This window comes from Plecotus auritus (assembly GCF_963455305.1).
Source record: "Plecotus auritus genome assembly, chromosome: 4".
Lineage (NCBI taxonomy): Eukaryota > Metazoa > Chordata > Mammalia > Chiroptera > Vespertilionidae > Plecotus > Plecotus auritus.
Window position 1 is genome coordinate 86,958,666 of NC_137775.1, and position 144,179 is coordinate 87,102,844.

Below are 144,179 nucleotides of genomic sequence, written 5' to 3' on the forward strand. Positions count from 1 at the left end.
ATATCTGGTGGCTCAAAAAACCCATTATCTTTCCATTAAACTATTAAACGAGGTCTATTTTCTCATCAACTCTCCCATCAAGTGAGAAATGATTCAGGACTCTGAGTGGAAAAAGCTTATGGCAAAATGAAAACATTACAGGTGTGGACTTCTAATGCACGTGGATAACAGGCAATTCAAGATGAGTTCCTCTTTTCACAATACTGCAGGTTCTCTCCTGCAAAGGGAAAAACAATTTAATTACCCCACTGTTCTTGGGAATGAGACAAATATGTCATGCCTTCAAAGGATTGGCTATTTTATTTTTCAAATTATCCCTCTTTTATCATCCCAGAGAAAAGGAAGTTCCTGAAATCCTTCCAGCTTTGCAATTCTGTTCCCATTTCATCTTACCTGTGAGTGCCTTGTCACCATGGAGACTTGGTCAAACTCATGCTCATGCACTTAATCTTGCAATCTATTACTGACTGGCTGCTACTCCTTAGGCCAAAGAACAGCAAGTTCTTAAATGAATTCTCCTAAGGAAACAGAGCTGCAGGCCAGTTGTTTAACCCCAGCCTGGGAAATAGCACTTTGGTAACATACAAGATTAAACGTGTTATTGTTTTCATAACACAACTCGGGATGTTTGAAGTAAGACTTGGAAAATGAAAAGGTATACCAGGTGTGTTAACTATTCCACTGCTTATCAAACTTCCTAAGTTTGTTTCATTCAGCAAATATTTATTGAGCCAGGTAAACATCTTGAATCTCAAGTATGGAGATATAAAGATGATTAAAACATGGACTTCGGCCCCAAAGAACTCAAAGTCTGCTCAAGGACACAGAGCGGTAAACCAACTCTAGTATAATGTCATACATGCTGTAACAGAGACTGTGGTGGTGGTGGTGGGGGGGAAACTAGAGGAAGGAACAACGAAGCCTTTTCAAATGAGGATAGAGAAAGTGAAGAGAGGGCATTAGAAAAAGCTTCCCAGATGAGGTAGCATTTGAGTTTGGTCTTAAAGGGTGGTTTTGTGAGAAGTCAATAAGCAGAGGAGGGAAAATGAAAAGAAAATAACACCTAACACAAGCCTGGAAGTATGACAGGGACCAGGTAGTTAAGGGACCAGGTAGTTAAGGAACAATGATCTAATGGGATTAGTATGTGAACCCACAGTTCACAAGGATTGGCAGGTAGTGGGGATGGGAAACTAAGCTGGGATATAGGAAGTCAAGGCTCGAGGTGCTACATCTGTAAGTGTTGTTTGGCTTTGGGCGAGGGAAGGACACGATCAGATCTGGGTTCTAAAAAGTTTATTTTCCTTCGGGTCTGAAGAAGAGATTAAAGATTGAGAAGTCCAGGCAAAAGGAGAGGCAGGGATGCCAATCTTGAAGTCTGTGTAACCATCTACGTAAGCGGCCTAGACCAGAACAGAGGGGCTATAGAAGAGGAGCCAGGGGAAAAAAGATAAGGATAGGTTAGAATTGATTAAGATAGAACTAGCAGGTGTTGGTGACAGATTGAAGGAGAGGAATGATGAATAAGTTCTAGATCTAGACACTTGTCCTGAAATGTTCCTAGCTTCTTAGTATTCTGTACCACCCTCACCTCCAGCAATGTGGGAGATGCCAGCCATCCAGGACCATGCTCTGAAGCAGGATACTACCTTTCTTTCTACCCATCCATATGCACGAAGACATTTGGAACTCAACTGAAATATTTTAACACTTTTTTGGGGGTGGGGTGGTGTTTCTTATCTCTATGACAATCTGATTAAAAAACTCTGGGTGCTTTAATTAGGAAAATGCACCTGCCCACCATTTCAAGGATTTCCAAGGCGACCCTCCATGTTGCTTTCCTGGCTCAGAAACCCAACCAGTTAAACCCAATGAACTGGGACCCTCCATGGAGCCAACTGCAGGGCCTTGGGGTTTGGAATCCTTAATCTGGATTTCCTTAGCTGCATTGGTTAGCCCGGAAGTTTTCCAAGTTTAGCCCCCATTAAAATCACCTGGAGAACTTTTAAAATTCCAAATGCCCAGGCCACACCCAGCTCCGATCAAATCAGAATCCCTGGGTGGGACCGGGTCTCAGTATATGTTTTAAATTGTCCAGGTGATTCTAAAACGCAGCCAAGTTTGAGAACCAACTCACTAGTCTCTTTTGACACGCAGTTGATCTAAGTGCTTATGTTCGATAGCTGTTTTTAATCCTTGGGTCAGAAACAATAGAAAGGCGCCTGTCGCAGATATCATTTACTCAGAATCACCCTAGGAAAAAGGGCTTGTGATCCGGGTATGCATGCCCTCGCGTTTTTCCTTGGGTCCGAAAGCAGCTGCAGTTTTTTTCAGCGAACGCCAAGGGGCACCCTCTTCCTCCTTGCCTCACCGGGAAAGCCTTCCCATTTCGGATCCTACAAAGAGACCCTCCTCTTCCCGGGTGACGTCACAAAGGGCCGATCCTCCGCCCCTTCGGCGCCACCACGTGTGTCCCCACGCCCGGCGGCCACCGACTTAGTCCCTCGCTGGCGGGTGCAGGCAGTGGAGGAGGGTGGTTGGCAGTGCCTGGAAGCTTCGCTATGGGAAGTTGTTTCTTTGCTCTCTCGCGCCCAGCCCTCTCCCCTTGTTCTCCGCAGCCGCTCTCGGAGGAGAGCACGGGGAGGCGCCGGTTGCAGCCGAGGCTGTCTCTCCCCGCCCGGGCGGCCGCGCCGCTGGGCAGGTGCTGAACACCCCAAGAGCCTCCGTCGCCGCCTCCCTCCTCTGCCCAACGGCCCGGCCGCCCGGCTGCCGCAGTGCATATGGGGTGTTGGAGGTAGATGGGCTCCCGGCCGGGGAGGCGGCGGTGGATGCGGCGCTGGGCAGAGGCAGGCGCCGATTCCAGCTGCCGGAGAGCCACGCGCTCCCGGCGCCCCTGCGAGTCCCCGGCTCAGCCATGGGAATCTCTGCGAGCGGCAGCACCGTCCTCGACTCCTGCAGCCGCATCGCCGGAGCCACGATGATCGCGAGCTTCCTCCTCCTGGTAAGCGCTCGCTTGGAGGACCGCAGGCTGCAGCCGCGCGGGAGCAGCAGGCGCAGCTCTCCCGGAGCGGGGCGGGTCCCCGGGCGTGGACTGCAGGGGGCGCGGTGTCGGGCCGGCTGGGTTAGGGGGCTTGCAAGGGAAGGCAACACACCGGAGGGCTCCGACCGGTTATTTGGCGGAGTCGCAGGGCTCAGCTGGGACTAGGGAATGAAGGCGAATTGTTTTCCTTGAAATCGGGCGTCGTTGGAGGAGGCGCTAGAGGTGCGGGCTTCCTGCGCATTTCAGGGCTTTTCCCCTACTCGACCCCCTTATGCTCCACCTTCCCCTTCCCCTTCCCCAGCCTCTGGCCGCTGCTCTCTCCGGGTGGTGTGGGCCCGCGGCTGCGGTGTGGGGCGCTGAGGGCTGGCGGCGGCCGGCGCTTTGTTGCAGCTGCAGTGTCATGTCGGGATGCTACCGCAGTGGGAGATTGGTACCGGTGCGCGCCGGACACTGGAGACCGCCCGGTGCACCGCCCCTAGCATTCCCCGGCAGGGCGCAAGTCACCCCTCCCCCGCCTCTGCTCCTGGGCTCGGGTGGGTCCCAGTTTCTGCACGCCAAGAACACAGAACCCTTAGACCCACTCTCAGGCGCCTCCAGAGCGCCGGCTCTCAGCCAGCCAGAGAGCTGGCACTTGAGTGGGGTAAGGGGGAGAGAGAACTACATAAAGGAAGATGAATTTTATCCAGTCTTATCTATCCCTCCTTTACCTGCAGCCAGGCTGGTGACCCTGCAGGGTGGGCAGGTTCCTTCTTCGGGACATAAACTGCATTTAGCTCTAAGGCATGCCCTAAACCTAGTCCTTGATCACTTACATGGTCGAAGCCTGAAACTACCCTTGACCCAAAACTTATTTCAAACTCCCCCAGATCCCTTCCTTTTCTTTCCAGATGTTAGAGGGAGGGAGCGAGTTAGGTGAAGAAAATGCCTTTGAGATCAAACCCTGGAGCCACCATAAGCTTCCCATGCCTATCTTTTTGTCTCTGCAGAGAAGATGGAGATTCTTAGCTAACAAACAGACAAAAACAAAAACAAAACAAAACAAAAAAACACCAAAAAGCCTAAAGGCAGGCTTGCTGTCTCCTCCTGGAAAGGGTTTAATGCCTGGTCAGCCAAGATCTGCTTAGATCCCAAGGCAGTGCAGTTGCTATGGCCTGGAATTCATCCTACAGACACTCTGGTTCCCTGTGGGAGTGTGTGTTTTCAGGGGAAGAGAGAGATTAAAGAAAGTTTGGTGCTGTTAGCATTTATAATGAAGCAAGTACCAGTCTCCCTTCAGAGACTCTTTTCTGCCCATTTATAGTAATGACAAAGTGAAGATTTCTGTCCGTGAAACTAGTGTGGATAAGGAGCAGGAGGGGGCCCTTTCAAACAGTAAACCTGGATTGACAGTCTTGGTGTGGAGAGAAACCCATCTAAACCCATATTAGTAACCTTACCACTATTGGAGTTAGCTCTATCCTCCTTGTCCACCTTAGATATACCATACCTACCTGTCCCACCGACACACCTAATTATTATTCTCCTCATAGATTCTACTCCTAGATTAACTCTTAAGTCAATGTAATATTTCATTTATTTTACCTCTTAGTATGAGCTAGGTGCTTAAAGTAAAGTCTTGATGTAATCTAAGTATATATGTTGCTTTAACCAAATGAGAAAGACCCCAGCTCCTTTTCCTAAGTTACTAAACTTAGTATGTAAAGACTTGTAACTGAAGACCTGAGATTTAAAATTGGCTATCTCTTTAAAAAATGAAATTTATATTAGAGCTTAGAAGCAATATCAAGCTGTTAACTAAAAGAGGAGTCCTTGGTCTCTTGCTAACTATAATAGAAAGGCTCTTACTCAATTCATGGAATGGCCTGGGGTTGATCCCTTTGTCCCACAGTGTGACTGAGAGGGTGTATCCGAGTTACGAGGGGCTGGCTGTGCTGTAACCCACAAGCAGGGTGGGGAGCAATATCTTATTTTTAACATCCCCACTCTGCAAGATCCAGTCCTCAGGACAGGTGTTGTTAAAGTATAAAATGATCTTATGACATCGTTCTAAGGATTACTTATCCCTTTGGATTCTTGGCTACAGAAAATGACAGGCACCAGCACCCAGAGCCCAGGTAAATCTGTCAGGTGCTCAGGACGCTTCTGAAGGAAGTGGGAGGTTAGTGACATTACCCATACATTGCAGTTAGATTAAAAAGTAATGAACCCGGAGTCTTAAAAATGGTGGTGGAGTAAGTGGAAGCTACACTGACACTCTCCCAGGACCAAACTGGAAATACAACTAAAATACAGAAAAAAACACCCCTGAAAAATCAACTGAAGACTAGCTGGAGAGAACCCTGATAACCAAGGACGAAAAGTGGAGACTGCATGGAGACTGGCAGGAAGTGTGGAGATGCGAAAGGGCCGGCCAGGCTCCCACAGACAGCAGCTGAAGGTCCGGAGAGATATCTTAGTTGTGGGCGGTTCCTACTGAGAACTCTGGGGTCTAAAACCCAAGCTGGGCTCCCCAGCCCAGAGAGCTAGAACTGGGAAAGGTGCCCACAAAACATGTGGCTGTGAAAAGCAGCAGGGTTACTGTCTGCCAGCAAGAGATGGCTGGAAATGCAGGCACCCTCTTAAAGGGCCAAAGCACAAAATTGTGTATGCAACCACTCACCTTTGGCTCCACCAGAGGGAGGGCAGAGTGGACTGGAGCTGTGTGAGCAGAGTCCAGGGTTGGGGGCTTTGGAGGGTAGCCACCCTGGTTTTCTGTGCTGATTCATTCCTTTACGCTGTGGAGGACATTTTTCTCCGTGGACCTTTGCTATCCAGGTGGTTTTTGCCTGCTGGAAGACCTCTTGCCCCACCCTGACAATCAGACTGCAGGCAGAGGCAGATCTCTGGAGGCTTTGAGACTTTGCCTGATCTTCTTTGGGGCTCTGGGCTAAGAAAAGCAGACATTGGTGCACATCTTGGTCCTTTCCAAAGACACACAGCCCCAGCAGAAGGAACCACAGGCTATGGATTGCTGCTAGGTCCAAATAGGGTACTCGGGGTCAGTAACCAACAATGTCTGACATTGTCTTGCACTAGAGATTGAGAGTTGTAGCAGATCTACCTAATATATAGATACAAACCCAAACAGGCAGCCAAAATGGAAGACCTCTTGTCCCACCCTGTGGTCAATAGCCTGAGGCTAATCCAGCCTGAATAACAACTAAATGAAAGAATAAGAGAATTCTTCAGAAGAAAAGCTAAACAAAATGGGGATAAGAAATTTCAGATATAGAGCTCAGAATAATGATGGCAAAGATGCTCAACAGCATGAGAAGAGATATAGTAACTATGAAAAAAAAACAGTCAGAAATAAATAATGACATAGCACTAAAAGAACACATTGGAAGGAATACACAGCAGGTTAGAGGAAGTTGAAGATCAGATCAGTGAATTAGAAGACAGGGTAGGAAAAGAAAACCACTCAATCAGAGAACCAAAAATAAAAAACAATTAAATAGGAGGACAGCTCAAGGGAGCTGTGGGACAACAGGGAATGTAACAATAGTCGTATAATAGGAGGGAGAGAAGGAGAAGAAAGCAAGGGATAGAGAATGTGTTTGACAAAATAATGGCAGAAACTTCCCTAACCTTGTGAAGGAGAAAGTTACACAAGTTCAGGAGGCACAGAGAGTCCCAAGCAAGAAGAACCCAAACACGCCCACTCCCAGACACATCATAATTAAAATGCCAAATATTAAAGACAGAGAGAAAAGTAATTTTCTAGCTACAAAGGAGCTCCCATAAGGCTGACAGCTGATTTTTCATCAGAAACTCTACAGGCCAGAAGGGAATGGCATGAAGTATTCAATTTAATGAATAGCAAGGATCTGAAACCAAGATTACTATATCCAACAAGGCTATCATTCAAAATAAAGAGCTTCCCAGACACAAAAGGCTAAGGAGTTTATCACCACCTAATCAGCACTGCAAGAAATACTTATGGGACTGCTATAATGAGAAGAAGAAATAGAGAGAGAGAAAAAAACCCTAGGAATACAGAATTAAAATGGCAATAAATAAGTACCTATCAATAATAACCTTAAATTTAAATGGGTTAAATGCTCCAAGCAAAAAATATAGGGTAGCTGAATGAATAAAAAAAATATGACCCAATTATTTGCTGTCTACAAGAGAGCCACCTCTGAACAAAAGACTCACACTGGATGAGAGTGAAGGGATTAAAAAATATATCCATGCAAATGAAAAAAAAAAAAAAGCTTAAGTAGCAATACTCACATCTGACAAAAAGATTTAAAAATGAAGGCCATCGCAAGAGACAACAAAGGTCACTGCTTAATACTAAAGGGATAGATACAACAAGAGGATATAATCCATATATGTACCCAAAATAGCAGCACCTAAATATATAAGAAAACTTCTAGAGGATTTTAAAGGAGAGATTGACAACAATACAGTCATAGTATAGTACTTTAACACCCCCACTGACCTCACTGGATAGATCTTCCAGACAAAAATTTAACAAGGACACAGTGACTCTAAACAATACATGGGATCAGATGAATTTGATTCACATTTATGGAACATTTCACCCCAAAGCTACAGAATATACATTCTTCTCAAGTGCACATGGTTCATTCTCAAAGATAGACCACATGTTAGGACACAAAACAAATCTCTACAAGTTCAAATCTCTACAAATCTCTACATATCAAGTATCTTCTCAAATCATAGTGGAATTAAATTAGAAATCAACTATAGTAAAAGCAGTAAAAAACATTCGAACACATGGAGGCTAAATAGCATGTTAATAAGCAATGAATGGGTTATCAAGGAGATCAAGAATTAAATAAAAGAATTCCTAAAAACAAATGGAAATGAACACACAACAACCCAAAATCTCTGACATGCAGCAAAAACAGTCCTGAGAGGGAAGTTCATAGCACTACAGGTCTACCTCAAAAAACAAGAAAAATTAATAATAAACTATTTAACCCTACAATTTCAATAATTAGAAAGAGAACCACAAGAAAAACCCAGAGTACGTAGAAGGAATGAAATAATAAAGATTAGAGCAAAAATAAATGACATAGAAACTTTAAAAAACATAGCAAAAAATCAATGAAACCAAGAGCTGGTTCTTTGAAAAGATAAACAAGGTTGGTGGACTGTTAGCCAGACTCATCAAAAAACAAAGAGAGAGGACCTAAATAAAATCAGAAATGAAAGAGGTGAAGTAACAACTGACATCATAGAAATACAAAGGATTGTAAAAAAAAATACTATGAACACTATGTGCCAACAAATTAGACAGTCTGGGTGAAATGGACAAATTCCTAGAAGCATACAATCTTCCAAAACTGAATCAGGAAGAGTCAGAAAATCGGAATAGACTAACAACTAATGAAATAGAAGCAGTAATAAAAAATCTCCCAGCAAACCAAAATCCTGAACTGAATGGCTTCCCAGGTGAATTTTACCAAACAAAGAAGATCTAACACCCATCCTTCTCAAACTATTCGCAGAAATTAAAGAGGAGGGAAGACTTCTAAGCTCTCTTTACAAGGCCAGTATTATCCTAATTCCAAAACCAGATAAAAACACTACAAAGAAAGAGAATTACAGGCCGATATTCCTGATGAACAATCCTCAACAAAATATTGGCAAATAGGATCCACTAATATGTTAAAGTGATCATACATCATGACCAAGTGGGATTTATTCCAGGGATGCAAAGCTGGTACAATATTCACCAATCAGTAAATGTGATATACTCAAACAAATTGAAAGAGAAAAAACATGATCATATCAATAGACTCAGAAAATAGATTCAACACATTCCAACATCCATGTTTAATAAAAACTCAGCCAAGTGGGAATAGAGGGATCATATCTCAATATAATAAAGGCCGTATATGACAAACCTACAGCCAACATCATACTCAGTTGGCAAAAACTAAAACCATTTCCCACAAGAACAGAAACAAGACAGGGATGTCCACTTTCACCACCCTTATTCAACATGTACTGGAAGTCCTAGCCACAGTGATCAGACAAGAAGAAATAAAAGACATCCAAATTGGAAAGGAGGAGGTAAAACTCATTATTTGCAGATGACATGATATTGTATGTAGAAAACCCTGAAGGCTCCACCAAAAACTACTAGCTTTAATAAATGAATTTGGCAATGTAGTGGCATACAAATTAACACCCCAAAATTGATGGCTTTTTCATACACCAATAATGAATTCTTAGAAAGAGAAACTAAACCAACAATACCATTTACCATTGCAACAAAAAATTTAAGATACTTAGGAATAAACTTAACCAAGGAGGTAAAAGACTTGTACTAGGAAAACTACAGGACATTGAAAAAGACGTAGAGGAAGATATAAACAAGTGGAAGAATATACTGTGTTCATGGATTGGTAGAATTAACATCATTAAAATGTCCATACTACCCAAAGCAATCCCTTATTAAAATACCAATAGTATATTTCACAGATCTAGAACAAACACTCCAAAAATTTATATGGAACCAAAAAAGACCCCAGATAGTCACAACAATCTTGAGAAAGAAGAATAAAGTTGGAGGGATCACAGTACCAGATATCAAGTTATACTCCAAAGCCACCATAATCAAAACAGTCTGGTACTGGCACAAGAACAGGCATATAGATTAATGGAACAGAACACAGACCCCAGAAATTGACCCAAACCATTATGCTCAGTTAATATTTGACAAAGGAGGCTACAATGGAGTCAAGATACTCTCTTCAATAGATGCTGTTGGGAAAATTGGACAGATACATGCCAAATTTGAAACTAGACCACCAACTGACACCATACACAAGAATAAACTCAAAATGGATAAAGACAAATGTAAGTTGTGAAACCATAAAAATCTTAGAAGAAACCATAGGCAGCAAAATCTCAGACATCTCTTATAGCAATATGTTTATGGATACATCTCCTAAGGCAGTGGTCGGCAAACTCATTAGTCAACATAGCCAAATATCAACAGTACAATGATTGAAATTTCTTTTGAGAGCCAAATTTTTTAAGCTTAAACTTATTCTAATGCCACTTCTTCAAAATAGACTCACCCAGGCCTTGGTATTTTGTGGAAGAGCCACACTCAAGGGGCCAAAGAGCTGCATGTGGCTTGTGAGCCACAGTTTGCTGACCACGGTCCTAGGGCAAAGGAAACTAAGGAGAAAATAAACAAATGGGACTACATAACAATAAAAAGCTTCTGTACAGCAAAAGAAACCATCAACAAATTGAAAAGGGTGCCCACTATATGGGAGAACATATTTGGCAATGATACATCTGATAAATGGTTAATATCTAAAATATATAAGGAACTCATACAGCTTAATAAAAGGAAGACAATCCAATTAAAAAATGGGCTAAGGACCTAAATAGACACTTTTTCAAAGTGGATTTACAGATGGCCAAGAAACATGAAAAAAATGCTCAAACTAACTGATCATTAGATAGATGCAAATTAAAAGGACAATGAGGTATCACCTTACACCTGTCAGAATAGTTACCATCAACAAATGACAAGTGCTGGTGAGTATGTGGAGAAAAGAGATCTCTAGTACACAGCTGGTGGAAATGCAGACTGGTGCAGCTATTCTGGAAAACAGTATGGAATTTTCTCAAAAAAGTATATATGGAGCTGCCACTTGACCCAGTGATCCCACTTTTAGTAATATATCCTAAGAGACCCAAAACACCGATCAGAAACAATGTATACACCCCTATGTTCATAGCAGCACAATTTATAATAGCTAAGATCTGGAAACAGCCCAGATGCCCATTAGTCGACGAGTTGATGAAAAAAGCAGTGGTACATTTAAACCATGGAATATTATGCAGCAGTAAAAAAGATCTCTTACTCTTTGAGACAGCATGGAGGGATCTGAAGAGTATTATGCTCAGTGAAATAAGCCAGTCAGGGAAAGACAAGTATCACATGATCTCATTCATACCTGGAAACTAATGAACAAAATAAACTGAGGATTGTTAGTGGTGAGATAGTGAGACCTCTGGTGTAGAAAAGCAAGCAAGAATTTATTGTCCACAGGAAAAATACACTTAGGGCAATGAAACAAGGAAGGGCATAGAAAAAGCAACAGGAGAGCCTAGCCTGGGCAGCTTTGGCTCACAGGGAAGTCAGAGAAAAGGGGGCCTTGGAGACAGGTTCAGGGGTTTAGCCTGGTGAAGCTGTCGCTGCCCATTGCTCCCCTGGTTGCAAGACTAGTGGGGATCCTTGGAGTTAGGAGATGCATTCCTGTGGGAAATGAGAGGGAGAAGGGAATGGCACTGGTAGGCTCCCTGGAGGGAGAGCATCCTGGGATCTTCGTTTTCAGGGGTTTTAAAGGCTGGATATTTAGGGGAGGTCGTAGGGGAGGGTCAATAGAATATTCATCAGCTTTATACTGATGTACCAAAATGATATTTATTCTCTTCATTTGTCTGTCCTTGGTGTGGTTGGCAAGTAGACCTTAATTGGGTTTCTGTTACATCTCTCCCTGAGTAGGGTGATTTAAGCTATTTACCCTCTGGTTGGGGAGGAGGAGTGCAAACATTTTACTTTTAGGTATTTTTAGTTCAGGGGAGCATAGGATTTCCTAGGTGGCTGCAAACTGCTGTTTAACTATCTTAGTTTCTTGATTCCACTTGTCCTGCAATTTTCCTAGCTTTTTACTATGCTATATCATGATTATATATAAAAAGTATGCTGTGTTAGGTGCTTTATATACAGTATCTTATTTACTTTCAACATTTCTGTGGAGCCTGTGCTATTCTTTCTGTTTTACAGGTGAGAAAATGGAGGCAGCAAAAACTTCATTGGTTTGTGCTGGTCCACACAGTTCACACGTGATGGCACTGGGGCTGGACCCCAGGACTGCCTAACCCCCCAGTCCTGTGCCACTCTATTTCATAATTCCAAATTGCTAGATGGTGAAATGTCACAACAGAGAAGGCTCACTGGGGAGAAAGCTGAGACTGGTGGTATGATTTGTTGCAAAACATTAATGAAAATTACATGAGTGCCTTTGGAAGGAGGTGTTCTTGCTGCTTGTACTTCTGCTTCTGATGAATTGTGTCTGCATGATATTGGAAAGTCAACCATAAACTGAAAGATAAAATATTATGTGTTCCACGCCAAAAGTTTGTAGAGAAGATAAGTGAGACCTTTGGGTTTGTACTAGTGTTAAGGAATGCCCTAGAAGAGCTTGCCTAGTATGAAACAACACACTCAGATATCTTTTGCCCTCAGGGAACTGGCTTTGACTGGACGATAGAATGTTGGCAGTGGGGCAGTCTGAAGAGAAGGGAGCCATCATTGACAAAGAAATGAGGTCTGAAATGTTGGAAAGTACTATTCTGCATGCATCATGAATTCCAGATAGAGGGACATTTGCTGTAAGAGCCTGTTCAGTTGTGTGCTAGCCTAGAAAGCACCAAGTATTAGCGTTTGTCACTGTCGTTGTGACTAAATGTCTAGCTCCTGACCTTCGTTTATCAAGGTTAATTATCAGTATCTTGGCACTTGACTTGGGCTGTTTGACTAGGCAAGCATGGGGATGGGGGCTGAAGTCCTGCCCTGGACTTGGTGGCACGTTCAGATAGAACTTTGAATCAGAGCTGCTATTATATCCAAAAGATTTTCTCCTTTTTGTGTACCTTAACTCCAGAATCCTAGATTGTGAAAACTGGAAGGGAAACCAACCTGAAGGGGAAAAAAAAACAGCCTAGATTGGGAAAGCAACTTATTTTTCATGTCAATCAGCCTACATTGCACATGTTCTCCGCGAGAGGCAGTGGGAACCAGGGATGAACAAGGATTTGGATCTTGCCCGTATGTACAGTTTGTATGGTATATAGAGTGTGCATGGCTATCAGTCGTGCTGGGTGGATTTCACTCTCTTGAATGGAATCAGGGGATGAATGTACAAAAAGCAAAGCACACAATGTGATTGATGCTAAAATCTTTAAAAATCTGAAGTAAATTTGGCTGTTATTTTGAAAGTCAGAGGAAGAAAAACCTGCCAAGTTTCAGAAGGACATACATTAGCCTCCGCAGGGAAAGTGGCTTCTAGTCAGCAGAAGCGGTAAGGCAGGCCTGGACTGGAATGCAGGACCTCTGACTAAGCCCAGGAATCTCCATCCCTATTGTCAAATGTATAGAACGTGATCAAGCTTGCTTTTTTATCCGAACTGTTTCTAAAGGCATATGGATGAATCTGCCTCGGGTCCAGTCCAAAAGAAAAAAACAAACCTCCAGTGTAAATAAAATACATAAGCAAACTAAAATCATCAAGAAAAAAAAAATTCCTTGTTAATGGAATGTGTACTAACTTAAATTGAGAAAAACCCTGAGACTAAGTAGGCAGAGATCTACCAATTGGGTAAATTACATATGTTAGTGTGGTTTAATCTGGAGTTAAGGACAAAGTCTATGAAATAGCCGGATTTGGTACGCACGGTTATGCCGTGTTTTCCAGGACAGTTTGCAGAAGGCCCCTCTCTTGGGGTACGTCCTTTTTGGATAAGGGCAAGTAGGTGTGAGCTGCTGGGCCGACTCCAGCAGGTGGTGTGTGTACTTCCTGTATCATAGATCAGAAGGTGGAGACATCACACTTGAACTTTACACTTGATTCAGTCTGTGAAGGTGAGCGGTAAAGCCTCTTTGGAGACTCTGTAGGCAAGTTGCAAATTGGTGTTGTACTCAGCTGGCCCTTTATAAAGCATGTAAACTATACTTAATTGGCTTAAGTAAACTTTATTAAATTACTAGAGGCCCGGTGCATGGATTCATGCACATTGAAAGGAAATTAATTAGAAGAAATTTTTTAGAGGCCGGGGAGGGACTGCAGTAGGGCTCCAGGGAGTGTCCGGCCCATCTTGCCCAGTCCTGATCAGCTGGACCCCAGCAGCAGGCTGACCTACCAGTCGGAGTATCTGCCTTCTAGTGGTCAGTGCGCATCGTAGCGACTGGTCAGACAGTGGAACAAATGGTCGGACACAGCATATTAGGCTTTTATTATATAGAATTTTTTTTGTATGGGAAATGGTCAGATACATCATCAGACTTGAACTAAGTGACTTCTCTTTCTTTTTGTTTTTATTTTATTTTTTCCATCACCATTTATCCCTTCTATGCCCTCTTCCACCTCTAACCTCCCCCACCCCCCTAAGTGACTTTTCATTATGGATACTTCGAAGCTTATAGTCCAGTAAGCAATAATACTCTGCTGGCCCTCTAACCCCAAGCAGGTCAGGCAAATTCTGGTGGTGTCAGGTCACTGGCAACTTCCTGGCACATTCAGGTGCTTCTCTTCTATGGCAGGAAGAACCCTGGTCGCCTCACTGCCTCTGGGCATGTGTACATGACCATTGGGAGCAAACTCGGTCTGGACCATTCTTGACAGAATGAAAACTGGAGCCATCAGAGGAGTCAACTGGTTCCCCAAATTGAATCTCCATTTAGCGTTAGCTGGACGCTGGGCTTTGTGGCTGCTGGAGGAGCAGCTGCTGAGCTTTGATTCTTTAGGAATAGGGGTGAGGTCGTGAATAAACACTGGCCTGGCCCCAGTGTTTGTATTTGTCAAATACTGAAAATAAACAGGAATCCTAAACTGGTGTGAATGCTGCCACCTGGCTTTCCTGCCACCTCCCATTTGCAGCCTGAATCCAAGAGGAGCTGGGCAGAGGTCACAATCTGGGAGGACTCGGCAGATGTCCGTGTGTGCTGGGTTTGGGGCTGAGGGAGGGGGGGCTCACGGGTGTTAGGCTGTTGATTCAGAGTGGTGATCTCAGTTTTTCGAGGGGTGGTAAAGGCTGCTGGGAGTGGTTCATCCTCCCTAGATTCTGACTATCTAAATTTTTCGTTTTCACATGTCAACATCCTGGTGTTGGAGGTGACAGATGTTTGCAGTGGTGGTGGGAAAGTTGTGCTCAGAGGGACCTCAGAGAGGGCAGACCTGGGCAGGGTGTGGGTGGGTAGTGAGGGCACTGAGCGATAGCCCATCTTCTCTTTAGAATATTTGAAAATCATGTTTAAGGGTTTGTTTTCAAGAAAAAAGAAAAAAACAAAACAAAAAACAGGAGAGGGGGCTTAGGAAGCTAAGTCCTAACAAGGCTTATTATCTGATCTTTCTATAATTTTCAATTTGCTCTTCTGCCACCAGAATTGCCTGGTGGCTCAGTCACTTGGAGCCATTTGCAGAACTGTTTTGGGAGGAGGATGATGACTGGAATGGATTTAGGAGAGAGGAGTGAGGCCATGAGTCCTGGAATCAAAAGAGAGCAGCCGTGGATTCAGGAGGGCTTTAGCACTGAGAACTCAGAGGGGAGGAATATGGTGGCTATTCATGTTAATCATCATTGATGTTGATATTACTAGCTCCTATTCATTGAATACTTACTATTGAATAGCTTACCCTTGAATACCTTTTAAAAATGACCTCAGTTAATCTTACACATCCAGGGGATATATTATTAGCCCCCTTTTACACAGAAGGAATGAGATGTAAGAGAGGTTATAGTGAAGCAGTTGGCAACTGCTAAACAGAGGACTCAAATGTAGGCCACTGTGGCGGCATACACACTGCCGTTTCTGCCAAGTTGCGGGTAGGGGATGAGTAACCTTAATTTACTGGAATTTTGTTTTCTGTTAAGGGAATGGTTTTACTCGAGAGTTGAACATTCTCTTGCCATCCAAAGAGCACTTCTGCCCTAGGATGGCACATGGAATTTTAGCCCAAACAGCCGATTGGAAAGCATGAACAACCTGTGTGTGTGGGTTGAAAGGGGAGGGCGTGGAGTCATTGGCAAGCATTTTCCTATGGTGTGACTGTGACGGGCAGTGGTGCCATGGTAAGGTGGAAAGATACGCTTGCAGACTGCAATGTTATAAATAGGGAATGGATACTTTGCTTTCCTGCTACTTGGGTCATTTTGAAAAATATTTGCTTAGTGAGTAACAGTGTGACATGGGTTCTGCTTAGCAGTGTGGTTTCAACTCACTTATCCTGAGAAATTGAAGACCTTTTAGGTTTTCTTTGCTGCCAACCTGATTATTTGTATAGGATTAGTGCATGAGTTTGCATCATCGGTTGTTAGCATTTCCTTTGTTAACTATTCAGGTCTCTGAGAAACAGCTTTAACTCCATGATTGTGTGAGGTTTGTCAGACTTCCCTGGTAGCGCTCCCATAGCAAGCTTTCAAGCATATCTCTTCATAGATTGCAGATACTGGGTAGACTAAAGGCAAAGGGGAGAGGAAATTTAATCACCAATTCTGGGAAAGAGGTTGGAGTTCTGGTCTCCCAAAGAACCTTTGAGACAAGACCATTATCTGATTTCATTCTCAGTATGGCCAGGTAAGTTTGTTTAATCAGGGTTAGGAGAGGTAGGAGGGTTGAGAAAGGGGAAAAAGCTTCAAAGGCAAATGGTGACAAGCTTCCAGAATAATTTAACTGGTTGTTAGTCATTCCTTGCTCTTCCCTTAATTCTAGAAGTTCAGGGCTTCTCTCTCTCCTTTTGGGTTTAAATCTTGTGTTAAAACTGGGTCCAGGAAAAATACCAGATCAGACGGGTTTGGGTGTGCTCCTTGCCTCATTTGGAGTGCTCAGGGCCAAGGCTGCGATTCCATTTCAGCTTCTCAAAGACAACAATGTGCTATTCATCTTTCTGTTTCTGGTTCAGTGCCATGACACCTAGTAGTTAAGCAATAAATGATGAATGAATTCCAGAAGGATCTTGCTCTAAACTAACTTCATTCTAGCCCTAGCCCGTTTAGCTCAGTGGATAGAGTGTCTGCCCATGGACTGAAGAGTCCCAAGCTCGATTCTGGTCAAGGGCACGTAACTCGTACCTCAGTTGCAGGCTTGATTCCCAGCTCTGGACGGGCTCGTGTGGGAGGCAACCAGTCGATGTGTCTTTCTCACATCCGTGTTTCTCTCTGTCTGTACCCGTCTTTCCACTCTCTCTAAAAGTTAGTGGAAAAATACCCTCGGGTGAGGATTAATACAAAATAAAACAACAACAACAAAAATTAGCTTCATTCTAGACAAGTTAGAGGACAGTTGGAGCTTGAACTATATCTCACTACTGAGAGCTACAAAGCAGATTAGAAGAACGGGTATGGAATTCTCCTTATGCATCTTCCCAATTCATTTCTGTTCTCTAACTGTACAAACATTTACATATAGTTAAAACTAATGTGTATGTATTTGCTTGTGTTCTGCTTTTCTTCATTTACGTATAGCTAAAACTAATGTGTATGTATTTGCTTGTGTAGCTATTTTCTGTTATCTTACAGAGATATATTTCTAGTTTTCATATATTTAACAAATGTTCATATGGTGCTTCTGTTAAATGTCGCATTGCTAGACTCTAGGTATGTGATAGTAAACGGCTATTTATGGTCCCTCCCTCTTGGAGTTCATAGTTTATCAGGGAAGATAAAAGAAGGACAAGCCTTCAAGAACAGAAGGAAGAGTATGTCGGAAAGAGGGAACAGGATGTGGAATGGCCCAGAGGTCAGAAAGAGTCTGCATGTTCAAAGAATAGAAAGAAGGCTGATGTGGTTGGTGCTCAGAAAATAGGGGCAAAGGGCACGTGGATTGAGGTTGAAGTAGTTGGGCCAGATCATACAAGACCTTTTTAAAGTGTGAAAGTGTCAGGCTATCACCCAGAGTACAGTGGGAAGCAGAGTTACAATGTGGCTTGAATTACTGGTAGATTTTTTTTTAAGGATCACTCTGGCAGCTCCATGGAGAATGGCTTAGGGAAGCATAGAAGCAAGAGAGGGGTTGGAATCTTTCACTGTGCAAGGGAGAGATGACAGTTCTGGGGTGGTGTCAGTGAAGATGGGGAGTAACAGGTAGATTTCAAAGATTTTGGGGAGAGTTTACTGATGGTGATATATGGGGGCAGGAAAGGTTGAAGGAAAGCAGTCATTTAGTTGAGTCTGTGGTGGTCTGATTACTTTGAAGGGAAAGGCTGGGGGAGGAGTGGGTGGGATTGGGGAACCCAGAGTTTGGATGGGTGTTAGTAAGTTCAAGGTACCCATGCTCGTGTCAGTTCAAGCCTTCATGCCTACCGTTTCTAAGAGCCGCCTCTCCGGTTGGCAGTGCATTGAGCCATCCTCCTTTTGTTGGACGCTTGGATTGCTGTCATTGCTCCTGCTGCAAGCAAGCAGCACTAACGAGTTGTCTGTGTGCAAACCAATTACTCTTTTTCTTTTTGGGCTGTTCCCAAAGGTGAGGGGTATTTGAGGTGTATTCCCCAAAGTGGAATTACTGGATCACAGGAAACAAGTGAACAGCTTTATGGTTCTTGCTGCATATGTCCACATTGTCTTTGGAAAGACTGGATTAAAGTGCCACCAGCAAGCTATTAATGTGCCTTTACCCCACAAGCCTGCCAGCATTGGAGCTTATCACTTTAATTTAGTTATGCTGCACAAATTTGCATTCCAGTAGTTTCCAGGGATGTCGTAATTTATCCACGTGATAATTACCTTTACTCACATTGTCCTCTGTCCCCACTATATTTTTAAAACATACTTTTATTGATTTCAGAGTAAGGGAGAGGGGGAGAGAGAGATAGAAACATCAGTGATGAGAGAGAATTATTGATCGGCTGCCTACTGCACACCCCGCACTGGGGATTGAGCCGGCAACTCCAGCATGTGCCCTGACCAGGAATCAAACTGTGACCTCCCGGTTCATAGGTCCACGCTCAACCCCTGAGCCACGCCTGCCAGGCTGTCCCAACTATTGAGTGAAATTTATGTTAACCTCATTTGCATTAATTCTTTACATTTTCAGTTATAACTTTTTATTATCTGTGTATGCCATATATTTTTACATTCTAATTTGAATATTATATTTAATAACACCAAATTAGGTTAATATCCTTAAATCCATTCTATTTGTGTGGAAACTACTCAATTCTGCTCCTGCAGTACTTTGAAGCAGCCTAAGCCATCCCTAAAAGAATGGCATGGCTGTATTCCAATAAAACTAAATTTATGGACACTGAAATTTGAATTTCAAGTAATTTTCTTGTGTCACAAAAATATTGTTCTTCTTTTGATCCCTCTCCCAACCCCCAACTATTTAAAGCGTAAACAGCATTTTTAGTTTCTGGGCTATAAAAAAGTAGGCAGCTGGCTAGCGCTTGTTCACCCATGTTAGACCTAGAATCATTAACATCTTGAGGGACTAGATCAAAGAAACTCATTCTTTGGAAAATGCTTACTGAAATTCTGCCCCATTTGTCCAAAGTGTATTTATTAATAGTAAATCCTCTCTCCTCACTTGTGTTCTCTCATTTACTAGATATACTAAGTTTATATATTGTTTTATTATGTTAATATTCACCTGAGAATACTTTTTCCATTGATTTTTTTTTTTTTTAAGATGGAAGGGAGGAAGGAGAGAGAGAGAGACATTGATTGGTTGCCTCCCAAGCGCCCCCTATTGGGGATGGAGATCAAAGGAAGAGCAACCTTGCCCTGGTCGGTTTGGCTCAGTGGATAGAGCGTTGGCCTGAGGACTGAAGGGTCCTGGGTTTGATTTCAGTAAAGGGCACATTCCCCGGGTTGTGGGCTCGATCCCCAGTAGTGGGGCGTGCAGGAGGCAGCCGATCAACGATTCTCTCTCATTATTGATGTTTCTATCTCTCTTGCCCTCTTCCTTCCTCTCTGAAATCAATAAAAAAAATTCGTGTTGTTTTTTTTTTTAAAAGGAGAGCAACCTCAAACCAGACCCTCAAGTGTGAAGGCCTACGCTCTAACCACTGAGCTATGCTGGCCAGAGCCCAAGTTTATATTTTAAATATGTTTTGAAATGCCCCCAGGTTTGTCTTTTGCCTCATTGTTGTACAATCTGTATTTTTTGTTTTGTAGTATGCTCCAAGCCTAGTAAGGCATATGAGCTTTTTAAATCTGGAGTCTTTGATACATTTCTCAGGAAGTGAATATTTGCATTTTAATTGGGGCATTTAAAAAGATTGTCTAATCCCAAGAGAATGAAGTGAAAATATGGTAAAATGATAAATAGAAGGAGTGATAATTAAAATAATTAACGTTACATCGTACTTACTTGCGTTACGCTTTGTCCTCTCTGCTTTACCTGTAGTAACCATTAATTCTGAAAACCATCTTAAGAGAGTAGGTGTTACCAGTATCTTCATCATACTAATGAGGAAGCAGGCAGAGGCTGAGCCCCTTGCCCAGATCCCCCAGCTAGGATCTGGGAGAATGGGCCTGCTTAGCACACACCAGGCTGAAAAGGGTTTTGTTTATACGTTCATGCTGGAATTGTTGTACTGGCTGGAGTCCTTACTGTTGCCTTGGTTTGTGTAAGGATTCTATAAATTCTTAGCAAGCGCAGAAGAGAGTTTTGCCTAAACCTTTACCATTGTCTTGTTAACAAAATGGCTTTTGCACATAGATGAGGGTCTTATCCTGTAGGAATGTCAATTGCAGCGGGCAGAAGGAGATGAAGGTCTGTGGTCCATGAACGGAATGCTGAGTGCTCACTCCTCTGCATTGCAGGTTCCAGGCAAGACAGCATCTGGGTGAAGCCCTGCCCATTTTTTTTCCTTTCCCCGGTGTCCCCTAAGCTTGCCTCCTTCCAGTCCTAAAGTCAGCACCTTCTAGCTTTGGCTTTCTCTGTATTTGTAGCTTTAATAACAGTCCCTGCCTTTGCCCTAGCAACAGAAGACTTTTAAATCAAAAAGGACAGTAGGGAATAAATGCAAGAGCCAATCCAATTTATATAGCATTCCTGGGAGCAGACCTGTCTGTGCTTTGTGGAAGCTCTGCCCTTGGTGCTTTCCTCTTCATCCGTTCTTTTTCTCCCTTCAAATCTAGAGAAGTCCCAACAGTCAGTGCCTTGCTATTATGAATTTAATGTGATGCTCAAAATAAAACGGTCAGAAATTCTGGGAGTGCCTAGCTCTGCTGGGATTTTGTCTTTTGATCATCTGTTAGCATGTTTTATAGTCACCATCTCTGGAATAGGTCTTGGTTGCTTTATCTTTGTTATAAAATCCACAGTAACTGAGATTTTTCTTAAAATACTAGTTTTATGCAGCATTAAAATTTTTTCTATGTTAAACTCAAAGTCTTCCTGCTTGTCCATTATGAATAGACAAAAGTTTATCACTGCTTTCAGGTTTTTTTTCATTAAAAATGACTGCAATTTGATAGGGAACAAGAATGACATAAGTATGTTATTCTTGTAAACTGCAAGGAAAAATTTCCCCATTTGTTTGAAGGATGAAGTCATGGGATAAGAATTGGTAAAGATAAATTGGCACCCATGTTCTAACATGTATTAGTATGTGTGGGTGTGTCTTGTCTTCAGTCAGATCCATCTCTGTGCCCTCAAGTAGAAGCGACAGGTGTGTTGTGTGTCACCATAGTGAGTGTGGAGACCCTGGAAGTATGTATGCCTGGTCATTTCAGAGCTACCTCTTCCCTCCTTTGAAATTTGCTTTGTTACCTTTTGATCTACTCAATACGTATTTATGGTGTTCCCATATCCCATACAGTTTGGGGTGGTGCACTGATATTTGCTCATTTATCCATTATGGTTGGTGAAGTATGTGCTCTGGATAAATGAGCCAAATAACTAAAGTTAAAAGTAGGATAGAACATCAATAACTTCTGGAAAACAATCTCATGATATTGCTTATAATTTTAAGCATCAAATTAGTGTAATGCTTTTTTTTTTTTTAAATGAGGGGCTATGTTTTAAATTTGTCATTACATTTGCTTGTTATCTTAAGTACCATGATGAGCATAATGGCTTTTAAGCCAGTTGTGATTCTGTGAAAACAGAGTGATATCCTCAGGATCTTTGGAGGCAAAACCATCTGCCCTTACTGAGTGCCAGACGATTTTATCTCTTGAGTTTTTGTGGGTACACAGTGGAGGCTTTTTGGGTTTCTCACCATTGCTTCGCTGCTTCTAATTATTCATGGTCTGTGAATCGATTCATTCATTTAGTCCACAAACACTTGTCCGGTATACCATGAACTGGGTACTTGGTAGCATCAGCATGTCAAATAGACTCTATCCTTGTCCTCTTGGAGCTTGTGGCTCAGAGGGGAAGATACCATAAATGGAAAAATTCCTGACTACAAAATTATGGTAGTCACATAGGGGAAAGCAGAATGAGGGGAGGCAGTGAAACCTAAGTTGATGGAGAGGAGGACAAGGATGGCATTTCAGAGGATGTCCTATCTCTGTAAAAGATGTTGCATTTCTTTCTAAGTCATGTGATGTGGAAAGCCATTGAGAGATTTAAGCAGGGTATGAAAATATCAGATGTGGTGTGTGAGTTAGAGTGGGTGTCAGAAAGGCAGCCAGGAACTCAGTATCATTGCTAGACTCTAAAAGAAGCCTAAGACTCCTGTCCCTGCATTTTTAGACATTTCTTTTGACCGATCAGTGAAGTCTCAGCAGACTTTTTTCCTAAAGAGGTCAGATAGTAAATATTCTGAGTTTGCGGGCCATATAGTCTCTATTGCAGTTCTGCAGCCCTGCCATTGTAGAGTGAAAGCAGCCACGTGCAATGGCTAAATGAATGTCTAGGTTCCAATAAAACTTACTTACAACAAGTGGCGTGCGGGATTTAGTTTGCTGACCCCTGGCTCAGAGGATGCTTTCTTTATCATTTTGGTGATCCTCATTTTGAGGTGGTTGAGCAAGGGAGGAAATGCCATCTCCGTGGTTGTCCCTGGCCTCGAGCTGCTTGTAATCATTATGGGAAGATAAATACATACACTTATGAGGCCATCAGCAAACATGACAAGACAATATGTAATTAGGCACCTAAATGACAAACAGAAACAGGAAACGGGGTGAAAAGTTTGCTCATCTGCTTGGGATCTGGGTGACTAGGAAATGTCACGGCTTCATGGAGAAGGTGGAACTTGACAATCGCCGACACCTTGGAGGTTGGAGTTGACTTAGTCCAACCTGCTAATTTTACAAGCAAGTAAAACCAGGTCTAACTGATCTTAGGGCAGGGTCTGGACAAGAACCAGGTCTAACTGATCTTAGTCTCTGTCTTCTAAAGCTTTGCCCAGCGATTCTTTCTACTTTAGATCTGGGCCTCCCACAGGCTGAAAAACATATATGGTATTAATGTTAATTCTATATCATATTAATACTAAGTCATATTAGTAGGGAGGAGGAAGAGTGAAGGTTCTAAGTTATGGGTGTATAGAGCCTTCTTTTGTCCCTGAACCAAAGTGGTTCTTAAGAGCCTGAGAGCAACGTGGCTTTAGCTGTCATTTGTCATAAGAAAGGAAAGAAGGAAGGAAGGAACGAAGGAAGGAAGAAAGGAAGGAGGGAAGGGGAAAAGAGAAATGGGTGGGGAGTGGGAAGTGAAGGAGGGGAATATAGAATATAGAAAATGTGTGCATACACTGACAAGGAGGCAATCTATATGTAGTGTCTTCAGTAGGAAGTACCTCTAAAGGAAGGCAGATGCATACTGCTGAAGAGAACTTGATCATTCTAAAGAATGAAGCAGTCTGTATGTTCTGACATGGAGAGTGTTCAGTAATGCAGTATGAGAAGATGAACAAAATCAAATCACAGAACACTATGTATGGCCTGTCTCCTTTAGATGAAACTGAAGCAGCCAACTTAAAGTATGGATGCATGTGTGTGTGTAAATGCTCACGAAGGGTCTGGAAAGATGTGCACCAAACTTAACAGTGAGTTTCTCTAGGGATGGGTGGATTTGAGCAGATACTTAAACATTTTATTCCATTTTGTAGTTGTTAGAATTATTATGAGAATGCTTATTATGAAAATAATGATGAAGTAAGAATAATATTTAAGCAATGGAACGGGCCAGGTTGGGAAAGAGGAGAAGGGAGGGACTCTGACAGTGAAACCGGGCTGTTTCCAAAGTGTTTCTCAGAATCAGAGAAGATTCAAACCAGAGCGCTCGGCCCTTGGTTCAAGGGTACAAAAGTTGGTTGCACATCAGAATCACTTGGAAAGCTTAAAAACAAATTCCTGGCCCTGTTGCAGACCCACATGATCTCGGGTGATGGGACTGAGGCTGTGAATTTTTGCAAAAGCTGCTTCCCAGGTCGTTTTGATGCTGCACTTGAGGCCTGAGGCTTTGGGGAACCTCTGATGTAGTCTCTCCGCTTCTGTAAAGTGAGAGAATTAACTCTCTTGACCAGGTAGAACCACAGCCTTTTCCGTGACTGTGTCTCCTGACTCCAGTGTTTCCCCCAACAGTAGCTTTTTGGTATCACCTAGATTGTGTTTACATTTTATAGGGAACATTCTTTAATATTGTTTTTGAACCTGATCCCCTTCCTCCCCACTACCCATTGCTTCACCCTTTGAATTGCCTTTGGGAATAGTTTTTACGTTATTTTAATTTTCTTAGAAACCAGAGGGTTGCCACCAGGCTAGTGGAAAAAGCTCCAGTTTTAGATAACTGGTCTTCAGCTGAGGCCTTAGGAAAATAACTTTTATCCAGTGGCTCTTAAGAGAAAGGGACATTGCCACCTGTTCCTCTCAGCCGGGTTTCAGCCCCAGGAACAGTTCCTCCAGCTTTGTAGCTCAGATGGACTGTTAACTTTGGGATTGGAAGAGCTCTTAGAGGTTCCTCTAGCGCAGGGGGAGTAAACCTTCCTTCAAATGAATTCTTACTTGGAAACCGCTAGCAAATTGGTAGGTCAGAGCTGCATTGTTTGAGGCAGAGGTGGAGAACTTAGAGTCCTACCTCCTGTCCTTGCCCCGACTCTCACCTTCCACGCCCAGGGGCAGCCCTGAGAAATGTGTTCGGTACTGTGCGATCTTGAGTCCAATTTGGAAACTATTGAAGTTTTCCTCTTTCTCCTTCCATAGGTAACTATTCCCCACATCCAGCTGATCTCTCATGTCTGTTGCCTTCTCCTCCTTCCACGACTTCCACCCCAGTCCACGTCATCCCCCACTTCCCCGTGGCTTTCACCTTCTCAGTGGGTTTTCTCATTTGCACTCCTCCCACACCACTTTCTCTGTCCTCTCTGCAGCCAGATACCTTTTTTTTTTAAATTCACAAATGTGATTATATGCCTCTGTCACCAACCTCCAATATAAACAGTGACTTCTCATTGCATTTTGGATTAGAATCAACCTTTGGAGCCTCTCCGAGTAACTATGGCCACTGTGTTGCATCTGGAGGTAGAGCTACATGAGTTTTTTAGTTCCTGAGCTGACCTTCTCTGCTTCAGACTTCTGCTCGGAGACTCCCTCTGCCAAATCCCCCTCCACGCCCCTGTTCAGACTCTTAAGTTCTGTTTCCATCCTTCAGAAACACTCCAAAACATTTCTCTAGTAACTCTGAGCTACAAAGTGCCTGTCAAACTCCTTCTCACCGGACTCTATTTCTCCTTTTCAGCAGTAATCTCAATCTAATTATATAATTACTGATGTAATTAGTTGTTTCCGTCTGTCTTCCTTTAGAAGGTAAATACCATAAAGCCTGGGATAGAGTTTGAAAGGTTCTTGTACACACATAGTAGATCTTCAAGAAATATTTGTTCAGTACTTTCACAGGACCTGGTTTATGCACAAGGTTCAGGTCTAGTGTTCAGCCCAGGTGAGGCTGTGAGGCATGTTTTCTGTTCACTCTATTTGTAGGAGCTGGAATTGCCTCTTGTAGCATGGTCGCCTTTAGGGTGCAGTTTAAAGAGCCCTGAGTTTTGTTGAATTAGAAACTTGATCAGTTATTTTAAATGAACAAAGAACTGGAAAATCTACTTAATGAGTGGAGAAGCGTGTGGGTGCAGTGAGGTTTGGAGGTGCGTTCTGTATCCTGCTTGGGGGACCTCCAGTAATTCAGTAATCAGGGGACTAATGCAGAACCTAGGAGTGGCATCCCTCCCCGTAAATTTAGAAGCATGTTCACATCTTTCCGACTTCCCGAACGCTGCAGTTCTCTACAGTGGCTTTTGCACTTAGAAACCAGATAGGAAGGAACTTGGAGAAGTACAGAGCAGAGCCTCTTTTGCAACCTCTTGGGTTGGGTCCTTATCGTAGGGGAGATTGGGACAAGATTTGTCTTCATGTACTTGGCAGATGGCACTTGGGATCCACAAGATAGCAGTGAGCTTTCTTTCCTCAGTCTGATGTATCTGCTATGCTTAGAAGAGGGTGGCTGGGCTGATTTTGCAAAAACAAGGAGGAAAAAAAAGAAAAGCCAGAAGTAAAAAGGGATGTTACTACAGAATTTATTATCAAGCAGGTTACTTTTCTCCAGAGACCAAGATGAAGTTAAGTCTCTTATCAAGAAAATCAACTACTATCCTTTTTTGGGGGTCTCAGATGAAAGAAAAGATGAATATATTCTTTTAAACTGAAAATTTGTTTTCAATATTGTCATTTAACTGGAGACAGCTCAGGGACAGAGTGAAGGGCTTTAAGGTTGATACTTTTGGTTCAAATAGTTTAATTTGCGGTAGAGGAGGATGGAATCTTGGGTTATGTTTCAAGGTTTTAAGGAAACAGGAACTCGGATCACTTTGAAGAAATTCTTGCTTTACTCTCTCGGTTACTGTACAGAGGCAAATTTAGAAGGAATTTGCCCTGCTGGATAGCTGGTAGTTGAGATAGCCATTATTTTCTTGACACGTAACCTCTCTCCATTTTTTTTTTTTTTTTTAGATCAAATTTCTCTTAAAAAAATAATTTTACTGATTTCAGAGAGGAAGGGAGAAAGAGATAGACACATCAATAATAAGAGAGAATCATTGATTGGCTGCCTCCTGCATGCCCCCTACTGGGGGTTGAGCTCACAACCCTGGCATATGTACTGACCGGGAATTGAACCATGACCTCATGGTTCATAGGTCGACACTCAATCACTGAGCCATGCTGATTGGGCAACCTGTCTCCATTTTGAAGAATTTGTAGAAGACAGTGAAAACTTTCTTGTTGCACCCTCTTCATTAATGCAGCAAAGCTCTTTTTTTTAACATACATTCTTAAACTTACCCAACCCCTGCCAAAGGACCTCAGGATTTAGTATCACAAATATCCTTTCCCCCAAGTTTTCATTCTGGAAGGTAGTATAAAATTCTGTCTAGCTAGGTAAAGTGTCTCTTCTATGAATTAAATTTAAACGTCTATTGATTCCTTGCTGAGGCCAGCTTTGTGCTTGGGTGCTTATGTGGCTGCAGGTCCATGCTCTATTGGCCATGGCCTTCAGAGGCTGGACAAATAGGATGTACATCTAAAAGCATCAACTCTGCTGATTAAAGCTTATTAAGAATGTCAAAGGCCTAACTCTGTTTTGTAAAACAAACAAAAAACCCAAAACCAGGCAAATGAAACATATAGCTTTGCATAGATGAAACATTTGAAAAAACCATGTCATGTCTCTAGGTTAACTCTGAGTATCTGGTGCTATGAAAGTAGCAGTTTGAATATATGCCATCCTACTTCTCAATTGTTTTGTCCTGGTATCAAGATATGGTAACATTGGATCATGGAAAGGATGATAAACTATTCAGCAAGTTATTTTCTTCTTGCATTAGGATGTTTGCCATATTTTTTTTTTTTTAGAATGTTTGACTTCTGTATAGCATTTTTTAAATCCTCACCTGAGGGTATGCTTTTATTGATTTGAGAGAGAGAGATAGAGATGTCAATGTGAGAAACATTGATCAGTTGTCTTCTGTATGCACCCCAACCAGGGTTTGAACCTTCAATCTTTCAGTGTATGGGACAATGCTCCAACGAACTGAGCCACACCCCCTAGGTATTTATTTATTTATTTATTTAATATTTATTTATTTATTTATTTTAAATCCTCACCCGAGGATATTTTCCCATTGATTTTTAGAGAGAGAGTGGGAGAGGAAAAGGGAGAGAAATATTGATGTGAGAGAAACACATCGTTTGGTTGCCTCCTGCACATGCCCTGACCAGGGCCTGGGCCGAGGGGGAGCCTACAACCGAGGAGGAGCCTGCAACTGAGGAACATGTCCTTGGCCAGAATCGAACCTGGGACCCTTTGGTCTGCAGGCTGACCCTTTATCCACTGAGCCAAACCGGCTAGAGCTATATGGCATTTTTAATATAAGCTACAGAGTGCTTTCATGTCCATATTCTCAGTTGATTTTTATAATTGAGAGGTATTGTCAGCTTCATTTTACACATGGAAGAAAAGGAAGCTGAGGCAAAGGTCAGGCAAGGAAACCAAGCTTCACTGCTAGTAGGTCAGGTGCTGGGGGGTTGCGGGGGGAATCAGCGTCTTTGTTTCTCTCTCTCTATTCTGCAGTAGCCTACTTTTAGGAGGATACTGTACCCGTCGGATCTTTACTAGGAATGACAATGGTGATGGTGGGATTGTTCCATCTTTATTCTCTGTTCCTTTATAACACCTTCTTGGTTTTTGTTCCTCCCCCTTCCCCTTTTTATTTCTTTCAGCTTGGATTCCTTAGCACCACCTCTGCTCAGCCAGAACAGGACTCAAGTCTCATTGGCAAATATCACCACGTTGACCGCGCCACCGGCCAGGTGCTAACCTGCGACAAGTGTCCGGCAGGAACCTATGTGTCTGAGCACTGTACCAACACAAGCCTGCGTGTCTGCAGCAGCTGCCCTGTGGGGACCTTTACCAGGCATGAGAATGGCATAGAGAAATGCCATGACTGTAGCCAGCCATGCCCATGGCCAATGATTGAGAAATTACCTTGTGCTGCCTTGACTGACCGAGAATGCACTTGCCCACCTGGCATGTTCCAGTTTAATGCTACCTGCGCTCCCCATACGGTGTGCCCTGTGGGCTGGGGTGTGCGGAAGAAAGGGACGGAGACCGAGGATGTGCGGTGTAAGCAGTGTGCTCGGGGTACCTTCTCTGATGTGCCTTCTAGTGTGATGAAATGCAAAGCATATACAGACTGTCTGGCTCAGAACCTGGTGGTGATCAAGCCAGGCACCAAGGTGGCAGACAATGTCTGTGGCACACCCCCGACCTTCTCCAGTACAACCTCACCTTCCCCTGTCACAGCCATCTTTTCACGCCTTGAGCACATGGAATCTCATGAAGTCCCTTCCTCCACGTATGTTTCCCAAGGTAAATTAACCTCCTGAGTTATTTATTTGAGGAGGGCTTTGAGCCCAGTGAAGGTACTGGCAATGGGCTTGTGCCAAGGATCGTTTCGCCATTTTGTATATCCCTTGATGACGGGGCTTGCATTTGTGGCTAATTAAATCTAGCTTTTTTGGGACTTTTGGAAACATTTAGACTCAGAAGGTTGCACTTAGGGGGATCAGATATCTAAAAACTAGGTCACATCAAGCTAGCAAATAAGAACCTAGTAAAACAAGGACAGTGTGTGGCCTTATGTATGTCACTGAACTTCTTTTGGCCTTGGTTTCAAACTCGTCAAGTACTAGTAAATGAGTGATTTAGATATTTAAGGTCTCTCTCAGATTAAAAGTTTTCCAACATGGAGTCAATCCTGGGTGGATACAGCCAGAGGTAAGAAGGAGGGAGAAGGGAAGAAAATACCATGACCTGTGGAGGGGAGGGATGAATATGATTGGATCAAAGGTGGGGCAAAGGAGGAGAAAATCTGGTTGTTTGTTTAGGAAAATAAGTTAGAAGCTTCAGGAAACAAGCAAATGTGTATCACACTGAAGCTAACTAGGTAGCATTCACTTCTGGAAAATAATGTGTGGTTTTTTGTTTTTTTTTCAAATGATTCTAACTTGATGTTCTTCATCAATATCACTGTTTTTCTCAGAATTCCTTTAGAATCTCAGGCAGACTATAAAATTTAGTCTTTATTCTCAAATCCTTTTTGATTGAATTTAATTTTCATTGAGATGATATGATAGCCCACTTGACTTGTGCTTTCTAGCGCCCATTCAGGTGCGATTGTACTTGACCTTGATGATAACCCTGTGAGGAGGGCCTTATAGCCGCCATTTTGAAAGGAAGAAGTGGACTCACATGACCTGACCAGGTTTTCTCAGAGTCCGATACAGGACAGGTCCTATTTCTCGGGACTCAAATCTCTGGCTTTCACAACTCATTAATGGAGACAACTTGTGGAAGCTTCTCTGAAAGAAATCCACTAAACTGGCCATGCCCATGGCCAGTGATTGAGAAATCTACTCATAGAAGGTACTAAGGAAGTCCTGCCTTATTTTATTCACTGACTTGTCTCACCAAAACTTCCTTTCACTGATCAAACTTGGATTTGAGTTTGAGCTCTTTTCGTACCCTAGTCATATTCTCAAATTTACCATTGCATTGTGACATAATCAAAAGTTGGGAGAGGAGGTACAAAGGAATTAAAGGACAAAGGAATTAAATTTGAACTAGTTCTCTGAATAGTCAGAACAGTTGAGAGTCGACTAAAGCTCTGAATATATATATATATGTGTCTGCTCAGGGTGTGAAGCACAGGAGTAGCTGTTGTGAAGGTCAGATGTTGGATCTCTGAGAATGTCCTTGGTTATGGCACGAGGAAGTAAATGAGTTTAGCTCTTACTCTTCGTTTTTACCTTCCATGTAAAGGTGCTTTTAAGATCTTTATGAAAATGTGCAATATAACTTATTCTTAAACTCCAAAGGTCATCTCTTCTTTAATTATCTGCTTGGTTTGGAGATAAGCAGGAAGAGGACAGAATATGTAGATCCCCAAATATAGAAAAACTCATCCCCCTCTTTACTCTTTTTTTTCTAGGCATGAACTCAACAGAATTCAACTCCTCTGCCTCTGTTAGACCAAAGGAACTGAGTGGCATCCACGAAGTGACAGTCCCCAACAACACAAGGTGGGAGGAAGGTGTGAACAAGACCCTCCCAAACCTCCAGGTAGAGGACCACCAGCAAGGCTCCCACCACAGACACATCCTGAAGCTGCTGCCACCCATGGAGGCCATGGGGGGCGAGAAGTCCAGCACGCCCATCAAAGGCATCAAGAGGGGTCATCCCAGACAGAACCCGCACAAGCATTTTGACATCAATGAACATCTGCCCTGGATGATAGTGCTTTTCCTGCTGCTGGTGCTTGTGGTGATAGTGGTGTGCAGTATCCGGAAAAGCTCAAGGACTCTAAAAAAGGGGCCCCGGCAGGATCCCAGCGCCATTGTGGAAAAGGCAGGGCTGAAGAAATCTATTGCCCCAACCCAGACCCGGGAGAAGTGGGTCTACTACTGCAATGGCCACGGTGAGCTTTCTTTTCTTCTCCTTGCCTCTCTTTCCCTAGTCCCTGTTGTCTGGAGGAGTGGGGAATGCAACACTTCTGGAATGTCTTTTGTACACCTCGTGCTATTTGATTTATATGTGTTATGAGAAATGAGGTGGTCAGCATTTGATGCCCTGTGTTCAGAGAGAATAACCACTCTGCCCTTTTCTTCCCTGGCACATTTAAAGGGGCATGTTGCAAAATGAGAGATGTGAGAGGGACGTTTAGGGACTTTGTTCAGCCTTGTCATTGAACATGGGAGGAGATTGAGTTCAGAGAGGTTTGGCTGCATCCTTGACCCAGGCTGGTTGTTTGTTCAGGACAGATGGGACTGACTCCACATCTCCGGACTAGTGGAGCCCTCACTTCTTTTTTTTACTACTGGGCTGCTAAGAAAAGGAAAAACAACTTGTGTTAAGCTTGCCTTTTAGAACCTCAACCTTGCTTCTAGATCCCTATACTTTTTGCCCATGTACTTTTCCCCTCCTTATATTTTTAGGATCCCATTTCTATCAGGATAGGAAGGGCTTTTAGATTACAGACACTCAAAGCTTAATATGTTGGTGATCATTTGAGGCTGGGCCTCCCATCTTCTACACAGTAGTAGAAGTGTGTGTTGACACAGGCTGGAATATTTGTTTTTCCTTTTTTGAAGGCCAGAAATAGCTTACGGAAGTTGTCCCAGGAGCTGTTTGAGGTGAGATGGCAGTTTTCAGACTGTGGCAGTAATTTCCCTTTCTATAAATCCTAAAATGAGATTTCAACCTGTAATTTTGATAATTCCAGTCAGGTGCCTTCTTGCCCCTTAAAGTTAGCCTAATTTTCTAAAAAAGCGGTTTGGCCTTTTGTATTGAGTCTTAAAACTCTGTTTATACCTTTTGTTCCAGCAATTCCATTTTCATTCATCTATTTTAACCAGAAATACTAAAAAAATAAAAATAAATAAAATAAATATTTTAAACTTTTAACTAAGCATTATAAGTTGAAATTGGAAACAAAGGGACAGTTTTAAGGAAATGACTTAAGTAAATGATGGCCTATCTGTAATATGAAATGTATTGACATTGAAGATTTTATGAATTTTTTGACTGATGACATAGGAAAATGTTTTATAGTAGGTTGAAGAAAAGAAAAAACAACCCAGACTACACAATTCATATAATATAATCCCAGTTCCCTTAAAACTATAAAATAGAGATTGAAAGAAAATAGGCCAAAATGACAGTGATGTTCTTTAAGTTTGGTGAAATTAATGTGTGGATCTTTTTTTTTCTTCTTTGTTAGTTTTCCTTTCCCCAAATTTTCTAAAATAAGCACATGCTACTTTTATAATCAGAAATTAGAGAAAGTGAAAAATAAACAACAACAGTAACTTATTTTGCTTTCCTTTGCTAATTTGTGTGAATGAGCAAATCAAGGGAAAATCAGACTGAAACGAACCCCCTCCTGGGGACAGAGCCTGCCCTGACTTGAAGGAGACTACCCCTTGCTGGCAACCCAGTTGGGGAAGGAAGGCTTCAATCCTCCCCTCCTTTTTAATAAAAATCTTTTTATTTGGACATAATTTCAAATTTATGGAAAAATTGCAAGAGTAGTACAAAGAATACCTGTATACCTATGCCCAGGTCGCCCTATTGTTAATATTTTGCCCTTTTGCATTATGTGCTCTCTTTATATTAAAAATAGATTTTATAAATTATAAAATATGTATAATACAGAATAGTTTATTATATTTATTATATAATATAACATGTAATATACAGTATTTTGTGTATATGCACACATACGTACATCCAGAAAATAATGTTTCTGGACTATATCCTGGCCCTTTGTGCCTACAAACTTCAGTGTGTATTTCCAAACAATAAGGTTATTCTCTTTAAAAAAATAGTACAGTTTTCAACCTCAAATAAATTTAACATGAATATAATATTGTAACTTACCATCCATATTCTAATATTCTTAGTCAGTCCAGTAAGGGCCTTCATAGACAACATACATTTTTTTTTTCTGGTATAGAATCTGGTCCAGGACCAAGTATTTCATTAAATTGCTCTTTAAGTGATCAGACACTTGTTCTGATATGTCTAATTAGTAGAGAATGTCCTACCAAAGAAATGACTCCATTTCTTTGGTAGTTGAATTTATGGATTAGGGTTTGGTGCTATCTGTAGTTTCAGGATCCACTGGGGGTCTTGGAATGTATCCTCCAAGGAGAAGGGGGGATTACTGTGGCCTCATTCAAGTGTAACTATCTTTTCTAAGAGTTTAACTCCCCACTCCACACCCCACCCTCCGGTTTTTCCTTTGGGATGTTCATATTTAGGATGTTTTTCTAAATGAAGTCTATTTTTTTCCAAATTTCTGTTCAGAAAGGTTCAATTAAGTAAAATCCCATTACAAAGAGAGGTTCTGTTTAATAAAAACCATTTCAGGTGCTCAGAAAGGCCTCTAGAAACAATATCTTCTTGTTCTGATTGCAGTGAGTTCTGGGCAGCAGATAATCCTGTGCAAGATCTTTTTCTGGTCTTTGTCCATTTACACTGAATTGGTCGTGAGGATGAGAGTAAAATTGCCTAGCCCAGGGTGCTCTCCATAAGAGGTCAGGTAATACCTCACTTACGCCTGCCCTCCTTAAGCAGACCATGCCATGCTCCTGAGTGTCATATAGACCCTCAGCACTCTGAAGCTAAGCCATTGGTTCCCGTCTTCCTACAAGAACCTAGCCGGCTTGGCTCAGTGCATCGGCCTGTGGACTGAAGGGGACCAGGGTTCTGGTCAAGGGCATGTACCTCGGTTGTAGGCTCAATCCCAGCCCTGGTCAGGGTGCATGCAGGAGGCAACCAATCGATGTGTCTCTTTCACATCGATGTTTTTCCCTCTCTGTCTCTCCCCGTCCTTTCCACTCTTTCTAAAAATCAATGGAAAAATATCCTTGGATGAGGATTAAAAAAAAAAAGAACCTCTTTATTTGGCTCTACTCACCCCTCTCTGCCTACCAAGGATGTATGGTTTTTAAAGTTGAACTCCACAAAACTGCAATCCTACTTTCATGGAGTCCAGGTGTTGGAGACACCTTATGTGGCTAGGAGGATGGAGGACTGAGGGTGCTATGGTATTTTGTGTGCTTCTTTCCTTCATGAAGTCAGAGCAATTTAATGGTTAGTAAATTGGGGTTGGACTGTGGTTTCTTGCAATGTGTCCGTTTCAGCAACAGGCATCAAAAGTCCCTTCAGAAAATTTATTTTTTTCAGTTTTGAGAATACATTTATTAAAACTGGAGACAGTGAAACAAGGCAGGGCTTAGGATAGAAGAAGCAACAGGAGAGAGCCTAGGTGGTCTGCTTTGGCTCTCTACAGATGTTATAGGAAAGAAATGAGCCATGGTGGGGCTGTTTTAACTCACTGGAAAGTCAGAGAAAAGGGGCCTTGGAGGTAGGCTTGCGGGATAAGCTGCCGCTGCCCATTGCTCCCCGGGTTGCAGGTCTCATTGGGTCTCTTAGAGTTTAGGAGATGCATGCCTGAGAGGAAAGAAAAACATGGGTGTGATCCTGGGAGAGAGAGCGCCCAGAATTTTTATACACAAATCTTTTATTTATGAGTTTTTTTACTAGATTCAGGTGTCATTAGGTTGTAAATCTATATTAATGCTCAATTTGTTATGCTTTTGTTGTTTAAATAATACTTTATTTCCATTTGTAGTATAATCCCAACATTATACTAAGGGGTAAGTGGGATCCATCATGTTCAACTTTATTTAAAATTAAGATTAATGCGGGTTCACATTAATTGGGTGGTTACATGGAAAATAGTATATTTTGTCTGATCTGTTTGTCATAATAAAGCACAAAAGTAAAGATAGTGAAACTTAGTCCACACACAGCTGGCCATACATTGCACTGAGAAAGTCTCAAGTGATCTCAAAACAGTTACTTCCTTATAATTATGCAAGACACAGAGCTGTGGTCGAGTCCCAGCTGGGAACGGGGATGGCTGAGAACAGAACCAACTGCTGTTCTCTTATTGCTGTTTCTAATACGGGTTCTTCCCAGTGGCCTTCTCTTCCTTTCTTCCTCTTCTCCTCCCTTCCTTCCCCACTTCTCTCTCTCCCCGCTCCCCTCTCCTTTGTTCACCCTTATGACTGACTATTTGGAAAAATTATGACCTTGGGTCCCAAGCAATCTGTTGTGCTAGGGAGTCTGAAGAGAAGTTTGAAAAGCAGGTGAGGAGTGGAAATTGCCCTGAAAATACTTGTGGAGGAAGTTCTGCTAGGTGATAGAGGGAGCGAAAAATGGACAGTATCTCTGCTCGATAGTATTTCCCTTTTCTTTCAGACTTCAGGTTATGAAGAAAAATGGGGTGAGACAAAGGAATTGGATTTATTTAGTTTTAACTGGCTTAGTTCCTAACTAGCACATTCTTAGTCCTGAACCTTAGGGAGACAGTAAGCATTTGACTGGGACAGTAATCCCTTCCGGTATAGTTACTCCCAAGTACATGAGATATAAAGATAGCATTTCCTTTAAATGAACTGCAAGAGGGGTTGTGAAAGCAGCTGGTGTGCTTTCTCCAGCAAATGCTCTGTACCTGCAGCAGCAGAAGGGCAAAGGTCTCCTTCTATAGAACTATATTCTAAGATTCTGTTTCTTAATTCCTTCAGCTTGTTCTGTCTTATACTATTTAACTGTGTGCATGTGGTTTCTCTCCCCGCATTGCTTAGGAGCTCTTAGAAGACAATGGGTCTTATTGTTTGTTCTCTATGCTGGGCCAATAGCACAGGGCTCAAGGAGGAGCGGTCTCAAACTGTGCTAGCTTATATGGCTATCCCATGAGCTATTAAATTTAAAACTAAAATGAACTAGACTTAAAAATCCAAGTTTCTTGGTTGAATGAGCCACAGCTTCAGTGTTCAATAGCCACATGTTGCTAATAGTTACCATATTGGACAGGATAGGTACAGGCCATTTCCATCATCGAAAGTCTTGTTGGATAGTACTGGTCTAGAGCACCTGTGACTTACCCACTTACCCTGTTCAAGGTTGGATTGTTCTCAAGCCATTGACTTAATTGGGCAATGGAGGTTGGTGGGGAGACGTATTCAAAAAAGCAACCAAGACTCAGAAAGACAGGGTTAATAATACTTTACTAAGTCCCGGGAGGCAGCACACTGCAGTGAAAGATGAGGGCTGATAAGTCAGGTTGGCCTGGGTTTTGAATGTCAGCCCTTCCTCTGTAACACAGCTAAGCTACTGAACCTCTCCTCATTTTTGTCATCTACAGTGTGGACATAACTCTTGTCTATCTCATGGGGTTGTTCGTGAACATTGACTGAGATCATAGGTAACATTGATAAAGCTGCTAGCTCAGCTTCCTTTTCTCTCTCTCTCCCCACAGGAAGGTCAGGGAGTTAAGCTATACTGAAGATTTCATGATGAGCTGAGGTCAGGGCAGAGGGACAACTATATCTAATTTTTAAACACGTAGAAATTCATTAAGAATCAATTTAATGAGCCATACGGCCAGGAGAAATGGCTACAGAGAAAACATATGCAACTAGAATTTTGGCCATAAAATGCCTTAAAGGCCGATTGACCAGTACAAAAGGAACTGGAAAATGACAGTGTGGCACATGTAATCTGATTGTCAGCATTCTAGAGGGCGAAAGGAAGGAACGAGGCTCACCTGGCCTGGTCCTGTAGGGTGAGGAGTAGCTGTTGGTGGAATGGGGCGAGTGGAGTGGGGCAGTGTTGGCTGGGAGAGGGAAGCTGTGCAAAGGGAAGGACCTTGAGGGCCTGGTTTGCTCAGCTGTATGGTGAAGGTCTTGGATTCAAGTATGTTTAACGTCTCCCTCTATTCTAAAAGCCTGTTCTAAAGTGATGCAAAAATGGAAATGTGAAGTTGAAAACAACCCACAACCCAACTCCTTCCGTTTTTTCTCAAGCTTGAAACCCAAAGACAAAGTTTATGTACAGACCAGCTGGCGTGGTGGTTGAACCTCTGATTTGCATAACTTTGATACCCTAATCTATATGTAAAGACTGCTCTCAGGGGAAACAATGCTGATGAAGAACCAGGCTATTATTTGCTTAGAGTACTTATCTAAAAGGTTCAGACACTGTCCTTGAACCAAGTTCTGTTATAGACCTTGAGTTCCTGGTATTATATATTTTATTTCTTCCATCTTGCCCCCTATCCACAACTCATTGCTCAAAGCAAAATAGGACATCACCTCACCTTACCTAGCAAACAAACAGCGACATATCCCTTCTCATCTGCTGTCTGTAGGTTTTTCTCAGTAACAATCTCATTCTCTGTTCCGTCCTTATGAATCCCCACAACAGGCTCAGGAAAAATGCTTCCTTTCCTCCTGAATTGTGGCTCCTCTTCAAAGATTGGTCAAATGTGGGGAGAACTGGTCTTTATTGAGGGTTGTGACGGAAATGCATCTTCCAGGTTCACAACTCTGCAGACATTGTCCTCTTTCCAGAGTAAGTAGTAAGATGCAGTCCAATTGTAGGAGTTGAGTGTGATTATTTTTTTGTGTAAATATACAAAAATTTTTTGTGTGAAACCCCCCAAACCCCGAGGTTGTTGTGGTAGGTTAGGTGACATATGTTGGGTTTCTGGAAGCTGTGCCCTAGATATATTTGAACAATATCAACATGCTCTTCAATCAGGTTTCAGGAATGACTTAAGAAAACCTTTCTTCTAAATGGATTAAAACTCCCGTATTCAGTATTCAGAAATGAAAAACAAATGAAGTGTGTTAGGAATTTGACAATAAGTAATTCTGAAGTAAGGTTATGGGGTGTTTGCTACTGCTGACTTAGATCACAAGATGATTTGGGGATGCAAAGATGACATAAACTGTGATTACTAATATATTTTTCTAACGGAAGAAAGATTTCTGTTACCATGAAATTTTCATTGTTTACTTTTCTTTAACAAAGACTTATACCATGCTTTGCAAGTGCTATATCTTGTTCTCAGCATTTTATAAAGATTAATGTCATTTTCTTAACTTATGAAGTAGACCACTATCATTGCCATTTTATAGATGGGGAAACTGAGGCACAGAGAGTAACTTTCCCAAGGTCATACAGCTAGAAAGTGGCAGTACAGGTTTTAAACTTGGGCTCTAGTTTAGCTTTGATTCTTAGAATCTTGATTTATAAAACTCTGAATTTTCATTTTTCCAGGTTAGAAATTTCCAGGTTTCTGTGGTTGATTTTTTTTTTTTTTTTTTTTTTTTACCGTACGCAGTCAAGAAAAACTTATTTTCCTTAGTAACAAACCCCAGCTTGTTCTGAAATGAAGCAACTACAAAATAAGCATCAATAAGAAGTTTTCCTCTGTAGAGGTCGCTCTGATTTCCTACCTTTTTTTCTGGGATTGCTTGAAAAGGAAAAATTCTAAATCCCGATATCCAATGGCTAAAGGCCCTGATGGCTATTTAAAAAAAAAAAAAAAAAAAGGGCTGTTTCAAGTAAGTCAGAGTACTGGAGCCCTGCTCATCTGAACTCACATCTGTTGAACTTGGGTTTTCTCAGCACCAGGCAGAGCAGCAGCTGCAACCAAAGAAGCCATCCTCCCTTTGCCAGAAGCCTCCTTGACTAAAAATTCCAGACAGTCAGCCTGTCTCAGCCCAAGTTTCCTATGGGAAGTAGACTTGAAGTGTAAACACCAGGAAGCCAGGCTGAAGGGAGCAGATTATTCCCCTTAAGAGGCTGCTGTGTCCCAGTGCTGCACCCCCAGGGCTGTCCCAGCCACAGTTGCTTTACAGCGGAAGGAATAGGCGGGCAGTTTTTACCCACACCCCTCACCCCCACCCCCCGCCTCTGCCACCTTTGCATCCAGTCATGCCGCTTCCAGCAGACAGCACTTTTCTGTTTAAACCTCTCCGGATGTTTGAGGATTCTAAAGCACACAGAACCGTTGCAGGGGAAAAGCTTCTTGCTGTAGCTTAAAAAGCATCATCTAAAGACAATGTGGCCTTTGCCCTGGGGAGTTGAGGCTGCTGTCCTCCCCAGACCCCCCACTGATGACTTCTTCCTCTAGGCTTTAGAAGGAAGGTATTTATTTTTTAAATGAATGTTTTATAGTTTATTGAGCAGCCTTTGAATTTAAGCTATTCCGTTTATTGAAAAATAAATCAGCATTTCCCCATGCAAGTCTAAAATAAAAATAGTAAAAAAAAATCCTTAAAAATTAGTGCCCTCAAATCAACCTGGTCAGGCATTGTGTAAGCAGATTTTGCAGAGGATGAGGAATTGTTAGACAACTATTGATCATTCTTTACGACCGATTGGTTGTAAGCATTGCAGTGTGTGTGCAGAATTCCACATATTAGGTGTGTTGATGATAATGTTGAGTTTTAAAAAAAAAATAGGTGGATTCAAGTTTATAAATTTAAAAAATGACTCACTGTGTTTCAGCAAATCTAAGATGCCATTGATTGTGAGACATACCATTATTTACATGCCACTAAGGAAAAAACCCCGCTGCCACCAAGCTGTGGAAAGGCGTTCCTTAAAATATGCCTTGAGATGTCTTAGAATCAGTGAAAGATAGATTTTAGCCACAACCTTGCCTTTTTCCCATAGAGTCTGACAACAGGATTTTAACTGTGTTGTTCAGATCTCAGGTTTCCTCTACCAGGCCCATTGACAGCACTTGGCACCTTCATCCCCTTCTTCCTAAACCCTTTCTTCCCTTGACTGCAGGACACCGCATCCTCCTGGTTCTCTCAACGCTCTGGCTGTTGTATTCCTTCTTCATCTCCTTGGCTGGTTCTTCTTTAATCCAACATCTAAGCAGTGGAGAGCCCCAGGGCTCAGGACATGCAACTCTTTTCTACTTACACTCTTCCTCCCTTGATGACCCATGTCTTTAAAAGACCCTCTATCTGCTGGTCATTCCCAAATGCATACATATACCCAGCCTGGATCGTGTGCCTGAACTCAACATGCAAACATCCTCCTTCTTGCCTTCCTGACAGACCCAGATGTCTAACAGGCACCTCACTCTTTTTATTTTTTAAATCATCTTTTATTTTCAATTACAGTTGACGTACATCATTATATTAGTTTCAGGTGTACACCCCAGTGACCAGACACTATATAACTTAATAAATGGTCACTCCAGTAAGTCTTGCACTCATCCAGTGCCACTCCTAGTTATTAGAATATTCTCACCTGTATTTCCTATGCTGCACTTTGCAGCCCCATGACTATTCTATAACAACTAATTTGTACTTCTTAATCCCTTCACCTTTTTAACCCATCCCCCCAATCTCCTTCATCTCTGGCAACCAACAAAATGTTTTCTGTGTTTATAAGTATGTTTCTCTTCTGCTAGTTCATTTTGTTTGTAGAATCAATTGTTGATAGATATGTATTTATTGCCATTTTATTGTTCATATTTTTTATCTTCTTAAAGAAGACCCGTTAACATCTATATTACAAAAAGCCAGTGGCCCTAATGCCATAACGACCAAACGACCAGTTACCAGGAGGTGCATTGATGGGTCTCATGGTGCGTCAGGTCTGGGGTCTTGTGCCATTTTGTGCGCTGGGCCTCTAGTTTCATATAATAATGGTTTGGTGTTGATGAACGCCTCTAGCTTTTTCTTGTGTGGGAAGCTCTTTATCTGTCCATCAATTCTAAATGATAGCTTTGCAGGATAAAGTAATCTTGGTTGTAGGTCCTTGCTTTTCATCACTTTGAATATTTCTTGCCCCTCCCTTCTGGCCTGAAAAGTTTCTTTTGAGAAATCAGCTTATAGGAGCTCCCTTGTAGGTAGCTAACTGCTTTTCTTTTGCTCTTTTTAAGATTTGCTGTGTCTTTTTAATCTTTTGCATTTTAATTATGATGACAGGCACCTCACTCTTAAGATGTGTAAAACTGAATCCCAAACTGTATTTCCACATCAGTTTCCCAATGCACAAAGTGGCTTCTCCAACCTTCTGGTTGCTCAGGCCAAAACCTTAGAGTTATCCTTACCCCTTTCCTCTTTCTTACCCCTTATTGGATCCATTAGCAAGTCCAGTCAGCTCTACCTTCAAAATATATACAGATGTTGACCATCTCCTATCATTTCTATTCCCACCACTCTGGCGCAAGCCACTGTCTCCTCCCTCCTGAATCATTGTGGTGGCCTCTGACTGGTTGCCCCACTTCTGCCTGTGCCCCTTTAGTTTATTTTTGACACAACAGCCAGAATGATCCTGTTCAAATGACATTCTCTATTCAAAATCTCCAGTGACTTTTATTGCATCCAGAGTTGCAGCCTTGATGGCCCAATGCAACTTATACTCCTACGCCACCATTTGTCTCAGCCTGACTCCCACTTTTTTCCTCCTGGCTCACTGGCTCTAGCCCACTTCTGTTCATGCCAACATCCTTCCATCCTTCGCACCTGCTGCTCCCGCTTTCTGGATATCCCTTCTCCCAGATATCAGCATGGCTTCCTCCCTTACCTCCTTTAGCTCTTGATTGGAATGTTCAATGCCAATGAGGCCTTCTCTCAGATATGGTAGAAGACCCTGTATCTAAAATTGAGCCATGCCCCCCTCCACCCCCTTTCCCCTCCCAATTTTTCTTCTTAGAACTACTCACTATCTAACACACTAAATATCTCAGTACTTATTTTCTTGATTCTTCCTGCTTCCCCCAGTAGAATGCAGGCTTCTTAAGGAAAGGGCTTTGTTGTGCTTTGTTCACTGCCATATCCCCAGTGCTTAGAATAGTGTCTGGTGCAAAGCAAGAGCTCACTACACTTGTTGAATGAACCGCTTCAAACACTGACTAAGATGAGTTTTGTGTATTATGTTTTCCCCGGTGGAATGAAATAAAGTATTATTCATTTTTTTTCACAGCCTCGGTGATACCTATTTCTTCCATCTGGAAAACTGTCTGCTGTTTTGATAGTTTGCCATTGGTAAACATTCTGTCCATTAACCTCATGAGACCTCTGCACAGTGGTTTTTAGTATCTCCTGAGATTCATCAGAACTTACAATGATTGTCCATTAAGCCTTCAACAAAATAGAGATTAATTTTGCTTCAGAAAGCACCTTTTGGGTTTAAAATGAAATCTAAGCATTCTCTTCAACTTTTGTACCTCAGCTAGGAAAGCACTGTTTTTTTTAACTCGGGGCAAACCAGTTCCTAGTATGATGCTTCAGGAGTGATCCCTGTTGCTCTACCATTTTTGAATCATCCTATGATATGCTGCTTACTACAACAACACATCTACATGTGAGATTGTTGCTTGTAGGAGCACTTACTTTGTTATGAGGCCAGACAGACAATGGCCTGGATGGCTCATCTCTGCAGGGGGATTTCTGTACAGTGGGAGAACACAGGAGAACTTTGCTCCTACTGAGCTCTGTTCCTGTCATGGACCCAGTGGCCCACCCTCAATGGGAGGAGAGAGAGGTTGTTGCACAAGAACTGGATTCCTGTACCAGGAAGCTCAGATTCCACCAATTGGTGACCACTCCGTGGGCCTTTCTTGTCATTATTCTAGAGACTAGAGACCTGGCAGAGCCACACAGCAAAGGTGTGATGGTATGTGGCTGCTCAGGTACTTAATGGCTTCCTACAGAGGCTAATGATATGGTAAATGGTGGGGGCTTTCAGGGAAGAGGCGAGGGATGACAAAAAAGGATCTCATTCATTCATTCATTCAAAGATGTTCATTGTACTTCTATCATGTGCTAGGCTCTGGGGATAACTAATCAAAGGAGGTCCTGGGATAGCTAACCAAAGGAGATGTGGGGCAAAAAGTGGTCAGAAAATTACCATTGTACAGAAAAGAACATGGATTCTAAGAATGCTAAGCCAGGCTTTTATTCACATTTCCAAACATGACCTATGTTGTTCTGTACATATATTGTGTCCATCTTTGCCCTTGTATCTGTAATTGGTAAGCCTGAGGTCACAGCGCATGCCAATGAACAGCATGTCTGTGGGGGTTGGGGATCAGAGTGGTAATAAAAGGGAAGTAGTCTTGAGCTCATGTCTCCTGATACACGAGTGTGTGTGTGTGTGTGTATTTGTATGTGTGTGCACGCGCGCACAGATAAACCAGCACAGGGAGAGAACTGTGGTGTCGTTTGCATTCGGAGGAGTTTGTTCATTAATTACCTCCATGGGAATTTTCTCATTATTTGTCCCTCTACCTCTTTCTAGAAGAATAATGAGAACTGACATTACATTTAATAAGTTGGGGGATGTAGTGAGAATGCTTTCATCTCTTAAGGTTAAATGATGAGCATTTGGTACTATGAAAAATCTCATAAACGTATTCATTTTCTTCATGCACCCTTTCTGTGCAGAGCCAGGTCGCACAGTCTGAAAACTAGAGTGCTGCATCGTGGGTTAGATGGCCTTTGTTCCCTCTGGCTCTGTCAGTACTGTCCTTCATACCTTGTCCAGGGAAGGCTTTAATATGGGCTCTTAATAATGGCACTCATTGCAGATATTTGTCTCCAGGAAAGAGCTTTAATACCTTCTCTGATTATAAAGGTCAATTCAGGTTTCTATAAAAAAGAGGAAGAACCCTTTTTTGCATAATGTAGCTCACGTTGAGCTTAAAAAGGAAAGAGCCTCAAATTAGGGTTGTCACCCAGATATATCTAATTCAGGGTTTTGTAAGGCACTGGAAAATGCCATCTCTTCCATAATTACCCAGTTGATCACCTCATGCCTTTCTCATGGTGGGCCTGGGCAGTGTCAGCAGCGTGTACTGTTGCGATGCCCTGCATGTGGCAGGGGCAGCGGCAGCATTTTTGCTTTCACATGTGCCTTTCTGTAGACGATGCCCCTCCTTTGCAGTGGTGCCCCTTTTCACGCAGGCTAGTGAGGTTCGAAAAGCCCAGGAAGCCAGAATTCTGGTGCTTGGTTCATTGTACAGCGCCTATGATCCTGGTACTAAAAAGAACTCCTCCCACCTTTTAGGTACATTGCCCAGTGAGACTTGCCCATGCAGAAATGGAGGGGATGGGGAAAGGAGAATTAACGTGCAGTGAGGTGCTGTACTTGATGGTTTTTATATTGGATTCCATACATATCCTCACCCACCCTATGAGATAAGAGGTGTTATTTTCATTTTATTGTTGTGGACACTGAAATCTTAGAGGCTGTCATTTGCCCAAGATCATGGAGTTTGAAACCATATCTTGCGATGGCAAAGTTCATGATCTTTTCTCTACTTGTGTCTTGCAATTGACAAAGCAGTTACCCATGGCCAGGGCCACCTGAGCAAGCCTGTCACTCCTGGCAAAGTACAGACTGATTGATAGGCCTTGACTCCTTCCATAACTTGTTTAGAAACTTCAGCGATTCCCAGTGTTCCAGGACCCCACATCATAGAAAAAGCAAAGTTAAGCTCCATTCCTCTGTCTCATAGCACTTAAGTAGGTTGAAGGTTTTACTGCTTTTCAACCTAAGAAAAAAAGAGACTTTGGAGTCACATTTAGCTAAACAAATCAGGTCAGTTCAACCCAGTGAGTGTCTCCTGTCTAGATGAAAACTCTTAGAACTCTGATGGGACAGATGATCAAGCAGAAAGTTGGTCTCTATTTCATTTACTATCATTTCACATTGAGGTTAGTAATTGGGGTGGAAACTTTCATTGTGTGTGTGTGTGTGTGTGTGTGTGTGTGTGTGTGTGTGTGTTTCTGTGTGTGTGTGCACGCATGATTTCTTCTAACAAAATATTTTCTAAGTCGTTATGCCATTTGATAGTCTAGGTCTCTTTATCTTTGCTATAGTTTCAGGGGTTGGTGAACTATAGCACCTGCCATATCCATCCCACTACTAGTTTTTGTAAAAAAAGTTTTAATTCGAACACAGCCACACTCATTTGTATTGTCTAGGGCTGTTTTCACATTAGCAACTCAGTTGAATTGGGACAGAGATCATATTGTTCTCAAAGTCTAAAATATTTACTGTTGCCCTTTACAGAAAAAGTTTACTGACTTCTTCTTTTAGGTTACCATAGCTTTATAGACAAGAAAGACACTTGCTAACCCCAGAGAAAATGTTCCCAGCATCTGCTTGATCAGTAATAACAGGCGAGGAAGAAGCACATGTACCATGGCCAGCCCTGAGTGCATTCATAGGTTGACTAGATGGCCATGCCCTAGAACATAATCTCAGTGAATAATAATGCTTCTCTACAACACTACATTCCCTATTCACCACAATAGAGGTACCACTAACTAGCTGAGTGACCTTGAACTAAACACTTTCTACATGAGGTTCCTCATCAATAAAATGAAACACTTAAAAAATATATCTCACATAATAGTATGTGTATGTATTAAGTATATATAAATACATGTCATATAAGTGTATTATATATAGTTTTAAAGGGAATAATAAATATCAAATAAAGTAAAAATAAAAAGACACATTTTTCCCCCCACCCAGCTTAGAAAATAGAACCTTGTGAATAGCTTTTAAGTTCCTTCTGTGCACCTACCTGGTAACATTTTCCTCCCTCCCTCCAGAGGTAACTGTCTCAATTTGGTTTTATCATCCCACTGCTATTTCTATAGTTGTATTTAGTTTTGCCTAAAACTTTTTTTTCTAAAGAAAGAACACTTTCAAAGCCCATCACATTTTGTGTTTCATTGGTGTTACTACATTTTCACGGTGATAAACTCTTTCTGTCTTAAAAGTTCCTAAAGGGCTCTCTCTCCAGCAAACACAGTAATACACAGTGGCTGCTCAATAAATACTCCTGAGATATTCCGCAGGTTTTTCTTTTCTCCTTGGTGGTAAGGTGCATCAGACTCATGGGCTAGTTCAGGCTGGTCTCCCTTCACCTGCTGAGGTTGAGTGATTGTGTGCTAGGATAAAAGGCTGGTATCTCCAGAGGGAGCCACTGTCTCTGCATTACTGACTTCTTCTTTTAGGTTACCATAGTTTTATAAAACACTAGAGGCCCGGTGCACGAAATTCGTGCACAGTGGAGGGGGGGGCGGTCCCTCAGTCTGGTCCGCACCCTCTCCAATCCAGGACCCCTTGGGGGATGTCCGACTGCCTCTCGCAATCCAGGACTGCTGGCTCCTAACCTCTCGCCTGCCTGCCTGCCTGCCTGGTCGCCACTAACCCCTCTGCCTGCCTGCCTGATTGTCCCTAACCACCTCTGCCTGCCTGCCTGATCGCCCCTAACTGCTCCCCTGCTGGCCTGATCGCCCCTAACCACCTCTGCCTCGCACCCGGGACCCAGGATTCCCTCCTTTGGCCAGTTGCAGGCACCTGGGACCCGGGCTTCCCTCCCTCTGGACGGCCACAGGCACCCAGGACCGGGCCAGCTTTGCGTGGGCTGGCCGCAGCCGCAGGGGACCATGGGTGGGCGGCTTTGCCTGGGCCGCAGTTGCAGGCACCCAGGACCATGGGGTGTGCAGCTTGTCCCTCTCCCGGGCCGCAGGCGCAGCCGCTGGCACCGGGGACCGCCGCGTGGGCAGCTTGTCCCTCTCCAGGGCCACAGCCCCAACTGCTGGCTCCTGGGACCGCAGGGCGGACGGCTTGTCCCTCTCCCAGGCCGCAGCCTGGCTGGTCCCCATTCCTATCTCGTGAGCTTGTTTGTGCCTGGCTGGTCCCCATTACTCTCTCCCCAGTGTTGAGTGTCTGAGCCATTACTGCGTGAGAGTGTGATGACCATTTGCATATTAGCTCTTTATTATATAGGATTTTCTCTGGGCCTAGCAAGTTTATTTCTTGTCTGTTGTTAGATTTATCAATTCCCACAATGGGAGGGGGCAATGGTGTAGATTTGCTGACCCAGGCCAGTTCACGTGCGTTGACTCCATGTTTTCATAGTAAAAGAATAAGATGAAACCTAATTTGTAGGCCTTACATTTAGCTTCCAGGCAATTTTAGTTGAAGGAAAATCCAATTGTATCTATCCTTTGTGTTTTTCTTTTTTCCTTTATTTTGTGGCTGAAAAAAAAAAGTACAAATACTGGGTTTTGGGAGAAGGAATTGTTATTAAACTTAAGACTTTTCAACTCTGTAATTACTCTATAAAGGCAGTGTATTTGCATCAGAAATGCATTTAGTCTTAAGTTATAGTGCCTAGTAGTATATGGAGCATTTATAATGATGGGGTATTCCAAAAATAAATCAACTCTATAGAAAATGCTAATCAGCTCATCCCCAGGGACCACAGTGACTATCTCCGTTGTACAAATGAGGAAGTGGACATGACAGTTAGTGGTTTGCCCAAAGCCACACTGTCATTGGCATTATGAAGATTTAAGCAATGGGCCCACATACAAGAAAACAGTCATGTTTTCATGTCAGACACTGTGGACCTTAGTCAAACTGACCTAAATTAAAATTCAGGGACTAATAAGCCTTTTTGGTGTTTGGCACAATCTGCCACATCAACCGCAGAGAGCTGCCTTACTTCTCACAGGTACCTGTGGGATTTTTTGAGGATTCTGTTTGCTTGAAATCGAAAGCTCTGTATCTGGCTAAACATTGCTGTGAAAACTGAAAAGCTACTGGTTCAAGTATATTTTACACTGCCAAAGAAAACAGGGTGAGAAGTACAGTAATGTCTCAATTTGTGGCATTCTACTTTTACAGTTGACAAGAAAGCGGCCTCTGCTAAGAACTTTTTTTTTTTTGAAAATTATTTTCAGAAGTTTGATTGAGGGTGTGTATGCAGCCTTCTAAACCGTGTGCCTCAGTAGGATTGCATGGCAGAGGGAGGATTGATATTGGGGAATCAAAAAGTCCTCCATTTTCAAAGAAACTTCTGGAATTAGTATTGCTTATTTCTTAAGCAAAAATTGATAGCTCAGTTTATAAACATTTCCTCCCAACAACTGATTGGAGCAAAACATTTTGGTTTTTTCTTGGTTAACCTCTAATTAATTGAAAAAGCCAATTAACCTAACAGGAAGCTCCTTGATTCTCCTCTTTGCCTTTCTTCACTAGGCTTCACTTGGGAACAGGCCCCCATTTTGTTTATTGAGTAGCAAATGTGTTTTTTTTTTAATGCATTTTTTTATTGTTGATAGTATTACGGATATCTCCCATTTCCCTCCCCCCTTTCCCTCCTCCTCTTAGGCCCTATCCACCCCCACCCCCATCCCCCCCAGGTCTTCACTACCCTATTGCTCGTGTCCATGGGCTATGCCTATAAGTAAATAAGCTCTTTGGTTTACCTCTTCTTGTCCCCCCACCCCCACATCGAGGTGTGTCCGTCTGTTCCATGCCTCCATGCTTCGGGTCTTATTTTGTTGGTCAACTCATTTTGTTCATTAGATTCCACAAATAAGTGAGATCATGTAATATTTGTCTTTCTCCGATTGGCTTATTTCACTTAGCATAATATTTTCCAGGTCCATCCATGCTGTCCCAAAGTTGAATAGTACATGTTTTTAAGGCATTGCTGACCAAAATAACTCTCGTATCAGGGTGTGTGAATATAGCCTCATTGGACTACATAGTATTAACTCAGAGAACTCACCCACCTGTTGGGTAAACTACCAGAGCCCTTACTGTGAGGTTGCATACATACCCTGTGTATAAGTTTGGGCAAAGCTGTTATGCAATTGCAGAGAGAAGGTTCCATAAAGAGGAAGATACCAGAGCATGCTACTCAGGGAAAGCTGCATCTCACAGAGGGTCGGTGCCAGCAGCCTATCCTGAGTTTATAGATTCTGAGATTTGATTTTGGCATTTCATCCTGTATTTCATCAAATGTGAGCACTGCAGACCCACACTGACTGAATTTCTAAGTGACTGATAAATCAGAATGACAATTTATAACATTATCCAGTAAATCCGGCTTAGTACCCAACCTAATATTGTAATATTGGGCAAATTGCATAATTTTTCTAAGTTTTTTTTTTTTCTTCTTACCTGTAGAATTGGAATGTTAATGCTTTATAAAGATGTTCAGTGAGCTAATGTCTTACTATACTGCCTGGAAGATAATTGCTATTGTTATTATAGTGTCATTTTGGCTGTTGTCTTCATTATAGCTGCAAGTCAACTTAGGAGACTGAATAATAGATCAGAACATTGCTTCTTGAACATCAATTAGAGCACAAGAAGTCAGAAGTTCTTAAGGAATGCCTCTTTGGGCTGGAACAGCTGGGTGCATGGTCAGCTGACATAATGGACGCCCTTGCCGGAATCTGAACACCCGCTACCCAGACAGTGCTGGAGGAACTCCACTGCAGTTTTCATCTATGGCTTATCTTTTTCTAGATGTCTTGAAGTCACCACTTTTTTAGTTTGGGAGCCGCTAATCTGTTTGGTTCTGGTTGCTTTTAGCAGTAACAAAGGAACCACTCTGATGACTTTGTTTGGGTTTGGCTTTTGAAACAGCTTCTAGGGGCGACTTACTGTACTTTCAGGATTGCTCCTTCTTCTGGTTCCACATTTAGGAATTGAAATCTGCAGGAGGATACCTACCTAGTCCCCAGGATGGGCTGCGGGTGTCAGGTGCTTATGGTAGGCAATACATTCCTTTGGCATATAGCAATAAGCATGCTTCTTTTATTATTTTTTTAAAAAGCATATATATTTTTATTGATTTCAGAGAAGAAGGGAGAGAGAGACAGAAACATAAATGATGAGAGAGAAACATTAACATTGATTAGCTGGCTCCTGCATGGCCCTGACTGGGATGGAGCCAGCAACCCGGACATGTGTTCAGACTGGGAATCAAACTGTGACCTGCTGGTTCATAGGTCCACCCTCAGCCCCTGAGTCACACCGGCTGGGCAAGCATGTTTCTTTTAGTTCATTAAAACAGAGCAGCCTTAAATAAAGCCCTTCTCTCACATGCTTTATTATAATTGTTACTATTTTTTATTTTATCTCTGGAATAGGTATTGACATCCTGAAGCTGGTGGCAGCCCAAGTGGGAAGCCAGTGGAAGGACATCTATCAGTTCCTGTGCAATGCCAGCGAGAGGGAGGTGGCCGCTTTCTCCAACGGGTACACTGCGGACCACGAGCGGGCCTACGCGGCCCTGCAGCACTGGACCATCCGCGGCTCCGAGGCCAGCCTTGCGCAGCTCATCAGCGCCTTGCGCCAGTACCGGCGCAATGATGTGGTAGAGAAGATCCGTGGACTCATGGAAGATACGACCCAGGTAATGTATCCAGGGTCTTCTGTCTTCCCCACTAACCTTTTGGTTCCAGTGCTTCACATTTGCTAGGAATATGTAGTATGGGAAAATATCTGATCTTAGGTGTTTAGGTAGATGTACACACACATACACACACACACACACACACACACACACACACACACACACACCTCTACACACCCTCTAGGGCACTGGTTCTCTCTCTTTTTAAAAAATATATTTTTACTGATTTCAGAGAGGAAGGGAGGGAGAGAAGTAGCAATGATGAGAGAGAATCATTGATCGGCTACCTCCTGCACGCCCCACACAGGGGATGGAGCCCCAGACCTGGGCATGTGCCTTGACCCGGACTCGAACTATGACCTTCTGGTTCATAGGTCAGTGCTCAACTACTGAGCCATGCTGGCCTGGCTAGGGATTTGTTCTCAATGGGTGTTCATGAGACTCATCTGGACATCCTTTTAAAAATTCTAGTACTTTGGTCCCACTGTAGACCAGTCAAGTCAGAATCTCTACGGGGGACTAGGAATCGGTATTTTTCAAAGCTCTCCAAGTGATTTGAATGTGCAGTTAGGAATCATTGTCTTTGGGGTAGGTTCTAATGTCAGACTGTGCAGCCTGGTCTACTCCTTGAAAACTAGGAGGAAGAATTTTTTCTAGACCCTCTCCCATCCAGAGGACGCTTCTGTGATATGGCTCAGCTTACCCCCTGAGCATGCCGGTGGTGCTGGCAGCAGTCAGTAACATGATTGATTCATCCTCCTCCTTGGGCTTGTTCAAGTCCTCACATCAGATGGGAATGGAGGGGACCCAGGAGTGTGATTTACTTATAGTCTCTGCATTTGAATCCTGGCTGTGATACGTAGTAGCTGGGAGACCAAGGGCTAGAGACTTCAACTTTCTGTGCTTCTGGTATCTCATTTGTAAGCCAACTTTGTAGGGTTAAGACTAGAAATGAAGTACATAAAATGCCTGATGCATTGAAGGTGTTCTACAAATGGTAGTTATAAACATGATGTAAATCATTTTACTTAGCCTTTCCTATTCATAATGTGCTTCCCTGAAAGGCCACGAATCAAGTACAAATGTGGGTATTGATTTATATTCCTCTCAGACTTCGATTAAAGTTTTGGAGCATATTCCCAAAGTAAAAAAAAATTGCTGCCACTGAGATTTGCTAAAACCTACTTAAAATGTAAAAGTTCATTCTGCCTGCGGTATTTTCTAGTGGTCCAGACTTATTACCTGAAAGAGCTAGTGAATTAACTCTAATGCACTATTTTTCTGCACTAAATTTTATATATGAAGGGGCTCCATTTTACATATTTAAGAACTCCAAATGCTTTTTATCTTTTCATACCAATAGTCATCAGGTGGATCTTTTATCTAAGTGACTAGATAGAACTTTGTAGCTGCTAATTGACTCTGAAGGTGGTCTTTAAAACTCCTGGCATATTTTTAACTTCTTTGAAATGTGGAATTTCGGAAAAAACTAATTCCTAATAGATGTCTTGTTAAACATTCAAAGGCACACAGCATTGTCTCGTGACACTCTGAGGAATGATCTCAATATGCGTGGCTCATAACTAAAACTGGGCTTTAAGTAGCTGGATTTGGGGAAAGCAAAGGGAGGTGTTAAATGTCCAATTAAAGAAAACAGCTTTGGTGTATGGAATGGAGGGAATCCAGAGGCGGATATTATTATGTTTCCTTGGAGTGTTGGCTTTAAGGAAAGCACTGGCAGGGCATGCAACAGATTTGAAGAAGGATTTAGATACTTCAGAATAAGTCACATTGTCTCCTTGATGATGCCTACAAGAAAGATAAAATGCGATGGATGCCATGTTAGGACAGGCTAAGTGCAATATTGAATAAGGTAGAAAGATGACCATGATGCATTGTTAAGGTTACTGAACAGCGTTTCGTATTTCTTATTAGAAAAAGCAAATGTAAGCATGGGCATATGTAAAAAAAGGAAAATGAAAATGCATAAAAATGTTAATGTTGTTATTAAACGTAGATGGTAGACTTAGAAGTGATTTTCTTTTTAAATCATTTGCTATAATGACGAAGATTACTTTTGTGATTTTAAATATTTTTTAGAATGACAGCTGAAAGGGCACAAAAGAAAGGATAGGTAGGGCTTGCTTTACTGTGCTAAATTGAGAGAGGGATCATCCTCATTTTAATTTAAGGAGAGCGGTGATTTATGTGACAGTCAATTCTTCCTTATTAGGACCGCCTGAGGTCTGTGATGATGGGTCAGATTTGCCAAAAGCTTGCTAAAACTTGTTTCATTTTTGGTTTCTGCAAATCCATTTCATTTCTCTGTGTACACTCAACAATCACTTAGAATTTGGACCTAGTCTTTGGGGTACTATTTTGGGGGTGGTGGTAGTGATGATGATAGGGTATTGACTATCACTAGTGACTTTTTTATGTTTCACTGATGCTTCCATTGAGTTCCATAGAAGTTTATTGAGCACCTACTTCATTTCTAGGCACTGTCATAGGTGCTAGGAACAGGGGTCCCAAAGTCTCCATGCAAGAGAATGCATACCAGGAGGGTGATTCATAAGAAAAACCACTGTGTCAGTGAATAAGCAGAACAGTCCCAAGTACCAAACTCTTGCACCTTTTAGTTCTTTCCTCGCTCTATTTCAAATATAATACAAAAAATAAAAATAAAAAATAAAAAATCTCATATCTAATTTTTGTTATTTTCTATGAAACAGTGGCATCAAAGCATCTTACAGCTTTCTTTTTGGTGCTAGTATAGCCTATGTGTTATGATGGAGGCTAAGAAGGCAATATTATGCTTCTTGTTTCATATTTTAATAATGTCCATCTTTGTCCTGCAGCATTCTGGACTCTAATTTAATAGCTAACGAGCATGGATTTCTGGCTGCCAGATCTTACTAACTGCACACTATGTAACTGTAGGCTCGTAGTTTACCTCTGAGATCTGTCAGAGTCAAGCAAGGAATCAGAACCCTGGGGGCATAATTGAGACTGATTCTTCCCATCTTATGATGGATTTGTATTCTTTGTGTATTGTGGTGCTGCTGGGGATTTGAGACTTTGCCCCAGGAGCTAATGGACTCTTAATGTGTAAAATCTACTGCGTGTGTATGTGCGCTTAAAAATGGTTAATGCTTGTTCCTATTCATGAGGTACCTATGTTATGTTCCACTCAAAAGATCAGCCCCAGTGTGCTTTCCAGTGACCTCTGTCCAGAACAGCTGGTTCATTGTTAACCATGGCAGCCTATTAGCCATTTTTAAATTAAACACATTCAGAGCCTGACTTTTTCATTAAAAATGTTTTTTATACTCAAAAATTATATAGTAAAATTCACTTTTTGGTGCACTGTTCTTTGAGTTCTCTCTCTCTCTCTTTTTTAGACCTTTTTTTTTTTTTTCCTTTTGAAGCAGTTTTAGGTTTTAATCAAAATTGAGAAGGAAGTACAGAGATTTCCCACACATTCATAGACTCCTCCATTATCAATATTACCAGTATGGCTTTTTTTTTTTTTTTTTTTTTCCTCACCAAGGATGTACCTACATTGACACATTATAATCATCCAAACCCATAGTTTACCTTAGGGTTCGCTCTGGGTATTGAGCATTCTGTGGGTTTGGACAAGTGTGTAATGACACATATTCATCATTATAATATCATACAGAATATTTTTACTGCCCCCAAATGCTCTATGCTCTGCCTATTTATATCTTTCCCCCTACTGCACCCCCATCAACCACTGATCTTTTTACTGTCTCCATAGTTTTGCCTTTTCCAGAATGTCCTATAGGTGGAATCATACAGTCTGTAGCCTTTCCAGATTGGCTTCTTGCACTTACTGATATGCACCTAAGTTTCCTCCATGTCTTTTCATGACTTGATAGCTCATTTGTTTTTAGCACTGAATAATATTGCATCACACTTAACCATTCACCCACGTCACTCTTTATCTTGGGTATGAGATGCATTTTTATGTACCCTCTTCTTTAAACATTTAAAGTGAACCCAGCCTTTTAGAATTATGACTCTTCCCTTTCCAGGACATAAGCATTTAGAAGCAAAAGCACAGCAGTGGGACAATCATGGGAAGTTACTGGGACTTGGCCAAAGCTATTTATTTTTTTTAAACATTTTTTTTTTATTTTTTATGTTTTTAAATATATACATATATATTATTGATTCAGAGAGGAAAGGAGAGGGAGAGATAGAAACATCAATGGTGAGAGAGAATCACTGATTGTTGACCAGAGCTATTTAAAAAACAAACATGAAACAAACACCTAACACAACATTCCAAATTGTATATTATCTTTTTTATCCCTATCCATTTACTTTGATTTTTTTCTGTAGCTTTATTTAAAGAAAGTCTTTTGTAAGTAGCATATATGTAAGGTTTTTTAAAATCTAGTCTGACAGTATCTGTCATTTAATTAGGGGATTTCAGTGTGGTTATATTTTTAATGTAATTACTCATATTTGGGTTTAAATCTGCTCTCTTATAATTTGATTTGTATTTGTCCTATCTGCCCTTCCCCGCCCCCCCCCCCCCCCCCCGCCTCTTCTTTCTTGTCTTCTTTTGGGTTGATCAAGTATTTTTTGTTATTCCACTTTTTCTCTTCTGGTAGCTTGTCAGTTAGACATTTTTTACTTTACTCTGTGTGGATACCATGGAGATTACAACATGCAGACTTCAATTATGAGAAACATTTTATAAATGTGCACTTCTTACTGTTTCCAAACAGTACAATAGCCTCAGAAGACTTTAGTCCTGTTTAGTCTTCTTGCATTATGTGTGTTTTTTTTGTCATGAATTTTAACACTGCACATTTCTTAACCCCCAAAACACATAATTATTATGGTTTCATGTTGATTTACCTGCAGATAAATATTTTCTGCGGTTCTTCTTTTCTCCCTGCAGCTTCAACTTCTACCTGTGATCGTTCTTCTTTGGCCTACAGGATACTTCCTGCAGGTTCCCAGCAATAAGTTGCATGATTTGCCTGTTGTCTTTGAAGGAGAGTTGCAAAATAGAATTGAAGCTTGACAGTTATTTTCCTTCAGAACTGACATGCCTGGGTTTATGTTTCCCCAGCTGAACAGCAAAGGAGATGATGTGATTATATTTTAAAATCTATATTACATAAGAAATGATGTATGCAATAATATACCTGGCACTTTGGGCAATGCAGAGACGAATAAGTAAGACAGTCAGTGCCATCAAGGTAGTTAGTAGTTGATGGGAGAAATTTAGACATACCTATATAATTTAAGGGAGTAAATCCACAAGAGTGGGAGGAGGGAGTACTGGATGTACAACTAATAAGCCATTAAGACTCCAGATGGCAACATCAGTGTGGAGGTGTGTGCCAGGTTAAATTCCTGTCTGGCAGCTTCTCACTTTATGGTAAATTCTTTGGCCTCTCTGCCTCCATTTTTCCCTGAGAAAATGGGAACAGGATTAGTGCCTGTCCTGTGGGCTGTTGTGAGAATTAGGTAGGACCCACAGTCAGCACTTACTGACTGTCCTATTAATAGTTGCAGTTATTCCCAGGCCCTGGAGGTAAGAGAGATGGAGGAATGTTTCTAACAGCTCCAATTCATACACATACTAATAGGTCCTTTAAATCCTGCCATGAGGGTTACTTAGTGTCGGGTGGGGAGGTACTCCCAACTCCAAGGCTGCTTAAAGTGCACGGTGGAGCACAAGGGCTGCCATCTGGGTTCAGTACCCAAGGACCGGACATTCTAGCCAGTGGTAAATATTTCCTTCTGCCTGGGCGAATGTTCCTAGGCTGGCAGGAATGTTTTCTCTAGTGGAGAAACAAAGGTGATGGTATGTGTGAAGATAACAGTCTGTTCTTTCAATAGCTGTCAGAAAGGGGAAACAAAATTGAGCAACTGAATGTCTGGGTTCCCTTTTATGCTTTTTTCTTTTTGAAACATTGTATATATAGATAGGCTTAATCAGTGCAGTCCCCCCCTCCACAACCCCACCAAAACACACACACCTTGAAGGGGGTAAATTTGTTTGCATTTTTATTGATTTAGATTTTTCTGTTTAAAATGGGACTTCAAGTGTTATCAGAATTAAATGAGGTAATAGCTTGCTAAATTGTGGGATGCAGAAAAGTGAGGTATTAAAGTGATGCTTAGTGGGATTTGAGTTCCAGCGTTCCTTTGTTGTTTCCCTTTGAAAAGTGGAAGAAGAAGGAATTTTGTGTACATTTAAAAATGATAATATTAAAAACAACCACATTAATTTAAAATAATACAAAGTGTTACTTTAGTTGTCTGCTTTGACCAGAGATTCACAAGTGTAAAGAATTGATCTTATCCCTCCTTCCATCCTTCCTTAAGGTTAGGTAGATAAAAACCACAGTGTAATGTAACAGTTAATGGAACTGAAGCCAATGTTGCTGTTATTGACTTGGATGTGGTAGAATGATTTGATTCTTTCTAAGGGTATCTTATCCTTTCCAGAAACCACATGGAGTACATCTCAGAGACAGCTCTCTCCCCCCACCTCTCTCCCTCTCTCCCTCTCCCCCCCCCCTCTCCCTCTCCCTCTCTCTCTCTCTCTCTCTCTCTCTCTCTCTCTTTCCTACAGTAGACTCTTTGTTGGAGGCTGGGTGGCTTCGCTCTGTAAAATCAACTGAGAGATTTACAGTCAGAAGAGCACTGGGCATGGTCTTGGCTTCTGCCCCAGAGGGAACTACGGTTACTGGGCTTTGCTTCCCAGCTGCAGGATGCAGCTGTCCTTACCCAAGACCTGCCTGAGACCAGCCACTTTCAGAAATTCACTGTAGTGAGGACGAGTTGAGGCAAATACCAGCTGTACACTTAACTGTTGGCTTCTTGGCTATTCCAATTTGTCTTTGTCTTCACTTTGCCAGTTGGTCATCTATTATAAAATAGGCATTATTGTCCTAAGACCTTAAGATGTTGGCTCAGCTTGCATGGATCTAGCCCCTGCCCTCTGTGGTAGGGCCATTTAAGGTCAGGTTACTTAATTTGTGGGGTGTGCCTTCCGGCTCTGGGGAACTCCTGGGGTGATGAGGAGACCTTGTAAAAGGATTGCTGACACATAACAGGCCCAGGTACACTGAACGATGCTTGTGTGTAAGGTGGTCATTGTACATAGAGAAGTGATGTCTGTGAATAAGCCTTTAGAGTTTGAATGACATTTCAGGCTGTACTACTTCTTATCATCTTTTAAGGTTTTTTTCAGTTAGTCTACGACCTTTGGTCGAGCACCAGCTGGGGGTCTGGTACAATGTAAAGAAGAAAAGTGGGCCCTGCCTTTCGACAGCTCCAGAGCCGAGATTGAGACATGTGTGCAAATGATTACAATTCAGTGGGATAAGCAAATGTTAAATAGAAGTGTGGGTGCACGAGGAAATATAAGATAGTATCAGAAAGCAGGAATAGCCCACCCACATAAAAAACAATGCAGGTATGCATGAGTTGATTTGAAAGTCATTAAAACAAACAGACTGTGTTTTCAAGACTGTATTTTGGTCTTTTCCCCAAGACTTTCCCATCTGGTTTCTGCCTAGGGAGCCCCCCTCCCTGCTTTTTCACACGAGGGGCTTCTCAAACCTTTGATTCTGCAAAGAACGTCTGACTTACTCAGAATCTTGTTTTGTTTTGCTCAGTCGCAAGCTTTTCAGAAACCTTTCACTGATCTGCAATATTAAAAGTATAGGAATAAGGTGCCACTTCATGTCTGAGTGCTGAGTTTGAATTTTGAATCTCCAAGAACTAATGGAAGGGACTGACAAATTGAAGAGTTTGATTTTGTTCTTCAGGATTCGGTTTGAATCTTGCCTTTGCAACTCACTGTGTGACCTTGAGCAAATCCTATTGTGTCTCCAAGCCTCAGTTTTTTTTGTAGTTGCCTTGTTAAGTATCTGGTGAGGACTAGAGATAGTGAGTATATATACAAAGATAGCTAGTGTATATACTAGATATAGTGAGCATTAGTGGCTAGTCCTGCACTTGACATATAGTAGGGGTACAGTGTATCCTATGTTAGAATTTGAATTCCACATTCTTTTTTTTATACTCAAGAGCAAATAATACCATTCTACTTTCAATAATGCACATTAAGGAGAAAGGGAAGCATTATTTGCTGAGTATTTATTGTGTCCCAAACACCATCTAGGTGCTTTACATCTGTGCTTATCTAGCAAGCTTCATGGTCATGCGAGGTATAGGTAGGTAATGAAATTAAAATGTATTCTGCATTTTGTTGTAAGCCATGTCAATTGTAAAATGTACCAAATACTGCCATTATGTGGCAGTATTTTTATTTCTTTCTAGGCTAAGAAATAAAAACAAAATACTGCCAATTATAGTTGAAAGATACATCCCTATTTCAGAGATGTTAAAATGTGAAAAAATATGCATCATAGAATTAATGAAATATAGTAGTTGAGCTTGAGGTATTCAGGCTACAAAAAGAAAAGATGGGGAAACAGATTTTGGGGGTCTTGCTATTGATGTACTCTCCCTTCCCAACACACATGCCTCGTTTTTTTTCCAGTAGCCTTTAAGGATGAAATGGTTTAACACAAGCAATTTACTCAGTAAACATTCATGGAACACCCATTGTATTTTGAGCCCTGCACCAAGCATTGAAGATACTAAATGAAATACACACACACCAAAAAATAAAAATGTAATCATCCCTCCAGATGCTGACATTTTTAGAGGAGTCATAGGTTTGTGAGCCAACCTTTAGGATATATTCTGTGAAACTGTTATATAGAGGATTTGAGGTGGGCTTTTATTTTCTTCTGGAGACATGTATGTGCTCAACATTCAGAAAAGGCTGAGTCTATCAGTTGATGAGACATTTTCATCCTGTTATTCTACACACTTCCTGGCTTTCTCAGAAGGTTCATTGGGAAGAAATCAGAATCAATATTGTGAAAAGAGGCATATTTTCTTCATCAGTTATCAAGGCTGAAGATCATATTTTCATTTTTAAAAGCCAAAACATATCTGGATAAAGCTTAGTAGCTTCCACTGTTGGCCTAGCTTTTCCACCCATGGTTGTGAGTTACAGCCCAAGTGCTAATAGTGGGTACACTTGCTGATGAGGAATTGTAGCAGGTTTTATTATATACCAATTAATTTCAACATTTAAATTGCTTTTCCCTCACTATTTCCTTGAAACAGCTATCACTCATGATTTTCCCATGAAAAAATTGTCACAGAGGGAATTTTGATTTCTCCACAGTTGGGCTGAGTCAGGGGATAAGCTGGAATGACCACTCATTAGAGTGGCTTATCACCCAAAAACTACTAGAGAAAAAATGGGAATTTTTTTTTTTTTTTTTATAATTACAATAGTAGGTAAAGCTCTTCTGAGAGTGATATGAAACACAGAAAATACACAAGAAAGATTTAACTACTTAATAACTGTATGAGCTGGAAAACAAGCAAATCTAAAGACAAAATAACTGGGAGAAGTTATTTGCAGGTTAATTTCCTTAAAAAAATGAAGAGCTTTTATAAATTAATTAAGACACCAACCCAAAAGGAAAATGGGCAGTCTGTGAACAAGGTAGCTCACACAAAAGGAAATACTAAAGGCTCTTAAATGTATACGGATTTTAAGCCTCGTTCCTAAAAAGAAAAGTTCTGATCGAAACCTACAGAGATATAATTTTAACCACTCAGACTGGCAAAGAGGGAAAGGTATGGCCTTGAAAATTCTTGTGTTGTGAGGGAACAGAGAAAGAATGCATCCACTGATAATGGGTATATGCAGTGGCCCAGTCCCCATGGAGGGCCATCTGGCGTTAGCTACCAGAGTAACTGTCAGTTGACCACCGATATTCCATTTCTAGCAACAGGTCCTACAAGTGTTCCTTATAGCATCATTTGTAATAACAAGAGGCGAAGCAACACAAATGCCCTCCAATAGAGAGCTGGTTATGAAAGTCATGGAACATCCATGCAGTGAGACAATATGAACTTGTCAAAAAGAGTGACTCAGATCTTTATGTGCTAACTCCAGAAACTGCTTTTAAATGGGAAAAGGCGAAGTGTAGAACAATGTGTACACTGTGTCACATATTGTAAGAAGGAATGTACAAAAATTGTAAAAAATGAAAAGGAAGAGCTTGGGGTGGGGTGAGGAATATACATACCTCTTTATTGGTGTGAGTGTAGAGTATTTCTGGAAGTATTTCTGGAAGTAACACAGGGAATTGGTAATGGTGGTTACCACCCGGGAGTGGAACTGAGTAGCTGAGACCTTGAAGCCAGAGGTTGAAGTCAGTGGTTAGCGAGGGAGAAGTCTATTTCTTGGTATCCCCTTTTGAACCTTTGGAATTGTGTACCACATATAGTGTAATTATGGTGACATGAATCCAATGGGCCGTTTTATGAAATAATGCTAATCTAATCACATTTGGCAAGTTCAAAACATTTGAGTCACAGATGAGCTCAAGCCTTCTTAGGTCAAAGTCACGAGTTTCCTGTGAACTTTCTATCCTCCACAATGTCTTATGGCATGCTTCGTGCAACTTCTTTTTTCGTGGTTAGAATTTTCCAGAGGCTTTTGTGTGGAAAGGCTTCCTAATATGTCTCATTCAGTCAAGTTTAGGACACACGAGATCATTTCCAACAGCATCATAACCTCACGTTTCCATGGAGCTGAGCTCTCAGAGGCTCAGCAGTACGTCTGAATGTGAGTGGACTCCGACTCTGAACCAAGGGAGCCAGTCTGCTTTGCTGAGAAAGCTAGTCAGTCAGTGAGTCAGCTCAGGGCTGCAGCCTTACTGTGGATGTCAGCGGCCCGGACAGCTTGCAGATACATGCACCAGCAGCCGGGCTGGGCACGCCCTGCCCTCCGCCCTCCAGAGCCGGCTGGTTCTTACCAGCTTTGGCAGCTCTGCACAGCACTCACTACTTGTGTGACTTCCTGTGGTTTCCCCGGGCTTCCAGAAGAGGAACAATTCTCTTGCTTAGGGCAAGGATTGGCCACTCACACCTTGACTTAAATGTAGGTGGATGTGTAGCTTTGGGATTTGTAGCCTTTTGAAATTAACTCTTAGAAGTAATCAGAATTCGCAGATGACATACTAGTATTCTGTATACATAAGACTAGAGCAGCTACCTTCACCTGGGTTTGGGGCACTTAAGGGAGAAACACACTATGGCCAGCTAGGCTGGGCTAAAGTTTAAATGTAGTCTTAAGTAAGGTTGCAGTTGAAACAAAATCCTTTCATTATCCGATGCTTGGACAGATCTAGTTTGGGTGAGGGGTGTTGTTTTTTTTAAAAAAAACACACAAAACTAACTCCTTTTGGCAGTTTTCAGTCAAGTTAATCCTGTGAGCCCCTTGAGGCTGGGTGAATTCACTCTGCAGGCTCTGCTCCCCACTCACCTGGGCAGTGCATAGTGTTCATTGGGTTCTGCAACCTCTGTGGTCTGGTGCACTTGGCATTCACTCTTATTCCAGCTTCTACACTATGATCTCCAATTGTTACCGGAAAGGGGATCTGATCTGGCCCTTGGTGGGTCTGCCAAGGCCAGCCAGTAAGTAGCGTGTGGGTTCTTGACTTTGTGTGGGAAAAATTTCACAATGCGAGTCCAGGTGACGATGAGGGAACATTTATTAAAGCTGGGGAGGTAAAACAAGGAAGGGCTTAGCGTAGGCCAGTGGTTCCCAATGTGGGGCACATGCCTCACAGGGGGACAATTTGATTTTTAAGGGGGGCAATTCGAGAATGAGTTATTAACAGTGAATTTTTTTGCATTTCTTGTGGTTCTAAGGGCCTCATATACAGTATACAAATATATTTTGTGAAATTTATACATTTCAGTTCTCTATTATATGTTTTGAAACTTTATTTGCTACCTTTTCATATCACTTCATATTATTATTATTATTAACAATTTATTAGTGATTTCTTCCTCAGTACTTCAACTGTCCTTTCACGCTTTTATTTTTCTCTTTCATGGATGCCATGTTCTTTGAAAGCTTGTTTAGACCAAGTTAATGGCTTTTAGGCTACCTCCACGTGAATAGGAGTTCACTTTTTGAATAATAAGAACCATATGTCACATGGGAGGCATCAGGACTTTAGAGCTGCTTAGGTGAGGCATGGCCAGAAAAAGGTTGGGAACCACTGGCGTAGAAGAAGCAACAGGAGAGCCCATGGTAGGCTGCCCTCGCTGTCTGGGAAATCAGAGAAAAGGGACCTTGGGATCAGGGCCAGGGGTTAGCCTGGTACAAGCTGCCAGCTGCTGCTGCCCATTGCTCCCCTGGTTCAAGCCTTGTGGGGACCTTTAGGGTTTAGAAAATGCATGCCTGTGGGGGAAGAAGAGTGAAAAGGGGAATAGCGGGGCTGCTCCCCAAAGAGAGAGCATGAAATAGGTACTTTGTCTTGAGGCTTTATCTCTTTCTCCCAGGCAGGAATCTCAGGTGAGGTTTCAGGGGAGGGTTTCAGCAGAATATTAGTCAGTTTTCTAGGTGTGCTCCTCCAGGGCTGGTCAGTGTCCGTGACTATCATTAGTCATGGCAGCTGGTCCTGGTGTCACCCACCTGGTTTTGCTGCTTTTCTGGATCTGGAGCTGAAATACAACTGAGGCCTCATGTTAGCTCTAGGAAGGCTGTATCTGCTGTAAATTGTTCTGTCAGTTTGTTCAGCTTATCTGTCTCAGTTTCCCTATTCCACTTATCTTGGCTTATTGGACTGTGTTACAATGACCTCAGGGAGATCTAGACAGCGTAAGGTCAACAATGTCTACTTGCCAATGGATGATTTTAGATTTAAGTGTCAGTGCTGTTCCCTACCTATACAATGGAAGCACTCCTTGCTCCCTTTCCTGTGATCTGGGCTGGGCAGAAGAAAAAAGAAGGAAAGACAACAAAAGCCTAAACAATGAAAAGACTAGGAAATGTTTGGGGAATTTTTGTCATAAGGTTATTTGGCTCTTAGCTCATGTTTTAAATTTATTTTCCTGAGTTTTAAAAATAAGACTTACAAAACGAAGTTGAAAGCACAGTACAACAACCACCTATAAACGTTATCAGCTAGATTCAGTAATTCTTTGCATTTTATAATTTTGCTTTATATATGTGAGTGTATATTTGTAGTTCATATGTTCATTTCTAAGACTTCCTCCAAATTTCTGATAACTGATAACCTAACTCCATGGTTGGCAAACTGCGACTCGCGAGCCACATGCGGCTCTTTGGCCCCTTGAGTGTGGCTCTTCCACAAAATACCACGGCCTGGGCGAGTCTATTTTGAAGAAGTGGCGTTAGAAGAAGTTTAAGTTTAAAAAATTTGGCTCTCCAAAGAAATTTCAATCGTTGTACTGTTGATATTTGGTTATGTTGACTAATGAGTTTGCTGACCACTGACCTAACTCTTTAAAAAAAAAGTTTAAAAATTAGCATCTGCTTATTTTCTTCAACTTTTTTCTTTTTGTTTGCAAAAATTATGCTGAGTAAATGTGGATTATCCTTGCCCAAATCCCTACTCTGTGGATTATCCTTGCCCAAATCCCTACTCTGGGATGGGTTTAACAAGAATTCACTCTCAGAAGAATCTAAAATCATTGTCTCCTATTGAGACAGGTTGGTAAGGCAGGACAAGTGGGATAGGGAAACTGAGACAGTTAAACAGACAAGCAGTTTATAGCCATCTAATAAACTGCCAAGTCCTATCTTCCTTAAGCAAGGACACTTAAGAGTAAGTGGTTTACACTTCTTCCCAACCAGAGGGTAAATAATGTACATCACCCTACTCAGGAGATAACAGAAATCCAGTTAGTGCCATTTGTGTCAACCACACCTGAGGACGGATGAAGTCGGGGGAATACATCTGATTTTGGCGCATTAGCATAAAGCTGATGAGTATTGTGTTGAGGTCCTCCCCCTAAACAATCAGCCTTTAAAACCTCCAGGAATGTTAACCTCTGTCTTTCTCTCTCCTAAGCTTCAAGGGCCCTTCTATTACCTCTAACTTTCTGAATAACTTGCTCTCATAATTTGAGTTCTTGGCTCTGAACTCTTTCTTTGCCAAACAAACTCAAGAACCAAGGTCCAATTTCACCAACACCGCCTGTAAAACTATCATTTAGGATTTTATAGAAACCTGCCTCGATTTTTCTTTTTTTGTTGGGGCAGTGTATTTGTGTTTTTTGTTGTTGTTTGTTTGTTTGTTTTAAGGGAGAAATCATTTTTTATAGGTATTTTCCTTGGTATCAGGGCTGGTAACCCTGATTATCTGAACCCTCGTTTATAGCTATAATCCTGGATTTGGATAACAAAGCATTCCTCATGATCTGAATTCTTATAAGAACACACTGAATAGATTTAGATATCAAGAGATGCTTATAGGGCAAGGAGAATAATGCTTGTTTTTATTGGAGCTCAATTGCACTTACCTACGTAGACCTACAGGAGGTCATGAAATCTCATTTACATGAGCAGCTGGGAAAGCAGGGGAAACAAGCTTTAGATATTATAATCTTTAAATAGTTGTAGTTATATATTTATTTATGTATTAATTCCTTTGAGATAAACCTTTAATAGAAATGGAATTTGTTTTTTAAACAGTCACTGGTCTGTTGGGATCTGAAATATCCTATCTAATAATCTGATAAAGAGGGAATATGCTAATTGTCACACCATCACAAAGATGGTGGCGCCCACAGCCAATAAGGAGGGAATATGCTAATTGACTGCCACGCCCTCAAAGATGACGGTGCCCATAGCCACAAGATGGTGGCACCCAGTCTCCGTGTGCCTGCCTCCGGAGTTCCCCAGTTCTCTCAGCCCCCTAGCTGCCCTGGGCCATCCCGACGTGCAGGCAAGCCTCGGATGGTGGCTGCCCAGCTGCCCAGGGCTGCCCGAGGCTCAGGTAACCAGGGCTGGCAGCGGCTAGCGCTGCAGGCAATGGCAGCAGCAGAGGTGTGATGGGGGCGTCGCCATCCTCTGATCACCACATCGCCTCCTGCCCCTGAGGGCTCCCAGACTGTGAGAGGGGGCAGGCCGGGCTGAGGGACCTCCCCTCCAGTGCATGAATTTTCATGCACCAGGCCTCTAGTTTTCAAATAGACAACAAAGTTATTGGCTACAGTTGAAGTGATTGGTATTTACGAAATCTCTCATCTTTGTCTCCAAGCATTGAACCAGTTGGGGTGTAAGCTCTGCCATTGAGTGACAGATCCTTGCCGACCCTGTCTCTGACCCCTCCCCTCTAGCTAAGGGGCCAGGGCAGCTCCTTAGACTCTTCATATTGAGTTTATAGGGTTTGTCAATATCCCTAAATGCAGTGGTTCCAGACAGGGAAGTGACAAGGCTCAGCAAAGAGGATTAGTTGAAATTTGACCAACCGGATCTTGAATCCTGGGGCTTTGTGACCTTAATTGGGTTACTTAAACTTCTTTTTTTTTTTTTTAAATATATTTTATTGATATTTTACAGAGAGGAAGGGAGAGGAATAGAGAGCTAGAAACATCGATGAGAGAGAAACATCGATCAGCTGCCTCCTGCACACCTCCCACTGGGGATGTGCCCACAACCAAGGTACGTGCCCTTGACCGGAATCGAACCTGGGACCCTTCAGTCCGCAGGCCGACGCTCTATCCACTGAGCCAAACCGGTTTCGGCATGGGTTACTTAAACTTCTTAAGACTTAGAGCATCAGTTTTCTCATCTGTAAAATGGAGCTAATAAAAAGCTACCTTAACAGCAAACGGATTACATATATTTCATGCTGGATCATTTTGCACAGTATTAATAATGGCCTATTTCTTAAAGTCCCTTTTCGTATACTGGATCTGTGTAACAAGCTGGTCAACTCAGATGGAATAGCAATTGGTTGTCATTGAATTTAGTGGATAGCCTTTTAAAAACCATTATTAAAGTGATAGAAATTTTTCTAAGTGTTAGATGAGGCCCGGAGGAAAAGTTTAGTTGAAAGGGTGACTTTTGACTCTAAGAAGCTTTCTTTTTGAGTCTGTCAGGCATATCTGGCTGCAGAGAGGACAAGGGGTGTCTCCTGGAATCCAAATGGACAGTGCCAGGAGCCAGGGGGTTAAGTTGAATCATTTTAGCAGATTGGCAAGGAGCACCCAGGCTGGGTAATTACTGCTTCATTTCAGGGGGTTACTGAGGCATCAAAGTTGTTAATTAGTTTTATGAAAACAGATTGTGCATCCACAGGGAGATTGTAATTGGGTAGTAATTGAAATTAACTCGGAGGTAAACCTTAGTTGAGTGAACCAGTTGGCGGTAACTTGGAGGAGAAAGGAATTTGGGGTGGGGGTTGGGATGGGAGTAGAGAATGAAATAGCAATAGGAAGACAAACAATAAATGACATAATTTGAACAGAGATGACCTTGTCTAGACTTTTTCGTTTAGAAACAGGGAAACAGGTCTGCAGAAGGAAATGGTTTTTCTAAGATCACACCTTCCCTTGCAATGATATTCCAGGATTTTCATGACTTTGGTTTTTAGGAGTTGACTGTGGGGAAAATGAAATGCATGCTGAAAAGATAGCTCTGAGCCAGTGTTCTGGGCGCATTCATGTCGGTAGAATATATTCAGGAATGCAGCTAGCTCTTAGGAGAGAAGAAAAGTGCTCTCAAAATCTTGTTTCATGTACATACCGCCCTTTTCTTGGATAAAGCTTGGAAGGACTTGCTTTTACCATTCCCGGCTCCACCCTCCTGAGAGGCTAGAGACACACTTGACCTTCCATTTCCTAGCATCTTAGGGAAGGCCAGGCAACCGGGAAGTGGTCGTTTGGTTTGATATGAAAAGAGGAGACTTAAGCTCCAGCTTCGGTTTCTGGTTGTGATTTGGTGGAGCACCCAGAGTGAGCACTCAGTTTGGGGGCTCTGGTTGAGGTAGGAGTGAGTGTTGTTAGGACACAACTGGAAAAGGCTCATTCCAGTACAACGCAAGTACAAGTTAAATCCTTGTTCTCATAAACACAGCTACAAACCTCCGTAGCCCAGAGGCGTTCAAGCTCACACATTTCAGTCAACACCCCGTTTACTCACTGATTTGGATGGTTCTTCATTCTCAGTGGCTCTGGAAATCAAAGGAAGATGGTCAGGTCAACAGTGGAGCTCCTCTACGTGTGACTCAGCTGTTGAGTCAGGGGAACCATTTATCTCTTCCCATATCAGGTTGGACTAATAGCTGCAGCCTCTGGAAGGACTAAGTGTACTTCCATGGAAAGAAACTAATCAGAAGGACATTTGGGGCTCATTTGGCCAAAATATAGTACATGCTCTTGAAGTTTCCACAATAGAACTATCTGTTTTGGGCTGGTTCTTTCTTTATTATCCCTGACCCCTCCCCTTTTGGTCTGTCTTACTGTCTCTCTACCTCATTTCTCAATTGAGTCTTCCAAGTTAGCACGATTACCTCATGGCTATAAAACAAAAAGAACCGTACTTTTCACATTTCTCCAAAGGGCCTTCAGATATCTGGTGGATACATTTCCTTCATTGGCCCAGTTTCCCAGGGCCCTTCTTTACATCTTAATATCTGCCTGACTGCAAGAAGTTGGGGGGGAGGGGGTGTTGCCCTTTTGTGCCCGTGAACATTTAACAAAAGTATAGAGAGGAGCTCACCAAGTAGATGCTCTTCCAACTATCCTGTTTCTTGGCTACCGATATAAATAAAAGAGGCTGCGGCCACAACATTTTCAAGTTAGCAGAAGGAAAGTATACTTATCAGTGGTGACTGCTTTCAAAAATAACATTTATTGTTTTCTTAATTATAAAGTTAATATGTCCCTGCAGAGAATTTGGAAAGCTCAAAGAAGCATAAGGAATAAATTAAGTTACTCATTTTGTGACTGTTTTGAAAAGTTTATGCTCAAAGCTTTTGTAAGAAAAGACCCTCTTCTGTGGAAATCTGGCTTTCTTGTTTAGAATATCTGTCTTCTCTTTTAGTTTCTAAATCTTATTATAAGTGTTCTTCAGTTGCTATAAACTCAATACTGAACCAAGGACTTTCTGAGTTAATAAAATAAAGAATTCATTGATTCCAAATATCCCGATGAGAGCTACCATAGGTAACACAGTGCTTGAGTTACATGCTGTGTTGCAAACGAATTTGGGGGGGATATTGTAAATATTAAAGTAAAGAGGAAAAAAGTAAGTCCCTAGGATCAATTTTTTTTTTTCTTAGAGGGAAAAATGCATATAACTTTAGAGAAGTCTCTAATGCAACCAGCTACTGGGTATCCTTAGTAGCAGAATAGATTTTCTAGAAAGATGATTGTCATGGTCTCTGGCTTTAGTGGTAGATGTTAGCTTAGCTCCAGTGTGGTGATGCTAAAACAATTCCTAGGGGCATTTTCATATTTACTTGACTCATTTCTAATTACAGGAGAGCATCACATCAGCATTCTGTCTTTCCAAGTTATGTTGGAAATCACATGATTAGTCCTTTGGCGAAAGTGGGGGAGGGGGTTAAATATTTAAAGTTTTGAACTGAGTTCAGGAAATAGGTGGGTGGACATCTTATTTCTTAGCCTGTTACCATGTGATTTGTGGGTGGGAATTTCTTTTTAAGCAAGAATAGTGCACTATATTGACTGACCATGTTGTCCAATGTAATGTCCCTGAGAACCAGAGTGTAGACAAGTGCTCTTTGTCTGAGTGAATAAAAACCGTGTATTGGCATGAATGGCCATGTGCATTTGCAGGGAGCAGGGGCACATGCCAGGGCCTATTGAAATAAAATGTTAAAAGCATATACATAAAACTTGTCTGTGGATCAGATGGGGGCCGCTGGGAATGCGTGTTTCCCAAGTCTTAAACTTGCACTGGAAGCAAAAGTGAGGTGTGGGTGGTTGTACAGAGGAAAAATGCTCTTGGAACAACATTAGACGTGAGGTAATCAGTGGTCTTCAGAATCTGCAGTCTGCTGCAAGAATTTCTTAGGCCTTAAAGGTTGTAAAAGATGCAGTTGTGTTAGCTTTGTGTGTTTTACAACTATTCAACGTGATGCTTTGAAAGGTGGGTCAATGTCTTCTTGGCTGAGGAACTTGAAGTTGACTTGTGTGAGTGAAGTCATGAGGGTTCTAATGAGTAGTGATTAACAGCTCTGAAAAGAGTGCTCATCACTCCCTGAACCCTTCCCTGTGTGACCTGCTCCCAGATTTTCATCCATGCCAGAAGAACCAATGAAAAGATAAAGTCGATGGACTAGAAAATACCACAAGTACCTGCCAGAGTTCTGAAGTGTAGTGTCAAACGACAGGGCTGTGTAGAGGTGGCAGGCAGACCTGAGATGAACACTGGTTTTCTCCCAGTAGCTGTGTGACCTCTCTGTCATTTCACCTGTAAAATGGGGTGATAATGCTACGACTTCCCCCATCTCCACTATACACCGGGTACAGCCTTGATTCTACCTCGCCTGGCCAAAGCTGCAGCATGCTGTCATCCTGCTTTGATTCTTGTCTGCACACCAGCCCAAGGGGCCATGAAGCTCACTCTCTCCATCTGAACCATCTCGTGTTTGCTTTCTGTTATTGTCTCTCAGGTGCTCACTACGGAAGGCAAGCTTCATGTTCATGCTTTGGGTGCTCTGTTCTCGTTCGTTCCAACAATTTTAATTCCTGAGCTAGTTTGGAATGGAAATCAGGAAACCTAGAATCTAGACTTAGTTCTGGCACTCACTGGTTGGGAGTCCTTAATTAAGTCACTTCTGGAGGCCTCGGTTTCCTTACTTGTAAAGAGAGGGTGTAATTAGTTTGCTAGGGCTTCCATAAGCAAGTAGCACAGACTGGGAAGCTTAAACAACAGAAATTTATTTTCTCACAATTTTGAAGGCTAGACCTTTGAGATCAAGGTGTCAGGTTGGTGTCTTCTGAGGCTTCTCTCGGAGAAGATGTCGTCTTCCCCCTGTGTCTTCACATGATCTTCCCTCTGTGTGTGTCTGTGCCTTCTTATAAGGACACCAGTCATATTGGATTAGCACCCAATTGTACCTCCATTATCTCCTTAAGATTTTCTTAAAATTTTATTGTTTTGAGAGAAAAAGAGAGAAATTGATTTATTTTTCTACTTATTTATTTATTCATTGGTTGATTCTTGTATGTGCCCTGACTGGGGATTGAACTCACAACCTTGGCATATCTGGACAACGCTCTAACCAACTGAGAGCCACCTGGCCAGGGCTCAGTTACCTCTTCAAAGGCTATATCTCTGAATACAGCCATATTCTGAGATATGGGGAGTTACAGCTTCAACATATGAATTGGGGGTGGAGGGACATAATTCAAACCATATCAGAGAGGACTATACCAGTTATTATCTAAGACCTTTTCTAGCTCTACAAAATTACATTGTAAGTTGGAGATCTTCCCCTTTGTTCGCTGTCCAGTTCTACTCCTATGAGGTGACAGCTCGATATATATGCTTCCGGATTTTTAATGCTCATACATATTCTTATGTATGTTTTTGAAGGGTTTAAAAGTCTGTGTGGTCCTGGCCTGTGCATCTTAGTTGGTTGGGCATCATCCCATGCACTGAAAGGTTGTTAGTTCGATTCCTGGTCAGGGCACATGCCTAGGTTTTGAGCTCTATCTAGTAGGAGTGTGCAGATGGCAACCATTGAGGTTCCACTCCCACATTGATGTTTCTCTCTCTCTCCCTCTCCCTTTCTCTCTCTCTAAAAAATCAATAAAAATTTTTTTTCAAGTGTTGTGTATGGTGAGTTTGTGAGTGTTTAACAATAATATGATAAGTTAGTAAGGACCGTCAATGGGAGAATTTATCTATAAAATATTAAATGAGACAGAAAAGCATCTGAGAAAATTTTAATTTCATTTTCTTTCTCTATAATTTTTAAGTATATAATTAAACACATTCTTTTTGTTGTTCCTTCCCACAGCTGGATGCCGACAAACTGGCTCTCCCGATGAGCCCCAGCCCACTTAGCCCAAGCCCCATCCCCAGCCCCAACCCGAAACTTGAGAATTCCACCCTCCTGACCGTGGAGCCCTCCCCGCTGGAGAAGAGCAAGGGCTTCTTCGTGGATGAGTCCGAGCCCCTCCTTCGCTGCGACTCCACATCCAGTGGCTCCTCTGCGCTGAGCAGGACGGGCTCCTTTATTACCAAAGGTACAGACATGAAGCTTTCCTCAAAGAGCCTCAGCACGACTCCCTGCCGCTGCCACTGGCCTAGAGAACCTGTCCCAACAATGTGATAAGGCTAGCCCGGGGTAAATCATGTCGGTAGCCAGTGGGGATCTACGTGGAAACTCTTGACAGCCTGGCTGCCTTTCTGAGATCCTGTGCTCCGGGAGTGCCCGTCAACCTTGATCCTTATGATGCTATCAAACGTGTGTTTCAGAAAAGGTCCGATGAAATGTAGTCTGGCAGGTTTTCTGAAAATTATTTACCAAGCTTGCAGAACCCACAGATTTAAAGCATTAGCCTCTCTTGAGTGGCTGAAGTATAGGTTTTAGTGACTTGAATTAAAATTCACTGTTAAGCTTAGTTGTAAATAACAATATTTTAAGCATTATGGATTGGTACTTTTGGTACAGAATTTGCCACTTTCAGTTTTTAATAGCAGGGTTAGGAATTAACATGCACACTATATCGATGACAGATATTTTGCTAGGAATTTCCTAGTTTGTTTAATTCCAGTTATATTTTAGTGAAGGGTTATATTTTATGTTCTATTTTATAATTTTATGTTTATTTTAAAATATGTTCTATTTTACATACTTATATTTAAATATTTTACATATTTATATTTATCTAATTTTTACTTATGTAAAATATTTATATTTTGTGTTATATTTTAGACAAAGCTTTCTAAAAAAATATTTTTATTGATTTTAGAGAGGAAGGGAGAGGGAGAGAGGGAGAGAAATATCAATGATGAGAGAGAATCATTGATTGGCTGCCTCCTGCACACCCCCTACTGGGGATTGAGCCCACAACCTAGGCATGTGCCCTGACCAGGAATCTAACCATGATCTCCTGGTTCATAGGTCGATATTCAACCACTGAGCCATGCCGGCCAAGTGAGAAAGCTTTTTATAAAATAACTAGTGGCCCGGTGCACGGATTCGTGCACATTGAAAAGGAATCTGGTGCGGGTGAACCAGATTTGGTGCTGACAGGGCCCCAGCAGCAAGCTAACCCACGGCCGATTCCGTGAGGAATTGGTCTCCCCGCTCCCTCCTCTCTGGGTCTGGGGTGCAGGTGAACCAGATTCGGGGCTCATAGGGCCCTAACATCAACCTAACCTACTGGTTGGGGTATCTGCCCCCTGGTGATCATTGCATGTCATAGCTACTGGTCAAACTGTAACTTAGGCTTTTATGTATATAGATAAGTTATAGTTTCTCACCCCATTGTAAGGCATGACCCAAGAAGCATTATTTTCTTATGTATGTATTTTTGCTCTTAGCAGTTCAGTTTTAAAATATGGCATCATAATTAGACAGTCATATAATTAGATTACATTGACTTGGAATAAACAGGGGGAAAAGGTGGGTTGAGATCTTTTGTTTAGTGAACCAACTACTGATGGGGAAAATAGTAAAGTATTGGGGGGGTAGTTTTTCAGATTTTTAAAAAAGTATTATAGTATTTTTCTTCTGAGTTTTAGAAGAATTTAGAAGGCATTTAGGGATAGGCAAAGGTCCTGTTAAAAGACACGCACATCAACAATCCATTGAAGCAGATCCTTTTCTGATCTTTATTAGGCAAATATTGTTTTGTTTTCTTACATGCAATGCAAGTAAAAACTCCTGTGTTGTTCACAATATGCCAGAGGTTCCCTCACTCACCTTGGGGTGGTAGGTTGGGGACAGCCTGGGGAGAGAGTAGCTGTCACTCTTAGCTGTCCTCCCTGGCCCGCAGCACAGTCCCTTTACCTCTGTCCCCTTCCCTGTTCTCTCTTCCCTGTGCAGAAAAGAAGGACACGGTGTTGCGGCAGGTACGCCTGGACCCCTGTGACTTGCAGCCTATTTTTGATGACATGCTCCACATTCTGAATCCTGAGGAGCTGCGTGTGATTGAAGAGATTCCTCAGGCTGAGGACAAGCTGGACCGGCTATTTGAGATTATTGGCGTCAAGAGCCAGGAAGCCAGCCAGACCCTCCTAGACTCTGTTTATAGCCATCTTCCCGACCTGTTGTAGGACGCAGGGGAGACTGCACTCTGGAAGTTACTCATCTTAGTGTCAGGGTGGTTGGTTTTCTTGTTGTTGTTGTTGCTTTTGGTATGTGTGTGTGTGTGTGTGTGTGTGTAACAGAGTATATGGCCAGTCTTTTGAGTTCTTTCCTTTTTTTTTTTTTTCCCCCTTCTGGGAAGTTAGTTTATAAATCTTTTCAAGATATAACTGTTGCAAAATACCCACCACTAAAGTTTTTTAGGTTCCATATTTTCTCTGTTTTGCCTTCTTACGTATTTTCCAAGTTGTTCTGCGCACTTTACGTTCACTTCATGTAGCACAAACGCATTGAGACTCTCCAGCGCACCGGACTGTGAGCCTCTTCAGAAGTGTGATGGCGCCCTGTGAATTCTGTCAGTGGTCTGCGTGTCTCAACATCCACATTTATGTTTTTTATTCTTACCATTTTTTATGATTGTCACTTGCGAATTTTCTTAAGGGTGAAGGACATGTAAGACACCGTCGAGTTACTGTAATTCAATGACATGTTGCGTTGTCTTTTTCATATGCCTTGTTGTGTTGTTCATACTCGTGGCCGAAACTTGACCACACCGTTGCCAATTGTCGGGTTTTCACCTGGACACCGTGTAGAATGCTTGATTACTTGTCCTCCTCTTACACTAATGCGCTCTGGGCTGGAGACGTGAAATCCTCAAGCCACCAGGACCTGCTATTTAAGTGGCTTAACAATTGGACCACCAAAGAACTTGAACTTCATCTTTTAGGGGTCAAGCTTTCGGGAACATATTGCTGCACTTTGGAAGGTCACAACTGAATGCCAGGGCACCTTTTCCATAAGGAATTTGCCCTGCTTTGCTTTCAAAGTTTGTTTTTTTATCCACACGTAGTTGATAGGTCCAGTTTGCCCTGGATCAAGGCCTTGGTCTCGGTGGGATTCCTGCATCATTCATTCACGTCAATTAAAAGTGGCTGCAGCTGTCTGTAAGAGCTCTTGTCTAATATATTTGCACCTCTGCTCCCATTTATAAACATACTCTCTAATGCTCAGTTGTCAGATTCTAAATCAAAGGTGGTGTGGACTCCCTTTGTGTGGGCGGGGTTTGTGGATAGTGGTGAGGGACTGATATCAGAAAAATGCCTTCAAGTGTACTAATTTATTAATAAATATTAGGTGTTTGTTACCTGAGTAGTCTGAGTATATTGAATCCTTGCCTTGTACATGTGCTCATGTTATAACTCTGATTCATCTCTTGAGAAAATAGCCTATCTAATAAAAGAGTAATATGCAAATTGACCGTACCTCCGCTACACCCACAAGCCACGCCCACCAGCCAATCAGGAGCGAATATGCAAATAAACCCAACCAAGATGGCTACGGCCACAGAGAGCAGGAGGGAGCCTTGGGTTTCCCTGGCAATGGAGGAAGCCAAGCTTTCCACCTACCCTAGCCAGCCCAGGCCTCCACTCAAGGCTACAAAGTTTCAATGATAGAAGATATATAAATCCAAACAGAAATGGTGGCAGCCACGGAGCTGGAAAGAGTAGGAGGCTAGGTGATGGAGGAAGCCAAGCTTTCCGCACACCCTGGCCTGCCCACGCCTCCGCTTAAGGCTACAAAGTTTCAATGATAGAAGATACATAAATCCCAACAGAAATGGCTGCTGCCATGGAGCAAGCAGAAGGCTTGGCTCTGCTCCAGGCTACAAAGTTTCAATTGTAGAAGATAAATAAACCCCAGATACCAGGGCCTCCACTTGGGTCGCCAGGGGGCGTGGCCGGCCTGCAAACCACCACAGGTCCCTCGCCCAGGCTGCCCCACGCCCCAAGGGAACCCCCACCCTGATCCGGGACACCCTTTAGGGCAAACCAGCTGGTCTCCACCTGTGCACCAGGCCTCTATCCTATCTAATAAAAGAGTAATATGCAGATTGACCATCACTCCAACACACAAGATGGCTGCCACCATGTGGTCAAAGATCCTGCCCCCATGTGGACACAAGATGGCCACCACAAGATGGCCATCAAGGGAGGGCAGTTGGGAGGGACCATGCCTGCAAGGGAGGGCAGTTGCGGGTGACCAGGCCAGCAGAGGAGGGAAGTTGGGGGTGACCAGGCCTCCAGGGAAAGGCAGTTGGGAGGGACCCAGGCCTGCAGTGGAGAGCAGTTGGGAGGGACCAGGCCTGCAGGGGAGGGCTGTTGTGGGGGACCAGGCCTGCAGGGGAGGGCAGTTAGGGGTGACCAAGCCTGCAGGGGAGGGCAGTTGGAGGGGACCCAGGCCTGCAGGGGAGAGCAGTTGTGGGGGACCAGGCCTGCAGGGGAGGGCAGTTAGGGGTGACCAGGCCTGCAGGGGAGGGAAGTTGGGAGAAAACAGGCTGGCAGGGGAGCAGTTAAGCATCAATCAGGCTGGCAGGGGAGTGGTTAGGAGGTGATTAGGCTGGCAGGCAGAAGTGGTTAAGGCAGGGGTGGGCAAACTTTTTGACTCGAGGGCCACAATGGGTTCTTAAACTGGACCAGAGGGCCGGAACAAAAGCATGGATGGAGTGTTTGTGTGAACTAATATAAATTCAAAGTAAACATCATTACATAAAAGGGTACGGTCTTTTGGCTCCGTGGGCCGGATAGAACAGCCGAATGGGCCGGATTCGGCCTGCGGGCCGTAGTTTGCCCATGGCTGGGTTAGGGGCAATCAGGAAGGCAGGCAGGTGAGCAGTTGGGAGCCAGCAATCCTGGATTGTGAGAGGGATGTCCGACGGGCAGTCGGACATTCCTCGAGGGGTCCCAGATTGGAGAGGGTGCAGGCTGGGCTGAGGGACAGCCCCCCCATGCACGAATTTCGTGCACCAGGCTTTTAGTTTAGGTTACAAAAACCTCAGCCTTCCTGTTCTGTAAATCATGCAAATTAGCAAAAGTTTGTGTCTGGAAAAGTCCTTGGAGATTCACAGAAAAGGACTCCCGAGCACTAAGTGGCCAAGCATTTCCTAGTCTTTTGCAGTGTAAACCTGAAGCTCCTGTTTTTGAGATTGTCCCTATATTAAGAAATGAGGATTTAGAGATGGAGAGGTACAAATAGTGAGGCCTTGAAGTATATTCGTCTTACTCATTTCCATCTAGGAAACGTACCACTCATGGGGTCTATACAAGTTCATTGGCTTCTGTATGAAACCACATTGCCCCGAGTAACTTCTTTCTTGGCAGTAAGGCTGCGAGAAATCTTATGGTATGATATATTACATTACATTATATTTATTACATTATATATTTTATCACAGCTTATCTTGGGAACCCTGGCTCAACAATTCCAATGGCTAGAATCAGCAATTTTGAGTTCTTCCCATGAGAAACTGGAAGTAGATACCCTGTCTGAACACTTTGACCCGTGTCACGGACATGACAGGGTATTTTTGTTTCATCCACTTCCACATGGGTGTTTCTAGAGAACTATCCTGGTATTTGGTTTAACTGGTTCTCAGGCTGTGTTTCCCCTCCTCTTTTGTGACAGAAGACAAGAATTCACACACACAAAAAGCAAACTAGCCCTGGCCAGTGTGGTTCAGTTGGTTGGACCATCATTCTGAATACCAAAAGGTTGTGGGTTCAATTCCCAGTCAGGGCACATACGCAGGTTGCAGGTTTGATCCTCAGTTGGGGTGTGTGAGGGAGGCAACAGGTCTGTTTCTCTCATGTCGATGTTTTTTTCTCTCGCTCCCTCTTCCTCTCTCTTAAAAAAAAAGAAAAAGGTTTAAAAAAAGGCAAACTAGAATGGGTCATAGATTGTAGTGGAGGAGATAGATTTTTTATTACAGAAGATTTCAGGATGGCCACTTATTGTTGTGAGGGTGGAAAACAATATGCAAAAATATTACTGTTATTAAGTGTGAATTATTCAAAGCTTGGGGATGCTCTTAACCATTTGCACAGCTTTGTACTTTACAAAGGGCTTTTTATATTATCTTATTGAATCCTTACAACTGGCCTATGATAGGAACTATTATTGTACCTACACAGTGTGAAAAGGAGGCTTACAAAGGCCAAGGAGCTTGCAGAAGGCCCTACAGCAGAGTTGTAGAGGTCAGACTTGAATCTGAATCCAAGACTGTTTACCCAGGACTAGTAACAAGAATTCCGTCGGGCAGAAACAGTGGGCAAAGGTCAAGTGATGAAATGTACATGGGTTATATAAGTAAAGCCCTATACTTATGTTCAACGCATAATTGTGAAAGTATTGGTGGTGTCTCTTGAAGACCCAGGGGAAAGGGATATAGCAGTTGTGGTTAAACAAGGTTAATATTAAGTTAACATGATACAGAGCTTTTCTAAAAACAAAACACAAAGCGACCTCCTGCTGCATGATTAAAAATACAATATTCTGATCCGAGTTGATAGTCTCCTTTCTATACTATGTTGCTCACGTTGGAGGTTTCCTCTGGTTTGAGCTGTGTAGTTTGAGGGGTGTGCTGAACTGGAAGGTTTCCAGTGTGGGGTGGGGGTGGGAGTAACCAGAAGAGCAAGAAACAGAATCGGGAGCAAATGCTGGGGAGTCGAAGCCTGGTGAGGATCACACGGGCAAGGGAAAGACTCTGTCCGTATTATGAAGGGCTAAGGAAGAGAGGTGTTTCTTTAGAGAGACTACTGTTTCCTCAGGGATGATTTAGGGTAAATGCAGAGGAGCTTTTAAGCAATCAGATTGGTCTGCTTTGCAAAGGAGAGAATGACTCATACCCTGGGGACAAGTTGGGTGTGCTTCAGTGGTTCTCCACCGTCATGTAGACAAGAATCACCTGGGAACGAGCAGTCTGTGAAGGCAGGCCAGAGATTTCCCCCCCACTGTTTCTAATGCTCTTACTATTTTTAAAAAATTTTAAGTATAGTTTACATTCAATACTTTTTTTTAGTTTCAGGTGTACAGCAGAGTGGTTAAGGCCACTCTGCTGAGCTCCTTAAACTTGAATGAGCAAGTGAAACACCTGGGGATCTTGTCAAAATGCAGATTCTGCGTCAGTTGTTGGGGGTCGGGTGCCTGGTGATGTGGATGTTGCTGGTCTCCAGATCACACTGAGTGGCCTGAGATTATGCATCGCTTTCACGCAGAGTAGCGCTAATAATGGAGATTACACTAATTCCACGGGAGGAAAGTAAACTATTTCTGTTGATCCAAAGAGATTTCCAGGCAGGCAACCCAGGTCGAAATCTACAGCAGAAGCTCTCAGTCCTGACTGTACATTGGAACGAGTAGGGGAGCTTTGGGAACCCAATGCTTAGGCTGTACCCCAGACAAATCATATCACAATCTCAGGGGATGGGACTCAGGCATCTGCATTTTTAAGCTCCTCAGGCCCTAGCAGATTTAGCTCAGTGGGTAGAGTGTCCGTTTACAGACTGAAGGGTCCCAGGTTGGATTCTGGTCAAGGACAGGTACCTGGGTTACAGGCTCGATCCCTGGACCTAGTCAGGGTGCGTGTAGGAGGCAAACCAATTGATGTGTCTCTCTCACTTCAATGTTTCTTTCTGTCTCTCCCCCTCCATTCCACTCTAAAAATCAATGGAAAAATACCTTCGGATGAGGATTAACAAAACAAAACAAAAAAAGCTCCTCAGGAGGTCCCAAAGTAGAGTTGGTTTGAGAACCACTGATAGAAGAGCTTGTGAAGGGAGTGCTTCTCAAGCCTCACCCCAGATCTCATGGATAAATCTCACAGGGATAAATCTGCCATTGTGATTCTCCTATAGACAGTCCCACTCAGCTCTGTAGACTTGCTGTAGGACCTTTAACCCTACTGTAAAAGCTTATGGAACTGTTAAGAGTTGATACAATACCAAGCATGGATGGGGCAACACCTTAAAGCTTACACTGCATTGATAAAATCTGCAACTAATCAATTTGTGGTTTTGAACATAATGTATAAGGTATGATTAGTCAAGAACATTTGGGAAATGATGTTATTAAGTTATGATTAATCAACATTTGGGAAGTGATGTTATTCTTATTTATATTTCTATATATATTTGATTGAAGTTTTCTCAAGAGTCAAAGAAATGAAGTAACCTGTAATGAATCATAAAACTGCACTGACTATATCAGAGAATCTCAGATTTGTAGCACCTGGGTCATTGGATCATCTATCTCATTGTACTAGTACAGTCCTGTGGGTACAACAGGTACAGCATTGTACAGTCCTGTAGGTTCGTCTTGAACTTTGGAGAAAAGTAAGTGTGATCTCTTGTTTAGCAGAATTGAGGGTCTTACCTTTGGAAGGAGCTTGGATGTCATCTAGAGAGCCTGTAGTTTTTAGGTGGGAAGTCAGACTATATCTGCCTGTTAACGACAGAGCCAGGTTGCTTTAGTCCCCACCAGCACTCCTTTGTAATTCCAAGATAATCCCTTTTTGCTTCCTTTCTTGAAAATAAGTAGAAAATAAAATTAATGATGTGAGCAGGAATTGTTAGAATTAGAAATCTGAAAAAGTTTTACATAGTCTATTTGACTTCCAAGTAGCTGCATATGTGAAACATTTTTGGATGCTGGAGTCTTGTTATTTCCAAAACAGATATTCATAAAATATATAGGATATAAGAAAAACATTAATGTTCCTCTCTAGGGAGAGGAACAGGGTGGCCAGGAGACAGGAAGAAGAGAGGAAGGACACGTTTTTACCATTATTTGTTCTTTGGATCCTTTTTTTTTTTTAAAAAGCTTTTATTTATTTCAGAGAGGAAAGAAGAGGGATAGAGAGATAAAAACATCAACCATGAGAGAAAATCATTGATCTGCTGCCTCCTGCACACCCCCCACTGGGAATGGAACTCGCAACCTGGCATGTGCCCTGACTGGGAATCAAGCAGTGACCTCCTAGTTCATAGGTTGACACTCAACACTGAGCCACACCAGCTGGCCAATTTGTTCTTTGGAGCCTTGTAAGTTTTGTACCATGTTGTATGTATTGTTGAATTTAAAAAATTAGTATTAGTTTTAGAATATTTCTATGGTGTCCAGTGAATCTACACTCCTGAAAATCAAAATAAGAGTTACATGGGACAGACTTAAAATGTTAGCAATAGCTTTGTGAAAGTTATGATTAATAACTGGGAAGTGATTAATCCCTATGGTACTATCACTGTGAAACTATCACTGAAAGATGCTTTAATAGTTAAGCATTTTAGTACAGTCTGCAGAGAATCAGCCTCTTGTCCTGCTGTGGCACTCCACCCCCCAACCTCTTTATGATTTTAGATCTTCCCCTTGACTTGGCTGAAACAAACATTAGAGTGAGGCAAAATTCAAATGGAGACAATTCAAGCTTAGAATTTTAGAGAGGAGCATAGCAGCTATTTTCTGGCCAATATTTTTATATTTCTCAACACAGAAATTGCTTCTAATTAATATCTTCATGAGAAAAAAGGTCAAAGATTTCTTAAGAGTCTTTTAGTAGTTCTTCATCTTTCCAAAGGACATTGCTGATATCGTCTTGTTTTGTTCACCTACTGCTTTGTACAGAGCAAAATGCTAAGTAGAAAATCTTGTGGGGATGGAGGAAGAGGCAAAGCAATAGCTCATTTGCAATAGCCATGACAGTTGTTTCTCATTCTCTCGGGAAGCAATTTCACATCAGGTTTTGGTTTATTTTGCTTAAATAAGTGTACCTGACATCAGAAATATTCATTTTATTACTCCACCCATTCATCCATGAAACATTTAAACACCTACCATGGGCCAGGCACTATGGAAATACAAAGAAGAATTCCATACAATGTTGAAACTACCAACAGGAACAGGCCATTTGCCTATACACTGCTGTATCCTCAACACCTGGAATAGTGCCTGGAACACGGTAGGTGCTCAGTCACTATATGTTAAATAAATGAAGGCATGCAGGTTCCAACCTCGGGTTCACAGCTCCATAAGGGAACCAGATGTATGGACATTATAATCAAATGTGTCTAAATAAAATGATGGAAACACAAAAAGGATCTTAAGAGAGTCAAACAAAAAATGAATCAAGGAAAATATTGCAAAGTTCCATAGTATAAGCCCTCCTTCGTATTCATTTCAAGAAAAATTGTGTCAAAAGCAACACAATTGGTGTTCCATGCATTTCAAAACTTTGGGAAGTGAGGTAGGTTGAAAAGGGGGAAAACCATAAGGAAAATATAGGTATAGTGAAGAATTACTATAAAAGCAAGAAGTTCATATTATTTATACATTGGCTCCTTCACCATTTCTCAGGTGTACTGTTAACCATCTTGACCAGACATAAGGCCAATCATGTAACTGTTTGTATATATCGCATATTTATAGGATAGAGTGTATATATCTCTCCATGGAACTCCTCCTCCTATAAAGTATTCAAAGCCCTTGACACTATTCATCTTTAACCTTAACCTGAATATTTTTTAAATGTTTTTTTTTTTAATTGATTTTAGGGAGAGAAGAAGGGAAAGGAGGAGAGAGAAAGAGAGAAACATCTATCAGCTGCCTCCTGCACATCTCCCACTGGGGATCAAACCCACAACCTGGTCATGTGCTCTGACAGTGAATCAAACTAATGACCTTTTGGTGTAAGGGACAACACTCAACTAACTGAGCCACACCAGCCAATCTTATGATGTAGGAACCATTATTATTTCCATTCTACTGATGAAGAAACTGAGACAGATTTTGACTTTCCCAAAGTCTATAGCTAGTAAGTAGTGGAACCAGGAAGACCAGCTATAGAATGGAGTCAGCCAGGCATGGCTCTGAATGGCAAATAAGGTGGACTCAATTCCTGTCTTCCTAGAGCCTTTCATCTGGACTCCACCAAAGTTGAATAGTTTTTGTTTTAGTTTTGGCTTTCTCCTTATTAAGCAAGAAAAGTAAAATAACTTTTCTTGAAATAATTTAAGACATACAAGAAATTTCAAAAGTAGTGCAAAGAATTTCTATCTACCCTCCACCTAACTTCCCTAAGGATAACTTCTTGTGTAGCCATAAACATTACCTAAATCTGGAAACTGACCATGTTATTAACCAAACTACAGACCTTACTCAGTTCACACCAATTTTTACATGCACTTTTATAATTATTTCTTTTTTGGTGTATAGCATTTTGACATTTTATCATGTGTAGATTCATGTAACCACCATCATAATCCGAATACAGAACTGTTTCATCACCACAAAGACACTTCTTCCTGTTAACCTTTATATGCCTTCCCGCTACCCTACACCCTGGCAACTGTTCTCCATTCCTGCAGTGATGGAGAGTGTTATTTATTTGTCACTTAGAGAGTGTTATATAAATGGAATCATACAGTATGTAACCTGCTGAGATTGGCTTTTTCTTACTCAGCATAATTACCTTGAGACCTAACCAAATTGTCGAGTATATCAACAGTTTGTTGTTGTTTTTTAACTGCTGAGGGGTATCCCATGATAGGGATGCATCACAGTTTAACCACTCACACACTGAAGAACATTTGGACTGCTACAAGTAAAGCTGCTATGATGGTCACTTGCGTACAGGTTTTTGTGTGCACATACATTTTCATTACATTAGGGCAAATACCCAGGTGTATGATTGCTCAGTAGTATAGTGAATATATGTTAATGTATGCTTAACTTCATAGGAAACCATCAAACTGTTTTGCCCTGGCCGGTTTTGCTCAGTGGATAGAGCGTCGGCCTGCGAACTGAAGGGTCCCAGGTTCGATTCCGGTCAGGGGCATGTGCCTTGGTTGCGGGCACATCCCCAGTGGGAGGTGTGCAGGAGGCAGCTGATTGATGTTTCTTTCTCATCAATGTTTCTAACTCTCTATCCCTCTCCCTTCCTCTCTGTAAAAAATCAATAAAATATATTAAAAAAACAAAACAAAAAAAACTGTTTTCACAGTGATAGTACCATTGTATGTTCGAGAGCATCCTTGCTAGTCCTTAATATTGTTGTATTTTATTTTTAACAAAAATGTATTATTTATAATGTTATTAAATGTTTTTTATTTTAGTCATTCTAATATGTAAACTTGAATTGATAAAGTTTTGAACAAATGCAAGTAAGAATTTAAAGTTAAAAGTCCTATTTCTCTGATACTTTTAATTACTACAATTTATTCTTTTTTAATTTTTATTTTATTGTAGTAAGAATACTTAACATGTGATCTACCTCTTAACAATTTTAAAGCATACAGTACAGTATAATTGACTATAGATACAAAGATATGCAGCATATGTTTAGAAGTAATTCACCTTGCATAATTGAAATTTATGCCCATTGATGAGTAAGTCTCCATTTTCTCTCTCCCTCTAGTCTAGCCTCTGGCCACCATTATTCTACTTTTTGATTCTATAAATTTGACTATTTTACATAGCTTATGTGAATGGAATTATGCAATATTGATCTTTCAGGGACTGGCTTGTTTCACTTAGCATAATGTCCTGAAGATTCATCCATGTTGTCAGAATTTTCTTTTTATAAGTATGAACAATATTCCATTATGTGTATATACCAGATCTTCCTTATCCATTTATCTGTCAGTTGATATTTAGGCTGTTTCCATATGTTGGCTGTTATAAATAATGCTGCAATGAACATGGGAATGCTAATATCTCTTTGAGATCCTGATTTCAATTCTTTTGAATGCATACCTGGAAGTGGAATTGCTTGGTCATATGATAATTCTATTTTTAATTTTTTGAGGAACCTCCATATTGTTTTTCATAGTGGCTGCACCAATTTACATTTCCACCAACAGTGTACAAGAGTTCCCTTTTCTCTACATTGTCAATAACACTTGTTATCTTTTAACTTTTTGATAGTAGCCATCCTAACAGGTGTGTGGTAATCTCACTGTGGTTTTGATTTGCATTTCTCTGAAGATTAGTGATGTTTAACATCTTTTTATATATCTATTGGCCATTTGTATGTCTTCTGAAATGTCTATGCAACCTTTTGGCCTATTTTTAAATTGGGTTATTCATTTTTTGTTTTGTTTTTGCTACTGAGTTGTAGGGGTTTCTTATAAATTTTGGAAATGAACCCCTTATGAGATATATGATCTTCAAGTATTCCTCCCATTCCATTCACTCTATTGATTACTTTCTTTGTGGTGTAGAAGCTTTTCAGTTTGGTGTATACCACGTATCTATTTTTGCTTTGTTGTCTGTGCTTTTGGTGTCATATCCATAAGATTATTGCCAAGATCAATGTCAAGAAGCTTTCCCTCTATGTTTTCTTCCAGGAGTTTTATAGTTTCTGGTTTTATGGTTAAACCTTTGATCCATTTTGAGTTGATTGTTGTATATGGTGTAAGATAAGGATCTTATTTCATTGTGATATTTAGACAAGTCTTATTGCCCTTCCTCTATGTAAGTTCTATCAGAGGTAAATTTGTTCAACTGGCTCCAGGTCAGCATCAAAGAAAAGAGCTTAAATCACTCAGTATTTCCCACATGGTGTTCCAGGGAACTTCTAGTGATATGTACACTATTTCACAGAAAAACTTCTGTAGGCCAATACATTTTTAAAAAGCTATATATCAGAGTATTATGCAAATGCAAGGAACATTAGAGGTCATTTAATCACACTTCTCACTCCAAAGCTCTCTGTTGCATATTTTATTGCAATTCAAATTCATGACCCCTGGACCTTAAAAAAACATCCTCCCTCCAGCCCTGGGGCTCTGAAACCAGTCAAGTGCGAAACTGTAAAATTTTCAACTGCCAAACAAATTGGAGCAGTGGTGATAGCCAGAGGAGATAATGCCATGGCCATGTTTATCTGCACCACTCCAACTCAGCCGCCAATTGGCAACTCTGGGTTTCATTTTGAGATATGCAAATCTAGCTCAAAGTCTCAGCTACATGATTAAATAGCTCTTGTGCCATGAAGTCAACATTTCCAAATGTATTTCCCCAGGCACAGGTGCATTGCTGCTACAGTCAACCTAGTGAAAACAATAACCAGAATAAAAAATGATTTATCTGCATTACCATCCTTCCATTCCCATTAGCATTTGTTTTGTTGCATCAAGTGAAACAAATATATAAAAATAATAAGGTCTGGCCTAGTTTCTGTTTTGAGAACATTTTCTGGGAAAACAAATGTTTGCAAACTAAATACTAATAAATGTGAGTGCCTTGGATAATATTGCTAATCTGACATATTTCTATAGCAAGGAACAATCTTTGGTGGAGGCACCAGTCCTTAGTAAACTATAGAAGAAAATGCTAGATTTTGAAGGCTATGTTCTCATAGGATACGCTGTAGAAATTGAAAGTGCTACAGTGAATCCAGGTGCTTGGAGAGGCATCATCTGTCTACAGGACTCCTTCTCCCATCAGCTCTACTCCAACTGGGCCCCCTCACCCCCTCAGTTCAGTCAGTACTGTCCTCCAAGATCTGGATTATGCTTAATGCTGTATTTTCAATTTCTATTATTCCCCGCCCCCCTCCTTTGTCCATCACATTCTTGGTTCAGCGACATGGTACATTTTGCAGTTCCTCAACTAGGCCCTAAATTTCCATCCCAGACGCTTGCCTGGCTGCTTCCTCGGCCTAGAATGCCTTTGTTGCATCCTCAACTACTTCCCACCTCCTCCTTCAGTGGCGAATTCATTCAGTGGCGAATTCATTCTTACTCTTCAAGTCTCAGCTGCACTCACCATGTCCCTGCCAGCTTGTAGCTTCCAGTGTTTGTCTGCTAGGTGTTTTCACCTCATTTTTAAAAAATAATTTTTTATTTTTCAATTACAGTTGACATACAATATTATATTAATGTACTAGAGGCCCAGCACGTACAAAATTGTGCACAAGTAGCTCGCTTCCGCTTGCTTCCGCTGGCCACCCCGCCCTCCGCTGCTAGTAGCTCTCCGCTGTGAGTAGCTCACGTCCCGCCCTGCCTGCCCTGAGAGCCACTGCTCATTTGGTCATGATGCCGTTATGGCGTCCTGACCACAGGCCTTTTATGATCTAGACACCCCAGTGATTAGATATTACATAACTTACTAAGTGGTCATCCTGATAAATCTCATACCCATCTGACATCATACATAGTTATTAGAATATTACTGTCCAGCTGGTGTGACTCAGTGGTTGAGTGTCACCTATGAACCAGGAAGCCATGGTTCGTTTCCTGGTCAGGTTCACATGCTTGGGTTGTGGGCTTGATCCCCAGCAGGGGGCGTGCAGGAAGCAGCTGATCAATGATTCCCTTTCATCACTGATGTTTCTCTCTCTCCCTCTCCCTTCCTCTCTGAAATCAATAAAATATATATTTAAAAATGAATATTATTGACTATGTTCCCTATGCTGTACTTTACATCCCCATGACTATTCTGTAATAACCAATTTGTACTTTTTAAAAAATTTTATTTTTATTGATTTCATCAATGATGATAGAGAATCATTGATCGGCTGCCTCCTGCACGCCCCCTACTGGGGATTGAGCCCACAACCCATGCATGCGCCCTTATCCCTTAGCCGGAATTGAACCTGGGACCCTTCAGTCTACAGGCCAATGCTCTATTCACTGAGCCAAACTGGCGAGGGCCAATTTGTACTTCTTAATCTTTTCACCTTTTCACCCACCCACCCAAACTCCCTCCCATCTGGCAACCGTCAAAATGCTCTCTGTAACTATAAGTCTGTTTCTGGTCTGCTTGCTTGTTTATTTTGTGTTTTTATTTTTTAGACTCAATTGTTGATAGATATGTTTTATTGCCATTTTATTGTTCACTAGAGGCCCAGTGCATGAAATTTGTGCATGGGGTGGGGGTCCCTCAGCCCGGCCTGCACCCTCTCCAATCCAAGACCCCTCGGGGGATGTCCGACTGCCTCTTGCAATCCAGGACCGCTGGCTCCTAACCGCTCACCTGCCTGTCTGCCTGATCGCCCCTAACCCCTCTGCCTGCCTGATCGCCCCTAACCACCTCTGCCCCTAACACCTCTGCCTGCCTGCCTGATCACCCCTAACTGCTCCCCTACTGGCCTGATTGCTCTAACTGCTCCACTGCTGGCCTGATTGCCCCTAAATGCCTCTGCCTCGCTCCGCACCTGGGACCCGGGCTTCCCTCCCTCTGGCTGGCTGCAGGCACCAGGACCTGGGCTGGCTTCGGCCAGGGCAGGCCACAGCTGCAGGGGACCGTGGTTGGGCGGCTTTGCCTGGGCCACAGCCGCAGGCACCTGGGACCATGGGGCAGGTGGCTTGTCCCTCTCCCGGGCCGCAGGTGCAGGTGCTAGTGCCCGGGACCGCGGGGTGGGTGGCTTGTCCCTCTCCCAGGCTGCAGGCCCAGGTGCAGCCACTGGCGCCCGGGACCGCGGGGTGGGTGGCTTGTCCCTCTCCAGGGTCACAGGTGCAGGTGCAGGTGCTGGTGCCCGGGACCTCGGGGTGGGTGGCTTGTCCCTCTCTCAGGCTGCAGGCACAGGCACAGCTGCTGGCACCCGGGACTGTGGGGCGGGTGGCTTGTCCCTCTCTCAGGCTGCAACCTGGTTGGTCCCCATTCCTATCTCGTGAGCTCATTTGTGCCTGGCTGGTCCCCATTCCTCTCTCCCCAGTGTTAAGTGTCTGAGCTGTTATGGCATGATGGCATGAGGGTGTGAGGACCATTTGCATATTAGCTCTTTATTATATTGTTCATGTTTTTGATATTTTTCTTTCCTTCTTTTTCTTAAATAAAACCCTTTAACATTTCATGTAATACTGATTTGGTGGTGATGAACTCCTTTAGCTTTTTCTTGTCTGTGAAGCTCTTTACATGTCTTTTGATTCTAAATGATAGCTTTGCTTGGTAGAGTAATCTTGGTTGTAGGTCCTTACTCTTCATCATTTTAAATATTTCGTGCCACTCCCTTCAGGCCTGCAAAGTATCTGTTTTATTTTTATTTATTTATTTTTAAAATATATTTTATTGATTTTTTTTACAGAGAGGAAGGGAGAGGGAGAGATAGTTAGAAACATCGATGAGAGAGAAACATTGATCAGCTGCCTCCTGCACACCCCCTACTGGGGATGTGCCCGCAACCAAGGTACATGCCCTTGACTGGAATTGAACCTGGGACCCTTCAGTCTGCAGGCCGACGCTCTATCCACTGAGCCAAACCAGTTAAGGCCTCTGTTTCATTTTTAGTTTGTCTACTTAAATGCTAGGAGCTGGGCCAGTAAATGTTGATGGGATTGATAAAAGGAAATTAGGAAGTTATTAGGAAGTTAAGAAACTGGCTAGGGAGGAAGGCAGGGCATTAAGAAGGAAGGGGGATAGGAAGGTAAGCCAGATGTGCCTTGGAGCACTACAACATACAGCATTAAATGCAATAAGATGTCTCTTGTTTGCCAGGTGTTTCCAATTCCATAGGAACTAATAAGGCAAATCTAAGTGAGACCATTAAAGCTGAAATTACAGGGCAACATATTCAACAGCAATGATAAAGAATAGACTGTGTAAATGTAACATGGAAAAGCAATTAAAATGGAGTAGAATTAGTCGCTTTCTGTCCATCCTAGGAACTGGGTGTCTTGCTTTCCTTTCTGCCATGTCCCATCCCTTGTTTTAGGGTAAGTAAAATTTATGTAAAATGCATGTGTTTCTTCTCCCTCACCCCCCCTTTTTTCTTTTTGAAGTATTCTCATCATGAAATGATACAGTTTTTTTGGATTTCCTTCAAAATAGTGTGGGTGTCAGCAGGGAGTGGGTGGGATATACATGAAATAAGCTTGGCTATGAGTTGATTATTGTTGAATCTGGGCGATGGCTACCCTGGGGCTTATTAACTATTCTACTTTTGTGTAAGTTATTTTTAATATAAAATGCAAAATAGATACTGCAGGAATTATGAGTTCTGCTCTGATTAAATAACTTACCAGGCTAAGTTAAATACTAACTGAATACTTGTATATGCCTTCATCAAAATTTAATGCATATGTGAAATGTGTCAGATTCTTGACAAGGCATAAGATATTTGCTGTGGTAAATGAAACTATCGCTATATTTCCTGCTTCTTCCTCAACCTGAATCCAGTTGTCCTGGACCCTGATTCTGATTCATTTGGGGGAGATGGTGAGAGTCATCAATAGCTCCACACCTGGCTATCTAGAGCCATCTTACTGAATTTATATTGTATACTGTAGTGTTCCAGGGACATCTTGCTTCCCTTCCTGCTTCCCTTTCTTCTTAGTGTCCTTCCTTCTTCCCTAACCAATCTCTCTTTTTTAAAATATATTTTTATTGATTTCAGAGAAGAAGGGAGAGAGAGGGAGAGATTGAAACATTAATGATGAGAGAGAATCATTCATTGATTGCTGCCTCCTGCACGCCCCCAACCAGGGATAGAGTCCACAACTGGGCATGTGCTTTTGACCGGAATCTAACTGGGGACCCTTCAGTCCACAGGCCAAACTGTCCACTGTGCCAAACTGGCTAGGGCCCTAACCAATCTCTTAACTTCCTTTTATTAATCCCATCAACACTGACCGGGCATAGCTTTTCTCATTGCATGCCACCAAATATGGGGACACTTACCATGCCATATCCCTTATATGATTTCACTCATCTACTATCTTTAGATAGGAAATTACAACACAGAGAGGCTAAATAACTTGTCTAATTCACACAGCAAGTTAGGGATAGATTGAAGATCAAACCTTAGGACATCAGACTCCAAGGCCAATTCAGTTAATCACTAAGAAACACCCAAGTCAACCTGATAATGCCTTGGTTTCTTCATCCATTTCATTTGTTCTGATACCATCCCACTCTCAAATTCTGGGAAAACTTATTTTTTAGGGAAAGCTTTCTCACTCTCCTCCCATTTAGAGGTTAATTTTTTCTCTCTCTTTACTGTATACCTGATGCTGAATTGCTTTAGGCTAAATATGATTACTCTTAGTCCCCAGATACACTTTTTCACAAAACTGTATTATTTTTGGTTCTGAAGTCTTTGAAATTGCCAATTAAAAGATGTGGTGATATAATGGCAAAGGAAAAGGAAGAGAAGGAAGTAGGTGAGTCAGCTGCTCTCTTAAGAAATTACTGATGCCCCTTCCTCTTTCTGGAGGTACCAGGTAGCTCATCAAAGAAGTAGAGACTAATGACAGTAATAGCTAATAGTTAGTGAGCACCCAATGGATTCTAATGCTGAGCACTTTACATTACTTTTCTTAACTTTTAGAACAACCCAGTGGGGAAGGCACTATTATCTCCATTTTGCAGAGGAGGAACTGCAATAACATAAGATAAGGACTTGACTCAGATCATGCAGCTGGTGGGCCTCAGAGGAGAGATTTGCACCAGGGCTGCTGTGGACAGCTGTGCAGGCTGGGAACGCCTCTTTCTAAAGGGCACAAATGTGCCTATGGGCTAGTGGTGGCCCAGTGTGAATCCAGGGCCAGCCGATTCCAGAGTCAGCGCATTGAATCTTCATTTTGCTGCCCAGGCATCAGCCTGGGCTTTTTACAGAGCACACACTCTTCACTCCCTGATATGCACTGGGTTGTTTCAATGACATTTTGAGAGATCAGTGTGGATTGGTAACGAAGAATTCATGGAAGAAAGTGAGCCTGAGCCACACCTTGGTGGATAGGAGATTGTTTTCAGGCAGAGGGAGAAGACAGGGGAAGAGAGAAGGGAAAAAAGGCATCAGAGTTAGGAATGAGCACAGAGGGTATAGGGAAGAGTGAGGAGGCAGTTCTGATTAGTTCAGGAGTGTGCATGAGGAGAGGGGTCTAAGGATGGGGAGTGAGGTAGGGCTGGATTGGGGTGCCTCGCATGGAGAAGAACAGTTTAGACATGAAGCAGGAGGCTATGTGGACCCAGGAGAGTGATCTAATCCAGGGAGGGGTAAAATGAAAGCATTTTTCAGGATTAGGCTGGCTGAGGCACAAGATGTCTTGGTCTTAGACAGGTTCAGACCAATGGTTGATCAGCAATATCAAAGGAACTACCATATCCTGAGGTTGGGCCCGGCTTTGGTTCCAAGATGCAGTTATGGCGGCCTCCTTAAGTAAGACTGGAATTACCTAGGGAGCCTTTCTGCATCTGGGGCTCATCCTAACACCAGCTTTGCTTCGATGCTATGGGAATGTAAACCAAAGGGCTCAGGAGGTTGATTTTCTGAGGTGACTCCCAGAACCTGCCTGGTCTGGCTTTTCTCCCCTGCTGCGAGGAGAAACGCTTTGTTAAACTTGGCCAGGGGCCTTTGCAGTCACAAGTCCATGGCTGACTCCTTGGCTCACCTTGGCTTCTCTTTGGCGCACCTCATCGGCCCCTCCTCTGTGTGCCCTCTCTCCCACCTGTTCATACATCGTACTTACTTAAACCCTCCCCACCCTCTCTGGCTGTGAGGAGAAAGTCTGCTGCCAGTCCCAGCGTCAAGGCTTGGAGAGACACTATGTGCAGCCAAGTCTCGGATGGCAACTTAACGAGAGGGAGAGCCTGGTTGCTGCTGCTCTCTCACCAGCGGTGATTTATAGGTAACAAAGTAGGTTCCCCGGGCACTGGTAGCCCGTCTCACGACAGGTCAGGAGCAGGGCTTGAGTTGCGGCTCTTGCTCAGCCATAGCCTGGGCCAAGCTCTGCGCCATCTCCAGGCCTCACGTCTCTACTGGTGCTATGGGGCGGGGGCTTCTTGCTCTCTTACTCCTCGCCAGCTCCGTCGTCTTCAGGGTCCCCGAGGACCTTCCCATTCTCAGTGTGAATCCTGGCTCTAACCAGGCTGTGGCTGCCCAGTGAGGGCGCAGGAAAGCCATGGCCAAGTAGGAACCACTTCTGCAAACAATAGTCACACACATGTTCACACACAGGCAGACAGACAGACAGACAGATACACACACACACAATTTTGCTTCCTGTGACTCTGATCTCTCTCTCCAGAGGGGATGAAATTGAATTACATTTCCCCTGAGAAGCTTCAGTGAATATATTACCTGTGTCCTTGTCACTAAAATCCTCCTGCACATATTAAGGTCCTGGTTGAGACAAAGCCAAGGGAAATTCTACATGTTTAATGTACTTGTATCCCTAAGTCATACAGTGCCCTGGTTCCTCTGCTCTGCCCCATTTCCTTGAGTTTCCAGACCCCCTTCTCAGCTATTCACCCCTCACAACAGCAGAGTCCCCCGGAGAGGGGTACGCGGGTGCCCCAGGCCCTTGGTGCTGTCCCAGAGCAGCACAGGCTAGGGTTTCAGCTGGAAGGCTCTCGGTCTGGTTAAGGGAGTGAGGTAACACACCCTACAGAGAGGTTTATGTGGAAACTCCCCCTGACAGGAGAGGTTTTCAGTGTCACAGACTCTTCAGGAAGCAGAGGAGCTGATAGGTTCAGGGAAGGTTTCCAGGGGGAAAGGACTGGGAGGATTTGGGTGAGTGGGTGGACACTCGGAGATTTCTCAGGAGAACATGGGCCAACATGCATGTGAGAAAGAAGAGGTCCACAAGCCTGGACTGGCCTGTTTGAGGCAAAGTTTCATGGGCAGTGGTGTTGGAGAGAGAGAAGGAGGCATGAGTCAAGGACACTGGGAATGAGCTGAGCAGCTGGCTCCTGGAAAGGGGGATGGGGGCAGGGCATTTGTATGTGTGTGTGTGTGTGTGTGTGTGTGTGTGTGTGTGTGTGTGTGAGAGAGAGAGAGAGAGAGAGAGAGAGAGAGAGAGAACACTGAGGAGGGAGGGGGGAAGGACAGTGTGGTGTCTTACTGTTGGTGCTCAGTAAAGGTTAGTGCTTAATAAATGATGCTGCATGGAACTGAAGGAGAGAGCAGAAATCAAGAGCTGTACTGGGACTACCACACATTCCCTTGCTTGTTGATGGACTCTCCACCAACCAAACCAGCACCATCTAGTCACCTCTGCAGCCACTGAAATGCTGGCAAAACGAGGGAGCAGCTGGGAAATCAGTTTCTTTGGGGATAGCTCTGCTCTTTCTTGTCCTTAGATTCAGTTGTTCTTTTTAGTCTTAGATTCATTAACTTTGCTTCACACTGAGGCTATAAAACGTACCCATAACCCTGGGTTCGTCACCCCCAAGCAGGGAACCTTGAGAGTATGATTGGTCCCATATTAAACTGTTGCCACTACTAAAGTCACACAAAGGTCTCCCGAGTTTGAGCCTGTGCTGCCCATGTCAGTGGTGAATGGAAGGTGACATATCCCAGCTTTCTCAAGGAGCTGAGTTTTCACTCCTGTTAAACAAGCAGCCAAGTAATCAAATAAGTATTAATTGAATGTCTATTATAACACTGAGTATTAGGGATTCTAACTCTGACTTGAGGGTGGACCTGCCCTTACTCCGGTACATATCATTTGGTTTCCCCTAAGTCTTTTTATTTCTTCCTTTGGAAACCAAAGAAATAGCTCTGGCCTAGGTGCTCATGGAGCAAGTAGGGAACTTGGATAATTAAGAAACAGTACAGAAAATTCTCTCAGTTATTGAGCCATCCAGTGATTTGGGACTACGTGGATATTTTCCCTCTCATTGTAAAGACATGAAACATTTCACACCAATAGAAAATAATCCAGTTGGTCAGATATTAACATTTAGCCATAGTTGATTCAGAGTTGTTTTTTTTTTTTTAAGGAAATATAGCATTGTACTTTAATACCAATTCTATCCTGTGTCCTAGGGATTAGTTGGCACCTTCATGCTTTGTGTTTAAAAGGTGGGGCTTTGGGGCCCTGGCCATGTAGCTCAGTTGGTTAGAGTATTGTCTGGATATGCCAAGGTTGTGAGTTCAATTCCCTGTCAGGGCACATACAAGAAGCAACCAATGAATGCATAAATAAGTGGAACAACAAATTGATGTTTCTCTCTCTGTGTCTGATTTCTCTCTTTCTCTCTCCCTAAAAAAAATCAAGTGATAAATAAAAAATTTTAAAGGTGGGGCTTTGGAACAGGGGAGATGACAAAAGCTCCAGATTCTGTTGCAGAAGAATTTTGAAAAATGCTTAATAGACATTCTAAAATATTTTAAAACTGAAGTTTATCAATTGTACAAATTAAATAGAGTTTAAGTTGATCTTAATTTCCCCAGCTATTAAAATGTTTGAAACATTTTGAAAGTCCTTCTGTCTACAACATAATAAATTCATCCATCTAGCTATTGTCCTTGCCTTCTTCAAATCAGCCATATCCAAATGACCATCAGACACTTAGAATTTAAGAACATGACTTATCCTTTTGGTTTTAATGCTTAGAAAACCAAAAGTTCAATGTCACTTTTCTGTTTTGGCTTGCTTTAACAATTTCCTATGTTGTTCTTTGGAAAAGGGAGATATGTGTGAATAGTTAACTCAACCTCATTAATGAGTTGCTACTTGAATGCTTTGAGTTTAAAAAGTTGAGTGGGTTGTTTCACTTGAATCAGAAAGTTGGTTTGTGGAGTATTCATTTATATCCAGAATCAAACTGATAATGATTTTTAAAATTTAGAATATGTAAAGTATTTTGAGAGGTTAAAGAAGACTCTAGCAAATTCTAAAATATCTTATTATAATTTTACTTATTTTATTTTTTGAAATATATTTTTATTGATTTCAGAGAGCAAGGGAGAAGGAGAGAGAGATAGAAACATCAATGATGAGAGAGAATCATTGATGGGCTGCCTCCTGCACGTCCCCCACTGGGGATCAAGCCTGCAACTCTGGCATATGCCCTTGACCGGAATTTAACCCAGGACCCTTCAGTCCACAGGCTGACACTCTATCCATGGAGCCAAACCGACTAGAGCCACTTATTTTTTTTTTTTTTAATTTCTTGAGTGAATGAATGAATTGGTTGTTCAGGTGACATCAAGAAATCTGGGTTGGCTAGCATAGGGTGTACATAGATAATGACGAAAATAATTGGGGAGAGAATCTTGGCTTTCAAGCTAAAAAGTTTTAACTACATCTTATACACAAAGGTGACACTTGGAAGAGATCCGAGTCAGAGAATGACATGTTCTACCATTAGTCTAGTAGTCCATACTGTTAACTGATGCAGTGTATCCCATAAAGTGAGGCATGTGGGATAGCCCGGTTGAGCAGAAAGATGATGATTTATTGGAGAGGCATGGTGACCAAAGGCATGTGGGGATGATGAAAGAGAGGAAGTCATTGGAAGTCACTCAGCATTCTCTTCTATATCATCACCATTCATTGGGAGAAAGAATATGGAGGGAGAGCCAGGTTTAGAAGGAAGACAGTGTTGATTTTCTTTTCTCCTAGAGGCAGGATATTTTTGAGATATTGCAAAGAGACATTTGGAAATTACAGCCTGTAGCTCAGAGTAGTTCTGAGCAAGATATGTGGAATTGAGAGACCTTTGAAAAGAGATAATGGTTGAAGACATGGCAGTCACCAGGGAGAGAAGAGAAAGGAAAAAGAGCTAGGTGCTGCATGTAGGGGGACCTTGAAATCGCACCTTTTCAGTAGTGAAATACAAAGCCAGCAAAGGACAAATGAAGAGATTTTTCAAGAAGGAAAAGGCAGTCACACTCAGATGTTGTGGCCAGAGTCTTTAGCATGTGGAAGACTGCTAGATAGCAGGGAAAAGATGAAGATGATAATCTGACATAGATTTCAAAACAGGAGAGGGCCCAGCTAGTGTGGCTCAGTGGTTGAGTATTGATCCATGCACCAGGAGATCACTGGTTCAATTCCTAGTCAGGCACATGCCCGGGTTGTAGGCTCGATCCCCAGTGAGGCGCGTGAAGGAGGCAGCCAATTGGTGTTTCTCTATCATGAGTGTTTCCATCTCTCTCCCTCCCTTCCTCTCTCTGAAATCAATAAAAACATATATATATATAGTAAAAGCACAAACAAACAATAGTTTAGGAGGTAAAAAGTAATGCAAAATCGATCTGGAGGCAAGCGGAGTAAAGGGTACTGAGAATATATCCCTTTCTTGACTTTGAGATACAGGAGAAATGAGGAAGGATGTAAACTCTCCCAAGAGGGTGAAAAGCTGGTTAGAGGGAAAGTTAGCTTTTCAGTAGTGGAAGGAAATGGAGGGGGGAGGAAAAAGTGCAAGTATTCTGGGCAAAGGTCCTAAATGTAAAGAAATTTATTGACAATGGGATGAGAGTTCCTAAGGGTACAGTAACAAGGTTTAACCAGTCAATCAATTCTCATTGAGTCAAGTAAGCCTAGCATTACAGTACATCTCATCAACTATCTGCCACAGTAATATAAATTATGGGCCTGTTAACTTTTATAATAGTTAATTATGTGTTTCATAAAGATGACCCTTAATTGGTCATTAGCATTCCTGATTTTTGTTCTTTTGAAAACTCCTTCTATTATTTTTTTTTAATGGGCTAATTATTTTCTTATCTTCATTCTAAATGATGATATTCATGAAATCACTAGTTTATATGTATATTTTATATACTGTGAATTAAATGCATACTGTTAAAATACAAAAAGTTCATATAGGTAGAGTATGGGATCTGACACCTGACAACTTGAGATTTGAGTTACTAGCTGTGTGACCGTGGGAAACTTACTTAAACTCTCTGTGCCTCAGTTTTCTCTTACATAAACTGAAGATGTTGCTGGATTCCTAGCCACTATGATCTCCTCCTTCTCTCAAACTTTTTAGTAGTTTTTTTTCTATTTTATTTTCTCTAGAACTTATTTGTCCCTTGTCATATACTACTTTCACTATTTTTCACTCGAGAAAAATTACTGAGCACTTAATATGTGCCAATCCCTTTCAAGAAGTCTGTAGCCTACTTCATAAGGAACTGACCACTATGGTATAGATAGTGCCTTTAGCATAAACCTCAGAGGGTAGCTGTGATCATAGGGAAGTTCTACTAGAGTTGTTATGCTTGAATTCAGTCTCAGAGAATGAAAGAAAGTCAATTGCATATGATGTAGGCAGAGGGAGCCAACTATGGATTGGAAGGCACTGAGGATGAAGGGCACAGTGCATTCAGAAAACTCTAAGGATTACCAATGGTTGAAGCATAGGGCAGGGAGGGAGATCAGAGCAATCAGGTTTGAATTATGAGGAATCTTATAAGTCATATTAAACACCCAGACTTGGAGGGGGGCACAGGTGGGAAATGGGAGATATCTGTAATACTATCAACAATAGAAAATATATTAAAAATAGTAAAAATGAAACAAACAAACAAAAACCACCCAGACTTTGCAAACAGAGGTTAAAGCCACAGATTCTAGAACTATATTTATAGGGTTCAAATCCTCCTTATGCTACTTAGTACCTGGTATCCTTGGGTAATGAACAAAATTCTCTATATCTCAGTTTCACCACATGTAAAATGGGGATAATACAAGTAATTATGTATTTACCTTATATGAGTTACTATATGTAAAGTGCTTAAAACAATGTCTAGAACATGGTAACTGTTATAATGATTATTATTGGTTATGGAGGAATCATTGAGGGACCCAAGTAAAGGAGAAACATAATCAAATTTGACTCTAAGAAGATCACTCTAAGAGGAATATAGAGGATGAATTGGAAAGCCATGAAAACTGGAGTCAGGAAAATGATAGGAGGAAACTGTAATAGTTTAGCAGTGAAGTGATGAGTGGCAAGGCAGATGAAGCAGGGAAGATAAAAAATAAATTAAGAAGAAAGCATCATAAGACTTGATGGTCCATCGGATGGGAAATATGGGGGTGAAGAAGAAGGAGGAGTTAGTGCTTTGTGTTCTGATGTGAACACTTGGATTTCTACTTGCACCATTAACCAAAGTAGGAAAAAGCATGGGTTTTGGGGTCCAATCTCACTTTTATTGAATTAACCATGGAAACTCAGCTATGTTATTTGACCAGGCTGAGGTTTGATGTCTTCCCCTAGAAAATGGGGTTGATAAAATCAACCTTGCAGAGACATGAGGGTTGAAATGAGGTCAAGTAAGAAATGGGCCTCACACAGTGCCTGTCACATATATACCAAGCACTCAGTGAAATAGAGTGATGATGATGTTTGGGGTTTCAACATGCTAAATCCAAGATCCCTGAAGAACATCCTATTGATAAAACATCTCCCCAAATAGACAAAAGCATCTTAGACTGTGTCCCTTACAGCAATTATCAAGAACTATTAACATAGAAACCCTCACAACATTCTTATTTGGATGTGCTAACTCACTTCATAGGACCTGGGACTATCAATGCCTTGTTAAAACTTCAAAGCTTACCTGGATTCATTAATAAGAAATAAACCACTTAGATTTGGGCAGGTGGAGATTGGGGAAGAGTGAGAAGCAGCAGGAAAGGGTGAGGAATACTCCTAGTGCCCTAAGGAGTGATGAGGCAGTAAATAGAAGCAATGTCCCTATCTGTAGTTAGGATTCTAGGTGCCTTTTTCAGCAGTCCTTTCTTCCCTGTTCGGGACTTATTGGAGCAGCAAGATCTTGTTTCACATTTCAAATCTCAGCCCAAAGTGTTTCAAGAAAAGTACTCTCTCAGTAACCTAGCTGATAAAGGAAAAACAGATACAATGCTTCATATCAGTGGGTTGGGTGGTGGTTGTCCTCCCTGTGTGGGGAAAGTTTCTCTTCTCATCTAGAAAGTCTTCAAGCTCTGAGTGAGCCCTTGTGGTTGAAGAAGTCATGAACTTCAAAAGCAGTGCATCGTGGTCTTTGATGTTTACTGAATGGAATTTGGTGTATTAGAAGGAGCCCCATTTCCAGTTCAAGCTCAGGGCAGGTCCTAGACTTTAAATAACAAGGGGTGAAAGTCTGGAATCTGTGGACTGCCTGGCTAATGAGATAATAATCAAAAGGGAGTTTTCAGAGGGGATTTCAAAGTTTTGACTATAAACAGTGAGAAGCCTGTAGCTGAGTGTGAACTTTCTGTTGACTCCTGGCCTGCACATTGCCTTTAGGATAAACACCAGCTACTTCTGTGACTTATCTCTGAAGTACAAAGGGTCTTCATTGCTTAAAGTCTAGAAAAGAGAAAGTGGTGCATGTTCTTTATAGTATTCAGGAACTGGATTTCAACATATAAAGAGTTGATCTATGTTCATTTTATTTTGTATATTAATAATATACACCATAAGGCCAAATCAATACTAATCAACAATATTTAATTATGAACTAGATTCAAATTGAGATCTAACTGACCATTACTGGTATCTATAACAAACTAGGACATTTCATACATGTCATCACATTTAATCATATTAATCATCATAACAAATTAGTGAGATAGGTATCACAAATCCTGTTCTAGAATGAAGAAACTGAGATTCAAGGTCGCTTAGCTAATATTTTACTTAAACTGTAACCACAAGAAAACACTTTCAAAAATACTGTTTTCGCCGAAACTGGTTTGGCTCAGTGGATGGAGCGTCGGCTTGCGGACTGAAGGGTCCCGGGTTCGATTCCGGTCAAGGGCATGTACCTTGGTTGCGGGCACATCCCCAGTGGGGGGTGTGCAGGAGGCAGCTGGTCGATGTTTCTCTCATCGATGTTTCTAGCTCTCTATCCCTCTCCTTTCCTCTCTGTAAAAAAAAATCAATAAAATATATTTAAAAAAAATACTGTTTTCATGTAGTGAAACTCATGTATTCATGAACAAATGCAGAAAAACTTACAAACAGCATATTTTTAAAATTATAAGTTAAGGTTAGTAAGATGAACTGTAAATTAGTTGAGGCCTTAGCTCTGTCTTGTCTTGTCTCCCCCACCCCAGCACCTCCCCAGATTTCAGCATGAACAGAGATATAATAAATGTTTGTGGAACAACATGGGCAAATAATAATGATTTCCTTGAGCCTTGGATACATTCACAGAAAGTAGTAGAATTCAAGAACTGGAAAGGATCTTAGAACCATCTGTACCAGTGCTTCTCAAACTTTAACCTGCAGCATCAGAATCCTACTTCCCAATCTCCCAGAGTTTCCAGTTCATAAGACCTGGAATAGGCCTAAGCATGTGTACTTCTAACAAGTTCCTGGGTGAGGCTAATGTTGCTGATCCAGGGAGCACACTTTGAAAATCACTGATCGGCAGCAATAATAACTAACATTTATTAAGAACTTAGTATGTGTCAGGCACTGTACTAAGTGCATTACTCATATTATGTCATTTAATCCTTATGATAAGTGTAATGTTGGTGACATTATTAGAATCCCTATTTTATTTCTAAGAAAAATGAGGGACAGAGAAGTTAAGTATTTTGCCCAACTTCACCAAGTACCCACTAATGGAACCAGGGTTATGAACTCAGGCAGTCTGATGCTAGATCCGGCACTCTCACACCAAGTTAGAGGACCTTATGGAGCAAACGGCCCCTTGCATCAATCCAGACAAGGAGATGAAAGTTCACAACAAGAAGTGACTCATGCACGCAATGAATTGGGAGGAGAGTGTGAATGAAGGCTTCCTAACTCAGCATCTTTTAGTCTGACTTCTTTTGACATAGAGCAGTAGGAGTAGCCAAGGGCTCTAGTCCCTCTTCCAGTTTGGATTTCTAAGGCCATCACCTTCTAATCAGTTTGAGTGGAACAGATATCCTTACCATGTTCTGATATCCTAATAGTGTCCCCTGTTTACCCACTATTTTATCTGACTAAGGGAGGTGGTGGTTACCATGGAGGAGAGTAGGGAGTGATGAGGCTGGAGGCTAAGCCCCAGAAAAGAAAGGGGTTAATCAGATTGATGAATGGTTAAAGAAGGGGTGGGAGGAAATTTGTCCCTGTGTCTTGGCAGATCCTCAGTTATGTCTCAGCTGATACTTAGAAAATCCAGCTCTTAGGGACTTCAGGTCACTGTACCTTTGCGAGTACCCCACGTTGGGCTGCCAGTTGCGAGTGTCCCCCCCCCCCCCATGTCCCACGTGGTTCAGGGTTTAGGTTCAGGGTTCGGGCTCTGGAGGAGGCAGCATGCAAATGAAAGAGACTAGAAAATATTAATTTGGAAATATTGGGGGCCAGGCGGGAGCCCAACTCAAGGCGAAGGACTTCACCCTGCTCTGGCCTTGCTATCCCTTTTATTAAGACACCCATAGCCTTTAGGCAGGCAATTCCAATAATAGCAAATCAGCAAGAATTTACATAAAACTAAAAGGTGGAAGTTGCTTTAGCTACCATTGTCTCAACTAAACAGTGGGTGGTTGGCTCTGACCTTTCAGAGCTTCAAGGTTGACCAGCCTTCCGGGTTCCTTGTCCACACCTCTCTGCTAGTGAGGACAATGGGCAGCTTCCAACATACCTTGACCTCCCAAGTCTCCCAGGGATGCTGGGAAGAAAAATTAAGAAAGTTTGGCTAGTAGAAGATTGGGCCTGGGAGGGCTCAGAAGATCCAAAATTGAGCTCCCCAGAGGTTCTATCCTTGATGTGCTATGTACATTGCTCCAGAGTGTGTCCTCTCCTGGGCCAGCTATTGGACAAATGTTCACAAAGAGAGGCAGCACACTGCAGTGGACAGAGCACTGGCCTTGGCCCAAGTCCACTGACAGCTTCATGAACTTGTGCAGGACTGCTATCTTCCTCATCTGTAAAAGGGAGGGAAGTAAGCAGGATAATGGCCTCCCCCAAATAACCCTGATCCCTGGAACCCATGAATATGTTACCTGGCAAAAAGGGATCTGTAGTTGTGATTAGGGGTATTGAGTTGGGTAGATTATCTTATATTATCCAGGTGGGTCCAATATGAGTCCTTATAAGTGAAAGAGAGAGGTAGGAGAGTCAGAGCCGGAGAAGGCGATGTGACCGCTGAAGCAGAAGTCAGATTGCTGTCTTTGAAGATGGAAGGAGATCTCCAGCCTAGGAATACGGGGGGGTCTCTCTAAATTGGAGAAGGCAAGGAGCTGATTCTCCCCTAGAGCTTCCGGAAGGAGCATAGCCCTGCCAACACCTTGATTTTAGCTCCCTAAGACCCATTTTGGACTTCTGTCTGCCAGAAATGTAAGATAATATTTGTGCTATTTTTAAGCCACTAAGTGTGTGAAAATTTGTTACAGTAGCAGTAGGAAACTATAGGAAGCAAATAATAATGGCCCTGTCTACTTCTTAGGGCAGCTGTGAGAGCCAAACTAGATAATTTACGTAGTTCCACTTTCAAAACTGTAACCCACTATCCAAATACAAGGCCGTCATTATAACTGAGACAGGAAGCATGGATTGATAAGCATGGTGGTGTGCTGGTAAATATTTAGTAGCCAGTTCTTGGGACCAGAATGGGGTGGGAAGAACCCTGATTTGTAGCATTTACCTATTTCCATGATATAAATACTTCCACAATGGCCCATTTCAAGCTACAATGTGAAGTCACTGAACCAGAAGTTGGGAAAAGATACACAAATCAGGTCTCTCCATGCAACACACCATCCCAAGACGCTCAAACCCAGTTTCATCACAAAACATCACGGTGATTCTCAACATAATTCTCACATAGGAAGGCCAGAATATTAATGTGAGCCCAGAGATAATATGAGTAAAATAACCTTTCAGGATCTGCACTGAGTTTGAGTTTATAATTTTTAGAATGAGAGTATATGTTATTCTCTGCCTTGAATAAAGATCGGTCAAGGAGGGAAGGTTTTTGTAGTCAAAAGGTAAAAACTTACAGTTATAAGTTCTGGGGATGAAATATAAAGCATGATATAGTTATTACTATACACAGTATTACTAACTATATCATGCTTTATATTTCATCCCCAGAACTTATAACTATAAGTTTTTAACTGTAAGTATTATAACTATAGTTAGTAATACTGTGTTGTATATTTAAAGATTGCTAAGAGAGACCTTTAAAATTATTGTCATAAAAAGAATTAACTGTATAACCACTTGTGTGGTCATCATTTCACAATTTATACATTTATCAAATTATTATATTGTGCAGTTTGGACTAATACAATATTATATGTCAATTATATATCAATAAAACTAAAGAAAAAAAAGGAGTGAATTAAGTGCTTACATAGCCTCAGGAAGAATTCAAGTTTGGCTGAAGGAGGAGTCACCTAAATGCAAGAACTGTCCCTATCAGGACAAGTTTCTATAGAGAAAACAAATCTGGGGACCTAGGAAATAGGTTCTCTCGAAATGTGGCTCCTTGCATAGGGCAGCAGGGAGTTCCATACAGTAGGTATAGATCATATATGTACTGTGTTTCAGTGCTGGGCTCATGAAAAGGTGTTATGACAAGAAGACATGGTCCCCATCCTCAAAGAGCTCATAGTATAGTCCAGTATTTCTTAGACATCAGTCATTTGTGTCTCATACTTATGTCTTCCGTATAATAGATCAACTATACTTATACTTAGCTAACATACTTTTCAAGCTGAAAAATTTAAATATAAAGTACCAGAATTTTATTTGGCTGGATATACAAGAAAACCAGGAGAGAAACCAAGATGGCAGCATAGGTAAGCACCTAAACTGCTGCCTCTCACAACAATTTCAAAACTACAACTAAAAGACAGAACGGACATCATCCAGAACCACAGGAAAGCTGGCTGAGTGGAAATTCTACAACTAGAAGGAAAGAGAAAAGCTCACAGAGAATTGGAGGTACGGCAAAGGGTCTTTATGCGCGCAGAGAGGAAGGGCGGCTGAGAGCCTGGTTGACTTTCTCTGGTGGAAGGGGGAAGGAAGCCCCCGACCGCACTGAATCCCAGTTCTGACTGCACTGAACCCCAGTTCCGGGCGAGCCCCTGGGGACCCACGCTCTTACGGGGGCAGTCTGGACTCTCGGGCGGAGACTCGGGAGCCGGGGAAGGCGGAGGACTGAAAGCGTGCCTGCGCGTGCCAGTGCGCACAAAGGCTGCGGAGGTTGCCACAGGCTTTCCCTAGTGGAAGGGAGTCGGAGGTTCCTGACTCCACTGGGCCCCAGTTCTGACTGCACTGAACCCCGGTTCCAGGTGAGCCCCTGGGGACCCACGCTCTTGTGGGGGGAGTCTGGACTCTCGGGCGGAGACTCGGGAGCCGGGGAAGGCGGAGGACTGAAAGCGTGCGTGCGCGTGCCAGTGCTCACAAAGGCTGCAGAGGTTGCCACAGGCTTTCCCTAGTGGAAGGGAGTCGGAGGTTCCTGACTCCACTGGGCCCCAGTTCTGACTGCACTGAACCCCGGTTCCAGGCGAGCCCCTGGGGACCCACGCTCTTGTGGGGGGAGTCTGGACTCTCGGGCAGAGACTCAGGAGCCAGGGAAGGTGGAGGTCTGAAGGCCCGCAAGTGCGTGCAAGGGTAAGGCAGACAGGAAGCCAAGACTGAGACTCCACCCCATCCAAGCTGAGCACAGAGGCTATTGCAATTTGGCAAGTCTAATCCTATAAGGCTGTCTCCAGCACCGAACTTCTCCCAGCATAGACACAGCTGATCCTTACAGCCAACTGGCCTGGAGGTCAATTCTTCCCAGTGATACCAACAACAATCAAGACTTAATTACAACAAGGCTGTACACACAGTCCACAAAGGGGTGCACCAAGAGTGTCCACCTCAGGTTAACTGGGGAGGCAGACCTACTGGGCCATATAGGAAACCTAGCACACAAAGCTACTCTACCAACTCAGCAAAGCAGTGAAAAATGGGGAGACGAAGAAACAGATCACAAACGAAAGAAATGGAGGAAACCAAGCGACTGGATATAGAATTCAAAACCACGGTTATAAGGCTTTTCAAGAATATCCTAGAAAAGGCCGATAAATATAACGAGACCCTCAAAGATATGAAAAAGGACCAACTAGAAATTAAACATACACTGACTGAAATAAAAAATATTATACAGAGACCCAAAAACAGACAAGAGGAACACAAAAATCAAGTCAAAGAATTGAAATCCAAAGAAGCAAAAAACACTCAACCGAAAAAGCAAAAAGCAAAAAAAAAAAAAATCCAAAAAGTTGAAGATAGTGTAAGAAGACTCTGGGACAACTTCAAGCATACCAACATCAGAATTATGGGGGTGCCAGAAGAAGAGAGAGAGCAAGATACTGAAAACCTATTTGAAGAAATAATGACTGAAAACTTCCCCCACCTGGTGAAAGAAATAGACTAACAAGTCCAGGAAGCGCACAGAACCCCAAACAAAAGGAATCCAAAGAGGACCACACCAAGACACATCATAATTAAAATGCCAAGAGCAAAAGACAAAGAGAGAATATTAAAAGCAGCAAGAGAAAAACAGTTAATTACCTACAAGGGAGCACCCATACGACTGTCAGCTGATTTCTCAACAGAAACTATGCAGGCCAGACGGGAGTGGCAAGAAATTTTCAATGTGATGAATAGCAAGAACCTAGAACCAAGATTACTCTACCCAGCAAAGCTTTCATTCAGAATTGAAGGGCAGATAAAGAGCTTCACAGATAAGAAAAAGCTAAAGGAGTTCATCACCACCAAACCAGTATTATATGAAATGCTGAAAGGTATTCTTAAAGAACAGGAAGAAGAAAAAAGTAAAGAGAAAAATTATGAACAACAAATACATACCTATCAACAAGTGAACCTAAAAACCAAGTGAATTAAAAACCTGAGGAACAGAATAATCTGGTGAATATAATAGATTCAGGGGCATAGAAAGGGAGTGGACTGATAATTCTCAGGGGGAAAGTGGTATAGGGGGGTTCATGAAGTGACTGGACAAAAATCATACACCTATGGATGAGGACAGTGGGGGGGGAGGTAAGGGCATAGGGTGGGGTGGGAACCAGGTGGAGGGGAGCTATGAGGGGAAAAAGGAGAATTAATTGTAATAATCTGAATAAAGATTTATTAAAAAAAAAAAAGAAAAAAAAAAGAAAAGAAAACCAACTGCCGTGGCCTAACCAGTCTTGGGAATTGTTTTTCATGTAATAAAGAGGCTACAGTTAAGATATGCAGCACAAGGGCAGCTGTTCAAGGAAACAGCCTCTTTGTTCCTTCTCTACCATCCTTAGCATCTTCATCATCCAAAATATCTGTACCTTGTCCAGCCATTTCATCTAGTTTTCAGGCAGAAGATGGAGGGTGGTGCTGGAGGGGGGCGATGGAGGACAATTGAAGGGAAAAAGGTATCTACCAGTGTATGACCCATTTTATCAGGGAAATAATAGTTTTTCCCAAATTCCTGTCCAATAGACTTTTGCTTACATTTCATTGGCCAGAACTTGGCCACATGCCACCCTAGCTGCAAGAGAGTCCGAGGAGATAACTATTTTTTAACTAGGAACATGGCTAAGAATAAAACTTGTGTTCTATGAATAAAGTAAGAGGACAAGATAGTCTAGGCAACTAGCAAAAATCTATCACAACATCTATTTACTCAACCTTACTTAAGAAAATCTGTACAGTAATGTACCTATTAGGCCAGTTGAGCTAATGCATGTTAAAATGTAAAACAAAAATTAAAACACAAAATGCATAGCCATAAAGAATTTAAATATCTAACTTTGGAAATAGGACTGTCACTACCAGTGTTTTTCTGGAGTGCTTTATGGGGATGTAGAATTGTGGAAGTCCCTCCTTAGGCCACAGGGCTTACTCAGGCTCCAGTGAGAGATGATTTCCATGGACTCTGGGCTGTAGAATCAGGCAGCAGGCATTAAAAAAAAAGTTTGTTATTTTTTTAAATTGAGGTATAATCTATATATATAAAAGCCTAAGTGACCATCGCAACTGAACGGACTACCGAACAGGCTGCGTGGGGCGACTAGGCTGGCGGGGTGGGGGGGGGGGCAGTTAGGGGCAACCAGGCCGGTGCGGGAGGGCAGTTAGGGGCGATCAGGCAGGCAGGCAGGCAGGTGAGCAGTTAGGAGCCAATGGTCCTGGATTGTGAGAGGGATGTCCGACTGCTGGTTTAGGCCCGATCCCCAGGATTGGGCCTAAACTGGCTGTCAAACATCTCCCAAGGGGTCCCAGATTAGAGAGGGTGCAGGCTGGGCTGAGGGGACCGCCCCCTGCCCCGTATGAATTTCTTGCACCGGGCCTCTAGTATACAATAAATGCATAGATCTTAAGTGTACTGTTTGATGAGTTTTAACAAATGTATACTGTGAAACCAACATCCCCATGAAGACATGACTCTTTTCATCACCCTGGAAAATTACATTGTGCCCTTTTCTAGTCAATCATTCTTCCACTGGGGCGTGGGGAAGGCATTACTCTGATTTATATCCCCATAAATTAGTTATATGGTATCTCTGAGCCACATTCAGTGGTCAAGGTAAAAGTATTTTAAGTGATCTTACTCATAACTACAGAGGAAATTTATCCACTTTTCAAAGATACACAGTACCTGCCAAATGGCAGATACAGACAAACAGCAGTTGCTTTGGTTGTGTCCTTTCTCTGGCCAGAGAGGTCTCATTTAATGCCCTGCCTAAAGGACTCTCCTTCCCCAGGGCATATCATTCGCAAAGCTCTTCAATATTGAGGTCATGGGTATGATTATAAATGGGCCCTAACTCTCTCTGGAGCTTCAGATGGATGTGTAAACTGGGTGAATGCCTGTGTGGTGAGTGATTTGCTCTTCAAGATGAGGCACTCTGGAGATACACAGCCTGGGGAGATCAAGTGCTCTCCAGTGAGTCACTGGTAACAGACAATGCACATTTATCCACCTTGACTGCCCCTCCCCACCCACCCCCACACCAAAGTCTCAACCAACCTGACCAACCTCACCCTCCACAGGAGGAACAACTGGGTGAGAAGACACATTTTTGCAAACAAGATAAGGTTAGAATGACTGTTGCCATGGCCCAGCCACTCATCAGGAAAGCATTTTCAGAGTCAGCACAATCATGGGTGAGCTTCTAAAGCTGCTTTTCTCTTTTTCGGTGTCTTACAATGGAGATGCACACTTTTGAAACTTTTTTGGTAAAAACAAGAACAAAATAGATGCTTGGAACATTGATAACTAGTTGAAGCCAAATGCATCTCTGGCCAATAAAATGCCACGGACTCTTTGGTTCTCTGTCACACTGTTACATGTGCTAGGGATGTGCACACAGGATGTGGGCTTGGGGTGGTGAGGACAGTATCTGGCCAACTGACCAGCTTTGTGACCCCTACTGCCCTCCTCACCTTCAGTCCCAAATGTTTCTGAAGCCCCTCTGTTAATTCTGGCTTGGGCATGTAGTGTCCTTGAGAGGTGGCATCTTTCCTCATTATTTTTAAGTTGTTCTTAATTAAGCTCAGAAGACTCATCCTGGCATTCTAGTCCCTGGACAGTTTGTTCCCAAACAACTGTTGTCACTGGCTTCTACCCTGTGTAGACCTCATTCTTCTGTAATTAGTACAATTTGGTAGGCATGGACTCTGGAGACAGAAAAAGCTGGGTTCTAATTCAGCTCAATTCATTGTTCTTAGCTAGATTAGCTATAACTTTACTTTTCCCCACCCCCACATCCTTGCTCACACCATTACTATGGCCTGAAATGCCACCTTTCTCCTTCACATACAGGCAAATTCTACTTGCCTTCTAAGGTCAAGTGCAAATATCACCTGTTAGCCCTTCCTAACTACACAACTAGCTGTGATTTTTTCTTATGCGTCATCTCAGCATTCCATCTGTTTGTTGTTCTTCATATCTTGGTTTTTGTTTTTAAATATGTTTTTATTGATTTTAGAGAGAGAGAGTAAGGGATAGAGAGACAGAAACATCGATCGGCTGCCTCCTGCACACCCTCTACTGGGGATCAAGCCTGCAACTTGGGTCCCAAATGACCGGGAATTGAACCAGGGAACTCTCGGTTCATGGGTTGATGCTCAACCACCGAGCCACTCCAGCAGGGCTATCTTGGTTTTAATTATTCCTAGAACTCACTCTCAGCATTTCTACCTTGAATCTCTATCATAAAACCTATTACACAGTAGGAATGCCAGATAAAATACAGGACACCCAGTTAAGTTTGAATTTCAGACAAACAATACATACATTTATTTAGTATTAGTATAAGTGTGGTCCAGATATTGAATGGGAGATACTTATACTGAAATGTTTCTGTCATTTATCTGAAATTAAAATTTAACTGAGCACTCGGATTGTGTGTGTGTGTGTGTGTGTGTGTGTGTGTGTGTGTGTGTGTGTTAACAAGAGAATAAATAAGTGATTTGGCATCTCCTAATTATCCAGGCACTGTTGGATGGGTGGCCATTAGAAAAATCACTCAAATTGGACATGCATTTATTGTTACTAGTCTATATGCAAAGAATACCCTCCCTGACTTTAATTGTGCCTCATGCTGTATCAGACACTGTGTTAGATACTTGGCTTACATTATCCCATTGAATACTCACAAGAGCTCTATGAGGTAGGTGTTCTCATCTCATTTTGTGGATGAGGAAATGGAATGGGGAGATTAGTAAATTGCTCTAAGGCCACAAGACTGGTAACTTGTAACTGCAATTCAAACCCAGTGTCCTGACCTCGGCCCTCAGGATCTTTCTCCAATGCCAGTAGTTCTTCACCCTGGTGCACATCAGAACCAACCCAGAGTGCTTTTCCAATGTTCTGATGTCTGGATCCCATCCCCAGAGATTCTGATTTAATTATTTTTACAATCATTGCAATTATATTGCTCTCCCATTTACTAGGACATAGACCAAAAGGATCAAATACAATCTAATTTGATTTCCCATAGTCCCTACTTATGAAACTTGGGCCCTAAACCTTTTCTGTGATTCATACTCAGGATTGTTTGTCTCATTTGCTGTGATTGAGCCCAGGTATATATGTTCCTTGTATAACCAAAGCAGTGTGGATACAACTGCTGAGAAGTACCAAAGTAGAAACAACACATGTCCTGCTCTCCTGCTGTCTGAAAAGAGTTCTTGGTTTTTGTTGTTGTTGTTTGGTTTCTGTTTTTAATATATTTTTATTGATTTCAGAGAGGAAGGGAGAGGGAGAGAGAGATAGAAACATCAATGATGAGAGAGATTCATTGATCGGCTGCTTCCTGCACACCCCCTACTGGGGATCGAGCCCACAACCCTGGCATATGCCCTTGAACGAAATTGAACCCAGGACCCTTTGGTCTGTAGGCCAACTCTCTATCTACTGAGCCAAACCAGCTAGGGCTGAAAAGAGTTCTTTAAAAAGAATGTCTTGGTGACTTTTCCCCCAAGTTTGCTTTCTTTGGGAATCATGTTACTCAGTTTTCAAAGACTTGTTTCTTCTTTGATGATCTTTACTCAATAGACTACCTCACCTTTCTCTAGCAAGGGTGGGGCAGGGGAAGGCTATATGATTTGCTGTCTTTGCTCAATTGAATTTTTGTTTGTTTTTTGTTTGTTTCCATTTCAGTGTAGGAATTTTGAGGATTGTATTCTCACTTTTTTTGTCTTTACAACACCCGAGAAAGTTCCCCACAAAGAAAATTGTCATGTGCTGTTAATGATTGACTTTTGCAGTTGGTCTTTATTTTCATACCATTGGCCTACTTATTAGGACTGTGATCTTTGACCAGTTTTATAATGGGGAATTTCAGTGTTTTTCATTGTTAAATGAGGCATAATAAAATATTCCACTCAGGATGTCTGTGAAAATTCATTTGCTAAACAAAACTGGTATGTTTATGTGTTTAATATGTCTCCTCTAGTAAAACTGTAAGCTCTTCTGGGCACAAGTCTGTTTTGATTACCACTGTGTATCTGGTGCCTAGAATTGTGGTGGGAGTCAGTAGGTGCTTAGTAAATATTGCTGTAATGTTGACTGTGGAGTGGCTTTGGGAAGCAGACATGCCATTTTCTGAGCTTCTGCTGTGTCTTTGTGACCTTGAGCAAGTTGTTTAATTTCTCTGACCCTTCATTCTACATTTGTAAATTAATAATAATAATAATAATAATAATTATAATCATCATATGGTTGTTGTGAAGATTAAATGATATGTGCATATATAGAAATTAATTCAGTGTCTGACACATAGAAGATCCTTACCAGTGCTAATATAGATGATGCTACCTAGAAATACTGATTTACACAATGATATTATTGGGAACCAGAAATATATTACAAAATTAAGTGCTACTTACTTAAAAAAAATAATGGCTATTAAGTTCCAAAGAGGCCAATTAATGAAGTAGAGGATTTTTGCTTCTATATATTTTCTCTTTCTATATATTTTCATCTAGTTGTGTGTAGATGTGTGTTTCTCCTTATGAAGAAGAAAGAAACAAGTCAATTTAATTCATGCTCAGGCATGAGTGACTTCAGGGATCATTCTCAGGGCAGGAGGTGGGGCGATAATTGCATTTTAAAAGAGAGTCCAAAGTAAAACTCATTGGCACATTCAAGACCTATGCATTTCATTGTATGTACATAATATATTAAAAAAAGGAGCTGTAAACAAATATTGAATTCTAATTAATGGTAGCATGCTGCAGAATTTGGGGATGAAGTGTGCTGATGTCTGCAATATACTCTGAAATGCATCAAAAATATGATGCATTGATGGGTGGTTAGGTGCTTAGATATGTGACAAAATACTCATTGTAGAATCTAGGGGCTAGAGGTGTTCACTGTGCAGTTCTATCTGACATTTTTCATAATAAAATGTCAGGGAGAGGAAAGAAAATTGGGGGATCCTAGGACAAGTTAACACCTAAGAGCAAGGAAGACTCATTGATGTTGATTTTCAAGCATGTAGCACTTGTTAGTATTTATATTTTCGGAAGACTTCCCTGATTTTCTTTTAGTCATAGCCCATAGGAAACCTCCAACATGACCCCTGTAAAATGTTGACCCAGCTAAAGAAAAATAAGATCTGAGGTGGACAAATAGCAGGGAAAAGAACACATGGAAAATGGAAGACTGAAGCAGCCTATCCCTAGGCATTTTGGGGATCCCAGGCATCCAAGGTTACTGGGGCAACATGAGACTCCGGTCCCTGGATTTTAGAACTTGTATCATACCTATTATTTACCATGTGGGTAAAACGTATTATGAATGATTAATCATTTGGTAGAAAATTATGAACAAAAGTACACATAGGTAAATTTTTCAGAAAGTATTTAGAATCCTAACTGGGGTTTGTTTTTTTTAAATATTTTGTTTTTTTAATCCTCAACCAAGGATATTTTTTTTTTCCCATTGATTTTAGGAGAGAGTGGAAGGGAGAGGTAGAGACAGACAGAGAGAGAGAGAAAGATTGATGTGAGAGAGACACATTGATTGGTTGCTTCTGGCATGCACCCCAACTGGAGCCGGGGATCTGGCCTGCAACCAAGGTATGTGCCCTTGACTGGAATTGAACCTGTGACCCTTCAGTCCAAGGGCTGATGCTCTAACCACTGAGAAAACCGGCAAGGGCTAAAACTTTAAAAAGAAGATGGGAAGGAGCACCCATGCTGTTGCATATCTGAGCAAAAGGGTCATGCTGTCATCATTAGCTCATTCAAGTGGCTGTTGAGTGTATTTGACTCTTCCATTTGCACAAATGGCAACACCCTGCAGGGTTTATTAAAAGCAGATGTATTAAATATCAACACTGAAAACTGGTCTAACCAGGAAACAAGGAACATTAAAACACACAAAAAGGAGAGAATGGCCAGGAGTCAGGAAGAGAGTTATATGGCAACCTACAGGAATCCTAGCCAAAAAATAAGTGTCCAAATCAAGGTCATAGCCAGGTACCATTAGCCACTGAGAGAAGAGAGCAAATAACATGTATTGACTATTTGCTCAAGAATCAGAACCAGCTTCCTGCCTTGGTTATTCGATGGCTCTTTGATGATCTTGGGACTCAAACACAGAGCCCGTGGGCTTGTACCATAGGGCAGGTTGCAGCTGGCAAGACCGTGCCACTTTATACTGTGAAATGTGCAGGGCCCTGCTGGCACAGAGACCATCCTGTGTCTGTTTCATAGGGCCTCTCTGGGTGGATTAATTACAAAAATGTGCCCTTTGCTCTGGGCTGGCACAGGATTTGGGGAGGGGAGTGGTGGCTGGATTTCAACCCCCATCACCTCTCAGCTGGGACCCTTGTGTAGCACACACACTAACTGTATAAGGAGGCCTTGGGAAGCTTCTACTATAAGTGTGTCTCCCTTTCATCAATGAGTTTGCTAAGTCCTAGAAGACTAAAACATCTTATTTAAGGCTACAACCTAAATCATAATAGCCCTTTCTTGGGAGGCAAGCTATTACCAAAGTGGGCCTTCATTAGCATTATTGCATAGAGCACTCTCCCCTGCAAAAGTGCTCAGCCAGGTTCAAGGTTGTGGGCTCCGTAGATGCCCAGATGTTTCAAATCTAATTCTGGAGGTGGGCAGTGCATGCTCTGTGCTGCCTGAAGTAGCCGCTGACAAGAGGGAATGAGCAATCACTCATTTCTGATCAAGTGCAGAAGGCTGCACTGAGAAGGTAAGACTTGAGTTGAATGAAGAATGAGTGGGTATTAGAAAACCAGGATTGCATGGGGTGGAAACAGTGTCAGCAATGGGTGGAGAGAGACTTCACCTCAGTTACCCGGGGCACTTCCTGGCATCATGCCACCCACTCTTGTTCACCAGTCACAATAGGCCCCTCTGAAATACGGTCTTGACTCCAGACCACAACGCTCTCTACAACAGAGCCTGCCCATCCCATGTCCCAGGCCGCCCAGCACAGCTTTCTGAAGGGTGGTAACCTGTTATGCAAGAGAATCTGGGGTTAGGTATTAATATATTAACCCCCCCACATAACAAAGATACATTTTAATGAGGAATTTCTGGGCATGTGGCCATAAAATATTTCTAAAACTTTTGGAATTACAGGTAGGGCAGAAAGGGTTTATATTTGACATCTATTGCTATGTAATAATTTTGCCCCAACTTAGCAGCTGTAAACAAACAATAAACATTTATCTCACACAGTTTCTCAGGGTCAGGAATTCAGCGGCCACTTTGCTGAGTAGGTGCAGGTTGAGGTCTCCTTGAGGTTGCAATCAAGATATTGGCCAGGTTTGTGCAGCTGCAGCCCTGACTGGGGCGGAAGGATCTGCTTCAAGCTCACCTGCATGGCTGTGGGCAGGAGGCCTCCATTTCATATGGAGTGTCTCCCCATAAGTGAGTGTTCTCACCACATGGCAGCTGGCTTCCCCCAGAATGAGGGATGGGAGAGACAAAGCGCAAACAGGAACCTCAGTGCCTTTATGACCAAGTCTCCAAGAGAGCAGCACCTCTGCTGGGTTTCATTGGTCACTCAGGCCCTCCTTAATGCAACATGAAAGGGAATTGTACTAGGGGACAAACATCAGAATACCCACTGGGGACCAGTTCAAATGCTGAAACCCCTGAATTCATATTTTGGGGAGACTAGAGTTTCAAAACACATACCAGAGGTAACATGTGACCTGAATCTTTTAAAAAGTTTTCTTCTTTAAGACACCTAAAAACTCCAAATTAATTATTTAAAAAAATATTTTCAAGGACATCGCTATGCTAACTGGAAAATAAGTGGCAAAACATATAAACGAAAAAACATAAATTCAGGGAGATGAGTGAGTGCTTAAGCAGAAGGCTCGCCTGGCAGTATCTATCTCCAAGAGACTCCGAGGGTTGGTTTGATATCTGCATGGCAAACGTGAGATGAAGTCCAGAGGAAAGTGAGACGTCAGAGACCCTCTTATAAATTACCTTGGATCCCAAAGGCTATCTCCTTGGTGACATTTTAAAGCAGAAGTTCTGCAACTTCATTTCCCCACTGAAGAGGATCGAAAAGAAACTTGCCTGTCTTAACCCTGGCTCTAAATAGCAGGAGGAAAATTCTGAGCATTTATAGCCACAGGTCAACCTTTATGGAGGCTGGCAGCCAAATGGACATTGTCAGTGTGGTTCGAAAAACCCCAGTGAATAACGTGTTTTAATGCGGCCCAGAACTGGTAACACCCAGTCCAGAAACATATCCTGTCCTTGCGAAAGGAATCACCTTTATCACAGGCCTCAAGATTCTCAGGTAGAAATTTCCATTGAACTGGAGTTACAGTTAAAAAGAAAATCCCAGCTCGCTTGAGGAAACAAGGTATCATGAAAGAGAACTGGCAAAGACAACAACAGACACAGGCTGACAAACACTTCAAATATTCCATTATTGATAATGGAATAAAGTTAAGTATATTTAACATGTTTAACAAAGAAAAGATGTTATCAAATGGATGAGTAAAAAAACAAGAGTATCAAAAATGACTAGGCCCTATCTGACAACCACATAGCACCTTCAGCCCTGGCCTGGTGGCTCAGTTGGTTGGAGTGTTGTCCAGGTTGCAGGTTTGACGCCCAGTCATGGCACCAGGCAAAATAAAAAAAACAAAAACAAATAAAAGGTTCCCAAATAAGACCTTCCGAAATGAAAATGAAAATTAATAAAAGTAAAAAAATATACATAGTGCATTACAGAAGTACCTACTATATATCTTTAACTTCTCCTCTTGGCTCATAAAGCCTAAAATATTCACTATCTGGCCCTTTACCAAGAACCTTTGTTGACCTCCCCCCCGACCCCCACTGTAGACACTTGCACAGGAGACCCTTGATCAGCCTGAGGTGGAGGTGCAGGGCGCAGCCACACAGGCAGGGCTGACACTGTAGAGCAGGGGGCATGATGGGGCTGAGTGAAGGAGGCCAGGGAAGACTCAGCAGGATGCAGCCTTGGGTCTTGCAACAGATGAGAGGCTGGTTTTATGTATCCGTAAGTAAAATATAGCCGCATGGACACCTCGAATGACCCCAGAGGAATGTTGGAGCCCAGAAGCCTTGCCTTCTTAACTCTTATGCATGGGGTGGGGAAATAAATCTTAGTTACCTTGGAACCTCAAGAGTTTAATGCGTGAGTGTGGGAAGTCTGGTGCAAAAAATATCGGTCCATGAATGTAATTATTAAGCAATTACAGATGCCATTCTGCAAATAGAACAAATTAAGAAGAAAAGGGAGAGAGGGGATTTCTTTGCTTGAATCACATGGTCAGCTGCATATCCTCAGGTGCTCTCTGATTGCCAAATGTGGGTCAAGGCCAAGTGCTTTTTTTATGGCCATTGGCTATGCCCAAATAGGCCTCTAAAATCTGTTTCTGAACAGCAAGTGCTAGCATGCTGGCAGGAAGCTTTGAGATGACTCCAGGGTGGTATGAGCTGCAGGAAGCCAGCAGAGGAAGTGATTTGGGGAAGGAAAAGCAAGAGGCTCATCACAACCCAGGGTTCTCCTTTGAAGAGGGACACCACACCCAGTCTGTCCCAGGGCCTCTGAGTGTGTATGTTCTTCTCTCCCTTGTTCTCCAGAATGAGTCAGCAAGGATGGAGTGATGGAACAACCATTTTCTCAGCCTCTCTTAGATGCCAGGTGCTTTACACACAAATCTCAGAAAGCATATATGATCCTCCCCATCTTGCGGATGGGGAAACTGAGGCCCAGAGAGAAGTATTAGGAATGCTGTCCAGGGCCACAAAGTGAGTTAACAATCAATTCAGGTCTCACTCCAATAGGTAGGTCTTACTCCAAATCTCAACTCCTTCTTTCTTACCAAGCAGGTGTAGCCAAGGGCCACATGGAGGGAGCACTCCCACTCTTCTGGCGAGAGTAGGGAAAAAACAACAACCCAGAAAACGAAGCCCTACTGTCCTGCTTCCCCACGTGCCCTTGTCTAACATCCAGGGTCACTCTGCTAAATAGAGTAATTTGCCCCCAAACCTGTCTATTGACCTATATGGCTCTTTTTGTCTGACATGTTAACTCTATGCTCAGGGTAACAAATGGATAAAATGAAAATAAAATAAAATAAATAAAATAAAACAATAAAGACAAAAAAGAAAGAAAAACAATTCTGTTGTCAGGAAGTTGCTGTGGAAATAGTTACATGTTGGAAGTGGAGAGGTGCAAAATGGTCTGCCGAGATTTCCTGCAGGGATAGATGTACTGGGAAGGCCCCGAGAGCCTAACCTGCACTGGAGGGGTGGATGGCCAGCACTGAGCAGGAGGAAGTAGGGTATAGAGAGTGGATGCACATGACAACTCCTGAGTAAGGAGGGCAGGCCTGCGGCCAGTGTGTGGAGACAGGCTTCATTCACAGGCTTCATGGTTATCTGAAAAACCAGGCCTGGTTCGCAGCTTCTACTGGAAAGAACTTGAGAGGTTCAGGATGACCCACCCCAAGGTGTGGTATGGGAATTATTTGTGTTAAAGGTAATCAAGACCCTGCAGGCTCACGAGGAACTTTTATCTCTCCCTTAAAGAGTATAAATTATGGGCTTTGCTCATAATAAGAGTTATTATCAGAAATAACTTTTTATGACCTATCTATAGGGTAGGGCGAACTTTTAACTACTGAACACGTGCTCTTCTTATTGTCCTGCAATGGCCTTCCCTCCCCCCTGAAGTCCCAAGATGCCTTACCACATCTTTAGTTCAGAGTGTCAGATACCTCAGGTTAACTTCTTGTCCCTGAACCTCCCACATATGTGAGGACTCTGACATGCAGGGTTCTCATGCATAGGTATTTAAATTTCTTTATTAGTGTCATGTCAATTTAATTATTAGTCCAACTGAAAGAACATTGAGGAGTAGAAAAAATTTTCTTCCTGCCCCACAGAACTACAATGAGAATTCTAGAGAAGGGTAGAGGGAAGGGCAAGGAAGAACATTGTGATGGTTAATTCCCTTAGGATTCATGCTAAGGGAAATCAGTCCCACAGAGAAAGACAAATACTATATGACATCACTTGCATGTGAAATCTAAAAAATTTGCACTCATAGAAACAGGCCAGATTGCTGGCTGCCAGAGCAAAATGGGTGGAAGTGGTCAAAAGGCACAACTTTTCAGTTAAAATACATTCTGGGGATGTACTATACAGCATGATGACTATAGTTGACAATACTGTATTGTATATTTGAAGGTTACTAAAAGAGTAAGTGTTAAAAGTTCTCATCAAAAAAAAAAATAGTTGTAACTATGTGTGGTGATGGATGTTAACTAAACATAGTGTGGTGGTCATTTTGCAATATATTACATATATCAAATCACTATGTTGTATACCTTAAACTAATATAATGTTACATATCAATTATATTTGAATAAAATTTGAAAAAAAGTGTTATATGTAGTTATTATATACTTTATTTTAGATTATACATATTATATATATTCTAGAGGCCCAGTGCACGAAATTCGTGCACTGGTAGGGTCCCTAGCAGTTGCCGGCTGCCGGCTGCCGGCTGCCGGCTGGGTACTCCCTCCCTTTCCCCGGCTGCCTGCCAGTGCCAGGGCCTCCCTGCCTTCACCCTGGCTACCTGACACCACTGGCCAGGGCCTCCTTTCCTTCCCCTGGCCAGCTCGCCCCCTGGTGGAACTCCCAGAAGAACTCCACTAGATGGGACAATTTGCATACTACACTTTTATTGTATATTTATATATATAAAAGCCAAGTGACCAGAATGATGGAACGACCAGTGACAAGCACTGCTGCGGCCAACCGGTCTGATCAGGGCCTTGATTGGCCCCCCCACCAAATGAGGGGCAGGGCCAGTCGACCAACCTCCCGCATCCCCTCCCCTCCGCTTGACCAACCTTTATCAGCCCCCATTGGGGCGGGCGGCTGGACCCCACCTGTGCACGAATTTGTGCACCGGGCCTCTAGTATATGTATAATGACAAGTGGGCTAGAAGTAATGGACATGGAGTCAGACTACTGGGCATGCAAGCAACCTGTGCCACAGGGCCCTACACTCTGTGCCATAGTGTGTCTGCACCTGGTTTAATGCTCTGCTGTTGCAGTCTTAACATTTTGAACATAAGGCCCCATATTTTCGTGTTGCACTGGTCCCCACAAATTATATAACCTGTCCTGATAAACAGGTATGATTGTGTCCTTTCGATAAATGTTCGTGATTGGAGTGAGAAGTGACAGCGATAATTATTGCACCATAAAAACCCAGACAGTGTTGCCCAAACTCCCTCAATCCTCTCCACCCATGACTGACCTTAGGAACCAGGGACTCAGATTTCTGCTTTCAACAGTTACATACAGGAAATGGGGAAAGTGCTGATTGCACAGAGCTAAAGAAGCTGGCCAGTGAAAACAGTGTGGCTCATTCTGGGCCCTCAGGCTAAGTTTCATTACCCTTTGTAACATAAACGCTTCTCTCCAGGGCTGGCTAAGAATTTAAGTAATGTGAATATTCTGGCAAGGCTTTCCTTCCCACAGAGTGAATAGGTGACTATAGTGGATGATGTCCCCAAGGCATAAGATGGGTGAATCAAATGCATTTTGTTGGAAAGGATAATCAGAGCTGAGCTGCGGAGTAGGTACTAAGGTGGCACTTAAGGCTCTAGGACTGGGCTTGGTCAAATTGTGCATGTCAGTACCAGATCTACAGAAACATACAAGAGCTCATGGCCTTCCTTGCCGGACAACTTCAAGCATATTGTAGTCAGTATTCTAAGCATATTTCAGCTTTATGTAGCTCTATCCCCCTTTGTAAAGAAGCCTGACACTCCTAATAACAAAACTTCCCAGTTTGCAGTTCAGTTTTGTAGGTGGTTGGTGCAAGCCAGGGGCTAGGAAAGACTGATGCCTTTCACAGTCTCCTTGTTGCTTTTATTTAGATGCAGATACTGCTCCTGTAATTTCTCATGGCCTACAGCATAGATGGTTTTGTCAACAGATTTTTCTTCTTCCCATTTGCAACACACACATGTTGTGTACTAGCATGCTCAATATTCTTCCCTCTTTCTTTTTGAAAGAGCCCCATTTTTTGGGGGGAGGATCTTTCCTTCCCCATTCCGTGTTGTCTGTTTGGTATTAAGGATGCTGGTGGCACAATATCATCCGAATGGTAGTGCCCTGAACAGCCTGTCCATTAGTCCTGGTTAGCAAGATTCCCAGAACTGCTTTTCTTCTGGTCCTTCTGAGTGTACAATATTATTTTTTTTAATCCTATGAGCTATCTAGGATATGACACTAAACTATGTATTGAAATTATTTTCTTCAGGGTCAATTTATGTTGTTTGTGATCAAAGTCATCTATTGATATGGGAGTACACGCCCTTTCAGAGGGCCTGGACCTTCTCGACCCAATTTCCTTCAAAGTGATAACATCATAATCACTTTCCTCAACAGTCTATTGGAATTCCCTTAGGAAAAAAAGTATATTATGTAGGATATTAAAAGCTTCCTACAGTTAGTAATCACCTAATTCTCCTTACTCTGGGAATTTAGGTTATATAAGTAGCAAAACTCCGTAACTTGCTATGCAGTTTCTTAGATGGTTGGTACAATTTAGTGGACCAGTAGAATTGATGGAACAGTTTGCAGCCTGAGTACCTTTTGGGGGTTTATGGGGGGAAAAAAAGAGAGAGAGAGCGTCGGGGCACTTGCCGGCTGTGGTGGGTGGGTAGCAGGAATTACCTCTATTGTGAGCCAGTTGCACAGCCAGCTCTGAGGGAGGATTGCTGGTGACTCGAGGCTGGAAAGGAAGGAAGGATGGGGAGAGTGGAAGTTCACAACTAAATGGTATTTCTTTGGCATTAACTTGGAGATAATTCTATTCTTTATCATTATTCGTAAGAAAAAATGAAAATTGCCTTAATTAAATTTGTAAAAAGTGCTAAGTAAGATAATGTGATTAATATTCAGGAAGACCAGAGTAAAATTAAAATGATCGGGAGTAACTGAATGGTCTTACGATATTCCTTTGGAAGAAAGTTTTATTCTTTCAAAAACTTAAAAGTATTTCAAGGAAATTGATTATTCATTAATTAGAAAAGAAGGAAGGTAGCACATTATGAGAAAAAATAGGGACTTTGGAGCCAGATAGACTTGCATTCTAGCCCAACTGTACTATTACTACTACTATTACTGCCATTACTATTACTGTAATCCTGACTAATGGCATTGGTTAGGAATGCTTTGGGCTTCAAGTAACAGAAACCCCAACTAGTAGTTGCTTTAACCATAAATAAACATTTTGTTACCTTACCTAACAAGAAGTCTGGAGGTAGCTGATTCCAATGTATATGCAGTAAATACCTCAATGATATCAGAATACTAGCTGGTATCTTTGTAATTTTCTTTATCTACTCAAGATGGTGTCAACAACTCTAGATGTTGCATACGCATGTGACAGCTTCTAAAAGCAGGAACATGAAAGGAAAGGGAGCGTGGCTGTGCTCTTATCATGGAGGTAAAACATTCCCAGAAACCCCTAGCAGACATCTCTTTTCATTGGTTTGATCCCCAGAAGAGTCACTGACTCAAGAATATGTATTGTGGGGGCAATGGTAAGATATGTACACATATAATACCTTAATTAAAAAAAATAAAATCTTAAAAAAAAAAGAATATGTATTGTCATGACTGTCCTAGACTACTCATGAGTCATCCAGTGGGGTTGGGTACATTGCTGCTTAAACAAAATCAGGGTTCGGTTAGCAAATAAAGAATGGCTGTCAGGTATAGAACCAGCTGTCATTAACATAGCAAATCACTCAGTCATTTTTAGCATATTGATGCATTTATCTGAAATTATATAACAAGAAAAATAATTTAATATTAGAAAAATACCCCATTGTATGTATATAACCACATTTTGCTTATTCATTCATTCACTGATGAATGCCTGGGTTGCTACCATGTTTTAACTACTGTGAACTATGCTGCTATAAATATGGGTATACTATTCTCTCTTTAAAACCTTGCTTTCAAATCTTTCAGGTATATACCTGGAAGTGGAATTGCTGGGTCATTTGGTAATTCTATTTATTTATTTATTCATTCATTCATTTAAAATCTTTACTTATATTTTAATTTTATTTTTTGGGGGCACTGCTATACTGTTTTCCAGAGTGGCTGTACTATTTTTACCAACAGTGCGTGCGCAAAGGCTCCAATTTATTCACATCCTCCCTAACACTTATTATTTCCTGATTTTTTTATAATTGCCATCTTAATGGGTATGTATCTCATTGTAGTTTTAATTTGCATTTTCCTAATGATTAATGATGTTGGGTATCTTTTCATGTGCTTATTGATCATTAGTATATCATCTTTGAGTGAATGTCTACTCAAGTCCTTTGCCCACTTTTGGATTAGACTTTTTGTTGTTGAGTTTTAGGAGTTCTGTATATATTCTGGATATTAATCCTTGTCAGATATAGTATTTGCAAACATTTTCTTCCATTCTGAGAAGGATGTCTTCTTACTCTTTTGATATTGCCTTTTAATGCAAGAAATTTTAAAGTTTTATGAAGTCCAATTTGTTTATTTTTTCTTTTGTTGCCTTTGATTTTGGTACCATCTCTAAGAAATCATTGCCAAATCCAGTGTTGTGAAGCTTTTGCCTTTCTAAGAGTTTTATAGTTTAGTTCATACATTCAGCTCTTTGATCCATTTTGAGTTAACTTTTACATATAGTGTTAGGTAAAGGTCCAACTTCATTCTTTTTTCATGTGGATATTCCATTTTCCCAACACTAATTGTTGAAGACTTTCCTTTCTTCTCATTCAATTATATTGGCACTCTTGTAAAAAATCATTTGACCCTATACATGAGGGTTTATTTCTGGGCCCTCTGTTCCATTCTATGTCTATCTTTATGCCATACCATCCTATTTTAGTCACTGCAACTCTGTAGTAAGTTTTAAAATCAGGACACCGGAGTCCTTCAGCTTTGTTCTTTTTCCAGATTGTTTTAAATATTCAGGGTCCTTTGAGATTCCAACTGAATTTTAGGATAGGTTTTTATACTCCTGCAAAAAATATCTTTGGGATTTTGACAGGTATTGCATCTGTAGATCAGTTTGGGAAGTATTGACATCTTAACAATGTTAAGTCTTCCAATTAATGATTGACGATCTATTATTAGGTACATAGATGTTTATTATTATATCTTCCTGCTCTATTGAACCTTTTATTAATATATAATGTCCTTTTTTTGTCTCTTGTAAACATTTTAAAATTTAAAATCTATTTTGTCTCATATTTGTGTAACCACCCCTGCTCTCTATTGGTTACTATGTGCATAGAATATATTTTCCATCCTTTCACTTTCAATCTATTTGTGTTTTCATATCTAAAGTGAGTCTCTTTTAGTTAGCATATAGTTGCATCATGATTGTTTGTTTTAACCATTTTGCCAGTTGAAGAGTTTGATTCATCTTCATTAAAAGCAGTGATTTTCAACCTTTTTCATCTCATGGCACACATAAACCAATTCCTAAAATTCTGTGGCACATCTAAAAATATATTTTATTTTTTGCCAATCTGACCAAATAATAGGTATAATTTTGAACTATTTGCCCTGGACAGCTATTATTGTGTTGGCTCTTATCATTTTTTAATTTGACAATCTAAGGGAAAAGAGGTCAGTACCCCTGACTAAATAGTCAGTTATTGCATGTTTTTTAAAAATTCTTGTGGTACACTGGTTGAAAATTGCTGATTTAAAGTAATTACTCATAAGGAGGGACTTCTTCTTTTTACTTTATGTTATCTATAAGCTTATAGCTTTTTGTCCCTAATTTCATGCATTATTATCTTCTTTTGTGTTCAGTTGATTTTTTAAATAGTCAAATGTTCAAATTCTTTTCTCATTTTCTTTTGTGTACATTCTATGGCTTTTTTTTCTTGTGGTTATCACAGGGATTGCACTTAACATCCTACAGTTGTAATTTGAATATACTCTAATTTAAATTATGCCATCTTAATTTCAATAACACCCAAAATTTCTGCTCCTTTACAGCTCTGTTCCCACATTTTTAAGTTGTTAATGTCAAAAAATTATGTTTTAGACATTGTGTGACCAGAAAATATAAACTAATATCTCATTTAAATGCATTAGTCTCTTAAATCATGTAGAAAACAAAATGTGGAGTTACAAACCAAAGTTACAATAATATTAGCTGTGTATGTGTTTTAGAAAATATACTAGCCTCTCAAATGATGTAGAAAACAAATAGTTGAGTTACAAACTAATTATTAAAATAATTCTAGCTTTTATAATTGTCCATGCATTTACCTTAAGTGAGATCTTTATTTATTTGTACAGCTTTGAGTTACTGTTGTAGTGGCCTCTCATTTCAACCTTGAGCATTTATTTCAGGGTAGGTCTAGTGGTAACAAACTCCCTCAGCTATTGTTTATGTGGGTATATCTTAATTTCTCCTTCACTTTTGAAGAACAGTTTTGCCAAATATAAGATTCTTGGTTGACAACCCCCCCGCCCTGCCCACTCCAGTACTTTGAATATGTTGGCTCACTGCTTTCTGGCCTCCAAAATTTCTAACAAGAAATATGCTGACAGTCTTAACTACAGCGGGAAGGCAGAGGAGGTTGGGGGGGTGGGCTGTAAGAGATCAACCGAAGGACTTGTACGCATGCATATAAGCATAACCAATGGATAAAAAACACTGGGGGAGGGGGTGCAGGTAAAGGCATATACTGGGGGGAAGGGGAGGCCGGGGGAAGGTCAATGGGGGGGGGAAAGGAGACATATGTACTACTATTTGTAATACTTCAAACAATTTAAAAAAATAATTAAAAAAAAAAAGAAATATGCTGACAGTCTTATTGAGGAGCCCTTATACTAGTACAGTGGTAGGCAAACTGCAGCTCATGAGCCACATGCGGCTCGCGAGCCATGGTTTGCCACTCTGTTGACTAATGAGTTTGCCGACCACTGACCTAGACCTCGATTCCAATAATTACAGGCTGTTGTTGTTCCTTGTGATTAAGCCCCTAGGGCAGTGGTCAGCAAACTCATTAGTCAACAGAGCGGCAAACCATGGCTCGCGAGCCGCATGTGGCTCATGAGCCGCAGTTTGCCGACCACTGTACTAGTAGGTAACGTGTTGCTTCTCCCTTGCTGCTTCCAATAGTCTCTTTGTGTTTTGAAAGTTTGATTATAATGTGTCTCAGTCTGAATCTCTTTGAATTCATCTTACTTGAACTTTGTTGGGGCTCTTGGATGTTTATATTCATGCCTTTCATCAGATTTGGGAACTTTGCAGCTATCATTTCTTCAAATATTCTTTCTACTCCTTTCTCTCTATCTTTTTCTTCTAGACTCTCATAATGCATATGTTGGTCTCTTTGATGGTATTTCCAGGCCCTTTAGGCACTGTTCATTCTTCTTCAATCTCTTTTTTTCTATTCATCAGACTCATGATTTCCATTGTCCTATCTTTAAATTTACTGATCCTTTCCTCTGTCTTTTTAGATTTGCCTTTGTATCCTTTAAGTAATTCTTATTTCAGTTATTATACTTTCAGCTCCAAAATTTCTTTTTTTAGGTTTTCTATTTGATTATTAATATTTCCATTTTGTTCACTTATTATTTCCTTGACTTTCTCCACATCTTCCTTGAGTACTTTAAGCACCTTTTAGACAGTTGTTTTAAAGTCTTTGTCTAGTAGATCTGTTAGCAGGTATTTTTCAGGGACAGTTTTTGTTGATTTAGTTTTTTCCTCGAATGAGCCATACTTGTTTCTTTGTATGCCTTGTGATATTTTTTATTGAACACTGAACATTTGAATCTAATAATGTGGTAACTCTGGACATCAGATTCTCCCACTTCCCCTGGATTTTATGTTTTTGTTATTGTTTTAGTTTATTGGTTGTCTTTTTTAAAAAAAAATTAAATTTTTTATTGCTGTAAGCTGTCTCTGTGCTAAGGATCAGCCTGAGGTATAAACTTAAGGTCTTCTAAGGTATTTTCTGAACCTGTGACTTTTTCTGGGCATATGTGATCACTTTCTAATTTTTACTGTCTATGCAATTACTTTTGAATGTCCTTATCTTTAATGTCTGGCTCCCAAAATGTGAAAACATGAAAAATGAAGAGGGAGAAGAAAACGGTCACTGGCCCTTTAAATTTCCTAGGACTCACTTCAGCTGAGGAGGATGTGACAATAACGGAGGAAAATGCAACAATTGTTGCCTGCTTCTTTGTCTGTACCTCTGTGACCAGACATAGTAATTAGTGATCAAAACATAGATCCCCAATATTTTAGGACAGGATTATTTTTTCTTACCTTGCTCCCAAAAGGTATGCACAAGCCACTCCAGGAACATGGGCACAGATGCCCGCCATGTGACTGGGGGTGGGAGATGGTTGGCTGCTACTGTGCTAATAGCTGAAATTGACTGAAATTAATCACAATTGATCTGTCCAAGCTTTTTCCTAAAGATTGCAAGCCTTCAATAGACTCAAGAGGTCTAAAATTATTATATTAGATAAATTTCACCAGTACAATTGTTGTCTAGGTGGGGAGACAGATTGCTGGTGCTTCCTGCTCCACCATCTTCCAGAAATCCTCCTAGGTTTGTGTTTTTAACATGACAGAGAGATATAAAGGAATTTTTTCCCCATGGGAATTTTTTCTGTGTTCTAGTTCTAGATCACTGTGTACTATTGCTATGAAAACTAGAGAGTGAAGAAGGTATCTGAGAATTTTTGTGAAACATGATGTTAAAATGATATTCTGTTAACAACAGCAACAAAAAAAAATTGCCAAATTTCTCAATTGTAAAATGAGGTGTTAGATGTCTCAGCCTGGACTATTTGATGAGATCCAGTAACTAAATCAAATGGGTTTGACCAGGGAGCAACATTAAACCTTGGTTAATTTTATTTTATTATGATCTTATTATAGTAAATTTTCACATTATTTTTAACCCTTGATGTAGCAAGAATTTTTGCATGTTATGATAAACTTCTTGATATAAACAAAAAGTGGTTCATTACTTTCCTTTTATTTTTAGTCATTTAGGTATATCCTTTCCATCTAGGCCCCTGCCTTTATCATAAATAAAGGTGAAAAAACACCTTTGTGTGGAAAGAATATTCTATCCAACTGACAGCTCTATGACCATGGACAAGTTCATTCACTTCTATGATCTCAGTTTTCCTACCTGTAAAATGAGCTGGTTAAATTAGACAGGTTCTAAGGTCACTTTTGGTTCTGAAATTCAATGATTCTAAGGCCTGCAGGATCTAGTGTGTGAGCCTTCTTTAACCCTTATCTAATTCTGGTTTCCCACTCTTCTCACTCATCTACCTCTTTTTCATCTTCTCTTTTTGACCTATACTGGTTCATGCTGCAGTTCCTGACTGAGCTAACTGCCTCCTGACACTTTTATGAGGCCCCTGTATCCCATTCCAAGCTCTGTCCCAGAAGAACAATATGTCTAAGCTGCCCAGGACACAATTCTCTCACAGGCCATGAAAGGTGACTTGTTTTGATGGCTCACATGATCAGTATGGCAACTGCTTCATCGGAATCAGCTGTGCTCTCTAAGTCCTTCCTGGCTTAAGGAAATTCTACTTGGTGAACTCCAGAGTGGATTGCATATGCTTTAAATCCCCAAATAGCGATGCCTAATGCATGTTTGCTCCTGATGCAGGAGAAAAGTTTCTAGCAGTTTTCTTAAAGCTATGGAAAGGGAATCAATAATAAATTCCATCGAGTAACCTGCCTTTGATGACTGGTACAGCTATACAAGGTGGCAGAGAAAATTTGAATAGTTTGAGGAGAAAAAGTATTAAGATCACCGTAAACTATTTTGAGCATTGGTCAGTAAGTTCCAAGGTGGCAGTGTGATTGAAGAGGAAAAAGTAGAAATGACTCATACCCTGGACAAGTTGTAAAGTCAGAACTCTAAGGGAAGATGAGGTTAACACAGGGGGTTAAGTTCCAGGGGGTTAAGTCCAAACCCTCATTAGCTGTTGTAATGACCAAGAGGCAACATCAAGTGGAACTGTCCTTTCAATGGAATGGAAGGAGAAGTGTGACTCATTTGAATAATGGTTACTTTGGGCATACCTAGAACTCACTGATATTGGATTGTTCACTATGGGGGATCCCCAAAGGGGAAATCAGGAAAAATATATTAGGAAAACAAATATCTGGGCCCCAAATCAAAATGAAATTGAAATGAGTGTACAAAGATTTTTAGCTAAAGAGTCAAGGACACCTGAATTATGCACCAGACCATAGTATTATTTTTCTATAAGGGCATGGGAGAAAATACAACAATAATACAATTTATATAGCATTTACTCTGTGCTAGGCATTGTTCTAAGCATTTTGGATTTATTAGCTTATTTAGGACTCATACTGATGACATGTAAAGAGAAGACTAGCATACTGAATGAATCATCCACTTGGAAATTGAAGTTAACAAAAATGATGGCAGGCATGATGCAGACAGGAAAATCCACGAAGATGGAAAAGTCACTAGGAGAGTGGTAAGGGACAAAAATAAAAAGAGGTAGAAAGTATTTTAACTAATTCTGTGAGGTCAGACTTACTCATGTACTCATTCAACATTTATTGAGATTTGTTATAGGGTATGCCAATGTTCAGTTTTAAGAATTATGACAACTTATTTTAAATGGTGCTTGTACTTATACTCCATCAGCAATATATACAAGATCCTAATGATGCTTATCACTCCAACACTTGATCTTGATAGACTTTTTAAATTTTTTTAAATTTCTTTATTGATTAAGGTATTCCATATGTGTCATCATCCCTCCATTAACCCCCCAACACCCACTCCCCTACTCATGCCTTCACCCTCCTGGTGTTCGTGTCCATTGGTTAGGCTTATATTCATGCATACAAGTCCTTTGGTTGATCTCTCCTCCTTCCCCCGACCCTCCCCTACCTTCCCTCTGAGGTTTGGCAGTCTGATCGATGCTTCTCTGTCTCTGGATCTGTCCCTGTTCATCAGTTTATGTTGTTCATTATATTCCACAAATGAGTGAGATCATGTGGTATTTATCTTTCTCTGACTGGCTTATTTCACTTAGCATAATGCTCTCCAGTTCCATCCATGCTGTTGCAAATGGTAAGCACTCCTTCTTTTTTACTGCAGCGTAGTATTCTATTGTGTAGATGTACCACAGTTTTTTAATCCACTCATCTGCTGATGGGCACTTAGGCTGTTTCCAAATCTTAGCTATGGTAAATTGGTAAATTGAGCTGCTATGAATATAGGGGTGCATATATCCTTTCTGATTGGTGTTTCTAGTTTCTTAGGATATATTCCTAGAAGTGGGATCACTGGGTCAAATGGGAGTTCCATTTTTAGTTTTTTGAGAAAACTCCATACTGTTCTCCACAGTGGCTGCACCAGTTTGCATTCCCACCAGCAGTGCAGGAGGGTTCCTTTTTCTCCGCATCCTCGCCAGCACTTGTCGTTTGTTGATTTGTTGATGATAGCCATTCTGACTGGTGTGAGATGATACCGCATTGTTGTTTTGATTTGCATCTCTCGGATAATTAGTGACTTTGAGCATGTTTTCATGTGTCTCTTGGCTTTCTGAAATGTCCTCTTTTGAAAAGTGTCTGTTTAGTTAGGTCTTTTGCCCATTTTTTGATTGGGTTGTTTATCTTCCTTTTGTTAAGTTGTATGAATTCCCTGTAAATGTTGGAGATTAAACCCTTATCGGAGATAACATTGGCAAATATGTTTTCTCATGCAGTGGGCTTTCTTGTTGTTTTGTTGATGGTTTCTTTTGCTGTGCAGAAACTTTTTATTTTGATATAGTCCCATTTGTTTATTTTCTCTTTAGTTTCCATTGCCCTAGGAGCAGTATCAGTGAAGAAGTTTCTTCGGCATATGTCTGAGATTTCGCTGCTTGTGGATTCCTCTAGTATTTTTATAGTTTCCCATCTTATGTTTAAGTCCTTTATCCATTTTGAGTTTATTTTTGTGTATGGTGTAAGTTGGTGGTCTAGTTTCATTTTTTTGCATGTATCTGTCCAATTTTCCCAACACCATTTGTTGAAGAGACTGTCTTGACTCCATTTTATGTTCATGCCTCCTTTGTCAAATATTAATTGGGCATAGTGGTTTGGGTCGATTTCTGGGTTCTCTATTCTATTCCATTGATCTATATGTCTGTTCTTGTGCCAGTACAGGCTGTTTTAAGAACAGTGGCTTTGTAATACAGCTTGATATCTGGTATTGAGATCCAACCTACTTTGTTCTTCTTTCTCAGGATTGCTGCAGCTATTCGGGGCCTTTTTTTTATTCCAGATGAAGTTTTGGAAAGTTTGCTGTAGGTCTGTGAAATATGCCGTTGGTATTTTAATGGGGAGTGCATTGAATCTGTAGATTGCTTTGGGTAGTATGGACATTTTAATGATGTTGATTCTACCAATCCATGAACACGGTATGTTCTTCCATCTGTTTATGTCTTCCTCTATCTCTTTTTTCAGTGTCCTGTAGTTTTTCGCATATAGGTCTTTTACCTCCTTAGTTAAGTTTATTCCTAGGTATCTTAATTTTTTTGGTGCGATGGTAAATGGGATTGCTTTTTTAGTCTCTCTTTCTATAAGTTCACTATTGGTGTAAAGAAATGCCATAGATTTCTTGGCATTAATTTTGTATCCTGCTACATTGCCAAATTCACTTATTATGTCTAATAATTTTTTGATGGAGTCTTAGGGTTTTCTATGTACAATATCATGTCATCTGTGAATAAGGACAGTTTTACTTCTTCTTTTCCAATTTGGATGCCTTTTATTTCTTCTTCTTGTCTGATCGCAATGGCTAGTACTTCCAGTACTATGTTAACAGGAGTGGTGAGAGTGGGCATCCCTGTCTTGTTCCTGTTGTTAAGGGAAATGGTTTTAGTTTTTGTCCATTGAATATGATGTTGGCTGTGGGTTTTTCATATATGGCTTTTATTATGTTGAGGTATGATCCTTCTATCCCCACCTTGTTGAGAGTTTTTATCAAGAAGGGTTGTTGGATTTTGTCAAATGCTTTTTTTGCGTCAATTGAAATGATTATGTGATTTTTATCTCTCAATTTGTTTATGTGAGGTATCATGTTTATTGATTTATGGATATTGTACCATCCTTGCATCCCCAGGATAAATTCTACTTGGTCATGGTGTATGATCTTTCTGATGTACTGCTGGATCCGATTTGCTAGAATTTTGTTGAGGATTTTGGTATCTATGTTCATGAGGGATATTGGCCTATAATTCTCTTTCATTGTGTTGTCTTTTTCTGGTTTTGGTATTAGGGTGATGCTGGCTTCATGGAATGAGCTTGGAAGTGTTCCTTCCTCTTGAATTTTTTGGAATAGTCTGAGGAGGATAGGTTTTAGTTCTTCCTTGAATGTTTGGTATAACTCCCCTGTGAAGCCATCTGGCCCCGGGCTTTTGTTTGCTGGGAGCTTTTCGATGACTGCTTCAATTTCATCCATAGTTATTGGCCTATTGAGATTTTTAGAATCTTCCTGATTGAGTTTTGGAAGGTTGTATTTTTCTAGGAATATGTTCATTTCCTCCAGGTTGTCTAGTTTGTTGGAGTAGAGTTGTTCATAGTATTTTTTAACGATCCTTTGTATTTCTGTGGGGTTTGTTGTTATTTTGCTGCTCTCATTTCTGATTTTGTTTATTTGAGTCCTCTCTCTTTGCTTCTTGGTGAGCCTGGCTAGAGGTTCATCAATCTTGTTTATCCTTTCAAAGAACCATCTCTTAGTTTCATTGATCTTTTGTATTTTTTTATTTCTTTTTGGTCTCTATGTCATTTATTTCTGCTCTGATCTTTATTATCTCCTTCCTTCTGCTCACTCTGGGCTTTTCTTGTTGCTCTCTTTCTAATTCTTTGAGTTATAGAGTTAGATGATTTACTACCATTTTTTCTTGCTTTTTGAAGTAGGCCTGTAGAGCTATGAACTTCCCTCTCAGGACTGCTTTCATTGTGTCCCATAGATTTTGGATTATTGTGTTTCTGTTGTCATTAGTTTCCAGGATGCTTTTAATTTCTTCTTTGATCTCATTGGTAACCCAGTCATTATTTAATAGCATGCTATTCAGCTTCCAGGTGTTTGAGATTTTTGGATTGTAGTTTATTTCTAATTTTATGGCATTGTGGTCTGAGAAGATGCTTGGTATATTTTCAATCTTCTTGAATTTGGGGAGACTTTGCTTGTGACCCAATATGTGGTCTATTTTTGAAAATGTCCCATGTGCACTTGAGAAGAATGTATATTCTGTGGCTTTGGGATGCAATGTTCTGAAGATGTCAGTTAAGTCCATCTGATCTAGTGAGTCATTTAGGATTGCTGTGTCTTTGCTGATTTTTTTTGTCTAGAGCAGTGGTCGGCAAACTCATTAGTCAACAGAGCGGCAAAATGCAGCTCGCGAGCCACATGTGTCCCCTACTATGATTGTATTGTTGTCGATCTCTCCCTTGATATCTTCCAGGAGTTTTGTTATGCATTTGGGTGCTCCTGTGTTGGGTGCATATATTTTTATCAGGGTTATATCCTGTTGTTGTATCGATCCCTTTAGTATTATGAAGTGGCCTTCCTTATCTCTTGTTATGGCCTTCACTTTGAGGTCTATTTTGTCAGATATAAGTATTGCTATCCCAGCTTTTTTTTCATTTCCATTTGCCTGAAAGATATTTTTCCATCCCTTCACTTTCAATCTGTGTGAGTCCCTTGTTCTGAGCTACCTTGTAGACAGCAAATGTATGGGTCGTGTTTTTTTATCCATTCAGCCACCCGATGTCTTTTGATTGGAGCATTTAGTCCGTTTACGTTTAAAGTTATTAATGAAAGGTACTTGTTTGTAGTCATATCTATTTTTGTGTCTGTGTTCCTTCTTACCTTTTTATTTCTTCTTTTTACAGTATTCCCTTTAGCATTTCTTGCATTGCTGGTTTGGTGGTGATAAACTCCCTTAGCCTTTTTTTGTCTGTGAAGCTCCTGATTTCCCCTTCAATTTTGATTGATAGTCTTGCTGGATAGAGTATTCTTGGATTCAGTCCTTTGCTTTGCAACACTTTGTATACCTCCTTCCATTCCCTTCTAGCTTGATGTGTTTCTGTTGAGAAATCATTTGATAATCTGATGGGGGTTCCTTTGTAGGTAACCCTCTGTCTCTCTCTTGCCGCTTTTAAGATTCTCTCTTTGTCGTTAACATTTGCCATTGAAATTACGATGTGTCTTGGTGTGGGTCTTTTGGGATTGATCCTTCTTGGGACTCTCTGTACTTGTGTAACTTTTTTCTTCCCCATATCCGGGAAGTTTTCTGTCATTATTTCTTCAAATAGATTTTTTATTCCTTGCTGTTCTTCTTATCCTTCTGGCAGCCCTATTATACATATGTTACTTCGTTTCATGTTGTCCCAAAGTTCCCTTAGGCTTTCCTCCTGCTTTTGAATTTTTTTCTCCAGTTGCTATTCAGATTGGGCTTGTTTCTGTACCTGACCTTCTAACTCACTAATTTGGTCCTCTGCTTCTTCTAGTCTACTGTTGAAACTTTCCATGGTGATTTTGATTGTAGCTATATCACTTTTCATTTCTTCCTGATTCTTGCATAGGTTGTTGATTTTCTCATTCACCCTATGTATGAATTCCATGACCATTACTCTGAATCCTTTTTCGGTCATGTTGCATGCTTCAATTTCACTAATTTCCTTTCTTGGCGACTCCTCATTTTCTTTCCTCTGGGGATTGTGTCGTCTCCCCATTCTGATTATCACCAGATGGTTCAAACTTCGAGTTGCGTGGACCTGGGCCATGTGCTGTAGGAGCTTTGCACCACTGAAGTGCTCTGACACTAGGACACGTGGCTGTTGTGGGTTGGTGGGAACCAGGCTCACCCAGGGTCAGTGTTACCAGCATTCAGTGTGGTCTCATGTGTGCACCTAGAATCATGGACCCCACCTGCACTGCGCTGTTGGCGTGTGCCGAAAATGAGTCCCCTAGCGTGTGCCAGGAGTCAGAGTTTCCCTGTGTCTGCACCAAGAATCGAGTATCAGAGTCTCTGTTGCCTAGTGCGGCTTCTCGCTGAGAATCAGTGTCCCCGTGTGCGCATGCACCAAGAATTGGAGTCACTGGCTCTTAGTGTGAATACGCTGTGAGTCAGGGGTCCCAGGTGCACATGGTAAGAAACAGAGTCAAGTCAGTGGTGCTCAGTGCTTCCTCTTGCTGGAGAATCTGGGTCCCGGTCACCATGGGGGACTGCGTTGCACAGTAGCACTGTGGCATGCCTGCGCTGTGGAAAACAGACTTCTGTGTGCACTGCGGAAAACAGACTTTCATGTGTGCTTGCCCAGAGTCGAAGTCAGGTGGCACTGCCGCCCTCCGTTGGCTTTGGGTTTGGTCGCCCAATTGTGTTACGGGGAGCAGATTCCAGTCTCTGTGCATGTGCAGGCTGAAATTCCCGTAGCAGCGCTGCGGTCCGTGCGCGTGCTCCCTAACTCAAATTCCCATAGGGGTGCTGCGGTCCCTATGTGTGCTCCCAAGCTCAAATTCCCGTAGGGGTGCTGTGGCCCAACGGGTCTATCAGTTACTATGGCGCTATCCACGATCTGGCGAGGAAGGGTATAGGCTCTTTGGCTCACAGAAATCTGCGGCTGGGAAGTCTGGATTCTTGTTGTCTATTGGTCTGAAGCTGTGGTCACAGTTCTCTGTCCTCAATGGCTGCAGGGTCCTGGTTTGTGTCTGAGACTCGACTGGGTGGCGCTGAGACCAGGATCCTAGTCTCAAGCAGCTCTGTTTCTCAAGATGGCATGGTCTCTGTGCCCACACCGGCCGCCCAGAAGTGTCCGCTTTGTGTGCGGGGCTCCGCCGTCTAAGACTGCCCGGTTTGGCAGCCCCTTGGAGGACCTGCAGAATCTAACTGTCCCTAGCTCATACACACACACACACCACACACGTCTACACTCTCCTCTATGGTTCCCTCACTCTCTCACACTCTCTTCCTCCCTACCTTCCTGCCGGTTGCCATCTTCCTCCAGCAACAATAATCTAGACTTTTTAATTCTTGACATTTCAAATAATTTTATACCTAAGGATATCTTATTGTGTCTTCATTTTTATTTCTCTCATCATTCTTGAGATGTTTGCTAGTAGATATGTATAAGAATGTATATAGCAACACAATTCATAATAGTAAAAAATGAGACAATACAAAGTCTGTTGATAGGAGAATGGATAAAATATTGTAATGCAATATTATACAGCAGAAAAAATTAAAGAATTACTGCTATGAAAAGGAAAACATGAAGGAATTGGATTAAAAATGAAAAAATAGGAAAATGTATACAGTATATTTTTATAGAGTTCAAAAGCCAAAACAATATATTGTGTAGGCCTACATACATATGATAAAACAGATTAATTTTTTTTATAGCAAGAAAATGAGAAACAGGAAATTCTAGATAAAGGTTATCCCAGCATGGGGAGGTAGGAGAATGAGATAAGGAAAGAGCATACATAGATGAAGTTATTGACAATATGTTCATTCTTGGCCTGGGTGGTAGGTTCATGAATGTTCATTATAAAAATAATCAAGTTTAAGAGAAATAAAGTGCAAGAGGGACATGCCTGGATGACTATTGATGCTATTTATGAACTACAGATTACAAGTGCTTAAATTCTGAGGCATGGTTCAAGAAAACAAAATACCACATTATTGAGCTCCTACTGGGAGCTAGACCTATGCTCTAGATTTATTCTGCAATAACAAGCAACTCTAAACTCTCAGCAAGTTACAGTTATAAAGGTTTGTTTCTTATGGGTCAACAGAGAGTCTTTGCTCAGGGAATTGGCTTGATAGAACAACCAACATCCTGAATGCTGGTGATTACCATATGTTTTGATCTCTTTACCATTCAAAAGATTCTGAGTTTTTTCTCCTTTAAGTTCTAGCCCTGGGTTCAATGAATGGAAAAAAAAAAAGAAGTTGAGAAGGGACAGTTATGAGATACCAAATGCAATACCAAATAAAACATTAAAGACTTAAGTTGAAATGCTACTTAAAATGGAATTTTTAATTCCCAACAATATTTTATTCACACACACACACACACACACGCGCGCGCGCGCGCGCGCGCGCGTTCTCCTATACCATAGGGTCACAGTTAACATAGTTTATTTAGAATTTCTAGCTCTGGTCATACTCAATAAAAGGATTCTTAACTGGTGGTTCCCATTAAATGCAACAAAATGATCCACAGATCTTTTAGATGAGATCTGAGCTTCCTCTGGTATCTCTGCTGTTTTGTTTGACTTCTCTTTCATAATCCCATCAAACCAACTAGTAACGAGCTAAAGCCAGGATGTACTGGAGTTTTTCAGGGTTTCAGGTATATTTGTACTAATACCTTTTTAAAAATTACATGTATGAAAAATATATGGTGGCATGGTACTTATGTGCTCAATAGACATGAATGTTATTCTTAAGTGTATTTGGGATTGTACTTAGAAATTATCACCATTGACCACTGTTAACCATGAATTTTACAAACTTTCCCAATCCAACATTCTATTTGTCCTTAAGTGGCAGAAACTGTGAAATAAAACCAAGAGTCACACAGAGTTTAGTCTGAGACAGGGGACACTGAATAGGAAAAGGAAAATGTGCCTTTAAGAACTTGTTGAAAATGAAGACCATCTCCTTGCCCATTCCTCTCTTCACAAGGTATCCACCTACTGGGGACAGGTAGTGCTGCAGGAAAATACTCATCCATTGATGTGGATGTGTTGTAGGCAGCAGGTGTTTGACCTGTGGGGTCAGACTGAACCTGGGTTCAGCAACCTCAGTACTTGAGTTCTGGCTAGGAAAGAATTCAGAGCCAAGACCCAAACTATAAGAGAACATCCTATATAATAAAAGCCTAATATGCAAATCAACCGAACGGCAGAACCGGTGGAACGACCGGTCGCTATGATGCACACTGACCACCAGGGGGCAGACGCTCAATTTAAAAGCTGCCCCCAGCCCTCAGGCCCCAGGCCAGCCAAGGGGAGCGCCACTGGGGGGCCCCCTGATTGCCCTGCCGGTTGCCCCACAGATCAGCCCTGATCGCCAGCCAGGCCTAGGTGCCCTACCCATGCATGGATTTTGTGCACCAGGCCTCTAGTTTATTTATAAAATCACAGAGGTAGAAAAAGCAATTCCTAGAAGAAATTGACTTAGGAAACAAGTTATAGAAGTAAAGAAAGGGCCCTAGGAGCTTGGGAGTGAAGAAGGTAAGGTGCTAGAGGGGAGGGGGAGGATGAGGATGAAGGGGGATGGCAAGGGGGTGAGGGAGAGGGAAGCACAATGGGTCATTCCTCCTAAGGGTTTTAAGGGTGGAGCTTTTAGGGGAAGTCCTAGAGGAAGAAATCAATAGAATATTTAGCAGCTTTCCAGGTGTGTCCTTTCAGGGTGTGGTCTCCACTGATTAATTGGTCGGTGCCACGCAGGCGGTCATTATTCAATGCAGCTGGTCCAGAGGTCAGCCATGGTGTTGCTTGTCTGGCTTTGCTGCTTTTCTGGGACTGGAACTGAAGTACAACTGAGGCCTAAATGTTATCTCTAGGGAGGAAAGGTGCGGGGGTCCAAACCTCATGACCAGAGATATGCTAGGGGAGGTAAGGTCACCCTGGGGATGAGGTCCCATCCTACAATTGTCCTTTGCTAGGCACCCAGGGCTTCCCACTCTGGTGACCTTCTGTACCTGGCGCATCATCCTTGCTCTGCTCATGTCTGTCTAACTGCCTACAGCAGATGGAGAAGTCTCTGAAAAGTCTTTACAGAATTGGGAGGGAGCAGTTCTTCTGGCTATCCTAATCACTCCACCCCTTTTGAAATATTATCCTATCATCTTGCACATTAGTAAGTCTAAGATGCAACAGAAAAATGTTGCTATATCCCTTCAACATAGACTTAAATGTCTACCTCTCCTTTCCCACTTTGCAGGCTCCTATTTCAGGGACAAGAGCCTGATATCCCTGCTTTATCTAAGTCCCCAACTCTGACCTAATTCGAAAACCCTGGAGCTCTCTTCTGCACTGTTCCCATGTGAAGTTATTTATCTTCCTTAATGATCCACTCAATTTTTTTCTGGAGAATGTCCCCCCCCCCCCACCGCCCCCAAGCTATGCTGATAATCTATTCCAGTGCTGATGCATTATTGTAAGTGCAAAGTTCCTAACATAGTTTAGAGTTCCCATGCAGCTTCAATCACCTCTCACTCTGTTTAAAGCCCTTCCTTGTCTTCCCATTGCTCTTTTTTGCTAATCCTCACCCAAGGATATTTTTCCATTGATTTTTAGAGAGAGTGGAAGGGAGGGGGAGAGACACAGAGAGAGAGAAACATTGATGTGAGAGACACATCGATTGGTTGCCTCTCATGCGCCCCAACCAGGGCCGGGGATGGAGCCTGCAACTGAGGTTCTTGCCCTTGACCCGAGTTAAACTCAGAACCCACAGGCTGATGTTCTATCCTCTGAGCCAAACCAGCTAGAGCTTCCCATTGCTCTTGAGCCAAAGTCTAAAGTCTTTGATATGACCTTGGAGACCCTGCAAGATTCAGCTTCTGTCTGCCTCTCTAGCCTCATTGTGGGTCCCTGCATTACTTCTGCTGGAGCCCCCATCACTCTTAAGGCTCCAGTCTATTTCCTCCTCCTGGAACTATCTCTTCCTCCACTCATACTAATCCCTGTTCTTATCTGATCTCATCTTGGTAAATTACCAAGGGGCATGATTGCTGGATCACACAGTATAAGTATGCTTAGTTTTCAGTTTTCCAAAGTGTCTGTAGCATTTTGCATTCCCACCAACAATGAATGAGAGTTCCTGTTGCTCCCCATCCTCTGAAGCAGTATTTGGTGTCAGTGTCCTGAATTTTACCATTCCAACAGGTGTGCAGTGTAATCTTACTGTCGCTTTAATTTGCATTTTTCTCTGATGACCTATGATGTGGAAAATCTTTCCATATGCTGATTTGCCATCTGTCTGTCTTGTTTGGTGAGGTGACTGTTAAGATCTTTGGCTTATTTTTTAAATCAGGTTGTTTGTTCTCTTATTGTAGAGAGTTTGAAGTGGTTTGTTTGTTTGTTTTTGTTATATTTTGGATAACAGCTCTCTATCAGATGTGTCTTTTGCAAACTGTTTCTCCCAATCTGTGACTTGTCTGTTCATTCTCTTGACATTGTTTTGCATAGAACAGCAGTTTTTTATTTTAATGAAGTCCAGCTTATCAAAGATTTCTTTTATGGATCATGCCTTTGGTGTTGTACCTAAAAAGCCATTGCCGTACCAAAGGTCATCTAGGTTTTCTCCCATGTGATCTTCTAGGCACCTCTTTCATTTTCAGATGAGGAAACTGAGGGACAGACAAGCAAAGTGACTTTCCCATTCACTTAGTAGCTGAGGAAGAAAAGGCCAAAGTCTCCATGTCCTGAATCTCCACAGCACCTTTCTCACAGCTCACCTCAAAGTCTCCCTCACTCAGCAACTTACCCTCAATGTGGCCCACACAATTTTTCTGAAGCAAACAGTCCTTTTTTTGGAATATAACCTTCCAGTGTGAACTGTCCAGATCTGGTCCCCTAAAGCTAGTTAGCCTGTGTTAGTTATCCCATCTCCTCATACGATGCACAGCATCTGTAGTATATGCTGCAGTGTGTCACCTAGGTCCCTCTGGAACACTGAAGGACAATTCCCCAGCTGCAGGGAGTAGTGTCCACAGAGGCTTTAGCTGTCAATCCTCTTTAATATTAATTAATAAGGGTCAGCCTGCATCCAATAACTAATGTGGAGATACAAATGCCTGGCCCCTTCTCCCAACTCTGCACAACTCTATAGGTCAGCCCAAGATCAGAGGTGCCCAAGGAGTCAACTGAAGTCTTATCGAGATTGCCTGCTAGCCCAGCTTCTCCCTCCGCACAATCCTTCCCTTTTCTTCCATAGGTATTACTCTCGAGAGCAACCTGTAATGCATTTCCTGCATGCTGCTCTCTGTTTCAGAGTCTGCTTCCTGGGAACCCATTCCATGATAGTTGATACTAAAAGTGGTTTGAGAAACTAGATTCTAAGATGAGATTTTTGTAGCTGGATCACTTGCTGCTCAACCTGGAATGAGGACCTCCACCCACCATCTAATAGCACCTGGCACAAGATACCTGGGCTAAGCACCAAAGAATAATCACAACATGGACCCTAGGATTCTGGAGCAAGGCCATGCCAACTTTAACAACTAATAATACACCCTTTGAAAAATATCTCTGGCATGCTACTGAGCGATGGTAGAGATGGAATGACAGATCATGAGACAATATGATCATGGAGTCAAAACTGTCCATCATGAACAGAATTCTGTCAGACCCACAAAGTCATAGGTTGGACAGGCCCAGCAACAATCCATTGTGAGATGGAAGTAGCACATGAGGGATTGAGCATGAGCAGGGTCAGAGTGCAAAAGCTAGGTATCTGAGCAAGTAGCCCAGAGCCCCATGCCATCATCACTTGCAACAGAACCTCTCTCTCAGTTCATGCCTGTGGCCACACGGATCCCTAACAACTAGCTGATGGGCGAGGCAAAAACCTGAGCTTGATTCAAGGATTCGAGTTCAAGTCAGTGTCCTAGCAGCAGTTACTTACCCTGATTATCAGGATAAAATATGGCTTCTGCTACACAATGGAGGCAGAAAAAACTGTGTTTGTGACCCAAGTAATTCACTTGCGTACCACTTGATGCTCCCTTGTTCATTGATAAAAAAAAAAATAAATAAAAAAAAAAATAAAAAAAAAAAAAAAAAGGCAGCAGCCACAGTCTGATAAAGGCAGGAAGACCAGGGGTGAGATTCCTTAGGGATGAAGATACAGGTAATGTCACTGAGTAAGCCACCAAGAACACACAGGGGTACTAGCCAGGAGGTAGGAGAATCTGCAATAGTTGAAAAGGAAGGAAATAATGAGTAATGGATGTGACTCTGAAACCAGCTGCAGTGCCTAGGCTGACCTTTCTTTTCCAAGTTTCCCTCGGAAAGATCTCCCCACCCCTCACAACCCACCCTGGAATCCTAGAGTAGATGCTTCCAGATCTTAAAGTAGTGGATCCTCATGGTGTAGAGGAAAGACTGGTGTATGCTGTGAAGCACTGCCCAGATCCCCCTTCTGCACTGAAGGGCTTATCCTTCCACCTGCTGGGAGTGCTGTCCACAGATACCCTCAGCTGTTAGTCCTCTGCAATATGTGCCTTGGCCAAAGAGACTTGCCTTGCCCAGCCCTCATCCAAAGAAAGTGTCTTTGAAGAATACTGGTTTCTTAGTGATTGCTGTGTCCTCAAAACACAGGAAGTACTTTGCAACTGATAGTTTATTAGTACATTTCTGTTTGTTTGGACTGGAAGCTAATAAGGTATGAATGTCTGAAGTCTTTATGGTTAATATCAAAGCAAGGCGCCAGCAGGCCTGGCAGGGCAGCCTCCAGGCTTGGGCTGGCCTTAGGGAAGGAATAGGTTGAGACTAAGAAATTGAATGAGCCTGATTCTGCCTACCAAAAGGCTTCAAACCAGTTCCCACCTCAGAACCCTTACAGCCCTTGCAGTATATGTCAGAAAGTGTAATCATTTAATGTTTTAATGTGTGATCATCTTTTTCCATAAAAGAATATAAGCTTTTCCAACATAAGGACCAGTTTTAAAACATCTCAATGTTCTACAGCACCTGGCATGGTACTGAAGATTGAGAAAATATGGATCAGCTGACCTCATGGGTTTATATCCTCTAATTCCCAGGTGTGAGGACATAGCAGCTGTTACTTTAATTTACTGAGAATGTGTCCTATCGAAAAACACTGGGGGAGAAAGATGCCACAGGTGAAGGGGAAATTGTGATCACAAAGGAAGCATAATTCTCTCTTAGTCTCTCTCAGTCTCCCTGTTTGAATTCATTATAAGGAGTAAAAGATTTCTTTATTTCCTTTTTTAGATCTGGAGGGAGTCAGTTTATTTGTTTGTTTAGCAGAACCATCTTCCATATTCCTAGAATCATGAGATCTTGGCAGAACACATTCAACTATTTGTTTCTCAGACTTTAAAAAAATATGTTTTTATTGAGAGAGAGAGAAAAACATCGATGAGATGAGAGAGAAACAACATCAGTCGGCTGCCTCTTGCATACCCATTCCTCTGTAACAAGGCATAACACAGAGTGGGAACTTACATTCATTTGAGAGCAAGGTCTTCAGTTTTGCGGATGGAGCCTGCAACCCTGGCATGTGCTCTGACTGGGAATTGAACCCATGACCTCTTGGTTCCTGGGTAGAAACTCAACTGCTGAGCCACACCAGCCAGGCTGCTTCTCAGACTTTTGAAATAGATTCCATACATATTATTAAATAATGGTTGTTTTAAAAATCCCTGGTTTATGCAAATAGGGATAACACTCAGGGAATTTTTGGGGCAGAACTCTGGAATTCCCTGTGTTTTCTGGCTGCAGGCTTTTCTTTTATAGTCCATTAAAATTTTGCTTCAAAGACTATGGCCTCACAATGTAAGAATCATGCTTGCTTCATTTTGCTCCACATTTTAAGTCTATCCTCGGCCGAATGTTATATTCCTATTGCATTTTGCTAGGGGTGTCACTGTAAGATATAGGAAGATGAATGAGGTATGGCTGTGCCCAAATCTCTAGGCGTGTCAGCTAAGGAAATAGTTGTCATGCATGATTAGATGGAGTAAACCAGTTTAAGAAGGAAGCAACTAGCACCTGCATTTCTCAAAATACCCCAAAGCAAACCCCGTGGGCTTTAGAAGATAAAATCTTGATCCATCTGCATTTTGTTAACCTCTGTGTGCTCTGAGAAGGCAGGCGTTGTTCATAAATGTCACTGCTGTGGCAGGAACTTTGGCATCAAAAGTTCTGGGTTCAAATCCGAGCTCTGCTAGATACCACCTATCTAACTTTGATTACTTGTTCTCTTACTGGCTCCATATTCTTAGTTAGAAAACCAAAGCAAATGAGGTGACACTGTAGGGTTGTGAGAATTAAGAGAAACACTTCAGTCATCTGGCACAGAGTGGGAACTTACATTCATTTGAGAGCAAGGTCTTCAGGTTTGCAGTGAGGAGGGCATAGGAGGAGGATAAAGGGCCCCAGTAATAGCTGGGGGCTTTGGAAAACCGCTAAGCAGAGAGCGATGCCTCTTGACCCCACTGGTGGAGGAATACTGAGTTTGATTCATGTGGTGGGGATTCTTTAACCTCAATGTTAATTTTCTTCTCCTGTGAGAGGCTGGTGAACTAGCTTTTAAGGGTGAGCAGAGGCAGCCACGTGATGAAGTCTACTAAATAATTCAGCTTGTTTTTTAGCATCAGTCGAGACCCCACTTTCATCTTTTATGTGAACATTAGAGGATAACTTATACATGGTACATGGTACACAAGCCTCGTTACAGAGAAATACTCACTGGGAATCCAGGCCCCTCCTCTGTAACCAGCACCTGGTGAAAAGGAACTGTTCTCCAGGAAAAGAAAGAGAACCCGACACCCACCTGTGGCACCTGCTTAGTGAAAAGCAAATCTATTTTTCTTCTCACTCTTTCTTTTGTTGCCATATGAATAAAGAGGCTACTGAGATTTCATAGGCTGGCCCAGCTCTGCAGCAAGCAGAGAAACAAACACAATTCCCATGGGCATAACTGAGTGAGTTTTCCTTTTTTTCCCATCCTTGTTGACTGAAGCAATTGATGGCTTTTGGTTGCTGCTTAACCTCATTTTTCCCTCTACCAACCCTCTGAACTTTGCAGTGTCCTGTTTGAAAATTCATGGGTCAGCACTAATTCCGCTTCAGGATTCGGAGCCAAAGTAAAGTTTGTGTGGTTGGTGCTGCCACCTTACCCTCAGATCTAGGCTCTGTCTTGGCACGGAGCTGACATTTGCCACATGTCTAGAGTAAATGACAAAGAGTCAGTGTAGCCTAACACTGCAATTCCCCAATGCCAGGCTCTCTCAGG

General features: G+C 41.8%; 1 protein-coding gene across 1 annotated transcript; it reads left to right on the forward strand.

The window, feature by feature from the left end:
• The first annotated feature begins 2,490 nt into the window (after positions 1-2,490).
• Positions 2,491-74,795, forward strand: TNFRSF21 (TNF receptor superfamily member 21). The gene is made up of 6 exons (XM_080666671.1): positions 2,491-3,001; positions 28,529-29,177; positions 30,799-31,284; positions 50,171-50,436; positions 71,349-71,577; positions 73,386-74,795. The coding sequence occupies exons 1-6, from the start codon at positions 2,915-2,917 to the stop codon at positions 73,613-73,615; spliced, it is 1,947 nt and encodes a 648-aa protein (XP_080522797.1). The 5' UTR covers positions 2,491-2,914; the 3' UTR covers positions 73,616-74,795.
• The last annotated feature ends 69,384 nt before the right edge of the window (positions 74,796-144,179 follow it).

What these genes read in the sequence shown, in the direction of transcription:
- TNFRSF21 (XM_080666671.1), top strand. Translation starts at nt 2,915, where the DNA reads ATGGGAATCTCTGCGAGCGGCAGCACCGTCCTCGACTCCTGCAGCCGC. An exon ending in TCGCGAGCTTCCTCCTCCTG is followed by an intron (nt 3,002 to 28,528) that starts GTAAGCGCTCGC and finishes TATTTCTTTCAG; the next exon opens with CTTGGATTCCTTAGCACCAC. An exon ending in CTACTACTGCAATGGCCACG is followed by an intron (nt 31,285 to 50,170) that starts GTGAGCTTTCTT and finishes TCTCTGGAATAG; the next exon opens with GTATTGACATCCTGAAGCTG.